Source organism: Solanum lycopersicum, chromosome 3 (assembly GCF_036512215.1).
Source record: "Solanum lycopersicum chromosome 3, SLM_r2.1".
Classification (NCBI taxonomy): Eukaryota; Viridiplantae; Streptophyta; class Magnoliopsida; order Solanales; family Solanaceae; genus Solanum; species Solanum lycopersicum.
Window position 1 is genome coordinate 59,318,675 of NC_090802.1, and position 115,905 is coordinate 59,434,579.

The 115,905-nt window shown below is 34.0% G+C and overlaps 13 protein-coding genes, 1 long non-coding RNA gene and 4 pseudogenes across 20 annotated transcripts; 5 read left to right on the forward strand and 13 right to left on the reverse strand.

Moving 5' to 3' along the window:
* Positions 1 to 7,490: 7,490 nt before the first annotated feature.
* On the reverse strand, positions 7,491 to 12,438 carry LOC138347709 (uncharacterized). The gene is made up of 5 exons (XM_069296020.1): positions 11,641 to 12,438; positions 10,739 to 11,572; positions 9,632 to 9,796; positions 9,041 to 9,388; positions 7,491 to 7,548 (listed from the first exon to the last, which is right to left on the reverse strand). Exons 1-5 carry the CDS (start codon positions 12,249 to 12,251, stop codon positions 7,491 to 7,493), a joined length of 2,016 nt encoding a protein of 671 aa, XP_069152121.1. The 5' UTR covers positions 12,252 to 12,438.
* Positions 12,439 to 23,146: 10,708 nt separating this feature from the next.
* On the reverse strand, positions 23,147 to 25,658 carry LOC104646651 (cytochrome P450 71A3-like; annotated as a pseudogene).
* A 138-nt stretch (positions 25,659 to 25,796) lies between these two features.
* LOC101248374 (cytochrome P450 71A4-like) lies at positions 25,797 to 28,661 on the reverse strand. Its single transcript, XM_004236234.5, has 2 exons — positions 26,852 to 28,661; positions 25,797 to 26,613 (listed from the first exon to the last, which is right to left on the reverse strand). Exons 1-2 carry the CDS (start codon positions 27,758 to 27,760, stop codon positions 26,002 to 26,004), a joined length of 1,521 nt encoding a protein of 506 aa, XP_004236282.1. The 5' UTR covers positions 27,761 to 28,661; the 3' UTR covers positions 25,797 to 26,001.
* Positions 28,662 to 30,064: 1,403 nt separating this feature from the next.
* On the reverse strand, positions 30,065 to 33,136 carry LOC101259527 (cytochrome P450 71A4-like; annotated as a pseudogene).
* On the reverse strand, positions 30,065 to 35,658 carry LOC101259231 (cytochrome P450 71A4-like). Its single transcript, XM_004236498.5, has 2 exons — positions 34,627 to 35,658; positions 30,065 to 34,399 (listed from the first exon to the last, which is right to left on the reverse strand). The coding sequence occupies exons 1-2, from the start codon at positions 35,530 to 35,532 to the stop codon at positions 33,788 to 33,790; spliced, it is 1,518 nt and encodes a 505-aa protein (XP_004236546.1). The 5' UTR covers positions 35,533 to 35,658; the 3' UTR covers positions 30,065 to 33,787.
* A 6,540-nt stretch (positions 35,659 to 42,198) lies between these two features.
* On the reverse strand, positions 42,199 to 46,545 carry LOC101258939 (cytochrome P450 71A3-like; annotated as a pseudogene).
* A 1,647-nt stretch (positions 46,546 to 48,192) lies between these two features.
* On the reverse strand, positions 48,193 to 50,831 carry LOC101247804 (cytochrome P450 71A3). Its single transcript, XM_019213025.3, has 2 exons — positions 49,776 to 50,831; positions 48,193 to 48,890 (listed from the first exon to the last, which is right to left on the reverse strand). Exons 1-2 carry the CDS (start codon positions 50,667 to 50,669, stop codon positions 48,288 to 48,290), a joined length of 1,497 nt encoding a protein of 498 aa, XP_019068570.1. The 5' UTR covers positions 50,670 to 50,831; the 3' UTR covers positions 48,193 to 48,287.
* A 1,680-nt stretch (positions 50,832 to 52,511) lies between these two features.
* On the reverse strand, positions 52,512 to 54,311 carry LOC109119849 (cytochrome P450 71A2-like; annotated as a pseudogene).
* A 1,088-nt stretch (positions 54,312 to 55,399) lies between these two features.
* LOC109119848 (cytochrome P450 71A6-like) lies at positions 55,400 to 57,202 on the reverse strand. Its single transcript, XM_019213026.3, has one exon. The coding sequence runs from the start codon at positions 57,097 to 57,099 to the stop codon at positions 55,597 to 55,599; it is 1,503 nt and encodes a 500-aa protein (XP_019068571.1). The 5' UTR covers positions 57,100 to 57,202; the 3' UTR covers positions 55,400 to 55,596.
* A 4,686-nt stretch (positions 57,203 to 61,888) lies between these two features.
* LOC101247511 ((+)-menthofuran synthase-like) lies at positions 61,889 to 65,446 on the forward strand. The gene has a single exon (XM_004236231.5). It carries the CDS (start codon positions 63,747 to 63,749, stop codon positions 65,247 to 65,249), a length of 1,503 nt encoding a protein of 500 aa, XP_004236279.1. The 5' UTR covers positions 61,889 to 63,746; the 3' UTR covers positions 65,250 to 65,446.
* A 2,786-nt stretch (positions 65,447 to 68,232) lies between these two features.
* Positions 68,233 to 72,204, forward strand: LOC101247203 (serine/threonine-protein kinase AFC2). Of its 6 annotated transcripts, XM_004236230.5 has the most exons (11): positions 68,233 to 68,511; positions 69,402 to 69,594; positions 69,976 to 70,153; positions 70,253 to 70,301; positions 70,396 to 70,510; positions 70,741 to 70,832; positions 70,951 to 71,107; positions 71,189 to 71,253; positions 71,335 to 71,432; positions 71,547 to 71,649; positions 71,734 to 72,204. In XM_004236230.5, the coding sequence occupies exons 1-11, from the start codon at positions 68,410 to 68,412 to the stop codon at positions 71,878 to 71,880; spliced, it is 1,299 nt and encodes a 432-aa protein (XP_004236278.1). In that variant the 5' UTR covers positions 68,233 to 68,409; the 3' UTR covers positions 71,881 to 72,204. The 6 variants fall into 6 exon arrangements, with proteins under 6 accessions (XP_004236278.1, XP_010319028.1, XP_019068574.1 ...); XM_010320726.4 differs by lacking the exon at positions 69,402 to 69,594; XM_019213028.3 differs by lacking the exon at positions 69,402 to 69,594 and having other exon boundaries at positions 68,300 to 68,511; positions 69,959 to 70,153.
* Positions 72,205 to 76,849: 4,645 nt separating this feature from the next.
* Positions 76,850 to 83,831, forward strand: LOC101246910 (quinolinate synthase, chloroplastic). Its single transcript, XM_004236229.5, has 7 exons — positions 76,850 to 77,887; positions 78,203 to 78,487; positions 79,299 to 79,517; positions 79,640 to 79,819; positions 80,070 to 80,585; positions 82,871 to 83,032; positions 83,226 to 83,831. Exons 1-7 carry the CDS (start codon positions 77,105 to 77,107, stop codon positions 83,304 to 83,306), a joined length of 2,226 nt encoding a protein of 741 aa, XP_004236277.1. The 5' UTR covers positions 76,850 to 77,104; the 3' UTR covers positions 83,307 to 83,831.
* Positions 83,832 to 84,355: 524 nt separating this feature from the next.
* On the reverse strand, positions 84,356 to 88,822 carry LOC101246616 (D-3-phosphoglycerate dehydrogenase 3, chloroplastic-like). The gene is made up of 5 exons (XM_004236228.4): positions 88,059 to 88,822; positions 86,038 to 86,414; positions 85,692 to 85,802; positions 85,514 to 85,609; positions 84,356 to 85,226 (listed from the first exon to the last, which is right to left on the reverse strand). Exons 1-5 carry the CDS (start codon positions 88,603 to 88,605, stop codon positions 84,555 to 84,557), a joined length of 1,803 nt encoding a protein of 600 aa, XP_004236276.1. The 5' UTR covers positions 88,606 to 88,822; the 3' UTR covers positions 84,356 to 84,554.
* A 1,857-nt stretch (positions 88,823 to 90,679) lies between these two features.
* LOC101246124 (manganese-dependent ADP-ribose/CDP-alcohol diphosphatase) lies at positions 90,680 to 94,501 on the forward strand. Of its 2 annotated transcripts, none has more exons than XM_004236226.5 (2): positions 90,680 to 90,993; positions 93,379 to 94,501. In XM_004236226.5, the coding sequence occupies exon 2, from the start codon at positions 93,459 to 93,461 to the stop codon at positions 94,416 to 94,418; it is 960 nt and encodes a 319-aa protein (XP_004236274.1). In that variant the 5' UTR covers positions 90,680 to 90,993; positions 93,379 to 93,458; the 3' UTR covers positions 94,419 to 94,501. The 2 variants fall into 2 exon arrangements, with proteins under 2 accessions (XP_004236274.1, XP_069151647.1); XM_069295546.1 differs by lacking the exon at positions 90,680 to 90,993 and adding an exon at positions 91,015 to 91,134.
* Positions 94,502 to 94,560: 59 nt separating this feature from the next.
* LOC138347367 (uncharacterized) lies at positions 94,561 to 96,546 on the reverse strand. Its single transcript, XR_011220220.1, has 2 exons — positions 96,206 to 96,546; positions 94,561 to 95,173 (listed from the first exon to the last, which is right to left on the reverse strand). It is a non-coding gene; the product is annotated as an uncharacterized lncRNA (long non-coding RNA).
* Positions 96,547 to 101,162: 4,616 nt separating this feature from the next.
* LOC101245833 (high-affinity nitrate transporter 3.2) lies at positions 101,163 to 102,704 on the reverse strand. The gene is made up of 2 exons (XM_010320725.4): positions 102,402 to 102,704; positions 101,163 to 101,886 (listed from the first exon to the last, which is right to left on the reverse strand). Exons 1-2 carry the CDS (start codon positions 102,532 to 102,534, stop codon positions 101,408 to 101,410), a joined length of 612 nt encoding a protein of 203 aa, XP_010319027.1. The 5' UTR covers positions 102,535 to 102,704; the 3' UTR covers positions 101,163 to 101,407.
* Positions 102,705 to 105,753: 3,049 nt separating this feature from the next.
* On the forward strand, positions 105,754 to 109,977 carry LOC104646650 (uncharacterized). Its single transcript, XM_019213030.3, has 9 exons — positions 105,754 to 106,336; positions 106,530 to 107,212; positions 107,312 to 107,520; positions 108,206 to 108,286; positions 108,405 to 108,491; positions 108,574 to 108,706; positions 108,794 to 108,865; positions 109,020 to 109,148; positions 109,665 to 109,977. Exons 1-9 carry the CDS (start codon positions 105,921 to 105,923, stop codon positions 109,781 to 109,783), a joined length of 1,929 nt encoding a protein of 642 aa, XP_019068575.2. The 5' UTR covers positions 105,754 to 105,920; the 3' UTR covers positions 109,784 to 109,977.
* A 1,221-nt stretch (positions 109,978 to 111,198) lies between these two features.
* LOC101245536 (uncharacterized) lies at positions 111,199 to 112,966 on the reverse strand. The gene has a single exon (XM_004236224.5). It carries the CDS (start codon positions 112,586 to 112,588, stop codon positions 111,629 to 111,631), a length of 960 nt encoding a protein of 319 aa, XP_004236272.1. The 5' UTR covers positions 112,589 to 112,966; the 3' UTR covers positions 111,199 to 111,628.
* Positions 112,967 to 115,905: the final 2,939 nt, after the last annotated feature.

Genomic DNA, 115,905 nt, shown 5'->3' on the forward strand with positions numbered 1-115,905 from the left:
ATATTTGAATTTACTTAAAAGTTAATCTACTTGCAACTTATTTTTAGCTTTTGGAAATGTTTAACAACATTAAAAACTTTTTTAAAAAAAGTTGAAAACCAAATAGAGGGGCCACATATCTCTGTTTCAAGTGCACTGTCAAAGCTTCTTTTGCAATTTTTAAAGAAAATGATCAAAATAGTTTCGTATATATATATATGAGGATTGCTTTATATTGATTTTTAATATATTTTCATATAATCTATATGGTTCAATGATCAAAATAGTTTCGTATATATATGAGAATTGCTTTATGTTGATCTTTAATATATTTCATATAATCTATATGGTCCAGTGGCGGATCTAGGATTTTAAAGTTGTGAACGTTTTGAAGTGAAATTGTAAAAAAAAGCTAAAAGAGGCTTAAATACCCATTTAAGAATCATTGGGCCAACTATATCATTTATTTATTGGGTGCTCTATGTTAATTTTATACAAATATTATCGATTTCTACATAGATATATATTTCGTAACGAAGTTAACGGGTGCTCGAACACCCAACACACACCATGTGGGTCCGCCCCTGATGTGATCCTGAATGTATATGACAAGATGATCATTTTAATCCATTTAACCCTAAAACTAATAAAAAAGGGGGTTAAATTTAACAAATTTGCTTTCTTTCACCATCACCGCCATAGATCCTTCCCCTGAACTTCATTCTTTTGCCATTTAGGTCATCCTCTATATCCTCATATATGAAAAAAGTAATAATAATATACACTACACCCATTTCCTCAGTTCATTTAAACAAAATTTTCAGAAGCTTATAAGTTGAATCAGATTTACTAAAGTTAGTTACTCAAATCATCTATGTTTTGTCAAGCCTTTTTACATCATTGTTTTTGTTATCCTCTTTGGTAGAGTTGCCTAGGAGAGTGAACTAGAGTTAGTTGATGTGGATGCAATAAAGTTGTTGCTTGTTTATGCTCCTATCTTTGAGATCTGAGTTAGTAGCTAGAGTTAGTCTTGTTGCATTCTTGAAGTCTAGATCAACTCGAGTTAGCTGGTTAAGTTGGAGTTATTGCTTAGTTTCCTTTATAGTAGAGTTGCTACAATAAGGGGGAACGGATTAAGGGGTCATTTGGTATTATATAAGTTGCTTTTATTCATGTATAAAAAGTTGTACTCCCTCCATTTTACAAAAAATGATTTAGTTTGACTTGACACAAAGTTTAAAAAAATAAAGAAGACTTTTGATTATGTGGTCCTAAATTAAAGTTATGTCAAATTAACAAAATTGCCCTTTAATCTTGTGGCTTAAACATGCCACATGAAATGTTATTACCAAAAAAAAAAAGATATCATTCTTTTTTTAAACAGACTAAAAAGGAAAGGAGATCATACTTTTTGAAACGGAAGGAGTATCAGTTTTACTATGTTTGCTAAAAGTTTCGTATTAGGTGGAAAAATCAACATAACTTATACCATGTTTGGTTGGTAGGATTCTAAATATTGTAGGGATAAAGCATAAGTGCCGCCTAGACTGTATAGAAATCTCAGAGACATACCTTAACTAAACTAAGGTCCTATTATCCCTTGTGCTTATTTTTTAAAAAAAAATTTGTACACCTTTTGTCTTACTTGGCACACTCGTGACTCCACACAATTGAGACGCATGAGAGATACTTGGATGTCACATAAGCCAAAAAGGTGCACAAAATTTTTATAAAAATGGGTTAGGGGGTAATAAGACCTTACTTTAGTTAAGGTGTCTATGAGATTTCGGTCATAGTGTAGAAGGATACTTGTACATTTTTCCAATATTATATAAAAGTTATTCATGTATTTATTTTATACGATATTGGTTGTGTTTTTTGTAGTCCTATATAATTAATACCAACATAACTTATAAGGGAATCTACGTATAAGTTTATCTCATAAGTTATGCAGGGTAAAAGATGGAATAAATTGGCAAGAATTAACTATACATATATTAAAATACTAAATTACCCATTTACTTGTATTAATCTATTTTTAATTATTATTTTTTAAAAACTTTACCCAACTATAATATTTTTCGAACTTTTTTAGTAGACAAACTCTTTTTTTTTTTTCAGTTTTCATTTGAATTCCAAATGTAATATATTATTAATATTACAAATTGAATTATACATATATTGCTAGCACATATGTTAATCATGTAAAGCGTTATATATCCTTAAATATATTCCACTTATTTAATTAATATATATTATTATTTTGTTCAGAATGTAAATTTATACCTAATTCATATATTTGGTATATTAAAAATGTATAATCAATATATACAACATATTGATATCATATCTACATTATATAATATAGAATATTATAATATACTTGAAATATATTAATATTATTTTATTTTTATAAATTATAAACATAAAAAAACAACAAAATGAAAAAATAGCAGTTTCAATTAAGTACAGAGGAAGAATTTATTTTCTTTACCTTTTATTCAAAAAGGGGGAGAATTTATACTATTTGGTTACTTATTTATTTGTAATAATAAATATCAATTTACAATAAATTTAATATTTAATAGTTAATAGTTTATGCATTGTGATCTCTACATAACTAAATAATACATAACTAAATATTGCATAACTAATACATGAGTAACTCTAACCAGTAACCAAACAGTCCCTAAAAGTTTAATTCCCAGGTTTCCAGAAGTTGTAATGTGAAGTTTTGCTTTGTTTGAGTGAAATGGAGTTTGAGTTGAAATTATGTGAGTACAGATTGTGATTTTCACGTCCCTTGAGCAAGAGATTTCAACGTAAAATCCTTGTGCTTGATTCACTTTGAGTTATTTATTTTCTGCACTATTATTCTATCGAGGGACCTGATCCAATGATCACTGGTGGACACATATATTCTTATCATAATTTTTATGCAAGCTTTACTAGCATTCCTTACGTATATTTCCACTAGTTAATTTGTGTGGTCACAAAATAATGCCAAATAATAAATAAAGATACAATCAAACCTCTCTATAGTGGGTTACTTCCTATTACGCTATACATGTATATTGTCATTCGACTTTTAAACCTTATTTAATTGTTATTAACATAAGAACAAAAAAAATTAGTAAAGTTAAGTTGGCCTCCAAAAAAAGAAAAAGAAAAAGTCCAAGAAATAATAGTCATGTGCCAAATTAATAAGTCTAGCACAAATTTGGTTTGCTAGCCAAGAAAAACCTTCATAAGCAAAGTATTTAGGCACATGACTATTATTTCTTGACTTTTTCATTTTTATTTTACTAGAATTTTACCCCCTATGGCTCTGTAATATTCACATGTTTTCAGGACCTTGATATCTATTGGGGATGAAGAGCATGTTTCTCTCTAGACAATGCAAATTAAAGTGTATTTAGCTCTTGTAATGTGGAATATTTTCTTTATACACGAAGCTTAAGATCAAGAGGACAATGCATACTAATGGCTAACGGACCGATAGTTTGCGACCCAAGTTGGTGGTGATAACTTTTTTCGGGTAGTAACGAACCAGATATGGAGAAAGAAAATGAAAATAAGTAGAGCCAGAACATAAAAGAGATACATAGAACACATAAATGAAAACCAGTACACTTCTTACATACATACAGTGAATTCTGAAATTTTTTTGGGATGCTCGGGTTTCGAATTATTAGTAGTTTGGTACTGTTATGCGGAATTTGATATAATACGAGAAAATATAAACGCGAAAAACAAGACAACAGATTTACGTGGTTCACCAATAAATTGGCTACGTCCACGGGAAGAGAGGGAGCAGTTTTATTATGGAGAGGCAAGAACAGAATTACAGAATAGGGTTTGCCATAGCGTCTATATATAGTGTTAAACTACGCCCTAACAGGCTTGGGCCCAAAATACAGAATTGACAGATAATTAAGGGCCCAATACAACAACATTGTAACGGGTCCGATTCAAGGCATTCAACAAATCTCCACCTTGACTTGAATTCTCCAAACAGATTCTTCAGACGCACTATGATAGTGCCAGGCCTCCCCCTCTTCCTCAGAATTGCCCCGCAGGGCAATTAACAGCTTCTTATGTTGAGCAAGTCCAAACAGTGTTGAAACTTGCTCTGTGGAACCGGCTTTGTGAACATATCAGCTGTCACGACCGGAATCTAGACCCCAGACGAGACCGGCGTCGTTGACCTCTCAGAGGTCGCAGACAAGCCTGCTTACGTCATTCTTACTTTACATAGATTAATTTTAGCGGAAAATTTGAAATTTTTGATTCTTTAATCATACTTGCTGAACATTCTTAACATTTCGTAATCGTTCATCATCAACCATCTAACATTTAAGAGATAAGCAACTGAAAGAAATAATTCATTAAGTATTAATTGTATATCGGCCAAAATAGCACCAATACAAAGTTTGAACCAAAACAGGAAAGAAACGCTAGTGGAACATGTTCCGCTAGCTCAACTCTAAAACTACGCTAGAATGTAAAACAGTAGCATCCTCGAAAGCATGAGGACCTACCAAACTCCGGATGAATACTGATGTCCGGATAGCTGCAACAACGAACCTGTAGCTCTAGCGTCCACCTGTGCCTGCACCTAAAAATAGATGTTCGTATGGAATTAGTACACACTTGTACTAAGTATGAGTATATGCAAGTACACACCAGGGACATGCATGAGGAAGAATAGCTCTTTCCTAACAACATGATTTTTGGAAGTCAAGTCAGTGGACTTGCCAAATTGAGATTGGGAAAGTTATGCCATGAGAGTGACATGCATCATTATAATTATCGTATAGCACACAAAACATAACATATTCATATAACACATAACATATAACACATACTTTCTTTCATATTATTCATTCGTATACCATGAGACCTTATTATCATAGACTTAACTTTAAGACTTTCCAAAATGAGGGCTCAACATATGGGACCTCAACTAGGGAGCCTTCTTTAGCAAACACAGAGTCTGCTTCACTCATTCATTCGTATTTCATTTCAATTCATTCATAGGCCAGTGCGAACACCAGCTATACCTAGGATGTAGTTTAAGACTTTCATCGGGTTTGCTGTGCAATGATCAGGAATGACCTAATGTCATTACCTGAATCTAGCTCACCTCTTGATTATCCTATCCTAACACCTTCGGTATCATTCATTTCTTTATATGATTCATTTGAGGCTGGCCTCATTCATTCATTGGGAACTTTAACTTTAACCGACATAGATCATGTGAGCATCATGAAATCCAGTGTCTTCCCCACACCGAAAAGAGGTGGAATCACCGGCCAAAGCGATTCAAATAACATGCTAGCGTATATGGGAATTTAACCCCGCCAGATCCCTATAGTGGCAATATAGGTTCAAAGACTAGGAGATGTGTGGAGACCCATACCCGGCAAGCCGGACAGTCTCATCTCATGAGAATTACGTGAACCTCCGCCCTTCCCGAAAGAAGGCATCACCACTCATAGCTAGCCTATCGGTGCTCGGTATAAAGTTCCATTACATGCAACTCATACATCATAGAAGTTTGCTTCTAGTATGAAGACATCATAGCTCAATAGATGATTTCTCATCTCATCATTAGTATTAAGTGTTTTAAACTCAATATTTTTATTAGAGTATTCATAGAGACTGGTCTCTTCATTATCTTACACTCTCATTGGTGAGTATGTATCGGTAACATTTACTCAAGCTCATTTAAGATTGCTCTCATCATACGCATTAACCTCACATCATGATTGTCACCACATTCTTCATTTCATTACGTATATCTTAGGTTCACTTATTCTTGAACGTATGTTAAACTTATATATCTATACATACAAGCCATGAGGCTTCATTTATAGTTCGTTAAGTGAATTCTTGTTTTTCTAAGATTATGTATTACAAGACTTATGTATCTTGTATATATGCCAAGATCTTTGATTTTTGATCTACGTAGATGACATTATTCTTGAATATTTCACTCACGTATGACTTATGTATCAATACGGAGGTTTGGACACGAGAACCCAAATTTTGAATTATTTGGATATCATTTATATTTTTCATTGATTTTTGTTCTAATATTCATAAATTTAGAACTCTAAGTTAAGTCTCAACATTTTCGTGAAATAATAAATTTTCTATTTTAATTAGAATTCTAAATTAAATTTCAATCATTTACATGAAAGAATAATTTTCTAATTTAATTAGAATTCCAATTTAAATCTCAATATTTACATAAAAGAATTAATATTCTATTTTTAATTAAAATTCTAAATTAAATCTCAATGTTTACATAAGAGAATTAATTTTCCAACTTTAATTAGAATTTTAATTTACTATTATTATTATTTTTAATTAAATTCGCTTGAATAGGGAGGTTGTGGGTTCGAACCCCCACAGCCCCCTTATTTTTCCTCTCATTTTCGCTGAAGAGGAGGCTGTGAGGTGGTGGGTTCGAACCCCCACAGCCCCTCTATTTTTTTTTAATTCTTTGACATCCAAAAATTTCCAGATTCTTTTTAAACCTATTTCTATGTTTTTGGAAATTTATTCCACTATTTTTTCTGCACTTTTTCATCAAGTTTCACATTAGTTCTTAGGGAGATTTCATGGTTCATTCACTTCACTATGCTTCATCAAAATGAACATCACATTGCACACCCATTTCACACATAAAATACATGATAAATAAACAACTTATATACCCCAAAACAATGCCTAAAACACTGCCCTATACACACCCATACATCAACTTTTTCCGGTCATATTCTGATGATCATTATCGCGATTTCCCGCACATAAACACACTCATATTTAATTTAAACACATCATTCATGCAAAAATCTAGCAGCACAACATACCCATCCTACAAATTCATTAGGGAGCTAAGGACAAGGACATACGAAGGGGAACAACCTTAGTTTCAAGAGTTTAAGAAACGTCCGAAAGAAAGTACTCTTGGAGAAAGAATTCCATGAGAGAAACTCATACCTTAATCGATGTTCAAACTTTAATGTTGCTGCCCGGAAAACTCCTCCAAACCACTCCCAATTCACTTCAAAGTATACCTCTCTTAGCCTTGACGTTTTGATTACTTTTTCTTTTGCTTAAAAAAATTTTTTGTGAGTTCTTCAAGCATGAAAATTATTGATATTTTGGCAGAAATAATGTGAGGAAGATGGAGAACGTGAGAGAGGGAGTTTAGAAGCGTGAGAGAGAGAGGGCTAATTGGATTAGGAGACTAATTCAAGAATTAGTCAAATAACATTAAAATAAATAAATACAAATCTGTTTTATTTATTTATTTATTTATTCATTTAAAACGTGAAAGGACAATTATGCCCTTAAATACCTATTTATTCTTATTTACATAATTCTCTTTTTTTTTTGAATCGTTACATTATCCCCCCCTTAGGAACATTCGTCCCCGAATGACACTACCATTTCACCTCATAATGCCAATGAGATCATAACTTAATTGCTATGTACAATCAGCCAATAGCAACAAATATGAAGAGATAAGGAACTATAGCCTTACGAGTAGGAAGCCTAACCTCAAGAGTTGAAAAGATGTGGATATCGGGATCTCATGTCGGCCTCAGCCTCCCACGTAGCACCCTCAACAAGATGGTTTCTCCACAATACCTTCACTGTGGCAATCTCCTTGTTCCTCAGCCGCTTGACCTGTCTGTCTAAGATCTCAACAGGTACTTCCTCATAGGACAAGTCTTCACCAACCCCCAAACCTTCTACAGGTAGGATTGATGCTGGATCACCTAGGCACTTCTTCAACATAGAGACATGAAAGACTGGATGAACAGAAGCTAGCTCCGCAGGCAATGCTAACTCATAGGCCACCTCACCCACGCGCTGTAGGATCTCATATGGCCCCACATACCTCGGACTAAGCTTCCCTTTTCTACCAAATCGCATCACACCTTTCATAGGCGATATCTTCAAGTAAACCTGGTCACCAACGTTAAATTCTAAGGGTCGCTTTCTGTTGTCTGCATATGACTTTTGTCGGCTGTAAGCGGTAGCCAACCTGTCTCTAATCATTCTAACTTTCTCCAAGGCCTCATGAATGATCTCTGGACCCAAAATAGATAACTCTCCAACCTCGAACCACCCAACTGGAGATCTACACCTCCTACCATACAATGCCTCAAATGGTGCCATCCCAATGCTGGAGTGGTAGCTATTATTATACGAGAACTCTATCAAAGGTAGATGGTCATCCCAATTACCTCTAAAGTCAATCACACACGCTCTCAACATGTCCTCCAATGTCTGAATAGTGCGCTCTGCCTGCCCATCTGTCTGAGGATGAAAGGCAGTGCTAAGTTTCACCTGCGTGCCTAAGCTTTTCTGGAAAGATCTCCAAAAATGCGAAGTAAACTGAGCTCCTCTATCTGAAATAATAGACAAAGGAATCCCATGCCATCTCACAATCTCATCAATGTAGAGTCTCGTGTAATCCTCGGCCCTGTAAGTGGACTTCACAGGGATAAAGTGGGCAGACTTAGTCAGTCTGTCCACAATAACCCATATAGAATCATGCTGCCTCCTAGTCCTCGGAAGACCAACAACGAAGTCCATATTAATGGCCTCCCATTTCCAAGTCGGAACCTCAACAATCTGAGTCAGACCACCAGGCTTAAGATGCTCTGCCTTAACCTGCTGACAATTAGGACACTTAGCCACATAGTCTGCAATATCCTTCTTCATGCCATTCCACCAATAAATCTGCTTAAGATCATGATACATTTTTGTGGAACCTGGATGTATGGAATATCTGGAACCATGGGCCTCTGTAACAATCTTGGTCCGTAAATCATCTACATCTGGTACGCACAACCGGTTCTGGTATCTAAGTATGTCATCATCTCCCAAAGCAAAAGACTCATTCATTTTTAACAACACTGAGTCCTTCATCTCCATCAACACAGGATCGAGATGCTGACCCTTCTTGACTTCCACTATCAGGGATGATTCAGAACTAGGGTGAACTGATACACCTCCACTAGTAGAGTCAACCAACCGTACACCCAGCCTGGCCAGTCTGTGTACCTCTTTCACTAGCTCCTTCTTCTCATCCTCAACGTGGGCTGTACTCCCCATGCTCATCCTGCTCAAAGCATCAGCCACAACATTAGCCTTACCTGGATGATAGTGCACATTCATGTCATAATCCTTCAACAGCTCCAACCATTTGCGTTGCCGTAGATTCAGCTCCCTCTGCGTGAACACGTACTGGAGACTCTTATGATCCGTGAACACATCCACGTGTACTCCATATAGATAATGCCTCCATAACTTCAACGCCAACACCACAGCTGCCAACTCCAAGTCATGAGTGGGATAATTCTTTTCATGAACCTTGAGCTGTCTGGAAGCATAAGCTATCACCTTACCAGCCTGCATAAGAACACATCCCAAACCGACCCTAGATGCATCGCAATAGACAGTGTAATTCTCGCCACTCTTAGGCAGAGTAAGCACCGGGGCTGAAGTGAGTCTGTCCTTGAGCTCCTGGAAACTCTTCTCACAAGTGTCCGTCCATTCAAACTTGGATTTCTTCTTTGTCAAGGTTGTAAGTGGGGCAGCAATGGAAGAAAATCCCTCCACGAACCTGCGGTAGTAACCAGCCAATCCCAGAAAGCTACGGATATCGGTGGGTGTAAGAGGCTTTGGCCATTTCTTAACTGCTTCAGTCTTTCTGGGGTCCACTTCTACACCTTGATCGGACACAACATGGCCCAGGAAGGTCACTGATCTCAGCCAGAATTCACACTTGCTGAATTTGGCATACAGCTGATGCTGTCTAAGTACCTGCAAGGTTAGTCTCAAATGCTGTTCATGCTCTTCCTTGGTCTTAGAGTAGATGAGAATGTCATCAATGAATACTATGACGAAAGAGTCAAGGTATTCACGGAAAACTCTGTTCATGAGGTCCATAAATGCAGCAGGTGCATTCGTGAGACCGAATGACATAACCAAGAACTCATAATGACCATAACGGGTACGAAAAGCTGTTTTTGGGACATCCCTATCCCTAACTCTAAGCTGATGATACCCTGAACGAAGATCAATCTTAGAGAAGAAACTAGACCCTTGGAGCTGATCGAACAAATCATCAATTCTGGGAAGTGGGTACTTATTCTTTATAGTGACTTTGTTGAGCTGCCGATAATCGATACACATTCTAAGGGTCCCATCCTTTTTCTTTACAAACAACACTGGAGCGCCCCAAGGGGATATGCTCGGCTGAATGAAACCCTTATCCGTGAGATCTTTTAACTGCAGCTTCAACTCCTTGAGTTCTGCTGGAGCCATTCTATAAGGAGGAATTGAGATTGGTTTAGTATCAGGTTCTAAGTCGATACCAAAGTCAATCTCTCGAAGGGGAGGGACTCCAGGCAAATCTTCAGGAAACACATCTAGGAATTCATTTACTACAGGCACCGAGTCTATGGAAGGAACATCATGATCTAAATCATTAACACTCACTAGATGACATAATAACCCTTTGGCCATCATTTTATTGGCCTTAAGATTTGAAATCAAGGGGTTAGGACGAATCGGATTGTACCCCTCCCAGACTAACTCTTCTTCATTAGGGAAACGAAACCTCACCACTCTACTACGACAGTCCAAGCAAGCATAATGGCTGTGAAGCCAGTCCATGCCAAGAATAATATCAAAATCATGCATGGGTAACTCAATCAAGTTTGCACACATAGCCTTGCCACTCACAACTATTGGGCAATTCTTGTATACCCTTTCGGTTCTCACATTTTCTCCTAAAGGCGTACTAACCACTATAGGATCATGCAGAACTTCAGGTAGTATTTCAAAGGTAAGGGCAAGCAGAGGAGTTACAAAGGAAAGCGTAGACCCTGGATCAAGTAAAGCATAAACAGAAGTTGAGAATACTTGCAGCATACCTGTGACCACATCAGCGGACTTCTCCTGCTCCTCCCTACCTTTCAAGGCATAAAATTTGTTCCTCTTCGGAGGTTCGGCTGCTGCTGCATTATGTGGGGTAGGCCTAGGCTGAGCATTACCCCCAGCCTGACCTCTGTTCTGGGGACAGTCTATGACCATGTGTCCACTCTTACCACAACCGAAACAGGCATTAGTGCCCTGTCTACATTCTCCAAGGTGCATTCGGCCACACTTAGTACAAGTCTTCCTTGGACGCTGCATCTCACCTCCATTGCCCCTCTTGGGTTCGGGTCTGCCTCCTCTAGGCGTTGTATTTCTCTGAGGGTCAGAATTTCCAGCACTCTGTTGCCCCTTCTTGAATTTGGGCTGCTCGCGGACGCTAAAATTGTTTCTATGGCCTCCATGACTGGGACCTGCCTGATCTTGAGGCCTAGGCCTCCTAACATCACGTACACCTCTCCTCTTTCGGCTGTCCTCTACCTGCTGGACATGCATCATTAATCTAGAAAGGTCCATATTATCATGGAGCATCGCAGCCCGACAATCTTCCTCCAGGTCTCCATTGATTCCTGTGAGGAATATGCTCATCTCCTCCCTGCTGGTAGAAACCAAGGGAGTAGCATACCTGGATGATTTCAACAAAGTTAAGTACTCTCATCATTCTTGTTATCAAATACTAAGGGAAGTACATACCTTGATAACTTCACAAACTTCAGGGAATACTCCCTGACAGTCATGGATCCTTGCTTGAGGTTGATGAACTCCTCAACCTTGGCCTCTTTCATCTCTCTAGGGAAGAACCTTTCCAAAAATGCTGTCTTGAACAGCTCCCAGGTGACTGGCACCCCTCCTAGGACACGGCTATCTCGCCACATTTTGCACCAAGTCTGTGCAACATCTTTGAGCTGGTAGGAAACCAACTCAGCCTTCTCAATATCAGTGGCCCCCATGGCCACCAGTATCTTATGCAACTCGTCTATAAATTCCTGGGGATCTTCTGAAGTCTTAGCCCCTGTGAAAATTGGAGGATTCATCCTCGTGAAGTCTCGCAGTCTGTCAGCTATGCTGCGAGTCGGTGGGTTTTCCCTTAGAACATCCTGCCGGTTGACTTGGGCAGTCATTGCTTGGGCCTGCATCGTGATGGCCTGTGCCATCTGGGCTAGAGATGCCCTCACCTCCGCATCAGTCAACCCAGCTGGGTTCACTGGCATGGCCACTCCTTCAGCTGGAGCCTGGGGTGGATTCTGATTACCCCTAGCTGCTGCTGCTCCCGTCCTCAGACACTTAGTTCCCCAGGTATTCATTCTCTGAAAACAGCAAGGTTGATGTTAGACACGTTCGTAACACCAAGAATTTAAACATTAGGAAGAGCACAATAAGATAAGAAGAAGGGAAGTCTTTCCTACGCATCATGCAGTCTCTAATCCAGGATAGTGGTGCACTTCACTACCATGACTTAGAAACTACTCAATGTGGTTGATGTGAACTCATTATTCGAGGAATTTAACCTAGCGCTCTGATACCAACTTTGTCACGACCGGAATCTAGACCCCAGACGAGACCGGCGTCGTTGACCTCTCAGAGGTCGCAGACAAGCCTGCTTACGTCATTCTTACTTTACATAGATTAATTTTAGCGGAAAATTTGAAATTTTTGATTCTTTAATCATACTTGCTGAACATTCTTAACATTTCGTAATCGTTCATCATCAACCATCTAACATTTAAGAGATAAGCAACTGAAAGAAATAATTCATTAAGTATTAATTGTATATCGGCCAAAATAGCACCAATACAAAGTTTGAACCAAAACAGGAAAGAAACGCTAGTGGAACATGTTCCGCTAGCTCAACTCTAAAACTACGCTAGAATGTAAAACAGTAGCATCCTCGAAAGCATGAGGACCTACCAAACTCCGGATGAATACTGATGTCCGGATAGCTGCAACAACGAACCTGTAGCTCTAGCGTCCACCTGTGCCTGCACCTAAAAATAGATGTTCGTATGGAATTAGTACACACTTGTACTAAGTATGAGTATATGCAAGTACACACCAGGGACATGCATGAGGAAGAATAGCTCTTTCCTAACAACATGATTTTTGGAAGTCAAGTCAGTGGACTTGCCAAATTGAGATTGGGAAAGTTATGCCATGAGAGTGACATGCATCATTATAATTATCGTATAGCACACAAAACATAACATATTCATATAACACATAACATATAACACATACTTTCTTTCATATTATTCATTCGTATACCATGAGACCTTATTATCATAGACTTAACTTTAAGACTTTCCAAAATGAGGGCTCAACATATGGGACCTCAACTAGGGAGCCTTCTTTAGCAAACACAGAGTCTGCTTCACTCATTCATTCGTATTTCATTTCAATTCATTCATAGGCCAGTGCGAACACCAGCTATACCTAGGATGTAGTTTAAGACTTTCATCGGGTTTGCTGTGCAATGATCAGGAATGACCTAATGTCATTACCTGAATCTAGCTCACCTCTTGATTATCCTATCCTAACACCTTCGGTATCATTCATTTCTTTATATGATTCATTTGAGGCTGGCCTCATTCATTCATTGGGAACTTTAACTTTAACCGACATAGATCATGTGAGCATCATGAAATCCAGTGTCTTCCCCACACCGAAAAGAGGTGGAATCACTGGCCAAAGCGATTCAAATAACATGCTAGCGTATATGGGAATTTAACCCCGCCAGATCCCTATAGTGGCAATATAGGTTCAAAGACTAGGAGATGTGTGGAGACCCATACCCGGCAAGCCGGACAGTCTCATCTCATGAGAATTACGTGAACCTCCGCCCTTCCCGAAAGAAGGCATCACCACTCATAGCTAGCCTATCGGTGCTCGGTATAAAGTTCCATTACATGCAACTCATACATCATAGAAGTTTGCTTCTAGTATGAAGACATCATAGCTCAATAGATGATTTCTCATCTCATCATTAGTATTAAGTGTTTTAAACTCAATATTTTTATTAGAGTATTCATAGAGACTAGTCTCTTCATTATCTTACACTCTCATTGGTGAGTATGTATCGGTAACATTTACTCAAGCTCATTTAAGATTGCTCTCATCATACGCATTAACCTCACATCATGATTGTCACCACATTCTTCATTTCATTACGTATATCTTAGGTTCACTTATTCTTGAACGTATGTTAAACTTATATATCTATACATACAAGCCATGAGGCTTCATTTATAGTTCGTTAAGTGAATTCTTGTTTTTCTAAGATTATGTATTACAAGACTTATGTATCTTGTATATATGCCAAGATCTTTGATTTTTGATCTACGTAGATGACATTATTCTTGAATATTTCACTCACGTATGACTTATGTATCAATACGGAGGTTTGGACACGAGAACCCAAATTTTGAATTATTTGGATATCATTTATATTTTTCATTGATTTTTGTTCTAATATTCATAAATTTAGAACTCTAAGTTAAGTCTCAACATTTTCGTGAAATAATAAATTTTCTATTTTAATTAGAATTCTAAATTAAATTTCAATCATTTACATGAAAGAATAATTTTCTAATTTAATTAGAATTCCAATTTAAATCTCAATATTTACATAAAAGAATTAATATTCTATTTTTAATTAAAATTCTAAATTAAATCTCAATGTTTACATAAGAGAATTAATTTTCCAACTTTAATTAGAATTTTAATTTACTATTATTATTATTTTTAATTAAATTCGCTTGAATAGGGAGGTTGTGGGTTCGAACCCCCACAGCCCCCTTATTTTTCCTCTCATTTTCGCTGAAGAGGAGGCTGTGAGGTGGTGGGTTCGAACCCCCACAGCCCCTCTATTTTTTTTTTAATTCTTTGACATCCAAAAATTTCCAGATTCTTTTTAAACCTATTTCTATGTTTTTGGAAATTTATTCCACTATTTTTTCTGCACTTTTTCATCAAGTTTCACATTAGTTCTTAGGGAGATTTCATGGTTCATTCACTTCACTATGCTTCATCAAAATGAACATCACATTGCACACCCATTTCACACATAAAATACATGATAAATAAACAACTTATATACCCCAAAACAATGCCTAAAACACTGCCCTATACACACCCATACATCAACTTTTTCCGGTCATATTCTGATGATCATTATCGCGATTTCCCGCACATAAACACACTCATATTTAATTTAAACACATCATTCATGCAAAAATCTAGCAGCACAACATACCCATCCTACAAATTCATTAGGGAGCTAAGGACAAGGACATACGAAGGGGAACAACCTTAGTTTCAAGAGTTTAAGAAACGTCCGAAAGAAAGTACTCTTGGAGAAAGAATTCCATGAGAGAAACTCATACCTTAATCGATGTTCAAACTTTAATGTTGCTGCCCGGAAAACTCCTCCAAACCACTCCCAATTCACTTCAAAGTATACCTCTCTTAGCCTTGACGTTTTGATTACTTTTTCTTTTGCTTAAAAATTTTTTTTTGTGAGTTCTTCAAGCATGAAAATTATTGATATTTTGGCAGAAATAATGTGAGGAAGATGGAGAACGTGAGAGAGGGAGTTTAGAAGCGTGAGAGAGAGAGGGCTAATTGGATTAGGAGACTAATTCAAGAATTAGTCAAATAACATTAAAATAAATAAATACAAATCTGTTTTATTTATTTACTTATTTATTCATTTAAAACGTGAAAGGACAATTATGCCCTTAAATACCTATTTATTCTTATTTACATAATTCTCTTTTTTTTTTTGAATCGTTACATTATCCCCCCCTTAGGAACATTCGTCCCCGAATGACACTACCATTTCACCTAATAATGCCAATGAGATCATAACTTAATTGCTATGTACAATCAGCCAATAGCAACAAATATGAAGAGATAAGGAACTATAGCCTTACGAGTAGGAAGCCTAACCTCAAGAGTTGAAAAGATGTGGATATCGGGATCTCATGTCGGCCTCAGCCTCCCACGTAGCACCCTCAACAAGATGGTTTCTCCACAATACCTTCACTGTGGCAATCTCCTTGTTCCTCAGCCGCTTGACCTGTCTGTCTAAGATCTCAACAGGTACTTCCTCATAGGACAAGTCTTCACCAACCCCCAAACCTTCTACAGGTAGGATTGATGCTGGATCACCTAGGCACTTCTTCAACATAGAGACATGAAAGACTGGATGAACAGAAGCTAGCTCCGCAGGCAATGCTAACTCATAGGCCACCTCACCCACGCGCTGTAGGATCTCATATGGCCCCACATACCTCGGACTAAGCTTCCCTTTTCTACCAAATCGCATCACACCTTTCATAGGCGATATTTTCAAGTAAACCTGGTCACCAACGTTAAATTCTAAAGGTCGCTTTCTGTTGTCTGCATATGACTTTTGTCGGCTGTAAGCGGTAGCCAACCTGTCTCTAATCATTCTAACTTTCTCCAAGGCCTCATGAATGATCTCTGGACCCAAAATAGATGACTCTCCAACCTCGAACCACCCAACTGGAGATCTACACCTCCTACCATACAATGCCTCAAATGGTGCCATCCCAATGCTGGAGTGGTAGCTATTATTATACGAGAACTCTATCAAAGGTAGATGGTCATCCCAATTACCTCTAAAGTCAATCACACACGCTCTCAACATGTCCTCCAATGTCTGAATAGTGCGCTCTGCCTGCCCATCTGTCTGAGGATGAAAGGCAGTGCTAAGTTTCACCTGCGTGCCTAAGCTTTTCTGGAAATATCTCCAAAAATGCGAAGTAAACTGAGCTCCTCTATCTGAAATAATAGACAAAGGAATCCCATGCCATCTCACAATCTCATCAATGTAGAGTCTCGCGTAATCCTCGGCCCTGTAAGTGGACTTCACAGGGATAAAGTGGGCAGACTTAGTCAGTCTGTCCACAATAACCCATATAGAATCATGCTGCCTCCTAGTCCTCGGAAGACCAACAACGAAGTCCATATTAATGGCCTCCCATTTCCAAGTCGGAACCTCAATAATCTGAGTCAGACCACCAGGCTTAAGATGCTCTGCCTTAACCTGCTGACAATTAGGACACTTAGCCACATAGTCTGCAATATCCTTCTTCATGCCATCCCACCAATAAATCTGCTTAAGATCATGATACATTTTTGTGGAACCTGGATGTATGGAATATCCGGAACCATGGGCCTCTGTAACAATCTTGGTCCGTAAATCATCTACATCTGGTACGCACAACCGGTTCTGGTATCTAAGTATGCCATCATCTCCCAAAGCAAAAGACTCATTCATTTTTAACAACACTGAGTCCTTCATCTCCATCAACACAGGATCGAGATGCTGACCCTTCTTGACTTCCACTATCAGGGATGATTCAGAACTAGGGTGAACTGATACACCTCCACTAGTAGAGTCAACCAACCGTACACCCAGCCTGGCCAGTCTGTGTACCTCTTTCACTAGCTCCTTCTTCTCATCCTCAACGTGGGCTGTACTCCCCATGCTCATCCTGCTCAAAGCATCAGCCACAACATTAGCCTTACCTGGATGATAGTGCACATTCATGTCATAATCCTTCAACAGCTCCAACCATTTGCGTTGCCGTAGATTCAGCTCCCTCTGCGTGAACACGTACTGGAGACTCTTATGATCCGTGAACACATCCACGTGTACTCCATATAGATAATGCCTCCATAACTTCAACGCCAACACCACAGCTGCCAACTCCAAGTCATGAGTGGGATAATTCTTTTCATGAACCTTGAGCTGTCTGGAAGCATAAGCTATCACCTTACCAGCCTGCATAAGAACACATCCCAAACCGACCCTAGATGCATCGCAATAGACAGTGTAATTCTCGCCACTCTTAGGCAGAGTAAGCACCGGGGCTGAAGTGAGTCTGTCCTTGAGCTCCTGGAAACTCTTCTCACAAGTGTCCGTCCATTCAAACTTGGATTTCTTCTTTGTCAAGGTTGTAAGTGGGGCAGCAATGGAAGAAAATCCCTCCACGAACCTGCGGTAGTAACCAGCCAATCCCAGAAAGCTACGGATATCGGTGGGTGTAAGAGGCTTTGGCCATTTCTTAACTGCTTCAGTCTTTCTGGGGTCCACTTCTACACCTTGATCGGACACAACATGGCCCAGGAAGGTCACTGATCTCAGCCAGAATTCACACTTGCTGAATTTGGCATACAGCTGATGCTGTCTAAGTACCTGCAAGGTTAGTCTCAAATGCTGTTCATGCTCTTCCTTGGTCTTAGAGTAGATGAGAATGTCATCAATGAATACTATGACGAAAGAGTCAAGGTATTCACGGAAAACTCTGTTCATGAGGTCCATAAATGCAGCAGGTGCATTCGTGAGACCGAATGACATAACCAAGAACTCATAATGACCATAACGGGTACGAAAAGCTGTTTTTGGGACATCCCTATCCCTAACTCTAAGCTGATGATACCCTGAACGAAGATCAATCTTAGAGAAGAAACTAGACCCTTGGAGCTGATCGAACAAATCATCAATTCTGGGAAGTGGGTACTTATTCTTTATAGTGACTTTGTTGAGCTGCCGATAATCGATACACATTCTAAGGGTCCCATCCTTTTTCTTTACAAACAACACTGGAGCGCCCCAAGGGGATATGCTCGGCTGAATGAAACCCTTATCCGTGAGATTTTTTAACTGCAGCTTCAACTCCTTGAGTTCTGCTGGAGCCATTCTATAAGGAGGAATTGAGATTGGTTTAGTATCAGGTTCTAAGTCGATACCAAAGTCAATCTCTCGAAGGGGAGGGACTCCAGGCAAATCTTCAGGAAACACATCTAGGAATTCATTTACTACAGGCACCGAGTCTATGGAAGGAACATCATGATCTAAATCATTAACACTCAATAGATGACATAATAACCCTTTGGCCATCATTTTATTGGCCTTAAGATTTGAAATCAAGGGGTTAGGACGAATCGGATTGTACCCCTCCCAGACTAACTCTTCTTCATTAGGGAAACGAAACCTCACCACTCTACTACGACAGTCCAAGCAAGCATAATGGCTGTGAAGCCAGTCCATGCCAAGAATAATATCAAAATCATGCATGGGTAACTCAATCAAGTTTGCACACATAGCCTTGCCACTCACAACTATTGGGCAATTCTTGTATACCCTTTCGGTTCTCACATTTTCTCCTAAAGGCGTACTAACCACTATAGGATCATGCAGAACTTCAGGTAGTATTTCAAAGGTAAGGGCAAGCAGAGGAGTTACAAAGGAAAGCGTAGACCCTGGATCAAGTAAAGCATAAACAGAAGTTGAGAATACTTGCAGCATACCTGTGACCACATCAGCGGACTTCTCCTGCTCCTCCCTACCTTTCAAGGCATAAAATTTGTTCCTCTTCGGAGGTTCGGCTGCTGCTGCATTATGTGGGGTAGGCCTAGGCTGAGCATTACCCCCAGCCTGACCTCTGTTCTGGGGACAGTCTATGACCATGTGTCCACTCTTACCACAACCGAAACAGGCATTAGTGCCCTGTCTACATTCTCCAAGGTGCATTCGGCCACACTTAGTACAAGTCTTCCTTGGACGCTGCATCTCACCTCCATTGCCCCTCTTGGGTTCGGGTCTGCCTCCTCTAGGCGTTGTATTTCTCTGAGGGTCAGAATTTCCAGCGGTCTGTTGCCCCTTCTTGAATTTGGGCTGCTCGCGGACGCCAAAATTGTTTCTATGGCCTCCATGGCTGGGACCTGCCTGATCTTGAGGCCTAGGCCTCCTAACATCACGTACACCTCTCCTCTTTCGGCTGTCCTCTACCTGCTGGACATGCATCATTAATCTAGAAAGGTCCATATTATCATGGAGCATCGCAGCCCGACAATCTTCCTCCAGGTCTCCATTGATTCCTGTGAGGAATCTGCTCATCTCCTCCCTGCTGGTAGAAACCAAGGGAGTAGCATACCTGGATGATTTCAACAAAGTTAAGTACTCTCATCATTCTTGTTATCAAATACTAAGGGAAGTACATACCTTGATAACTTCACAAACTTCAGGGAATACTCCCTGACAGTCATGGATCCTTGCTTGAGGTTGATGAACTCCTCAACCTTGGCCTCTTTCATCTCTCTAGGGAAGAACCTTTCCAAAAATGCTGTCTTGAACAGCTCCCAGGTGACTGGCACCCCTCCTAGGACACGGCTATCTCGCCACATTTTGCACCAAGTCTGTGCAACATCTTTGAGCTGGTAGGAAGCCAACTCAGCCTTCTCAATATCAGTGGCCCCCATGGCCACCAGTATCTTATGCAACTCGTCTATAAATTCCTGGGGATCTTCTGAAGTCTTAGCCCCTGTGAAAATTGGAGGATTCATCCTCGTGAAGTCTCGCAGTCTGTCAGCTATGCTGCGAGCCGGTGGGTTTTCCCTCAGAACATCCTGCCGGTTGACTTGGGCAGTCATAGCTTGGGCCTGCATCGTGATGGCCTGTGCCATCTGGGCTAGAGATGCCCTCACCTCCGCATCAGTCAACCCAGCTGGGTTCACTGGCATGGCCACTCCTTCAGCTGGAGCCTGAGGTGGATTCTGATTACCCCTAGCTGCTGCTGCTCCCGTCCTCAGACCCTTAGTTCCCCAGGTATTCATTCTCTGAAAACAGCAAGGTTGATGTTAGACACGTTCGTAACACCAAGAATTTAAACATTAGGAAGAGCACAATAAGATAAGAAGAAGGGAAGTCTTTCCTACGCATCATGCAGTCTCTAATCCAGGATAGTGGTGCACTTCACTACCATGACTTAGAAACTACTCAATGTGGTTGATGTGAACTCATTATTCGAGGAATTTAACCTAGCGCTCTGATACCAACTTTGTCACGATCGGAATCTAGACCCCAGACGAGACCGGCGTCGTTGACCTCTCAGAGGTCGCAGACAAGCCTGCTTACGTCATTCTTACTTTACATAGATTAATTTTAGCGGAAAATTTGAAATTTTTGATTCTTTAATCATACTTGCTGAACATTCTTAACATTTCGTAATCGTTCATCATCAACCATCTAACATTTAAGAGATAAGCAACTGAAAGAAATAATTCATTAAGTATTAATTGTATATCGGCCAAAATAGCACCAATACAAAGTTTGAACCAAAACAGGAAAGAAACGCTAGTGGAACATGCTCCGCTAGCTCAACTCTAAAACTACGCTAGAATGTAAAACAGTAGCATCCTCGAAAGCATGAGGACCTACCAAACTCCGGATGAATACTGATGTCCGGATAGCTGCAACAACGAACCTGTAGCTCTAGCGTCCACCTGTGCCTGCACCTAAAAGTAGATGTTCGTATGGAATTAGTACACACTTGTACTAAGTATGAGTATATGCAAGTACACACCAGGGACATGCATGAGGAAGAATAGCTCTTTCCTAACAACATGATTTTTGGAAGTCAAGTCAGTGGACTTGCCAAATTGAGATTAGGAAAGTTATGCCATGAGAGTGACATACATCATTATAATTATCGTATAGCACACAAAACATAACATATTCATATAACACATAACATATAACACATACTTTCTTTCATATTATTCATTCGTATACCATGAGACCTTATTATCATAGACTTAACTTTAAGACTTTCCAAAATGAGGGCTCAACATATGGGACCTCAACTAGGGAGCCTTCTTTAGCAAACACAGAGTCTGCTTCACTCATTCATTCGTATTTCATTTCAATTCATTCATAGGCCAGTGCGAACACCAGCTATACCTAGGATGTAGTTTAAGACTTTCATCGGGTTTGCTGTGCAATGATCAGGAATGACCTAATGTCATTACCTGAATCTAGCTCACCTCTTGATTATCCTATCCTAACACCTTCGGTATCATTCATTTCTTTATATGATTCATTTGAGGCTGGCCTCATTCATTCATTGGGAACTTTAACTTTAACCGACATAGATCATGTGAGCATCATGAAATCCAGTGTCTTCCCCACACCGAAAAGAGGTGGAATCACCGGCCAAAGCGATTCAATAACATGCTAGCGTATATGGGAATTTAACCCCGCCAGATCCCTATAGTGGCAATATAGGTTCAAAGACTAGGAGATGTATGGAGACCCATACCCGGCAAGCCGGACAGTCTCATCTCATGAGAATTACGTGAACCTCCGCCCTTCCCGAAAGAAGGCATCACCACTCATAGCTAGCCTATCGGTGCTCGGTATAAAGTTCCATTACATGCAACTCATACATCATAGAAGTTTGCTTCTAGTATGAAGACATCATAGCTCAATAGATGATTTCTCATCTCATCATTAGTATTAAGTGTTTTAAACTCAATATTTTTATTAGAGTATTCATAGAGACTGGTCTCTTCATTATCTTACACTCTCATTGGTGAGTATGTATCGGTAACATTTACTTAAGCTCATTTAAGATTGCTCTCATCATATGCATTAACCTCACATCATGATTGTCACCACATTCTTCATTTTATTACGTATATCTTAGGTTCACTTATTCTTGAACGTATGTTAGACTTATATATCTATACATACAAGCCTGAGGCTTCATTTATAGTTCGTTAAGTGAATTCTTGTTTTTCTAAGACTATGTATTACAAGACTTATGTATCTTGTATATATGCCAAGATCTTTGATTTTTGATCTAAGTAGATGACATTATTCTTGAATATTTCACTCACGTATGACTTATGTATCAATACGGAGGTTTGGACACGAGAACCCAAATTTTGAATTATTTGGATATCATTTATATTTTTCATTGATTTTAGTTCTAATATTCATAAATTTAGAACTCTAAGTTAAGTCTCAACATTTTCGTGAAATAATAAATTTTCTATTTTAATTAGAATTCTAAATTAAATTTCATTCATTTACATGAAAGAATAATTTTCTAATTTAATTAGAATTCCAATTTAAATCTCAATATTTACATAAAAGAATTAATATTCTATTTTTAATTAAAATTCTAAATTAAATCTCAATGTTTACATAAGAGAATTAATTTTCCAACTTTAATTAGAATTTTAATTTACTATTATTATTATTTTTAATTAAATTCGCTTGAATAGGGAGGTTGTGGGTTCGAACCCCCACAGCCCCCTTATTTTTCCTCTCATTTTCGCTGAAGAGGAGGCTGTGAGGTGGTGGGTTCGAACCCCCACAGCCCCTCTATTTTTTATTTTTATTTTTTTTAATTCTTTGACATCTAAAAATTTCCAGATTCTTTTTAAACCTATTTCTATGTTTTTGGAAATTTATTCCACTATTTTTCTGCACTTTTTCATCAAGTTTCACATTAGTTCTTAGGGAGATTTCATGGTTCATTCACTTCACTATGCTTCATCAAAATGAACATCACATTGCACATCCATTTCACACATAAAACACATGATAAATAAACAACTTATATACCCCAAAACAATGCCTAAAACACTGCCCTATACACACCCATACATCAACTTTTTCCGGTCATATTTTGATGATCATTATCGCGATTTCCCGCACATAAACACATTCATATTTAATTTAAACACATCATTCATGCAAAAATCTAACAGCACAACATACCCATCCTACAAATTCATTAGGGAGCTAAGGACAAGGATATACGAAGGGAAACAACCTTAGTTTCAAGAGTTTAAGAAACGTCCGAAAGAAAGTACTCTTGGAGAAAGAATTCCATGAGAGAAACTCATACCTTAATCGATGTTCAAACTTTAATGTTGCTGCCCGGAAAACTCCTCCAAACCACTCCCAATTCACTTCAAAGTATACCTCTCTTAGCCTTGACGTTTTGATTACTTTTTCTTTTGCTTAAAAAAATTTTTTTGTGAGTTCTTCAAGCATGAAAATTATTGATATTTTGGCAGAAATAATGTGAGGAAGATGGAGAACGTGAGAGAGGGAGTTTAGAAGCGTGAGAGAGAGAGGGCTAATTGGATTAGGAGACTAATTCAAGAATTAGTCAAATAACATTAAAATAAATAAATACAAATCTGTTTTATTTATTTACTTATTTATTCATTTAAAACGTGAAAGGACAATTATGCCCTTAAATACCTATTTATTCTTATTTACATAATTCTCTTTTTTTTTTTTTGAATCGTTACACTGTTTCAACAAAGCCCGCATCTTGATCTGCCATAAACTGAAATTGTTCCTCCCTGTGAATTTGTCGATTTTCACGTTCAAAGCAGACATCTTGAATTCTCCAAGAACACCGATTAACCGAGAGGCTCTGATACCAATTTGTTATGCGGAATTTGATATAATACGAGAAATATAAACGCGAAAAACAAGACAACAGATTTACGTGGTTCACCAATAAATTGGCTACGTCCACGGGAAGAGAGGGAGCAGTTTTATTATGAAGAGGTAAGAACAGAATTACAGAATAGGGTTTGTCATAGCGTCTATATATAGTGCTAAATTACGCCCTTACAGGCTTGGGCCCAAAATACAGAATTGACAGATAATTAAGGGCCCAATACAACAACATTGTAACGGGTCCGATTCAAGACATACAACAGGTACAATTTTAAGGCATAATAAGAAATGGAAGGGAAAAAAATAATAAAAACTAGCGAACAGAGTTGCCACTGCTAGTAAAGGTAATTTCCTGTGAATAGTGATGCCAGTGCATTCACTCATATCCAAATCCTCATTTTTCGTTCCTTTTCGTATGCTAAATTGAACTTGTGTACAATCTTTGCTAATGCTAGCTCTATTAAAATTAATTCCTGGGCAACCCCTCCTGCTAGCTCCGAACGGAATCAACTCAAAGTTTATTCCTCTGAAATCAATATTACTATTCAAAAATCTCTCAGGTCGGTACTCGTCTGGATCATCCCATGACAATGGGTATCTTCCGATTGCCCAAGCATTAATAAGGACTTAAGTTTTAGGAGGTATGTCATCGTCTAGTAATCTTACATTTTCCATTGATTCACGAGGAACTAGTAGTGGAACAGTGGATGAAGCCTGAGGAACTCTTTGATCACTGCTTTAAGATACTGCATATTCCCTAAGTCGTCCTTTGTTACCTCTGTTTTTCCTTGGACCAATTCCCACACTTCATAATGTAATATTTCCATGGCTCTTGGATGTCTCGAAAGCTCTGTCATTATCTACTCTAAAGTTGTATATATTGAATCCGTACGATATCTATCATTGAATCACACTCTTGCCTGATTTTTTCAATCATGTTTGACATTTCTTCTTCTCTAATATCATGATAAGATTGAATTCTTTTGTTGCTGAGAAGGTGAAGCACAGCAATGCTTCAATTTTTCTCCAGTATTCACCATACGGACTAAATGTCATGTCTGTAGAACCATAAAGGAGTCCATCAGCGATGCTTGATTTAAGTCTGTTTAACCATACGAGATCGTGGGTTTTCATGATATCACGAGCAACTTCAGCAGAAGAAACAACAATTACTGGCTTACTGCCCAAGTGAAGTAGCATGACTGGACTATATTTTTTGGACAATTAATTGAGAGAACGGTGAGGATATGAACCAAGCTGATGCAAATTTCCAATTATTGGGAGCTTTGTTGGAGATGGTGGTATATTTTTTTTATTATTATTGGAAGTAGTAAAGCAGTTATGAAGAAAGAAAATGAAAACAAACAGAGGAACAACAACAGAATACCAAGGAAGCTCCATTTTTATGTAGAAATATGGAGAAATTGGGAATTGAGGACAAATGTAATATATAGCCAGAAGCCTCGCCACATAAACAGAAGGAAACGATCACCCCGTAACAGATTATCTGTTATTTTTTTCTTGGCTCAGTATTGTTTCCCCGGATTAACATATCTTGCGATCGAGAATATAAAAGAGATATAATAAACACCATAGGGAAAAGGAGCCAACCAGTAAACTTATTACATAAGTGAATTCTGAAATTCTCTCGCACTGCCCTTTTCAATGGGTTTCAAAATACTAACTAAAAGTAGTTTACTACTTATTACATATATACTTATTTATATTTTATGTCATTATAAGAAATTGTAGGAAAAAAACTAAACACTGCACGGAGTTGCCACTGCTAGTAAAGGCAATTTCCTGCGAATGGAGATGCCAGTGCATTCACTCATATCCAAATCCTCTTTTTTTATTCCTTGTGGTAATGCAAAATTAAATTTGTTCACAAGCCTTGCTAATGTTAGCTCAATTATCACAATAGCAAAAGGAATTCCTGGGCAACCCCTCCTGCCAGCTCCGAACGGAATCAACTCAAAGTTTAGTCCTCTGAAATCAATATCACTATTCAAGAATCTTTCAGGCCGGTACTCCTCTGGTTCATCCCATGATAATGGGTCTCTTCCGATTGCCCAAATATTAACAAGGACTTGAGTTTTAGCAGGTATGTTATAGTCTAGTAATTTTACGTCTTCCATTGATTCTCGAGGAACTGGTATTGGAAACGGTGGATTAAGCCTGAGACTCTCTTTGATTACTGCTTTGAGATACAACATATTTCCTAAGTCGTCCTCTGTTATCTCTGCTTTCCCTTGGACTAATCCTCGCACTTCATTCTGTAATTTCTCCATGGCTCTTGGATTCCTCAAAAGCTCTATCATTATCCACTCTAAAGTTGTATATATTGAATCCACACCAGCAATAAACGAGTCCTTTGCATTAAATGAAAGACACACAATTAAGTACATACTTTAGCCGTGTTGGTAAACTAGATTGCCAAAGTGTACGGTTACTTAAGTTTCCCATTATGAAATTTTAAGTCCCGAGTTTTGAAATTTGAACTATGAATCAAAACATTAGCACGAATTATATCTAAGTGCTTAAAACAAAAAATTAAAACAAGATATGCCAAAAAGTGAATAAGTAATAGTAAGAGAGATGCTAAATTACCAAGAGAATAGCTTTCAATGAATCCCTTTGAAGCGGAAAGCCAGTTTCGTTTCCATTCTGAATTTCCAGCAAAACATCCACGAAATCTTTAGCCTCACCCGTACTGTTTTCTGCTTTTTTGTTTCTAACCACGCGTTCTTCAATCACGCTGTCTAAAAATGCATCCAAATCTTTAGCTACTTTCTTCACTCTGTTGTCAAGACCATTGATTTTATTGAGCCATTTAAGCCATGGAATATACTCCCCAATGTTAAAAGTACCTAAAAGTGCAAGAAGATCTTCTAATAGAGCCTTAACAGCTCTTCCACTTTCCCCTTCATTGTATGTCCTTCCTATTGTCACTCGGTTGATTATATTATTAGTCATACAACTTAAAACATCTCTCATATCTATCACTGAATTCGAAGAACTAGTACTCCTTTTCCTGATTTCATCAATCATGTTTGATACTTCTTCTTCTCTGATATCACGAAAAGATTGTACTCTTTTGTTGCTGAGAAGGTGAAGCACGATGACACTTCTAACTTGTCTCCAATATTCACTATAATTACTAAAGGCCACACCTTTGGATCCATAAAGGAGTCCATCAGCGATGCTAGATTTTGGTCTGGTTGACCATACGAGATCATGAGTTTTCAAGATATCGCGAGCAGCATCAACAGAGGAAGCAACCAGAACTGGTTTACTGCCCAAGTGAAGTAGCATGACTGGACCATATTTTTTCGATAGTTTATAGAGAGAACGGTGAGGATGCAACCCAAGTTGATACAAATTTCCTATGATTGGGAGCTTTCTTGGAGATGGTGGTAATTTTTTGTTACTCGTATTAAAAATGGTAAATAAGCAGTTATGAAGAAAGAAAAGGAAAACAATCAGAGGAACAACAACAGAATACCAAGGAAACTCCATTTTTTCTAAATTTAGTAATTAGGAGAAAATGGGAATTAAGTAAAGAGATATATTCAGATAAGCTTCACCACAGAAACTAAAGGAGACGATCACCACATAACAACTTTTTTTCCTTGCTTAATTATTGTATCCTTGGACCATTATTTGATAGTATCATGGAGTAAATTTTTATGAAGTTTACCAGTATTCCGTACGGATAATTCCACCAGTTAATTTGTGCCATGACTAAATAAAAAAAGGAAAATAATTCAAAAGTACTTTCAACTTTCATTTATTAGTTAAAATAAAATTATACTTAACCCCTACCGTTAACAAATTTATCAGCTGTACCCCTCATTAAATCAATGAAAATTGATCCGATTGACCCAACCTAGAATAATTTCTCATTTTACATAACAATTTTTTAAAAAAAATAAAATCATTTGAAGCTACTGCGCTGATAATTTCTGCAAATTGTGTTACCTCATGTATGATTCTTCATTTTATCAAGAATGCAGCAACCAAGAAATACTACAGGATAGGAGAAAAATAAAATGAAAAAAGCCCATCAATGAAATTTATCGGGAAAAAATGAAGTTTTGTGGGAGTAATAATTTTGTTGATTGGATTGACATTAACAAGGGAGATGTGGTGTGGTGTGGTGTGGCGTGGCTTCACAGTCATTGTTGAAGCAGCGGCTAAAACACAAAATGGACCAGATCTGGGCACTTTTAGACGAGCACGAAGGCTCTATAAATGGAGGAAAAAGAAAAATGGAGAGTGACATTGTGGTGGATGGCTGGCTAGCGCCGGAGCTAGAAGCAGACAATTGGAGAGAAGTTTTTTCTTTCTTCTTCAAATCAATAACAAACATAAATAAATAAATAACAAAAAACAAACAGTACTTCTTGTTGATGAAGTTTTATTATTTCATCAACGCAAAATGCATAACTATCCCTCAATATATGCCCGAAATTTTGGAGACACATTTATATTATATTAAGGTCTATTATTCCTTTGAACTTATTTTATAAATAATTTTCTATCCCTTTTCGGTCTACGTGACACTAGGTTGAAAAAAATGTCAACCAGTGTTGGGCCCGCAACATAGTGTCACGTAGGCCGAAAAATGGTAGAAAATTATTAATAAAATAAGTTCAGGGATAATAGGACGTTAGTATAGTATAAGTGTGTATCTAAGATTTCAGGCACAGATTACTTGTGCATTATCTCTTTCATTAATCATAGAATAAATTTCAATTAAAACAATAGGACAAGTGGGTTTCCTTTATTGTATTTTATTTTTTTTATTTTTAATATTAATAGAAGGAGTAAACTAAGAACATTTTTCGTAGTTGTCTGGACAACTATTGGAATTGAGTATACAACTATTGGAATAGTGTGGATAACTACTAAAATTATTTCGACAACTACTGAAGTTGTTGGCCAGCTAAAGAAGTTGTTGGACAACTATGACAGTTATTGAATTAAAAAGTATAAGTTAAAAGTTTGGAACTATTAAGAAAAATATCATTTAATCTAATTTATATCATTTGAAATCTCTACCTAATTTTTAAAACTTGAAGTACTTCCACCTAATTGAATAACTAGTTTGTCCCTTTTAATAGACATTTTGAATCTTATGTGTATTGAAAATTGTTCTTGGTGTAGTGATGGAAATGCTCATTGATGAAAGAAAGAACGTGTTAAATGATTAGGTGAGTCAAAAAAGAAATTAGGTAATTCAAGTTGAAATTAGGAATTTGAGGGAAATCATTAGTTTGAAGGAATGCATTGTGTTTTTTAACGTTAGAAATAAGAATAACTTTAGTTTAACTAAGATTAATGTCAACTAATAAATGAAAGTTTGAGAATGTTTTTTAACTCCTCCTCCAAACCTCACTACCACCTTACCAATTCTTGGTTGTTAAAGTGAGGTGGGTTACATATCTATATTGACATGTGATAGTTAAATATCAAACGGCAAGATGGGTTATTAAGGTTAGCGTATCAGAAAAGTAACATATATTTTTTTGGTTCTACATGTTCTATAGCTTGAAGTCTGTGGCATATTTATGTTACACGGTTTGATTTTTCAGCCACTAAATTAATAGAATTATTAGAAAATAAAGTCAATTTTCTTTAATTTGTTATAGAAAAATAATTTTATTTTTGCCATTTTACCTACAAAGTCGCTCACAATACTTGACTATTTTCACACCCACTTATCTAGAGTTATCTATTCTCTATCGATCTTGATGTCGAATTAAGTTATTTCAAGTTAGGGCAATGAATATTCTATTAGGACAAACTAAAGAGAAGTAATTTTCTTTCAATAATTTCAATTAACTGGATAGTTATCTCAGAAATCAACTATGTTATAAGCTAAACATATTAAAATAAGAAATTTATATTCTATAATATAAATCGAGATAAAAGAAAAGCATGTGGCAACTCCTGCCGAGAGGAAAGTATAAATGAAGAGAAAAAAAAGTCCTAATAATTAGTATCCAACTCCTCTGGTTTTGGTAATGAGAAATTGAACTTGTGCACGAGCCTTGCTAATGCTAGTTCGATTACCACAACAGCAAAAGCAATTCCTGGGCAGCCTCTTCTCCCTGCTTCAAAACGGAATCAACTCAAAGTTTAATTTTTTCAAATCAATATTACTATCTAAGAATCTCTCTGGATTTTCCCATGATAAAAGATCTCTTCCGATTGTCCAAGCATCAATAATAATTTGAGTTTTTGCAGGTATGTGATGCCAAGTAATTTGATGTCTTGTGTTGATTCTCGAGGAACTAGTAGTGGACCCGGTGGATGAAGCCTGAAAGTTTCTTTGATCACTGCTTTCAAATACTGCATGTATACTAAGTCATCCTCTGTTACCTCTGCTTCCCTTGGGCTAATCCTCTCATTTCATTATGTAATTTTTCCATGGCTTTTGGATGCCTCAAAAGCTTTATCATTATCCACTCTAAAGATGTATATGTTGTATCCGTACCACCGTAAAATATATCCTACGCATTAAAAAAGAAACAAACTAAAATTGTTGTGCTGGATTACGCGTAAATGACTAGGTGGAAGCATAATCAATAATATTCTATGTCACCAAATTTTTAACAATGAAACTATGTAGTACTCTCTCCGTCCGGTATTGTTTGTTATGTTGCGTTTTCGAAAGTTAATTTGACTAATTTTCAAAGTTAAATTAGATCAAAGTAATTCATATTTTAAACAAAAAAATTAAATATTTTAAAATTATATGAAAAGTACAATAAATTGCAACTTTTTTTGCATATTAATATGATGAATATCTTAAAATGTAGTCAAAATTTTTATAGTTTAACTCTAAAAGTAGAAATCATGACAAACAATACCGAACGAAGAGAGTAGTAAAAATACTTTGAAAGAAAAATTAAAACAAAACACGCCAAGGAGGGAATAAATAGGAGTATGAGAGATGATAACTTTCAATGAATCCCTTTGAAGAAGAAATCCAGTTCCCTTTCCATTCTAAATTTCCAACAAAACGTCTACAAAGTCTTTTGCTTCACCTGTACTGTTTTCTCCTCTGTTTTTCCTACTAACGTGTTCTTCAATCACACTCTCCAAAAATGTATCCAACTCTTAGCTACTTTCTCCACTTTGTTGTCCAAAACATTGATTTATTTGATCCATTCAAGCCATGGAATGTAATCCCCAATGCTAAAAGTGCCCAAAAGTTCACCAAATTCATTTAGAATGATCTTAGCATTCATCCCTCCTTGTCCTTCTTCATTTTATTTCCTTCCTAATTGATATTCTACACGACCTAATAATTTATTGATTTTAACTTTTCACCTAAGTGTGAAACAGGTTGTCTAACGTATTTAAATAAAGCTGTAAAGACAATAAGTCAAAACACAATATTTTTACGTGAAAAGACCCGACTCAAAAGGTGTAAAAACCACGACCTGTACCCTTACAGGATTTAACTCTAACTTCACTAAATCAACTACAAGCCTCCTCAGGAGATAAATTACAAACTTTGCAACCTACATTAACTTCAAGTTATGGATTTGGACTACAACTCTTGTAATCCTAGGAACTAACTCTAATTCCTAACCTTCAACACAAACCTCCCAAGGTAAGTGTTCCCAACTCTTCAAGTTATTACAACCTGAAAACAACACTCCAAATTCAATTTATAACTCACTAAAATAAAATTACATCAAAACTCATTCACAAAGAAAAAACTCCTAACACATAAACTCTGTAAAAGGATCAGGTTCTTCGATGTGTTCCTTCAGTTCGCTGGTAGCACTTGCAAAGTGAATATCTCAATTGCTCTTTTGCTTTGTAAGTGCACAAGTATTCTAACGATTTCACTTCTATTTAAGCACAATTTATCATAGAGTTATTATTCACTTCAAACTCATTATTGACTTGAACTCTCTGTTATTAGAATTTTCTACTTCAATTCAAACTCCTACCTTCTTTGGACTTTTTAATTAAATTACATATTGATTTTGTTGTATTGTAGTCGAACTCCAACACTTCAATTCAACAATAACTTTAAGAGTTCTACTTTAAGTGATACTCCTTTTTCAATTGAAATTACTTGCCTCTTTATACTCTTTTTTTCAAATCAAACTCATTGATTCTTTCTCTTTAACTTGGGGTTTCTCACGAAATTAACGTTATTTTATTCCTTTATTTCTGCACTCTTGTCTCTATTCATTTTAGAAGCTTTCTCGAATTCAACAGCTCGTGACAGTGTACCTTTGGACCATATTGACGGACATGTTTCTTCTTTCTTTGTCAATCATCAAAACTGCATAAATTCCAACACTAAGGCAACTCTGCTGACCATGTTATTGGTGAGAGAACATAAACAATCTCTTAAATCTATCACTGAGCTAGAAGAATTAGAATCACACACTTGTCTTATTTTTACAATCATATTCAATGTCTCTTCTTCTCTGATATCACGATAAGATTGGACTCTTTTGCTGCTGAGAAGGTGAAGCACCGTAACGCTTCTAATTTGTCTCCAGTATTCACCATACGGACTAAAGGCCACGTCTTTAGAGCCATAAAAGAGTTTATCAGTGATGCTAAATTTAGGTCTATTTGACCAAACGAGATCGTGAGTTTTCATGATATCACGAGCAGCATCGACAGAGGAAGCAATAAGAACTGGCTTACTGCCAAAGTGAAGTAGCATGACTGGACCATATTTTTTGGATACCTGATGGAGAGAACTGAGGAAGCGATCCAAGTTGATGGAGATTGCCTATGATTGGAAGCTTTGTTGGAGATGGTGGTAGCTTTTTTTTAATTATTTGAAGTAGAAAAGAAGCAGTGATGAAGGAAGAAAGTGAAGACAAAGAGAAGAAGTAGAAGAGCATACATAGTTACTTTGTTTTTATATCAACTAGGAAATGTAGAATTGAGTGTATAAATGGAAATAAGTAGCTATTATGAAAATATCTCCTGATTTTCAATTTGTGTATAAGATCTCACCACACAAACTAAAGGAGTCGATTGGTTTTCATGGTTGACTAGTACTCCAATTCTTAACAATAATTTTTTTAAGCTCACACAAAGATAACCATCGATCTTTAACCACAAATTCATTTGCATAAGATGCAGTTAACTTCAATACATATTTTTTGTCCTCTCCTTTTTCATACTTCTAAATGTTCAGTTACTTCCAAAAGGTCATTGAAAATATATAGCAATGTCACTAGGAACGTTAATGATAGGATTTTTTTGCCATTCAACTCTTTCTTTTTAGAGGGAAGCAATGGAAATTGTAGTGTAGAATAGCTCGAAAGTTTTTGGCTTATCAATTTTATCTGTGGAACATGTTAAAATAAGAAATCTTGCATTCGAGAACATAAAAAAGATATACAAAACACCTAAGAAAAAATGAGGCAACTAGTACATTTCATACATACATTGAATTCTCTTGCGATGCCCTTTCCAATGGGTTTCAAATTGTTAGTAGTTAATACTTAATATATTTTATGGCATCATAAGAAATGGAAGGAGGAAAAAAAACTAAATACTGCACGGAGTTGCCACTGCTAGTAAAGGTAATTTCCTGCGAATGGAGATGCCTGTGCATTCACTCATATCCAAATCCTCTTTTTTCATTCCTTGTGGTAATGTAAAGTTGAATTTGTGCACAAGCCGTGCTAATGCTAGCTCAATTATCACAATAGAAAAAGGAATTCCTGGGCAACCCCTCCTGCCAGCTCCGAACGGAATCAACTCAAAGTTTAGTCCTCTGAAATCAATATCACTATTCAAGAATCTCTCAGGCTGGTACTCCTCTGGTTCATCCCATAATAATGGGTCTCTTCCGATTGCCCAAACATTAATAAGAACTTGAGTTTTAGCAGGTATGTCATAGTTTAGTAATTTTACGTCTTCCATTGATTCTCGTGGAATTGGTATTGGAAACGGTGGATTAAGCCTGAGAGTCTCTTTGATCACTGCTTTCAGATACTGCATATTTCCTAAGTCATCCTCTGTTATCTCTGCTTTCCCTTGGACTAATCCTCGCACTTCATTCTGTAATTTCTCCATGGCTCTTGGATTTCTCAAAAGCTCTATCATTATCCACTCTAAAGTTGTATACATTGAATCCACGCCACCAATAAATGAGTCCTTTGCATTGACAGAAACACACATAATTAAGTACATACTTTAGCCATGTTGGTAAACTAGATTGCAAAAGTGTACGGTTACTTAAGTTTCCCACTATAAAATTTTAACTCCCAAGTTTTAATATTTGAATTATGAATCAATATATTAGTACGAATTATATCCAAGTGCTAAAAACAACAATCGAAACAAGACATGCCAAGGAGGGAATAAGAGAGATGCTAAATTACCAAGAGAATAGCTTTCAATGAATCCCTTTGAAGAGGAAAGCCAGTTTCCTTTCCATTCTGAATTTCCAGCAAAACATCCACGAAATCTTTAGCTTCACCCGTTCTATATTTTTCTTTGTTGTTTCTAACCAAACGTTCTTCAATCACGCTGTCTAGAAATGCATCCAAATCTTTAGCTACTTTCTTCTCTCTGTTGTCTAGACCATTGATTTTATTGAGCCATATAAGCCATGGAATATAATCACCAATGTTAAAAGTACCGAAAAGTGCAAGAAGTTCTTCTATGAGACCCTTAACAGCTATTCCAGTTTCCCCTTCATTGTATGTCCTTCCTATGGTCACTCTACTGATTATGTTACTAGTCATACAACTTAAAACATCTCTCATATCTATCACTGAATTCGAAGAACTAGTACACCTTTTCCTGATTTCATCAATCATGTTTGATACTTCTTCTTCTCTGATATCACGGAAAGATTGGACTCTTTTGTTGCTGAGAAGCTGAAGTACCATGACACTTCTAACTTGTCTCCAGTATTCACTATAATTACTAGAGGCCACACCTTTGGATCCATAAAAGAGTCCATCACCGATGCTAGATTTTGGTCTGGTTGACCATACGAGATCATGAGTTTTCAAGATATCGCGAGCAGCATCGACAGAGGAAGCAACAACAACTGGCTTACTGCCCAAGTGAAGTAGCATGACTGGACCATATTTTTCCGATAGTTTATGGAGAGAACGGTGAGGATGCAACCCAAGTTGATGCAAATTTCCTATGATTGGGAGCTTTCTTGGAGATGGTGGCAATCTTTTGTTATTATTAAAAATCGCAAATAAGCAGTTATGAAGAAAGAAAAGGAAAACAAACAGCGGAACAACAACAGAATACCAAGGGAACTCCATTTTTTTTATGTAGTACTAAGGAGAAAATGGCAATTGATATATATATATTCAGAAAAGCTTCATACACAACAACTTTTTTGTTCTTTGTTCTGATAAAATAAGAGAACAAACTTTTGGGAATTTTCCTTTTCTCTGTATAAAACTTGAATGAGAACCATATGTACAGTAATACATATTTATATAAGCAAAAAAGAATCTAGCTGTAACTGACTCCTAAAGCTGTCCTCTTTCTATTTGTTTACAGCCAACAAACTAAAGGATTATTACAAGAATAAAAGGAAAAGAAAATCTCCCATAATGAATAATTAGGAATTAAGTCATAATATTTAATATATTTAATTAAAATAACAACACTCTAAAATATTTATTTGAAATGTCACATGACAATATTTTAGAAAATAATATGTATTTAGATTTTAGTATTTAAAATTAATTTTATTTATGAAAACAATCTTATATTTGACCAAATTTTAAATTAATCAGTTACCAATAATCATTTACCTTCCTTCTTCACCTTTCACGTTTCTACCCCATCCTTCATGTTTCTACTCCCACCTTTCACGTTTCTACCTTTTTTCACGTTTCTAGATTCTCTTCCTTCGAGGTGCTCACAAATTGTTCATCAAAATTGTTATTTTAATTCAAAAAAAATTCTCTATTGTTAAATGAAATCTCTTTGTTAATTCTAACATTTTTCTCGATTGAAAAGGTAATTTTCATTATTTATTTAAATTTATTTTGAGTTGTTGTTTTAAATAATTGATTATTGTGTATATTTCGTATTCTATATATTACATATTTCAATATCACCATTTATGGTTGATATATTTTGCATTGTACATATTACAGATTTTTCTTCAATTTTTTTTATCAAGTTTGTTTACATATTCATTTAATATTTATGTATCTCAGACAGTGGCGGAGCAAGATTTTTATCGAGGGGGTTCAAAAATAAGTAAACACACTAATAATATACACAAATAAGCGGGCCGGGTCAAATAAAAGCAGGGCGGGCAAGTCAAATTTAAACGGGCCAAATTTGATTTAAGCAACTAAATAAAATTCAACTCTACCTCAACACAAACAATAAAAATCAAAGAAGTATGTGTTTGACATAATATTAAAATGAGTACGAGAGAATGTACTTTTAACAAAAATTTAATTATGGTTTTGTCTTCATCATTATTGAGCGCGCGCGCGTGTGCATATATATATATATATATATATATATATATATATATATATATATATATATATATATATATATATATATATATATATATATATATACATATACATATTTCCAAATTCAATCAAGACAATAAAATTCGCATTGAAAAAATAATAATCAAGACGGAATAATATCGCGAAAAATCTATAATTATTTACAATTTTTTTAATAATTACACCTATTTATTTTTTACCTTACTTATAATTATATAATTCTTTAATCAGATAAATGAAATGTTTGACTTAAAATGAGTATGAGAGAGTGTATTTTAAATTTAAATTATGAAAACTTAGATTTTTTTACAAGTTTTACTTGATGTTATACAAATACCCAGGTTCGAACTCGCAAAGTAAGCACTGGCCTTGTGAAATCCTGAACCCCCTAACCTCTGAGCCAAACTCTTTGCTTGTGTTCAGGGGGTTCATCACTTAATATATACCTGTAAATCAAAAAATTTATCCTATATATACAACATAATTTTTTCGACGAAGGGGGTCTCGGCCCCATGTACCTCCACCCCTGATCTCAGACTTTTACACGATTGCATAATTTTTTCGATTATTTCTGATTTTATTTTAATATTTCAGATTATTTTAATTTTTTAAATTTACAATTTCATTCATATGTTTATTTAGTTTGAAGTTTAATACATTTATATTTGCTTTTAGGGTTTTAGATTCGAGAAAAACATAAGTATGTCTACAATGTCTGAATCAACAGTTTATTTGTGTATTCGTTCTATCTATATATCAAGAAGTTTTACATTCTTTGTTTTTACATTGCATTTCTATTACAATTAGTATAGCAACATATTTGTATTTCCTTCTTAATTTGTATTCATCCTAACTGTATGCTAACAATTTTGTATTTTATTGGGTATTTATTTTGTATGTCAATATATGTGAATAAGTTTGTATTTTTTTTTTGTTTTGTATTCAACCTAATTGTATACCAAAAAGTTTTGTATTTTATTTGCCTACTTTACCTTTTTCAAAGTCACTTTGTATGTCAAATGAAGAGAGTATTTCTTTTATATTCGCAATGTTATATTTATTCTCACTTTGTATTTATAAATCTATATTTTCATCTCACTTTTGTATTCATATATTGTTGTATCCAACATATAGTTCACGATCAATTAGTTTGTGTTTTACCTTGAGAAAAGAGTCTGATATACCCCTCAACTTTGTCATTTAGAGCTGATATACCCTCGTCATAAAAGTGGCTCATATATGCCCTTACCGTTATACAAACGGCTCACATGTACCCCTGCCGTTACAAAATGGCTCACATATACCCTTCATTTAACGGAAGTTAAAAAAATAGTTTTAAATTTATATTTGTTACTTCTAATTTTTTTTAAAAAATTATTTTGGGGTATATATGATTCTTCTATCAAAGTTCAAGGTATATTTAATTTTTTTTCATACAAAAATTATTTTTTGACTTCTTTTATTATAATTATTTGAGTTTCTTATTCTTATTTTGTTTTTTTCTTTCATTCCTTAGTTTAAAGAAAAAATTTAAACAATTATTTTTTTTGTGTATTGTAATTTAATTTTGTATTCGAAGAAATAATTTGGTTATCTACAATTAATTTTACAAGAATATTAGTGAAATATAAATAAATTTGATTATCAAAATAATAATATAAATTAGTCATTGAAACAAAAAAAAAAGTCAAAAAATGTGTTTGACGAGAATTAAATTTACTTAGATGGGATTATATTTTTTAGAAAAAAATAATAAAAATTTAGATTAAAATTATTATTTTTTTCATTTCCGTTAGAGGAAAAGAGTATATGTGAGCCATTTGTTTACAAGTAGGGGTATATATGAGTCACTTTTATAACAAGGAGTATATCAGCTCTAAATGACAAAGTTGAGGGGTATGTCAGACCCTTTTCCCTTTTACCTTTCAAAGGCAATTTGTATTTCAAGTGAAGAAAGTACTTCTTTTGTATTCACAAATTTATATTCAATCTCACTTTTGTATTCATATATTGTTGTATTCAACATATAGTTCATGATCCGATTAGTTGCATTAACTTAATGGGATACAAATTATTGTATGCATTTATAAAGAAAAAAACAGCTACTAAAGTTTAAGAAAACAATTTTCATTCGTTATACATCATGATTTGGATACAAAATGTTCGAAAAAGCTACAGATCACAATACATACAAAGATTTCACTTATTCAATCAGAAAAAGCACAACAATCTTGTAACGACATATGCGAATTTCTAATCCAAATAAATAAAAAAATCAAAAGAAATACCTGTTTATTTTTATTATTATTCACTGGATGTGACAAATTTATAGTCTTCAATTTTGAAAATTTTCATTTCAAAAATATGTCATATTCAACTTCAAGAAGTTTTGAAAGCTATCAGGTGAATGATTCGGAAGACAAGCTAAATTATTTTAATTTTTTTTTATGTTCTCAAGAAGAAAGCAAAAAAAACGTTTGACAGGAAGATGACTATTTATGCTCTTTTCAAAATGTAACTAATTGTATTTAAAATCTTTTTAACCTTTTTTGAATTTTTTTGTTCCATGATTTTCTCTGTTCTATAATTAATTATTTATATTCTTTCAAATTAATCAAAATAAGATAAATACATAACTAATCCTTTAACAAACTAAAATAATGACATTTTTAATAAATAATGAAATTGTTGGTAAGGATTCCCAATAAAAGCTAAAATATTATTGTTTTGAAATTTTTCCCAAAAAAAGAAAAGAAAAAAGGGCTGAAATATAACTACGACAATTATCTGATGGAGGCCTAAGTTTCTGAAGCCCAAGTTCAAAATTATTTAGCCGCCTTGTATTGTCTTCACTGTTAGGCCCGGATGTTTTTCATAATATTCACCATTGTCGATGTTGGTTCCAATATTTTCGTTGTTTAACTATTGTTTCCTTAAACCATTATTTGATAGTACCTATTGAAGTTAGTTAGTTAGCTAGTGATAGTTGATCGATCCATGATAATTGCGCTGCAAACTAAATAAAAATTAGGGTTAGTTGCACGTTCTGGTTGAAAGGATCAATTCAGTAGTGAATTGCATGAAGATGGGAAACCTGCAATGCAATCGTATTATCATGGATCATGAACACTGTCTCGTCCTCCCTCCTCGGTGTAATTGTGCATTCCTCGATACTCATCTAGTTTGGGAAGATCTCACAGAGCGATTTGATTAAGTAAACAGAGTTTGAAATTTTTAATTGCATAAGGAAATTGCTACGCTATGGCAGGGGGCATAGATTCTATTGTTGTGTATTTCACCATGTTTAGGTAGCTATGGGCTGAGTACGATGCTTTAGTTCCTCTCTTGAATGCGACTGTGTAAAGTTGAAGGAATACATTAAGCATTCGCAGAAGCAAAGGTTGCTTCAATTTCTTAGTGGTCCGAATGAATGATATGAACATGTATGTCATCAATTGTTGTTGAAAACTATAGAGCCTTCTTTGAACGAAGCCTATGCAATGCTTAGTGAGGATGAGAGCCAGAGATTCAATCCTTTTTCAACTTTGCCAGGTAAAGGGAGAACCTTTGGCTATGCAATTCAATGGAAATCAGACCTACAAAGGAAAAAAGCCTTTCAATTAAGTGTAATTGGTGTGGTAAAGGTGATCATATTCAGGATAATTGTTATTGGCTAGTAGGTCAACCAGGTCAGCCTGATAACTCAATGAAGAATTCATCTGATGAAGTTGGGAAGAAACAATATCACTCCAAAATCAACAGTACTATGGAGTAATTTTTATGCAAAGTTTTACTAGTATTCCACCAGTTAATTTGTGCGATCACAAAAAAATAAGAAGGAAAATAATTAAAAAAATACTTTCAACTTTCATTAATTAGTTAAAATATAATTGTTCTCCCCCTACCAGAATAATTTAACTAATTATCCATAACAATTTTAAAAAGAAAATCGTTTGAAGCTACTGCCATGATAATTCTGCAGATTGTGTTTCCTCAGGTATGAAACTTCATTTTCTCTTTATCAAGAATGCAGCAATCAAGAAATACTACAGGATAGGAGAAAAATAAAATTGAAAACAGCCCGTAAAAAATTTTATCGGAAAAAAGTGAAGTTCTGTCAGAGCATTGATTTTGTCGATCGGATTCAGATTAACAAGGGAGAGAGGGAGATGTGCTGTGGCGTGGCTTCACAGACATTGTTGAAGCAGCGGCTAAAACACAAAAAATCGATCAAATCTGGGCATTTTTAGATGAGTATGAACAGGGGCGGACCTAGAGTCTAAACCCCCTCGGCAAAAAAAAATTGTTGTATATTTAAGGTATTCTTAAGAATTTTTTATGTCTATATATTGATTTTGGACCTCCTGAATATAAGATTAGTGATTGTCTTAGTTGTTGAAAGGTTCAAACCTCAAATCTTAAGCACAAATAGATATGTCTTTTAACTTGGTTTCGAATCACATTTATGACCTTCAACTTTGATATGCACAAGCATACACTTAAATTTGTATAAAGTTGAACATATAGACACACATGTCCTACATGTCATTTTTGTTTTTATTTATTTAAAAGTTGGATAGTTAAATTGCTTGTTTATGTATTATGAAAGTTGGAGGTGAAAATTAAAATTTGAAGTCAAATTTAGAGTCTAATATATGTATTATGCCTTCTTTTTTTTAACCCCTTAATGGAAATCATGATCCGCTACTGAGTATGAAGGCTCTATTAGTGGAGGAAAGAGAAAAATGGAGCTTGACATTGTGGTGGATGGTTGGCTAGGGCCGGAGCTAGAAGCAGACAATTGAAGAGAAGAAGATTTTTCCTACTTCTTCAAATCAATAACAAATATAAATTTAAAAAAGCAACAAAAACAATACTTGTTCTTGATGAAGTTTTATAATTTCATCAATCTTATGTCTATTGCAAAATGTTCTTGCTTTGGTGGTGGAAATACATGGTAAAAAGGGGGAATTTTTTTTTTAGAAAATGTTCATCGATGATAGAAAACATTGGTTAAATGATTAGGTGAGTCAAATCAAATTAAAGGAAGAAATTGGGTAATTTGAGGTTAATTTGAGGGATATAGCTAGTTTTAAGAGTATATGTATTATGTTTCTTAACGAAAGGGTAAAAACAACTTTAATTTAACTCAACTAATAAATGAAAATTGAAGATATCTTTAACCCCTTTTCCAAAACAAAATTACAGAGGATAGTGCAAGCTAATGAACAGCTAGCTAAACATGTTAGATAGTTAAATATCAAACGGCAAGATGGGTTATCAGGTAGCGTATCAGAAAAGTAACACATATTTTTTTGGTTCTACATGTTCTATAGCTTGAAGTCTTTGGCATATCAATGTTACACGATTTCATTTTTCAGCCACTTATCTACAGTTTTCTATCCTCTGTCGATCTTGATGTTGAATTAAGTTATTTCAAGTTAGGCGCAATAAATCTTCCATTACGACAAACTAAAGAGATAGTTATCTTAGAAATTAACTATGTTGTAAGCTAATAACAAATCTATATACTATAATATAGTGAGATAAAAGAAAAAAGGTGTGGCAACTCCTAGCGAGGGGAAATAAAAAGGTCCTAATTATAAGTAGAGCATGGAGTTGCTAATGCTAGCAGAGGTGATTTCCTACGAATCGTGACACCATTGGATTCCGTCATATCCAATTCCTCTGGTGTTGGTAATGAGAAATTGAAGTTGTGCACCAGTCTTGCTAATGCTACCTCAATTACGACAATAGCAAAAGAAATTCCTGGGCAGCGCCTTCTGCCTGCTCCAAACGGAATCAACTCAGTTTAATCCTTTCAAATTAATAGTACTATCTAAGAACCTCTCTGGTAGGAAATCATGTGGATTTTCCCATGATAAAGGATCTCTTCTGATTGTCCAAGCATCGATAATAATTTGAGTTTTTGAAGGTATGTGATAGCCAAATAATTTAATGTCTTGTGTTGATTCTCGAGGAACTAGTAGTGGATCCGGTGGATGAAGTCTGAAAGTTTCTTTGATCACTGCTTTCAAATACTGCATATATCCTAAGTCGTCCTCTGTTACCTCTGCTTTCCCTTGGGCTAATCCTCGTACTTCATTCTGTAATGTTTCCATGGCTCTTGGATGCCTCAAAAGCTCTGTCATTTTTTACTCTAAAGCTGTATACGTTGTATCCGTACCAGCTGCAAATATATCCTACGCATTAAAAAAAATAACAAACTAAAATTATTGTTATGGATTACCCGTAAGTGAGTAAGTGGAAGCATAATAAATAATATTCTATGCCACCTAATTTTTAACAATGAAACTATATAGTAGTACAAATGCTTTGAAAGAAAAATTAAAAGAAAACACGCAAAGGAGGGAATAAATAGTATGAGAGATGCTTAATTACCAAGATGATAGCTTTCAATGAATCCCTTTGAAGAAGAAATCCAGTTTCCTTTCCATTCTGAATTTCCAACAAAACGTCTACAAAGTCTTTAGCTTCACCCGTGCTGTATTCTCCTCTGTTTCTCCTACTAACGTGTTCTTCAATCACACTCTCCAAAAATGTATCCAACTCTTTAGCTACTTTCTCCACTTTGTTGTCCAAACCGTTGATTTTATTGATCCATTCAAGCCATGGAATGTAATCCCCAATGCTAAAAGTACCCAAAAGTTCACCTAATTCATGTAGAGTGATCTTAGCATTTATTCCTCCTTGTCCTTCTTCATTATATTTCCTCCCTAAGGCAACTCTGCTAACTATGTTTATTGGTGAGAGAACATAAACAATCTATCACTGAACTCGAAGAATTAGAGTCACACTCTTGTCTGATTTTTACAATCATATTCGATGTCTCCTCTTCTCTGATATCACGATAAGATTGGACTCTTTTGTTGCTGAGAAGGTGAAGCACGGTGACACTTTTGATTTGTCTCCAATATTCACCATAGGGACTAAAGGCCACGTCTTTAGAGCCATAAAAGAGTCTTTCAGCAATACTAGATTTAGGTCTATTTGAGCATACGAGTTCGTGAGTTTTCATGATATCGCGAGCAGCATCAACAGAGGAAGCAACAATCACTGGCTTACTGCCAAAGTAAAGTAGCATGACTGAACCATATTTTTTGGATAGTTTATGGAGAGAACGATGAGGAAGCGAGCCAAGTTGATGGAGATTGCCTATGATTGGAAGCTTTGTTGGAGATGGTGGTAACTTTTTTTTATTATTTGAAGTAGAAAAGAAGCACCGGTGAAGGAACAAAGTGAAGAGAAAGAGAAGAAGTAGAAGAGCATACATTGTTACTTTGTTTTTTGTCAGCTTAAAAATGTAAAATTGCGTGTATAAATGGAAACCATATCTCCTGATTTTTAATTTGTGGATAATCTTTCACCACAAAAACTAAAGGAGGCTATTGGTTTTCATGCTTGACAAAGTACTCCAACTACACCCTCGACGTGGCCAGCACCCAATGACTATTGTTTGTGTTGAGCAAACCCTTGGTCTGCCTTACTTAACTCAGCGAAAGACTCAAACATAAGATATAACTGAAGAGAAGCTTTTAAAATAATACTTAGCCAACATGACAACTTCAAATCTTTACAAATGAATGAAAAGAAAACCAAAACTAACACAATCTATCTATGAAACCTCTAAAAATACTAAGATGAATGTTAGGACAAACTCCACAACATTTGATAACTGAAAGTGTCTGAAAATAATAAAGGGAGTCCTCCGAATAAAAGAAAGCTCACCACTGACTCTAAGTTGCTCACTGAATCAATGACACGCCAATTGTTGATCCTAGTTACCTGCATCTGCATCATAATACGATGCAGGCCAACTGACATCAGTACATTTAATGTACGAATATGCGAGTTGAATGCTAAAACAACACTTAAGCTGGAAAAGGAATAAAAAGGAATACTTACCTTGGCTCTGTTCAACACATGAATAACTATTTCCATATAATGCAATTTAAAAGTAAACGCAATATGATAGAAAAGCTGACTAAACATGTTATACTTTGTATGTATATATGGATACAATAAATCTCTGAGATGTATGTAAAAATACAAATAACTTATGTATATCAAAATACAATAACTTCTGTGGGATGTTTCCTAACCGACAATTATCACTTAAAATTTATAGTGATGATAAAGTTTTACTCGGCCCACGCTGCCCAGCCATCTTAACCTTGCAAAGTATAGAACCTGAACTGCCTAATGCATCCACTCGTAAACTGCGAAAAAGGTTCATCTAAAAATATGATCCTTTTCTACCCATGATGGCTACATGATTTTCATGGTGACTTGACTTAATCTGAAACTCGCATTCCCACATTTGTGATCAATCCTACTCCCAAAAATATATAGGCTTTTCCGTTTTTTTTAAAACATATTAATTCTGTGGTTTGAGATTAGTGCTCAAAATTTAGCATTAATAGCTCTTTTGGAAATCATAGTTTCCCTGCTTGCTTCATTTCATAAAGTTATTACTTTTGTCTGAAAACTAGTTCGAAGGCTCTTTTCTTGTTTTAAATGTGAAAACATTTCTAACTCTTAGGGATTACTTAGTTCCCTCATAACTTTTGAGAATGAACTGAACTCTTTACTCTTGCTTAATTTGTAACTTGAGTCTTAAAACAAAGTTAAAAAGGTTTGTTAAAGACACTTGGAAACTTTAAAAACTCACTTTGACTTGTTTCTTTAACTTTTAGACTTGACTCTTAACTTCTTTGATTTTGATCTTAACCTTTCTTGAATTGGATTATGGATTCAAGGATCATAATCTCATATTTATGGATGATTTCATGATGTTTAGATGTACTTTAGAGTGTTGAAATCAACCAAGAAATGTGGGTACATCACTTAAGAACTAGTACGAAAAGATAGGGAAATAATTAAGTCTCCAAATGACCTTGGCACTGTGAGAGGCGCGGAGCGCCAGGGCCTGACGGACATACTCTGGTCTGTGGCGCTCTGGCTGGTGCGGCGCACCAGAGGCTGTCCTAAGAGGCTCTAGTAGGCGCGGCGCCCCAAGGCTTATCCGATGACATTTTCAATTTTTCTTCTCCAATTTTTATCTCTAAACTTTCTAAACTTCCATGAATCTTCCCTCAAACACTTAGGATCACTAAAATTGTCAATAAACAATAGTTTATACTCGTAAAATGACCCAGGAACACGAATCGAACAATCAAAGGTATACTACAACTCAACCAACGAGAATTTAAGGGTTTTTCATCAAGAACTTTAATGTTCATCATTCAATCTACTCTAATTTTGTTGAGTTAAACATATTGTTGTGTGGGTGGAAGAACCCAACACAAAAAAATCTCACATACCTCGATAGGGATCACCCCCAACGAATTCCACTTGCGAAACCTTAGCGTTTTTGAAGGATTCTTGACCTTCCTCTTCTCTTCTCTTTTCTCCAAACCCTTAGCAAATCCGACTTTTCTAAAACTGAACTAAGGCTTATTTTTACCTGTAATAAACCCTTAAAATGAATTAGGAAATAGTAGGGTGAAAAGACCACTTTACCGTTACTAAAATTCGAATTGGACTTTTCTCAATGCAACAACTCAACTTCGGATAGGCATATCTCCCTCATATGATATCAAAAATGTGCAAACTCAGTGGCGTTGGAAATATCTATTCAAGAGCTTTCCAACCATATAAAGAAATGGCCCTAACTCATCCTGAGCTAGAAGTTATGACCGTTTGAAAATGACCAAAAACTTACTTTTACACTTAGAAAATTTTCCAGAATTTTCCTTTTCTTTCCAAAATAATTATTCTTAGTTTCTTTGTTTAATCCTAGATATTTCTATTTACGAGATGTTACACGCACACACCCCCAGTTTTATATTTAAAACTTATATAATTTCTTCTCACACATATTCCTAGTTTTAGATATTTCTCCTATCAGTCATAATTTTTAGATAATATATCTCTCTTTTAAAGGTAAGAAAGTAAATGGCTAAGATGAAGGACGAAAAGAGTAATGAATTAGAGAAGTTTTCCTGCTTTACCATAAGGTTTTTTTAGTAGTTATGTCTCTCACTAACTTTTTATAATTATGTGAGTTTTTATCTATTTAGACATATGAAGTAAAAAACAATTTTCGAACGATTTAGAGAATAAGAAGAATTAAGTAAAGAGAAACAAAAAATTTTCATAAGTCCAAGAAGATAAAGAGTGATACAAGAATTTGAGATCAACTATGTGTGTGACCAAAATCGAAGAGCATAAAGAGTAGATCCGTAAAAATTGGGTTGGTAACTTTCCTATTACGTGTTTAATATAATTTTATATGATGCAATGGTGATGCTTTTAGTTATTCTTATGATGCTTGTGGCAAATTTTTCTTTATAATTTTTATGATTCTTATTTGGCAAAATTTACCACGTATGACACCATAAAAACTAAAATTTCTAATTGAGTCAATTATTTTTTAAATTTGAAAAACGAAGTCTTCTGTCCATATCTGATAGGAGAGGCCGAGTTATCGAATGTCAGCACCATAAGCATTCTATTAAAAATTGTTACAATCTAAACATTGATATTCTCTTATAATGTTTTAACTTATATGATATTAATTTATGATAAATTAAATTTTAAAATTGTCAATAAATTAGTATTAAAAATTATGTTTATCTACAAAGTCTGCAACTCGCGGAGGGGTATATTAATTTATTTAATAGTATGATTTGTTATTTTGTTATATTTGATGAACTTACATGGATTTATATATATATTATCTCTCTTGTTCATTCATTAATAAAAGAAAGGAAATGGACTCACTATGTTATGTGTCACCAGTACTATCTTGATTTTGTTTCCCTCCTTTTATCATATTATTATTTTATATTTTATTCTGCATAAATCAACTTATAAATTTTCTTATCTTATACGTACATTAATTATTAGTCTCTGGAAACGTGCATTGCACGTTTATTCCAAAATACTTAAAATAATTTTTCTATGACAAATGATAAAATTTAAATGACATATATATATTATTAGACTTTCTATGTGCTACAAATAAAAATTAAAGCAATACAATAGAAACCAAAAATAACAAGCTCATAAGTTGAGATCAGAAATTCTTGCATATTCGATAGTACTTTTCTGACATATATATAGTACTCTAATTAAATATAAATACATATTGTAATGAAAAATTATTTATCTTGTGAAACTAACGATTATGCAGGAACAATAAAAACTAGATTGATGCATATATTGAATCGCATCATGACCAATCCAAATGTGGTTAGAACCTTGTATTGATTCAAATATATAAAAATTAAGAAAGTAAGCAAAAAAAAAAAGAAGGTATGGTGATTGTAGGGGATGGGGTTGATAAGTACTTGAAGTTGACGATGGCGGAGAAAAAATTCAAGAAACTGTGAATATTTTAACCAAATGAAATAGCAAAAAGACTTATTTATAACGTGATATTAAGATCAATAGAAAAGACTTAATTTATTATGAGATGTTAGGAGAAATAGAAGTGATTCACATTATTATAAGATGTTTGGAGTTGCCAACGCTAGCAGAGGTGATTTCCTACGAATAGCGACACCACTGGCTTCAGTCATATCCAACTCCTCTGGTTTTGGTAATGAGAAATTGAACTTGTGCACAAGCCTTGCTAATGCTAGCTCAATCACCACAAGAGCAAAAGAAATTCCTGGGCAGCCCCTTCTCCCTGCTCCAAACGGAATCAACTCAAAGTTCAATCCTTTCAAATCAATATTACTATTTAAGAACCTCTCTGGTCGGTACTCCTCTGGATCATCCCATGACAACGGGTCTCTTCCAATTGCCCATGCGTTGATAATAACTTGAGTTTTTGCAGGTATGTGATAGCCAAGTAATTCAATGTCTTCTGTTGATTCTCGAGGAATTAGTAGTGGAATTGGTGGATGAAGCCTGAGAGTCTCTTTGATCACTGCTTTAAGATACTGCATATTTCTCAAGTCATCCTCTGTTATCTCTGTTTTCCCTCCAGCTAATTCTCGCACTTCTTCCTCTAATTTTTTCATAACTCTTGGATGCCTCAAGAGCTCTATCATTATCCACTCTAAAGCTGTATAGGTTGTATCCGTACCAGCAGCAAAATTATCCTACACATCAAAAAAAAATCATATATCGCAAACTGAATTTATGAAATAACATTAAATGGATACAGTTTACATAATTACATTCTATGCGTATAGTTTAGTTTGTTATCTAACTTTTAATTTGTATAAAATGTTTTTTTTAATAAAATTTTTACTATATTATACTCTTCCTTCATTGAGAGCAAATAAATTAAACTATACTCTCATTGATTAATTAGTTAGTATAGTTTGTCATCTGAGATAATTTTCCCAAAAAGAAGGGAATACACACAACAAAAACTAAAATTGTTATGCTGGATTGCGCGCATATGACTAAGTGGAAACGAATCAGTACTGAATATTCTACATCACCAAGTTTTTAATGATGTAACCATACAGTAGTACAAATTATAATCAATGATTCGAAATGTTGAATGCCTTGAATCGGATCCGTTACAACAGAAAGGACGAGGGTCTCGCTGCCCGGTCAGCGAGTCGGGGGGTCCAGGTGGGCGACGCGCCCCCTGGCCTGGGGTCCGGGGGGGCGGAGACGCCCCCGGCCGGATGGTATACAATGTTGTTGTATTGGGCCCTTAATTATCTGTCAATTCTGTATGTTGGGCCCAAGCCTGTTAGGGCGTAGCTTAGCACTATATATAGACGCTATGGCAAACCCTATTCTGTATTCTGTTTTTTGCCTCTCCATAATAAAACTGCTCCCCCCTTCCCGTGGACGTAGCCAACTTATTGGTGAACCACGTAAATCTGTTGTCTTATTTTTCGCATTTATATTTCCTCATATTATCTCGAATTCCGCACAACACGAAAGAAATTTTTTAAAAAAATAAAAAATAAAAAATAAAAACATCAACTAGGGAATAAATAGGAGTATGAGAGATGCTTGAATACCAAGATGATAGCTTTCAATGAATCCCTTTGAAGAAGAAATCCAGTTTCCTTTCCATTTTGAATTTCCAACAAAACGTCTACAAAGTCTTTAGCTTCACCTGTGCTGTTTTCTCCTCTGTTTTTTCTACTGACGTGTTCTTCAATCACACTCTCCAAAAATGTATCCAACTCTTTAGCTACTTTCTCCACTTTGTTGTCTAAACCGTTGATTTTATTGATCCATTCAAGCCACGGAATGTAATCCCCAATGCTAAAAGTACCCAAAAGTTCACCAAGTTCATGTAGAATGACCTTAGCATTTATTCCTCCTTGTCCTTCTTCATTATATTTCCTCCCCAAGGCCACTCTGCTAACTATGTTATTGGTGAGAGAACATAAACAATCTCTTAGATTTATCACTGAACTCGAAGAATTAGAATCACATGCTTGTCTGATTTTTTCAATCATATTCGACGTTTCTTCTTCTCTAGTAACACGATAAGATTGCACTCTTTTGTTGCTGAGAAGGTGAAGCACAGTGATACTTTTAATTTGTCTCCAGTATTCACCATAGGGACTAAAGGCCAAATCCTTAGAGCCATAAAAGATTCTATCGGCGATGCTAGATTTAGGTCTATTTGACCAAACGAGATCACGAGTTTTCATGATATCGCGAGCAGCATCTACGGAGGAAGCAACAATCACTGGCTTGCTGCCAAAGTGAAGTAGCATGAGTGAACCATATTTTTTGGATAGTTTATGGAGAGAACGATGAGGAAGCGATCCAAGTTGATGGAGATTGCCTATGATTGGTAGCTTTGTTGGAGAGGGTGGTAACTTATTTGATGTAGAAAAGAAGCATTTATGAAGGAAGAAAAACAAAGGAACTAGAAGAGCATACCAGGTAAGATCCATTGTTACTTGGTTTTTTGTCAACTAGGAAATCTAGAGTTGAGTATATAAATGGAAACAAGTACTAGTATAGAAGTATCTCTAATTTGTGTATAAAACTTTAAAGGATAAGCTTCACCACACAAACTAATGAGAATCCGGAGCCTAAAAGGTATAAAATATCAACAAAAATTTTAAAATGATATATAAAATTTTATATTAACCAAAACGGTAAAATCGTTGTATCAATAGCGACTTATTCCACCAGAAAAAGCAACGCTGCCTCTGCAGCGATTTTGCAAAATATTATATATTGTATATATTATACAATATATAACAAAAACAGAAACACAATATATACACTTATGTTGTATAAAGCTAGAGAAAATTGTATTTCACTGCAATTGTATAATTCGCAATTGTATAATTTGTTGGCCTTTCTCTCTGCAATATTTGAAGTAATATGTTTGTAAATTGTATAATTAAGTGTATAACACGAAGATATATATTTTTGCATGTGTATATACAATTTTCTCTCCTTTATACAAAACAGATGGTTCTCAGTCCTCTTTCGCCGAGATGCCTCTTAAAAAGATTTTTTCCCGCATCGGAACAAGACCCACTATACTAGATTTAGCCAATTCGGGTGCGGATGGGGATTCCCCAATAGATTCTACAGATTCGGATTTGGATGCCCCTGCGCATAAACATATGGATAGGGATGCCGATTCAGATGCGGCTAGAAAGGCTCGTTTGAGTGATTCATAAACCCTCGTCGGGATAAACAAGCAAGGGTTTCATCCTAGCGAGATTTTTGGGAGAGAAACGCTGGCAAATTTTAGCTAATGTTTGCTATGGAACACAATTAAATCAAACCCTAGATATTCCATTTATTTTAAGTTATTAGTTTGCTATTATATACAATTTTCCCTTGATTTTGTGCTTGACTAATATTCCAACTTTAAGCACAAATTTTGGTTTAGTTCACACAAAGATAAGCAATAGATCTTTAACCACAAATTTCGTGTGGGTAGGATGCAACTAAGTTCACTACAATCTTCTTTTTTGTCCTCTCTTTTTTATACCACAAAAAGTTTAATGACTTTCAAAACATCGCTGAAAATATATAACAAAGTCTCAAGGAACTTTAAGGATAGGATTCTTTTGCCATTCAACTTTTTTTAAAAGGCTGAATTCATAAACAAATCTCTAAACTTAATGAGTTTTTTCCTTAGTGAAGTAAATATTCCATTAGATTTGTATTATTAATACCTTCAAAATATAGTTATCTTTTTTGTTAACTTGTTACATTTAGTTTGCCTTTATTATGTCAATTTTTATATGGTTGTCAGACGTTCTCTTTTCAAATAATTGAAATGTCTCATACTATTTGTCAATGAAAAATATCATGATTAGGACCAAAGAAGATAATAGTACTCCACTAGATGAAAATGAAAACATACGGTCTAAAAATAAGTAAAGCGTAGCTTGAACTTTTGGACCGTTGTATAAAACAGACAGAAAGGGAGACATGGGGAGTCAGTACCGGTCCACTTATCACATGTTGTAATATTATTGTTAGTTACGTACTGGAAGAATTATTTCATGGCATATATTGGTGACTAAGATGTGTAATAAATGATTTATAAGTATATGGATTCGAGTCATCTTAGGGAGGAATGAAGAAACTTTTAAGGAAAAAGGGTCTGATATACCCCTCATCTTTGTCATTTAGAGCTCATATACCCCTTGTTATGAAAATGACACATATATACCCCTACTTGTAAACAAATGGCTCACATATACCCTTTTCCTTTAAGGAAATGAAAAAATAATAATTTTAATCTAAATTTTTATTATTTTTTTCTAAAAAATATAATCCCATATGAGTAAATTTAATCCTCGTCAAACATATATTTTTTTGACTTTTTTTTGTTTCAATGAATAATTTATAATTATTATTTTGATAATCAAATTTATTTATGTTTCACTAATATTCTTGTAAAACTTATTGTAGGTGACCAAATTTTTTCTTCGAATACGAAATTAAATTACAATACACACAAAAAAAATAGTTTAATTTTTTATTCTTTAAACTAAGGAATGAAAGAAAAAAACAAAATAAGAATAAGAAATTCAAATAATTATAATAAAAGAAGTCAAAAAATAATTTATATATGAAAAATAATTAAAATATACCTTGAACTTTGATAGAAGAATCATATATACCCCTAAATAATTTTTTTTCAAAAATTAGAAGTAATAAATATAAATTTAAAACTAATTTTTTAACTTCCGTTAAATGAAGGGATATGTAGCCATTTTGTAACGGCAGGGGTATATGTGAGCCGTTTGTATAACGATAAGGGCATATATGAGTCACTTTTATAATGAGGATATATCAGCTCCAAATGACAAAGTTGAGGGACCTTTTTCCCAACTTTTAATAATAACAAGTTAAGAAGTAGAACATGGAGTGGCCACTGCTAGCGGAGGTGATATCCTACGAATAGTGATGCCACTGCCTCCCGTCATGTTCAATTCCTCCGGTTTTAAACCTTCGGATAATGCTAAATTGAACTTGTGCACAATCCTTGCTAATGCTAGCTCTATTACCACAATAGCAAAAACAATTCCCGGGCAGCCCCTTCTCCCTGCTCCAAATGGGATCAACTCAAAGTTTAATCCTTTCAAATCAATATTATTATCTAAGAACCTCTCTGGTCGGTACTCCTCTGGATTTTTTTCCCATGACAAAAGATCTCTTCCGACTGAGCAAGAATTGATAATGACTCCTGTTTTAGCAGGAATTTTATAGCCAAGTAATATTATGTCTTCGATTGATTCTCGAGGAACTAGTAATGGAATTGGTGGATGAAGCCTGCGACTCTCTTTGATTACTGCTTTAAGATAGTGCATATTACCCAAGTCATCCTCTGTTATCTCTGCTTTCCCTTGTGCTAATCCTCATGCTTCATTCTGTAATGTTTCCATGGCTCTTGGATGTCTCAAAAGCTCTGTCATTATCCACTCTAGAGTTGAATATGTTGTATCCGTACCAGCAGCAAATATATCCTATGCATTAACAAGAAACAAACTATGATTGTTATGCTGGTGTATGAGGAAGAATAACAATATTCTAAGTTGCTAGACTTTTAACTATGAAACAACATGCTTAGTATGAAATAATGGTATTGTTGGGATCTCTTAATCATTCGCTCATTAACTTTTTGTTACCAAAGTTAGTAAAGGGGAAAAATGAATTAATGGGTCTTAAAATGACATGGCCAATCTGTAAACATTTAACTTGTTTGCTTTGAAGGAAATACTTTAAGCTATTTTTACAATTTATATGAGCATTTGAGGAAAAAATGGATTTACATACAAAAATGATACTGAGAAGGAAATCAGTAAAAAGTCAACAAAAGAAGAAAAACACAGGAAGCAGAATTGAGGAGAGAAATCTAGAATTGGGTATATTTGAAAAGGCAAAATATGTCTGTAATCTAATTTTTAAGTGTAAATAATAAACAATTAAGTTTATACTATATAATTAAAAAATTAATATGTACATCCTGCTTAGCTTATTATGTCACATAAAACACTTTTTTATAATTTACATACCAAGTTAAAATCTAAGGGAGCACTGCAATTAATTATTTGCATTATTGCACGACACAAAATATAACCCAAACGAACTTTAACCACAAATTTTGTTTGGTAGGGTCCCGGGCGGCTCATTACATTTTCAGATTGAAATTTTAATGGTCAAATTTATCGATTGTCCTCTAAAGTTGGCATCAAATTTCATGTAGATATCTTAACTGAACGATGTTCATTCTAAACACTTCATATAGGGTCCCATTGTGTCATTTTGACTCTTTTTGCTAACATATCAAAGTGGGTATAATACACTCAACAATAGCGCGTGAAAAGCTCAATTTAGCCAATTTTGGATTTTATTTTCTCTTCTTCTTCTCCAATTTTCAAGTCACCACCTCCCACTATTTTTTTAAGCTTAAAATCCTTCAATGGAGGTTAAATTTTTAATTCAGATCTGTTTTTAAGTCATTTTTTCTTCTTGATTGTATTACTTTCATAAATTTATCATTACCTCCCTTTACCTTTTTTGCCGGATAAATAAATATCAACATTCATATTTGGTCATTCCTTCTTCTCTTCCCCCAAAACAACACTAAAAAAAAAGCACAAAAGAGATATAGGTGTAAAAAAGACATTTCTCATTCCATGTTTTTCGCTAAAAAAATGGATATGATTACTTATATTTTATAATTTTTCTTTCTTTCACTCCTTGTCTCCCTCCTCCTTCTCTCTTTTTCTCTTAAAAATAACACTAAGATAGAAAGCTAAAAAGAATCTAAAACAATTTTAAAGAGCAAATTAAGAAAATTGTTGGATATAGTAGAGAAGACAACTGCTATTGGGGAGCGAGGGGTTAAATTGATTTTTTAGAATAATATTTTTATTTTAGTTATAAAATAGATTTTTAAATAATTTTAAACTTAAAATAACACGTGTAATCATTTAATTCATCGTTTGCCACGTCATCAATGAATGTATTACATTCTTTTTCAATTTGTTTTTTTTTTTATTGTAAAAGAAAGTGTCAAAAGAATGTAATGAGACTCCACAAAGGAGTGTCAAAAATGAAGTTGGCAAAGTTACGATATACATACAAGGAGGTAGGACCAAGATCCCTTTAAATTAAAAACAACTCTGGAAGTGTGACCAACTAGAGAAATAGATAACCTCAAAATAAGGTATCACGTCGTTCATTAATACTGATACTTAGGAAATATATTTTAACAATTTTGAAGATACATTATTTGCCTGGTGTATGTTGGACGCAGCCCACCTTGCGCTAGTATCATGCTAAAATATCAAGATGAAAGACAACTTCCAAAGGCACTGCTACATACAACATAAGAAATCAAATGCGTGGAGTTGCAACGACTAAGAGAGGGAACTTTCGTCTGACTGTGATTCCAAGAGCTTCATCCACATCCAAATCTTCAGCTTTTGCTCCATTTGGTAGCGAAAATTCAAAATGAAACAACATTCTAGCCAATGCCAATTCATTCACGACCTTAGCGAATGTGATTCCAGGACAACCTCTTCTGCCTGCACCAAATGGAATTAACTCGAAATGTAACCCTTTGTAATCAACACAACTATCCAAAAACCTTTCTGGTTGAAACTCCTCTGGATTTTCCCATATGGTTGGATCCCTAGAGATAGCCCATGGACAAACAAAGACTTGAGTTCCAGCAGCCACGTCGTAGCCCAATACTTTGGTATCCTTAATTGCTTCTCGAGGAAGCAATGGCACCGGAGAATGAAGACGTAGACTCTCTTTCATTACTGCATTTAAATAAGGCATGTGTTCCAAATCGTCCTCTGTTACGTCTGATTTCCCTTGAGTTACTTTCCGCACTTCATCTCTTAATTTTCGCAATGCGTTTGGATTTCTGATGAGTTCATTCATTGTCCATTCTAAAAGAGTGGAGGTTGTGTCTGTTCCTGCAGAAAACATATCCATGATAATAGCTTTAATCGAATCCATCTCAACGTTAAAACCGGACTTGTTTTCTTTCTGAACTTGGAGCAATATATCCACAAAGTCTGCTGATCCTTCCTCTTTTTCATCCGTTTTGATCTTCTCCTTGTGTTCCTCAATTACACCTTCCAAAAATGCACTGAACTCCTCAGCTACTTTGTCCACTTTCGCATTTAAACCGTTGAAACGATTCACCCATGCAAGCCATGGCATGTAATCACCGATATTAAAAACACCCAATAATTCAACAAACTCTAACAGCAATGACTTGAATTTTTTCCCTTCTTCCCCATCACAATACTTCCTTCCTAATGCCACCCTGCAAAGCACGTCGTTCGTCATGCTCACAAACAGATCCGTCAAATCAACAACTTGTGAATTGCCAATTGAGTGGTTAATCTTTCGGAGAAGAAGAGAAGTTTCTTCTTCCCTAATTTTACTAAAGGATTGGACTCTTTTGTTGTTCAAAAGCTGAAGCATACAAACACTTCTGGCGTTCCTCCAGTACTCACCATATGGAGTGAAGGCTACGTCTTTTGGGCCGAAAAAAAGCTTGCTGGGAATAATGGACTTGGGCTTGTTAGCAAAACCCAGATCCTGAGTTTTCATGATGTGGGAAGCTGCTTCGGCTGAGGAAGCTATTAATACTGGGACGCTGCCGAACTGAAGCATCATCATTGGGCCATATTCATTCGTTAATTTTTGGAGAGAGCGGTGTGGTTGTTGCCCCAATTGGTGAAAGTTTCCGATCAAAGGAAGTTTTGGAGGAGATGGAGGAAGATTTTTCTTGGATTTTTTGGATGAAAGCTGAAAAAATGATAGCAGAATAAATCCCAAGAAAATTAAGAATGGAAATACCGCAAATAAGGAAATCATTTTCCTTTCGATTTCAATTAGTTTTATAAAACAGAAGAAATATTGTTGAAATCTGCATACTTGAAAACTGGGGAGTTGTTCTCATTTTATAGATTTTCAGTAAACACAACTACTATTATTTTATTTTAGAACTTAGAAGCGACAATTTTGAAACTCAGTGGAAAAAGGTAACACAACGGTCAAACGAAAAATAAGAAAAAAGTCTCATATACCCTCAACTTCATTATTTAGAGTTGATACCGAAAGTGTTCATATATATCCTATTTGTAAATAAATGGCTCACACATATCCTTTTTCTCTAACGGAAATGAAAAAAATAATAATTTTAATCTAAATTTTTATTATTTTTTTCTAAAAAAATTTAATTCCATATGAGTAAATTTATCCTCGTCAAACATATTTTTTTGACTTTTTTTAATTTCAATGACAAATTTATAATTAGTATTTTGATAATCAAATTTATTTATGTTTCACTAATATTCTTGTAAAACTTATTGTAGATGACCAAATTTTTCCTTCGAATACGAAATTAAATTACAAAACACAAAAAAAAAATAGTTTAAGTTTTTATTCTTTAAACTAAGGAATGAAAGAAAAAACAAAATAAGAATTAGAAATTCAAATAATTATAATAAAAGAAGTTAAGAAATAATTTATGTATGAAAAAATTAAAATATACATTGAACTTTGATAGAATCATATATACCCCTAAATAATTTTTTTTTAAAAAAATAGAAGTAATAAATATAACTTTAAAACTAATTTTTTAACTTCCGTTAAATGAAAGGTATATGTGAGTCATTTCGTAACGGCAGCGATATATGTGAGCCGTTTGTATAACGGTAAGGGCATATATGAGCCACTTTTATAACGAGGAGTATATCAGCTCCAAATGACAAAGTTGAGGGGTATATCAGATCTTTTTCCCAAAAAAAAATGTAATTTTATATTAATAAAAATAGCAAGAGAAATAAATAATTCTAAAAATAGAAGTGAATAATGATCAAGGATAAACATATAATTCCATACTAACAAAAGTTAAAAATATCTTTGATTAATATTTTCTTTATCAACTTATTTTATTATCACTTCACCTTTCTTTTTATAAATTACTGTGATATCTATTCATTACTCTATTAACTATTACTTTAATTAATTCCTAATACTTTATATTCATTATGCTTTCTAAAAAATGCTTACTTTAAACCCTTCCAATTAACATATGATTATTTGAGCGTAACATAATTTGAACACCATTAAAAGAAGATACTTATACTCAAACTTCTTTATAGCGGTGTCATTGAGATATTCTTTCATTATTATATAACAACACATTGTTAAAAAAAAAAAAAAAACATGTATCCCTTGTTTATTTTATATTTACTTTTATTCCTAATTACTTATCTATTTTGACAAATTAAGAAAAAATAAATTATTTTTACTTATTATATCCTTAATTAATTATTTTAACAAAGTTAAAACTTCTTAAAAATTTTAAATTTTTAATTCATTCACTTCATAATTAATAGAAATAAAATAATAAATTATTATATCAATAATATTAGTACTTATTTCATAGATATATCAATTCAAAAATGAGCAACTAATTAAGTAACGAGGGAATAATAGAAAAATAAAAGACCTAACGGATTGTTGTCACATCACTTAATTCAAGTTTCAAAATTGGCGATTTGATTTTCTGAAAGTCGACTTATTTGAAGTTCCACGACTAATAAATACTAGCTAGATTATTTTTTTATTTTTTTATTGATGTGAGATTTTTTAATATTTTTATGAAATGAATTTGATTTTAATAACATTAAAAGATATGATATTTGAATCTAGTTCAACTTTAAAAGTTAGCTAATGAAGGAAAATTTGTCCCAATCCATATAAAGAGACCAAATTCTTATTACTCGACCACCGATATAGAGCTTCTTAGCCATATTTATATGATTTTCAATTCCAGTATATGGACTTTGCTCTTTCGTGTGAATTGTGATCGTCCCTTGGTCTTATTAACAGTTTCTGATTGGAATTTTGACTCTTTTTGGATGTTTTTTTCTTTAATATCCTTGGTCACATGTATCACGGGGTATAATTTTTTATCCTTCGTACAAGAAATGGGTTCACATTTTACTCAATTTTGTCAAATTTACTGTACATTTTGGACTAATTTCTTGATTAGGATTCATTCTAGTTATTCAATCTCAGAGACACCCAGTACCGTCGGGCATCCGCTCTAGTCCTGCTTCCTTTATTATTTTCTACAATTATATGTTTGTTTGAATTGATAATAGGTTATCAACATGGTTGTGGTATATTAGTGGACTGTTTTATTTTTAATTAGAATCTCAGGCTCGAGCTCTAATATGGAGAAAATGTTGTTGAGAGTGTCATTCCGAATCGATTTTGCAATATATAATTCAAATTTAATCAAAACTCCAATATAGACTTTGAACATCAAGTGAGAAAAAAAATCGATAAAAGTTAATTTTTCATGACTTTCTTTATGGATTTTATTCGTATCAACTCAAATTTGAGTGACATTTTCTAGTCTTTGTACATGAAAATAGTTGTGCACTCCTGAATTACTATTTGCTCTGTTGAATTTGTCGACTTAGCATACATGGGCGTATGCAGAGGATATTAGGTTCACGTGAACTCGTGCTTCCCTTTGAAGATCATATATATAATAGTTTTATATTTTTTTAAATAATATAAATATAGATGCGTATACCTACACGAAATATCATATATGTAAAAGTATGTATGTATATATAGAGAGAGTGTGTATCATTAAGGTTTCTTATTCAGAAATTACTCATTAGTATAGTATCATTGACTATATAGTAATTTCTGAACAAAAAAACTTAATGATACCAATACGTTATATATATATATATAACGTATTAATTAAGCGAAATTATTAGTCTTAATAATATAAATATAATATATAATATTGATTTAGTATCAATTAAGTAAAATAAACTTGAAAGTATATAGTGTAATTATTTAGTTGAATAAAAATATAAAGAAATATATGTTTATAATTATTTTTCTTTTACGGAGATTCAGAATCCGACTCCTTTTATTTTTCTAAATTTTCCAAATCGCTAGTTAGATGTACTTCGAGTATATATTAACGAAAATTGAGACTGAGGAAGTCTACTTTGCATCAAATAGAGAGTATATTAACTAATAAAAAAGTGGCGCCACCAAGGCAGACTTCCTAATTATAGAAAAACAAAAAATATTTTAATTTAATGATGGGTCATGACTTGACTCACTTATGCATCAATTGTTTAAGGTGGCGTACATATATAATTAGTTCTGTCAAATTGTATTTGTTTATTAAGATGGCCACATCTATATGCATGCCTTTTTCTGGTAAATGCAGACTTCATTTAATTTGTTTATCGTCAGTTTATTGGCATATAGACTAACCAAATTCTTTTTTTTAAAAAAAAACAGAGTAGCTCTTGCTTTAATTAACTTGTAAGTTGGAGCAGAGCTAGGTAAAACCGATAGATTTTATTAAAATCTCTTTTGATGAAAAACTATACTATCTATACCTAGCAAAAATTATTTCTTATTCTTATTTCTTAAGGTGATTTGAACAAAAAAAAAACTCAACACACACACATATATATATATAAGGCAATGCCAAATCCCCACCGTTGTTGGTTGTAAGAAAACATATCCTAGATATGTTAAATCTTCTTGAATTTTCATGTGTTTATTTTTTCATATTTCAAATTTTTTATTAGTAAAAATTTTGACTATATTATTATCCACAAGACAAGTATTAAAGCACGATAACCTCTTTTTTTCTGATTTAAAGAATGATAATCTACCTTATGAAAGCTTGCATAAGACAACCTTAATTAGGAGTTTTTGATCAAAATGAGCTATTTTTAAAACCAATTCACCAAAATAATACGTTTTTAATTTTTTTCACAAAACTAGTATAAACATACTTCATGGTAACGTTTTAGGATATTTTCATTATAAAAATTCAACGGACAAAAAGTTAACGGGTTGGCGACGTTAAATGCATAAGCGTAACTGTGAGTAACGTTTTAGGTGTAAAACGTTACTCAAGAGTACGTTTTTGGAGAATCCAATCACGGGCCATTGACTCCAATCCTGCAAAGGCGGAGTCAAATCATTCAACTGTAAAACGTTACTATGAGTAACGTTTTACACCTAAAATGTTACTTTGACTCTCGTTTCTTAGATTTGATTGATTGATAGTTGAAGGAATGGGGACGGATAAAATTATTATTATTATTATTATTATTATTATTATTGTTATTATTATTATTATTATTAATTCTTATTTTCATAATTGTATCAGACTCGGTAACATTCATATTGATACAAATATTATAAGAAATAGAGTATTTATATTAATTGTATTTACACTAAATCAGACAAATTTAATCTAAAGAGTTACTAATTTTTTGTGTACGCAACTACGGTTGCGGCTCATACATTGCTAACTTACAATGGCAGTTCCTATATTAGAAATTTTTAATTTTTTTCCTAAATATGATAGAGATATTAAAACCTCCAATGGAGTTGATGTTGGTCTACGGAAAGTGGAATATACACAGCTTTACGCAATTTTTGAAGATAGAAAAGTTATTTCAGAACACGCTCGTTCAAATAAAGCATCCCAAAGACTACCAATAACTATTTGGAAAAAAAAATTTATCTTTTCTATTCCTTTAGACAACCGCAAAATATGATATAAGAAACTTACCACTTAAGCCAGAACTACAAACAAACAGTGAGATGTTTTCTTGACGTCCATCAACTTGGAAACATTTTCAAGCACAAATATATTATACTCTAAAAGCAATGATCAGAGAAATATTAAGAGTGCATTTAGGAATGTTAAATGTACATTCAGAAACTCTTCGTTTTCTTTCAACAAAAGTTTCATAATTTCTTTACACACTCAACTGTTAACTGGGTCAATTTGACCTTTGCTATAACACTTTCTGCATATCTGCGCAAATATCAGATGAAGTATACACAATGTCCTATAGAGAAAGATAGATAAAGCTTGAAATGAAATCTTCCGATCATTTATATCAACAATGACTCCTCTGTAAGTATGGTTAAGAGGGAGTACTTCACTTTCATTCTTATCCTACTATCTTCTACACACAGCTTTACACCAGTCCTTCAACTATCAATCAATCAAATCTAAGAAACGAGAGTCAAAGTTACATTTTAGAGGTAAAACGTTACTCATAGTAACGTTTTACAGTTGAATGATTTAAAGAATGATAATCTACCTTATAAAAGCTTGCATAAGACAACCTTAATTAGTTTCATTTTATACATGTTCTCCAATCATGATGGTCAAGAGAAAGAAGGTTTATTTATATTAATACATATTAAACATCTATTAGTTTGATATTAATACCGATGGAGATAAAAAAATTTTATTTTGTTGTTACTAATTACTATGAACTGCTAATTAGATAAGTATGTATCGATTAATTTGCATGATGAATAGGAGATTTTAACCGGAATGATAAATAAATAAATAGAGGTCGAATTACACGTATAAATATTGTGAAGTGGTTCAATAATTGGTTTGTTCCTTTCAGTAGTGACTTGTGTAGAAAACTAGAAATTAAGCATGGAAGTTGGAAAGTCTTATTATAAGTATGATTTTCTGAGCAAGTATTTCTATTCAAATCTTATTAAAGTTTCCGAAATTGACTACAGATATATTATATTAATTATAGGTGGAGGCTGAAAATTAATTTAATTTTACTGATGCAAATGCAACATCTACCAAACTTTCTAGAATTTTTTTCTTCAAATGGGTTTGATATTTAATTTTGCCTTTTAATAGACTGATCTTTGCCCTTAGCAATATTAGAGCTTATGTGTAGCAGCCTAGCAGGGCATAAGTTCTTTTAAGGGCATGATTTACGTGAAGCATGCGCATTATTTGTGAGATATTATATGTGAAAATATAATTTTATGTCCATAGCTTGAGTAGGGTGAGGGTGCATGTTCACCTGTTAATTTTTTTAAAAAAAATTATGTATATAAGTGTATATTTATCTTGAGAAATCGATATAAATTAGAATATAATTAATCGTGTACGCATAAAGAGTATAAATTTATCATTGTGTTGTTGGTACAAGCTAAAAGAATCACTCACAAGACCTGAATTTGAATCGAGCTATAACGCCTACTTAGTAATGGCTCGCTTATGTGACCCTAGCAATAGAGTTTATATCGAATGGGGCGTAAGTTCTTTAAAGAATTAAGGCCTAACTTGTAGATAGAAGAGAAAATATAAACTTATATCTCAGGTCATACATTAGTGAAGTGTTAAAAACAAAATAGCAGCTAAAGTGTCCATGGTCGGCCCGAAAGGATTTACTCACGCAAATTTTAGTAACAATGTTTAAGCAGCATCTCTTCTACTAGTCTGTTAAAAACATATGTTTATTATTTAATACAAACAACTTGAATTTTATTAGTATTTTTTAAAAAATCTTTTTGCCCTTTCATCTCAACCCTATATAAAGAGGAACAACTCCATTCATCCGGTATATGCATACTTAACCAATATCACTTCCATAAAACTTAAAGTAACGATCGGAAAGAAAATGATTTCTTCATTTGCAGATTTTTTTTTCTTATTTTTCTTGTCATTTGTTCTGCTATCATTTTTCCGTCTTTCATCCAAAAAATCAAAGAAAAATCTTCCTCCATCTCCTCCAAAGTTTCCATTCATCGGAAACTTTCATCAATTGGGGCAACAACCACACCGCTCTCTCCAAAAATTAACGAATGAATATGGCCCAATGATGATGCTTCAGTTCGGCAGCGTCCCAGTATTAATCGCTTCCTCAGCCGAAGCAGCTACCCAGATCATGAAGACTCAGGATCTGGGTTTTGCTAACAAGCCCAAGTCCATTATTCCCAGCAAGCTTTTTTTCGGTCCAAAAGACGTGGCCTTCACTCCATATGGTGAGTACTGGAGGAACGCCAGAAGTGTTTGTATGCTTCAGCTTTTGAACAACAAAAGAGTCCAATCCTTTAGTAAAATTAGGGAAGAAGAAACTTCTCTTCTTCTCCGAAAGATTAACCACTCAATTGACAATTCACAAGTTGTCGATTTGACGGATCTGTTTGTGAGCATGACGAACGACGTGCTTTGCAGGGTGGCATTAGGAAGGAAGTATTGTGACGGTGGAGAAGGGAAAAAATTCAAGTCATTAGTAATAGAGCTTGTTGAATTATTGGGTGTTTTTAACATCGGCGATTACATGCCATGGCTTGTGTGGGTGAATCATTTCAACGGTTTAAATGCGAAAGTGGACAAGGTAGCTGAGGAGTTTAGTGCATTTTTGGAAGGCGTAATTGAGGAACACAACGAGAAGATCAAAACGGATGAGAAAGAGGAAGGATCAGCAGACTTTGTGGATATATTGCTCCAAGTTCAGAAAGAAAACAAATCCGGTTTTAATTTTGAAATGGATTCGATTAAAGCTATTATCATGGATATGTTTTCTGCAGGAACAGATACAACCTCCACTCTTTTAGAATGGACAATGAATGAACTCATCAGAAATCCAAATACGTTACGAAAATTAAGAGATGAGGTGAGGCAAGTAACTCAAGGGAAATCAGACGTAACAGAGGACGATTTGGAACACATGCCTTATTTAAATGCAGTAATGAAAGAGAGCCTACGTCTTCATTCTCCGGTGCCATTGCTTCCTCGGGAAGCAATTAAGGACACCAAAGTATTGGGCTACGACGTGGCTGCTGGAACTCAAGTCTTTGTTTGTCCATGGGCTATCTCTAGGGATCCAACCATATGGGAAAATCCAGAGGAGTTTCAACCAGAAAGGTTTTTGGATAGTTGTGTTGATTACAAAGGGTTACATTTCGAGTTAATTCCATTTGGTGCAGGCAGAAGAGGTTGTCCTGGAATCACATTCGCTAAGGTCGTGAATGAATTGGCATTGGCAAGAATGTTGTTTCATTTTGAATTTTCGCTACCAAATGGAATAAAAGCGGAAGATTTGGATGTGGATGAAGCACTTGGAATTACAGTCAGACGAAAGTTCCCTCTCTTAGTCGTTGCAACTCCACGCATTTGATTCGTTTCTAGTATCGTTATAGTTATATAACAGTCTTTTAAGGAAATCTCGATCCTGAATACCTTGGAGGGTCCTCTCTTTATCCGTCTCTGGGTTGTACTCAACTCCTCCCAAAGTTACCAATACAAATATATTAACTATGTTGAATTGGAACTATCCTTTCATTCTTAATGGTTCAAATCCCCCTTGTTACATAATCATTTTTGTTAGCGTTTTGCCTCAAATATGAAACTTTTAGATGTTAATTCGAATTTAATTGAGAAATACTAAACACCAAATTTAAAAAAAATATATAAATCTTGCCAAGTTGAAAGAAAATCTAGCAATACAAATGTAATAAACTCATGGCGCAGATGTGAGCAATTGGTAGGATAAATCTAGCAGTACTACTTTAAAAATTGAAAGTAATAAACTCATGGCGGACTTGTTACAAGTGATAGGATCATAATTCTATTTTTATCTTTTTTGCCCCACGAGACCTCACGCTTTTTTTCTTTTGATGACTCGAACTATTACTTATGACCTTACTTTTTAAGATTTTAATAGTTCAATAGTTTGAAGATTTTATAAATAAAACTCATTCGGTGTTTAGAAATTCTATAGAATTTATCATAGTTAAGTCTTATATTAAATTAAAATGATACTTAATTTAATTACAATATGATTTAGTGATAAAACGAATATGTGAAGATTTGTATCATATAAATTTTGTTAATTCAATGTCAAAGTTGTGGAAGATAATAAATAAGTACATAAAGTATGTTATCAGTAACCATTTAAATATTTTGTTAGATACAACCACATATTTCAACATGATATTAAAATAGATAAAAATTAATAAATTAGATCAAATATAATTTTTGTAGGGCATGAGAAAGGTGGTTACCACAAAGAAAAGAAAATCGCAGGTCATAATTATAGAATCAAATAAATATTATATTTAATTCTTACGGATATAAGATGTTTATTATTTCATAGGCTGTTATACGACAGCTTCTTCTTTTTAAAACTGATATAAATAATAGAGCCACCAAAACAGACTCCCAAGCTCTAAAAAATGTTGAAAAATAAATATCAAAAACAAATGAAGAAGAAGGGTACTTTGAAGCGTTAGGAGTTACTTTTCATAAAAAGATATTGTACGTATATATATTGAGAAAAATACAACCAATTTTCTTTTTGGGATACGTTAAAGTCTTGATACATACTTTCGAGATATAACAAAGCCCTAATATATGTAGAATTCAAGATATGATTTTTTATAATAATTTTATTCTTTTATGTATAATGATTTTTTATATTAGTCATGTTCTTTCCTGAACAAATGTGTAGGTTTGATTTAAGACCTCTGTATATCACAAGATAACTTTTTATAATAATCACGCTCTTGCGTAACAGATATGTTTATTTAATTTAAGACTTATATATATTATATCCAACAAAACGCACTTACATAAGTATAATTGAGGAAGACTATACAATATCTGAAAGCAATGATCAAAGAGGCTCTCACCGATTCCATTACTAGTTCCTCCGGAAACAACAGAAGACATAAATTTACTTGGCTACCATTGCAACTGAATATAGGAAAATCCAAAGGAGTATCGACAAGAGAGATTTTTAAATAGTATTATTGAGGGAAAAAAACCCTTAGTGATCTTGAAATGTTTTTAAATCATACTTTTATTCTCTATTACGTATTTGATACTGTACCTTTTTCGTTTTAATTAATTTTTAAATATTGAGCATATGCCATGGGCAACATATGTTCTATGTCCGGGATAAAGAATCACAATCCTACAAGGGTGAGCTAACCCTAGAGTCTTTATGTCGTGTTATAAAGGACCTTGTTTCAAAATATACGATTTATCATAGCGTTTTTTTTATTATTTTTATCAAGATAAATTGTTTTACATACCTAACTTATTTATAGAAATTTATGCCGACAGAGACTAGGTCCTCTAAATTTTTCAAAACTTTTTTAAACTTTTGCAAAAAATTTTTGTATAACAAGTCAAAGGATACTTTAGGTCCTTTTATGTGAGAAAATTCGCTGGACATAAGTAATGTTTTACTAGGAAGTAGGAACAATTTGTGCAAAAACTTGTCATTTTTTATGGGCCAAGTTTGGGCCTTTATATTGTAGAAACAAAGAGAAGCCCAAGAATAGGTCATCACAAATCTTTAAGAGAATATTACACAAATTTCATAGTATACTATTAAAAGTTAATTACACAATATACATTTTTTTTTAAATTACAAAAATCCTTCTAAGGGCCCGTTTGGATAGGCTTAATAAAAACAGCTTTAAAAAAGAACTTTTGAAAGTGCTGAAACTTATTTTTAAAATAAGCAGTTATGCGTTTGGATAAAAGTGCTAAAGTTGTTATGCCAAACGTGAAAAGGGAAAAATAGAAGAAAGAGATGTTAGGGTTATATGGGTAATTTGGAGATTGTATAAAAATATTAAAAAAAATACATAAAAATATGGTCAACTTAAAACAGCTTATAAGCTAAAAAAAACAAACACCCCTATCCCAGCTTTTAACTTTTGGCTTAAAATAAGTTTTTTTAACTTAAAATAAGCTATTTTGAGTATTGCCAAACAGTTAAATAAGTCAAAAACCAGCTTTTAAGTCAGTTTGACCAGCTTTTAAGCTGAGCCAAACAGGCTCTAATTTCATGTACATCCCTTAATTTTCCATTACATCATATATGGGCTTCCTAATATATCACATAAATTGATGCATTCGAGAATTCCATACAACACATAAAGTGACAGATCAAAATTACAAGAGAGTAAATATTTGAATAATTTTTTCAAATGATAACTTTTTTTAAAAAAATATAATAAAATAAATTATGTATTTAAATAATGTGCATACGTCTATCTAATCCAGCTTTAAAATGTCCGAATACAACCCGATATTAGCTTGAATGTGATACGGTCACCTATATTATAAATATAGAAATAAAATCGAACGGACACAATCTCGACACGTTTTTGGTTCCGATTTGAGATTAACCGACTCTTCAAAATTTGTTAGGTCAATATTAAGTGGATACCCTTAGGGTTTTGTTATTTCGCATCAATCTCTTCCGTCTTTTCCTAACTTTCTTTGCAATTGTTTTCTCTCTCTAAATTTGTAAGCTTTCTGCCATGGAAACTGAGCGCGTGACCGGCTTTCCGTTGACGAATCTTGATCGGCGGCCAAGAAAGAGGGCGCGTCTGGGCTGGGATGTTCTTCCTGAACCGCCTAAGGTATTAGATCTATCCTCTGATTCATCGTTCTTTTTATTCTATCGTTGTTGTTTTTTTCGCTTTGGTTTTGCTAGATCTGATCAAGATTAGGTTTATTTCGCGTCAGGTATGGGAAAGTCTCAGTCTTTATGTGTTCTATGTTGTTTCTAGAATAGATCTGTTGTTGTTCATACACGATATGGTGTTCTTTTTAGCTGGGTTTTTGTATTTCAGGGTTTGATTTTTATTTCTTCAGCCGTGAGGGTAAAAATTACTTATATGTTAACGATTCTCTCTTTTTCTTTACTGATGACCGTTTTATAACCAGATCTGACATGAATTATCTGTTCTAGAGATTTTGTGATGTTCCAATTTAATTTGAATAATTCTTTTCTACCAAAATTTTATGTGCAAGGATATCACAATTTTGGTTCAAGTTTTTGAAAAAAACGTCTCATCCGTATCTGATTATTATGTCAAGAGTGTGGAATGTATTGATCTGCCTGATAAACTGTTGCTCAATTGGCTATAACTCAATCACAACTTTTTTAAGAATTGAACAAGTGCAAGTTATTCAAAAATTAATGTTTTTTACAGTAGATTTGTTGCATAATTTTTTTATGCAGATGATTTGTGGTAGAATTTATTTTTCATTAATCTTGGAATTTTGTGTATAATATATGAACTTGATCTAACTAAGTCTTTATTGCGGCACTTTGTTTTCTGTATTTTGCTCTAACTATTGATTTATGGGTATTTGGTTACTGGTTGATTGTTTTTCTCAGTCCTATGTTATTAACACTGCTACTTTATGTTATATTCTGTAAATTCTATTTCCTACTTTGAAGGCACCCAAAGGTAATAATATAATTAGTTTATTAAGATACGATGAATGAAATGCCTGTGTGTAGGCTCAGCTAGGATTGTTTTGTGGACAAGATGTGGGGAATGTGACAAGCTATGCATCTTCAAGGCAACTCACTGACCTTACTAGTGCTCCCTTTACTATTAAGGGAGTGGCTCAAAATGGTTCTCCCCCTCGGAGAGAAGATGACAAGGATGGACATTTTGTGTTTGAGCTGGGAGAAAATTTAACACCACGCTGTAATCATCTTTACCATCACCAAAAAATTCTACTTGTGTTTTGGTGCCTTGGTTACCATGCTGACCATCTGTTTATTTCTGTTGCACAAATAGTTTATGCACCCTCATATTATATAAAATGATTTGACATATTTACCTTTTCCTAAAAGCATGCTGTACTAGCAAAATAGTTGATATTATCATGTCCGTCAGCTTTTAGATGTTTCTTACTTGTTCCTTTGAAAAGATGGTCATTCATTCCGGTTTTATTTTGATACATAAACAAAAATGATTCTTTAAAATGAACAAAAAATGGAAGAGAATATTGTGGAATGTGTACTGTATATTTCCCTTATCTGCTCTATATTCCCCTAATAGTTTCTAGATTTTCCTGAAATGTAGATAAGATCCACAGTAAGATGGGTGAAGGTACTTTCGGTCAGGTCCTAGAATGCTGGGATCGCGAAAGGAAAGAAATGGTGGCTATCAAAATTGTTCGGGGTATGAAGAAGTATCGTGATGCCGCAATGATAGAGGTTGAAATGCTTCAACAGCTTGGTAAACATGATAATGGCAATCGGTGAGTAATTGCCTGTTTATTTTACTGTTATTGTAATCCGTGTACTCATTCACGGGAATCTGTTATTTGTCAATTGTTGAACTGGTTTGTTCCTTGCAGTTGCGTACAAATATGGAACTGGTTTGACTATCGTAATCATATCTGTATTGTAAGTATATATGATTGATTTGGATGGGTTAATTTCCCCACCTAGCAATCTTATGGGGATTAAAATTTTGGATGAACTTAAATGGTTTTAACAGGTCTTTGAGAAGCTTGGACCAAGCTTATATGATTTCCTTCGGAAAAACAATTACCGTTCATTTCCCATTGATCTTGTCCGTGAGATTGGAAGACAACTGTTGGATTGTGTAGCATGTGTGTAAAAAAAAGCTTTGAGCACTTCTCTTTCTTCAATCATGCATATATATATATATATTAGATTTAGATAGGCTTCTTGCTAAAAAAAAATAATACCTCATGATCAGGACTATATGCATTGTATTTATCATTACTTCGTATCGAATAATGTTGTCATGCATACTTTCAAGTTACTTCGCCAACTATATACCGTCTTGGTACTGATTATGATCTGGTTTATCTTGTAGTTATGCATGATTTGCGCCTTATCCATACTGACCTGAAGCCTGAGAACATACTTCTCATCTCCCCAGAATATGTAAAGGTTCCTGACTACAAGGTAAGCTTATTTGATTGGTTAGTGCCCTTTTTCTGTTTTACTTCAATGTGTTGAGCGCTGCATACATTGTAATTTGTTCTTGATCCTTAGGCTTATGTTTGCCTATTACTTGATACAGGTGTCTTCTAGGTCACCAAAAGATGGTTCTTACTATAAAAGAATCCCAAAATCAAGTGCTATAAAGGTAATTGATTTTGGTAGCACTACATATGACCGCCAGAATCAGACATATGTTGTGTCAACTCGTCATTACCGTGCACCTGAAGTTATCCTAGGTAAGGAGTCCAAATATATCTAGGTGCTGTTCTCCATTGTTCTTGCATCCACGGAGCATTCAACTCAACATATTATTTTAGGTCTTGGGTGGACGTACCCTTGTGATATATGGAGTGTTGGCTGTATCCTTGTGGAACTTTGTTCGGTAAGCTCTGTTCAATCTGGATAAACCTTGGTTACCCTTGTAGTTGAGTTGTTGCTATAATTGTCTTGCAACTTCATGTAGGGAGAAGCATTGTTTCAGACGCACGAGAATTTAGAGCACCTTGCTATGATGGAGAAAGTACTGGGCCCCCTGCCTCAGCACATGCTGAAAAGAGTGGAGTAAGTCATAGATTTGTTTCCTACTTCAACTGTGACTTGTTTGATTCAGCAACAGACATACCTTTTCCCTTATTTATTTGTAAATTGATGAATTATGCCCTACCCTAATCACAGCCGTCAAGCAGAGAAGTATGTTAGAAGAGGACGGTTGGACTGGCCTGAGGGGGCAACTTCCCGGGATAGTATTAGAGCTGTGTTAAAGTTGGCCCGTCTTCAGGTGCTTTCTACAGTTATCTGTCTGTGCATTTTGGTTGAATAAATTTGCATGGTGGTTTTCTAACAATTGTGCTATATATTGCAGAACATTATCATGCAGCATGTGGATCATTCTGCAGGTGATCTTATTAATCTTTTGCAAGGACTTCTTAGATATGATCCTTCAGAAAGATTAACTGCTCGGGAAGCCTTGCGGCATCCGTTTTTCACCCGTGATCATCTTAGGAGATAGAACAACGCTTTGGTTTAACTTTTTGTACTCGTGTGCACACAATGCTATTGCATGATGATGGTGGCCCTCCAACCTTGAATGCCATTTGATGCGGTGGTTACCGGAAGCCAACTCTGTTGGCTCATTGTGGTGATAGTTGAATCTGACTTTGTCCCTGTGTAAATAAATCCAAAATACTGGTTTTTTGCGGGGCATTCTTGTATAATATATTACTAGGGTAAGGTTGTGGTGGAAGTACCCACCAGTGTGTATAAGATGATTTCTCACTCACTCAATTACTAACACAAATTGATTGCAAGGATGAGTTATGAGATTGTTTCAAAATTATTTATCGTCATTTTCACCTACTTGAGAAACAAAAATTTAGTTTTTTGTTCGAAATTTTTAACATAGACCAAACACTAAGGGATCCTTTATATGGTGAAGAAATTTGTTTACCGGAACCGCCATAGAGAAAAAAAGAATGATGGAATAAGGTAGTAATATGTTCTGTGAGGAAACTCGCATGTGCTTAGATTCTTCTTGCATAAAAACAGGAACAATTCGGAAAATTTAAATACTTTCAACTAGATAACCTTTTTACATATGACTTAATCTCAGCAAATTTAAACACTCTCTACCAGACGATAAGAAGTCTAATTAGTTATTAATTTTAAATTTCTAGAAATGTAAAATATCTTGTTCTGTTAGACTATATTAAGACAACTGCATGAACTACTAATCAAACGACAAAACTTCTAAGCTTGACTTGTTTATTTATGTTGCTAATCGCAAAATTATAAGCTTGTAGATCGCAAAACATTTTCATTATTTTAATACAAAAAAACAGTAGTTACCGTTTTATGTCGATGAAGAACGATAAGTTCTTTTCGAATTAATGCTACTTCATCCGTTTCATTTTATATGTCATTTGAAAAATGATGTGACTTTTCGTTCTACTCTGGTTTAATATTTTCTTAAGTTAATATTACTAATAAAAGATAACATCAATTAACTATTTCTGTCTTTATATATTACTCCTTCTGTTCACTTTTATTTGTCATGTTGAAACTGATTAAATTTCAAAGTTAAATTAGATTATATTAATTTTTGAATTTCCATCGCAACTCACCACTTTTTGATAACATTTTTCCTTCGTATTTTAATCGGTATTATATATACATATCTTTTAGCAATTTCATTCTGTAATTTTTTGATTTTTTTACGAATGGAACGGTATGAAGTCTATCGCTTGTCTCACCACAACATGTCAACGTTCGATTTGACATTATATCTCCCCACACAGTCTTCAACAATCAAAAACAAAATCCATGACCATCTCGTTCCACTTTGACTATGATATTAATGCAATATGACTTTGTTTTTTCTTTTCTTATCACAAGATATATTAGCTAAAATCTATGGAATGACAAATGTACTTCCACTCGAGTGGCTGAAAACATTTGATCCATAATTGAAGCAGGGTCCAAGTAGTACAGCCATAGAGGTCCACTTCAAAATTAGATGAAGACACAAGTGCAACAAGCCAGAAAAAAGCTACTTTAGAGAGTTGTAATAACATGCAGCGTGCGTGCTTAATTAATTTGTTGCACATGTGGCCCCTTCCCTTTTATTGTATCCCCTCAGTTCCATATTGGGACACTTATTTCACAACCAATGACAAGTTGACAACACAATGTTTGATGTACACAAGTGTATATCGACGTATCAACATGTCTTTTTCTTTTGGCTCTGTGAATAAAGTCTATCATGTGAAGAATTTATCGTACCCTGAAGAACCTGTGCTCGGTCCCTGTTGGAATCAATGCACAGTTGATCCTTTGATTGATTGGATACGCGCCAAATAGTGATAGCGCTATAGTTTTTCAGTAAACAATTTAAAATAGTGAAAAAATATAAAATGACTACTTAAAGTTTGTGGGCTTTTTATTATCCGTGAAACTATTTCAAATTACAATAAATAAACACTTTGATGGGGGCACAGAGGAGTGAAAATACATCGCCAAACCAGGGTAAAAATGTCATGTAGCTCTGAATTTTCTTCTTTATTAGAAGACTCACTTTTCACAGCTTATCTAAAACTCCATTGATAGATGTTGAAGAAATTTCTATCTACAACCAAATAAATAAATAAATTCTCCATCCTCAATGAAATTATCATCTGGCTTTACTAGCTTCAATTTCTTCCTTTTATTTTATTTAAAAGTTATGAAATCGACTAATTTGTAGATCTTGAAAGTGGAACTGATAACAAATTTTAAAACTTAATCAATGAAGAAATATTTAGTCCTAAACCAACACTATAGAGATGATTTTACCAAAAAAATCACTACTATATGAAAAGAACATATTTTTAACCAAAATTTACATTCAAAGCAATAAAAAATTAACATGAGATCCTTCATTTCTTCGTTTTGACTCCATAATTCAAGAAATTATCTTCTTAAAAAAAATTTACTGTGACTTATTGAAATGCTTTAAGGTTTTGATCATCAAAGAGAGAGAGAGTGGATTGAAAATCTAAAAGGGGTTTAGGGTTAAATGGAGTGGGTCTTGATTTAAATAATTTTATCTATTTTTTATTAAATAGATTGTAAAAAATATGTAATCATATTATTAATAGGCGATATTCACGCTCAAGAATTGAGAATGTAGAATGTGCAAAAAGTGTGTTCGTGAGTTAATAAATGTCCATAAAATTAAAATATCTTTTTAAAAATTTGAGATAACTCACTTTATATCTTTAATAAAACATATAAATATGCTTAGCTCATCATTTATCTATTAAAATATTTTTAATTATAAATGTATAATATGCTTTTTTATTGAAAAAATTTATTTGAACTCTTCAATTTTATCTGGCTTCGTCCTGCGATTCGAGCACCATCCTCCTCCAATAGCCCAACCCCTCGGGTTTATTGGGGTCACTCACTATGCCAAAGATAATTAACCTTTCTGTCTCAATTCTCATGAAGTCCATGTTGCTTCTTGTGATTCTTTTTTTTTTTTTTTCACGAATAATATAAATGTAGATAAGTCGTCTGTCGTGCAACAATCAATAAAAGTGGAAAAAGTGTATTTTTATATTCTATGGATCTCCTTTTTTAAAGAAATTTTTTTGTTTTTTTACATTTTATTCTTTTTTAAATATATATCAAAAATAAAATATCTTATTTGTATACATAAAATAACTTAACCATTAGATTCACTCTTTTATTTTTAATGTGAATATTCAAATATTAAATTTTAATTATTAAATTTCATGTTCAATTAAACCAACATAAAATATGATAAGGAACTTTATTATGCAAAAAGAGAATTTAATCTTTCAGTCAAATCCTAATAATAGCCGCCTAATAATATATTTTTTCTTCTTTGACAATTTAGTCCCATCAAGCGCACTCATCCTTTTCCCCGCATCTTCTTATTATTCTTCTATTATTACTTCAAAATTCCAAAAGTAAGGTCCAAATTTGTTAGCTTGTTTACTATCATTTTTTTTCCTTTTTTACTTTGGCATACTCCTCCCAAAAATGACTGAAAGAGATGCCCTCAATTTGTGGTAGACATTAAAATTCGATGAGACTCTACAAGATGGTTTGATTCGAATTGAAATTTTATGAATTGTGAATTTTTGGAAATTATTTAATTCTAAACCCTAGTTCATACATATATAAAATGTATTAAATTCTCTTAAAAGACATTTCGAAAATTTTATAAAGAGATCAAGATTTTGAATATTCTGCAAATTGATGGATTATTCATATAGAGATGTCCATCTAATTTATTCTAATTCGAGAGATACGTCACTAATGGAGAATCAAGGAAGTAGTTCGAAAGATACGCCACATATGGAGAATCAAGGGATTAGTTCAAGAGATACGCTATTAATGGAGAACCAAGGAAGTAGTTTGAAAAATACGTCACTAACGGTGGTTGAATGATGAATAAATTTTTTGAGAGGAAAATTAAGAGAGGAACAAATTTGTACTCATAATATTTATCAATAAAATTATGTTCCTTCGAATTTTATTTGTGATTGCAATACCTTTTTCTGTCACTTCAAATAATAAAAATACAATCCGAAAAAGTAAGTCACATTTCGTGATGAGTGTCAAAAGAATTTCAACTAAAATGTTTTCCACTAAATGAAGAAAAATAAATGAACTGCTAGTCTAGAAAATTTTGTATCTATAATATTCTAATCATAAATTCATCTTTGTAATTATATATATAATAAAATGTGTCAACTTATATTACTGTTCTAACTAACACTCGGACAATATTATCAATTATTGAAAAAATTAACCGAAGGAATATCTAAATTTTCGCTCAATGTTTTAAGGAACTTATTTTCTAAATTTGAAGTACCACTTATAGCAAAAAGTAAACTTAAAATTATGTGGTGTGTGTTTATTTTCAAAATTTAAGTTCTCATAATATTTTGTAAATTCTAGTCATGCACAAGCTATTACAAGTAAACTTGATCGGAGTTATTATTTGTAATAACAAATGACATTATTTTTTTCAACTTAGATAATTACTTAGTAAAACTGAGAATGAATAACGAAAAATATTAATATCGAAAAGTAATAATCATTAGTTAATTATTATCACATTTGACAAAAAAAAAAAACACAAAATAGATATCAATACACCCAACTTTCTTAGCAACATCAATCACAATGAAGAATTGCAATTAAGGCAAATGTAAATAAAGATGGCATCAACTGCCATCAAGTGACCAAAGAAGTAATCTACCATAATGAGTAATTGGAAAAAGCACTTTAATAATACAATTAAAATGCTCATAAAATCAACAAAATTTATTTAAATTGATTAGATGAATTTTTAATATGACTAAAATTGAATCACTTTCTAACTAACCTATCAAAATCTAAGTTAAAGAAATCTGAGATTTAAATAATTAGGTGAAGTTTGCTAAAAAGATATTTGCGCGCGGGTGATAAAGGTGGCTTATATTATTTCTATTTATTCCAAAGGCCCTTCCTTCATCTCCTCCTCCCCTTTCCTCTCTGTTTCTCTCTCTCTCTCTCTTCTGCGCATACAAAATTCATTTGTCTACTACCGCCATTTTTACGCACTTCGAGAACAATCTTCTTCTTCACCAGCAAAACCCCTCTTCTTTTTTTTCCATAATTTTCTCTCTTTTTTTTTTCTAATCTCTGTTCACTCGAGAATTCTAGTAAAACACAGTTCTGTAATGGATGCCGTAAATTTAGCCATGAAATCTTCTTCTTCTTCATTCTTTTTGAAAACCCCATGTTTATTTTCTAGTACTAAACCCATTTCAAGAGCACCCTCCTCTGTTTTTACACTGCCCTCGACTTTTAGACCCCTTGTGAAATGCATACAAGCTCCGTTCTTACCATCCCCATTAAACCCTGATTCCAAAAAGCCCTTAAATTCAGTCTTTACCTGTTCAGCTGTTACTTCTTTTCCTTCACAATCTCATCCCAATGTGCATTCTGGTTTTTCTTCCGCTAAGCTGAAACTTCTGATTTCGGAATTCCAGTCCCTTATAGAACCAATCGATCGCGTGAAGCGTCTAATGCACTACGCCTCACTGCTTCCTTCTATGGATGGGTCCGTTAAGACCACGGAGAATCGCGTGCCGGGTTGTACTGCGCAGGTATGGTTGCATGTGAGTTTAGATGAGGAGGGCAAGATGAGATTTTTGGTGGACAGTGATTCGGAGATAACTAAAGGGTTTTGCGCCTGTTTGGTTTGGCTGCTTGATGGGGCTGCTCCTGATGAGGTGCTGGCGTTGAAAACAGAGGATTTGAATGCTCTGAATGCTGTGGGGTTGAACGGGAAAGGATCTGCATCTAGGGTGAATACATGGCATAATGTGTTGGTCAGCATGCAGAAAAGAACAAGGGCTGCTGTGGCAGAGCGCGATGGAAAGCCGCGCAGCGAGCTGTTTCCATCTATGGTAGTGACTGCTGATGGTATCCAACCCAAAGGGAGCTATGCTGAAGCCCAGGTGCTCTTTCTGTTCACTCAATTTTTAATGATCATTAACAGTTGTGTTTTAGAAATTGCCCATGTTAAGGAACCAAAAAAATAAAAAAGACAGGAACTTGACCATCAAAATTTAGTATCTCATACCTTTATTGTGAACTAGGAAATACTTGTTCATCATTTGTTTTGTGTCCTAAATTATTGTGTTTCGTTTGTTAAAAAAGTAAAATTTTGAGGCATCATACATATTCTAGACCTTGATGCTATTCTTTAGTATTAGGGACCTTTGAACGTCCTGACCTTTAAATTTCTAAGTTGATTTCTATTGTAATTGCAGGCGAGGTTCTTGTTTCCTGATGAATCAAGGGTCCAAGAACTTGTCAATGCACTAAAAGAGAAGAAAATTGGAGTTGTTGCTCATTTTTACATGGATCCTGAAGTGCAAGGTGTTCTAACTGCCGCACAGAAGTTTTGGCCCCATATACATATATCTGATTCTTTGGTCATGGCAGATTCAGCTGTCAAAATGGCAAAATCTGGATGTCAATATATAACTGTATTAGGTGTAGATTTCATGTCAGAGAATGTGCGAGCTATTCTTGATCAGGCTGGATTTCCAGAGGTACACACATCCCCTGTTTTCTGTTCTATAATATCACGAGTCTCTATTTACTTGGTCAACCAGTGTTGACTACCATTATAATTGATTTCTTCGTACTAGATCAGAACGGCTGTGACATGATGTGAATTTTGAAAAGAAAAGCCCATGTTTTTCAGTAAAAATAGACCTCATGAAAAAAGCAGCAGAGAGCAGTTTCTCCTACTAATAAGTACACGATGATTTTCATGTTAAGTGCTCTTTTTACTGCTTAATGGGATCACTTGTTTGAAATTTGCCCATCTGTATCTCTTTCTGCTTAAAAAACCCCCTATTTTGTTGATCTTCTTTGATCCAAAATCCCTTCAAAGTTCATAGGCTAGCTTGTTCAACTTGGCCTGAGGTATACTTGTTAATAGGTATTAAAATCTTTTTGTGGTATACAGGTCCAGTTTTCTGCGATAAAAATGGAATCTTTTCTCTGTACACCACCAATTTCATTGCTCATATGATGTATCTTCAAGAATAGATGGGTAGACTATAAAAAAGAATTCAGGCACTAGCGAACCCACTTTTGCTTAAAAAAATAACATTTCACTTCCTCGGTGTGTATGGGATGCAGGGGGTAAGATTTGGACCAATGAATGTTATTCAACTTAATCAGTAATTTGAATCTTCCAAGCCTTTGAGATTTACCATGTTATTTTGGGAATATCTTCTTTTTCTAATACTGATAGTTTCTGCCATAACATGGAATATATCTATTACAGAATTTGATGATATCTTGTATGTGCTTTCAAGTATCTTCTGCATACATTAATGCTTCTTTGTGTAGGTTGGAGTTTATCGGATGTCGGATGAACACATTGGTTGCTCTTTGGCTGAAGCTGCATCCAGTCCATCATACATGGATTATCTTACAACAGCTTCAGTTTCTTCTCCATCTCTGCATGTTGTCTACATAAATACCTCCCTGGAGACAAAAGCATATTCCCATGAGCTTGTTCCAACCATAACATGTACTTCCTCTAATGTTGTGCAAACTATTCTACAGGTCGGTTGAATTGCTTCCATTATTTGTCTTGTTTCAAGTTCTTCATAATATCTTTTTCTTTTCAATGATAAATGTCAGCATATTTTCTTTTACTAATGAAGCTGCATCTAACATCTATCCAGGCATTTGCTGAAGTACCTGACTTGAAGGTGTGGTATGGTCCCGATACCTACATGGGCTCAAACATTATGGAATTGTTCAGTCAGATGTCAGTGATGACTGATGAAGAAATTTCTGAGATTCATCCTTTACACAACAGAATGTCCATTAAATCCTTGCTTCCTCGACTGCATTATTTTCAGGTAATTCAAGTTCTTTTGCAATTAGGCAAATGAATTAGGTGTTAAATGGCCATTCTTCACTGAAGTTTAAGTTGAAGCATTTGTTGAGTGTAAACTTTGAGAAAAAGATTTACCTCCTGGAAGCTTTTGTTTGAGAACATCAATAATGCTTTGATTTACTGTCTGATATTGTGCAAATATGCTATTCAGCATTGTCGTTTTAGTTAATGAATAACCTGTTGTTTCTTCTGTTGCTTTTTCCCTCCTCCAGGATGGGACATGCATTGTTCATCACCTCTTTGGTCATGAAGTTGTGGGGAAGATAAATGAAATGTATTCTGATGCATTCCTTACTGCACACTTTGAAGTTCCTGGTGAAATGTTTTCTCTAGCAATGGAAGCTAAGAAAAGGGGCATGGGAGTAGTAGGTTCTACCCAAAACATACTAGATTTTATCAAACAAAGGGTGCAAGAGGCTTTGGATAGAAATGTAGATGAACATCTTCAGTTTGTTTTAGGAACAGAATCAGGAATGATTACTTCAATAGTTGCTACAGTCCGTAAATTACTCGGTTCTGCTGACCCCTCTTCCGGAGGAGCGAAAGTTACTGTTGAGATTGTCTTTCCTGTCTCATCAGAATCAGTGACAAGAACATCTACAAGTTCGTCTTTGGACCGAACTTTTGGTGAAATGAGGGATTCCTTGAAGGTTAGTGTTATACCTGGAGTTGCTAGTGGAGAGGGGTGTTCTCTTCACGGTGGATGTGCCTCTTGTCCATATATGAAGGTTAGCATTGATTTTCGTCATCCATTGCCTGCTTCTTCTTAAAAGTACTTACAATTGTCACATTTCATAGCTGTTATTATTTGCTATTGCCAAAAAGATAAACAAAAATCTGTCTTTCTTTGTTTTCTTCAGTATCACTCTTATTCCTAATGCATATTAGAGAAGATCATTTCATTCGTACTACTATTAGAGAATGCTGTCAACAGTATTTATATGCCACGGTGCCTTTATATGTATGGGGTGCATTATAGGGATATATATTAGATTTGACTATGAAAAGATGTTCAGAGGAGATTGCAAAGGCAGAGAATATTGGTCAAGAAATGTTCTCTAAATGGTTGAGCGCATACCTTCACATTTTTCTGTTATTCATTGTTGTAGTAATATTCCTAGCAGGTTAGAATCCTAGTGCCACTCCTGATTTTCAAAAGCTATCTTTTATTGCTTTCAGATAAATTCTTGAATCTCCTAATAGTTTGGAACTTTGAGCTTCAGATCCGATGGCTCGGAAATTTGAAAAATGGAGTCCCAAATTGAGCAACTTTAGGTTGGACATAGAACCTTTCCTGCAATGAAGGTGTCCAGATTCCATTTAGTAATATACACAATTTAAGACCATGTGGGAGGGACTCACTTAGAGAAGCACATAGTGTACAAGCACAAACATTTATATACACGTATCTTTATACATATCATATTGAAAATACGCAAAACCATGCATAACGGAACAACTTCTAACTCAGCTATATCTACATAAAAAAAATCATGTTAAAACTATTAAGCTTAAGTGGGTGTAAAAAGCAATTAAGGGCGACTTTTCATAGCAATCATAGATTGATAACATGCAACAGATGATAAATGACATGTTACTGCAAGTAAAAGTGTAAAAGTACCCTATACTACACGGACAATATAAATTTTCGTGATTGCTAGGGGACTGATGGTAAAATTTCAGATGGGGACATACTGTGTTAGACTTGAAATATCTTATTATCTCCGAGGACATACTTTTGCTTTTGTTTGTGAACATTTTTGCTCTACTTTATTGGTGTTTTTTTATCAATACAATTACTGATTCTTAAAAAAGTTATCTTTTTCTGTGTCTTGGTAATTTCATTTTTTACTTGTTTCAAATAATCTTGGAGTCTGACAAATGAGTTTCATCTGGGATTAGGACCGTTAACAGTCTTGTTCAATGCGTAGTAGGTGCTAAAGTTTTGTATCAATTAGTATTTTAGCATAATGATAACTAGTGTTTCCTTAAACTTCCCTGTTTAAAGCTATTTGTAAAAAACTGTTTACTCATTATTGCTTCACCTTGTTACCATCATTGCCATGAAAACAGGCACGTCATATACCTGCTAGTGTAAAGCATACACAAACAGTAAAGGGAGGAATATTCTCCCTGATCCAGGTAGTATCAAGCATGTCAGTGAAAGAAACTTAAAGGGAAATACACATGATGGGTAACAGACTAATAGTTGGGGAAACAAGATACAATTGGCGTAACTGTTGAGAAAGAGTATGATTTCACATTTATTTATTTATTCTCCTTATGTTGGGGGTGGGGTGGGGAGCGCACAAGTGAATTGTTGGGGCCCGAAGTGACGTTAAGGGATTCATGTGATATTGTGCAGATGATTTAGATGTCTTGATTCAATGAGTATAGAATGAGGACTCGCTTGATATTTGGAATTAAGGTTGACAGATGAACAGTTTGAACCCTTTTGATGAAGCAAGATGCACAATCAAGAAACTATCACACATAACTTTCTTCAAAATGCTTGTTATTTAAGATGGTGGCGATATTTTATTAATTTCTGTTTTTCCTTCTCACTTAAATGAAAAAAGTAGCTCTTCCACTGTGAAATAAGCTCCCTAATATGCATTGTCTTGGGAGGAACACACTCAGATATTAAATCCCATATGATCACCTTTGTTAACAAAAGATCTCAAATCCCATATTTGAGCATTCATTCAGAGTATTCTCATTGGACTTTCAGTGAGATTGAGTACAGTCTAGCCCCTTCCTGATCTTTCAATTTTTTATATGTGGTTGCTCCAAAATAGGTGCCTTCAAATTTCGCCTTGTCATCATATGATGACCTATTGCTACATGTTATGTTTTTTCAAATCTTGCATTGTTGATATAGAATTACTTGTTGCAACATGTTAAACTTCAGCTTAGCTATGTGCAGTTATGTAGTGGATGTCTTCCTGAACCTAATATAAGCCTTTTCTTTTCTAAAGATGAAATCTGATTTGATTACATCCTTTTCTGTCAGATGAACTCTCTTAGCTCGTTGCTAAGAGTTTGCCACAGCTTGCCCCATAACAAAGCTGGACTTTCAGCTTATGAGGCAGGACGTTTTAGGTTGCTAACCCCGAAAGGAAAACAAATTGCAGATATTGGTTGTGAGCCGATTCTGCACATGAGACATTTTCAGGTTTGTTTCGTCATCTTTAATATCAAAATGAATTTATCCAGGTAACATGACAATGCTTCTGTATACTTTGCTTTGAGCAAATGAAGAGATGTTATAATTGACCCTGCAGTAGTCCATTTTGAGTTGCACACGAGAAGAGCAAAGTGGGTTGGAAATAGCCTTAAATGTTTTCTCTTGAACTCCCATTTTGCAGGCAACAAAAAGATTACCAGAGCAGCTCATCAATCAAATACTTCAACCTTGTGATAATGGACAATCCAGCTCGCATAATTAAAAGAAAAGCTGGACAAACAGTGGTATTTAGACAGATGGAAGTTACTTCCCTTAATTATATATACTAGGCAAGGACTGAAGGAACATTATGCCTGCCACATTTTTTCTGCTTGATACATGGATCATACAGCGATTTTGTGCTGCGTGCATGCCTTGATTGTTCTGTTTCTTACTTTTTATTATTACATTCACCTGATTTAGCGTGATAATAGATATATAGATAGAGGAAAATAATGATTGGCTTTTGTTTGAGCTGTATCCCTTACAAAATTTTGTTGGCATTGGAAGTGTAGTTTCTGTTGTCATGATGCTACAAAAATGGTTTTGGTGGTACTGAAGCTGAAGTCAGATGGCTCATGTCTTCGCCTTCAGAGTGAAGTTTGAAAGATATTTTGTATTGAAAAACAATGAGCAAAAATAGTGATAACATTTTCTTCATAAGCTATTTGTTATCTATGATTGTAATTCACAGTACTATAGGAACTGTCTGATTCAATTAAACAATAGAAGATCGTTATTAGTGGTATTTCAACATGAAGGTGATTGATTATCAATTTATCATTAGCAGACATTGTAATGGTACAAGTATGTTGATTTGAAGATGGAGGTTGAAGTACCAATTGACTAGTTACACTAGCAATATCATTTACTACATTTAAGATGTCTGTCTCGAGTGAATTTCTGACCAAGTGACCCAGAAGTTAAGTCAAAAAGATGATCCAACGACCAACTTTTCCTCCCACAACACAAATAGATTATTTATGCAGACGACACGAAGTAGGGATTATTTATGCTGACGTTATTTCATATCAATTGTTGGTTGTTCAGTGGGGGTGCTCTTAAAGAGAGGTAGGTAATAAAAGTATGAGAATAGTATTAAATAAAGTGTACAAGTAAAACCATTATTTTGCCTAATCCCCCCTACCAAACCCATGTTCTAAGATACCAAATTTAGTTCCAATCACACACCTAACACTTGCAACATCTCAAACATACACATAATTCCTAGCAAAGACAAAAGTAATGAGGCGTTTGTTTGAACAGGGGACGGAACACAAGGAAATGCTCAAATCTCTAAAAAAACAAAAGAGAAATACAAAAAGTCAAATTGAAAAACTCAATATAGGAAAAATACCACTAATCACAGAGCCGATAGTTTATTATCCCCTACACTAATCTACTTGTAAACAACAACATCACCAAATTTTGCTTCATAAAGAATTCAGATACCAAAAATTAGAGTAGTACCCTATAATCCAAGGTAAACGAACTCCTGGATGGCAGGAATTTCCCCAATCCTTTTCAGTGACTCCTTGCTGGGTTGTTCATCCACCCCAATAGCCATAACAGCTTGCTTTCTAGGAGCAACTCTTCCAACGCTCATGAAGCTGACATTCACATTCTCCTCACCCAAGACGCTACCCACTTTTCCAATCATTCCTGGCTGATCAACCTGACTGCAAAGAATGATACTGCCTTCCAAGCTCACATCCACTTCAAAAGAACCCACCTTTGTCAAATGAGGTACTCCATCCTTAACTCTACCCTCCACTCTAATCTCTCCCAAGTCTGAAATAGCACTGGCAAACTTGGATTCTACATTGGCTATCTGAACCTGAATGAACTCAACTGGACTTTCTGGTGAACCATCTAGGATAAGTCGTTCTTCAGATATCTGTAGTCCCCTTTGTTTAGCAGTGAAATCTGCATTAACTAAGTTAATGAAAACACTGGAAATTGGCTCAATCATGCCTTTAGTTATCATGGCACGAAGCAATCTTGTATCAAGATCATCAGGTGCTCTAGCTGAACCATATGTTACTTTCACTGATTTAACACCACTTCCACCGGCAACCAACTGGACAGCAAGTCTACCAAGTTTTTCAGCAAGTACAACAAAAGGCTTAAGCTCTAATAGCACCTGCATGAGAGAGGTAGCAAAAGTTAAATTCAGACATTTGTGTTATCAATTTAATAAGCAACTCCCATGTTAAAGAAAATACAGGGGAAAAGCATAAACCACTTCTCTACCTATCTGTAACTCCAAGGACTCAGATACAATAACACAGATTACAGGCTAAATTAGATAAATGAAATACATCCTACGTGGTTCAGTTGAAGTACTGCACCAAGCCTTCTAACACCCCCACCCCACCCCAAAATATAAATAATAGAGGGTGATAACTGGTAAATACTGAAAGCATGTACCTCAGCAGGAACCATAGGTGCATTGACAGCAGTAGCTGAGAGTTCCCCTTTCAAAGCGCCAACAACTGCTTCAGCGACCTCAATTGCCACACCTTCCTGGACAATCATTCAGAGAGTATTAGTAAATGGGTGAACTGGAAGAAAAAGTGTGGCTTACATGATTGTAATGTGCACAAACCTGAGCCTCTGTAGTACTAGCACCAAGATGTGGAGTTGCAGTCACATTCTCATGTTGAATCAACTTGCTATCCTTTGGTGGCGGCTCCACAGTGAAAACATCAAGTGCTGCCTGTTACAGGATTTATACGTTAGTGCAATTAGATAGACTGGCAGTGAAGAAGTCTGTTCTATAGTCCAATCCTCCAATGGAGAGGAAAGGTGAAAGATAACAAAGGATGGCTTTTGGACACTTGATATTCCAACAGGCATGAAGGTTTGAGGGAAATATAGAGAAAACAATAATAGCTCAACAAATAATTACTAATTCATAGGTTTTGAGTGTCTCAAAGATGAAGAGTCAGGACCTGTGCCACAATGCCTGCATCAAGTGCCCTCACCAAAGCTTCTTCATCAATCACACCCCCACGAGCAACATTCACAATCCGTACACCCTTTTTCATCTTCGCAAAAGTTTCATCATTCAGGATCTGCTTTGTAGCAGGGGTCAGAGGCATGTGAAGTGAGATGAAATCTGCAGAAGCAAGGGCTTCATCAAAGCTCACAAGCTGCACACCAATAGCACGTGCACGGTCAGCAGGGGCGTATGGGTCATGAGCAATGACATGCATGCCAAGCCCCTTAGCTCGCCTTGCGACTTCTGATCCAACCTTCCCAAAACCCATCACAGCAAGTGTTTTGCCTACTAGGGAGACACCAACATATTTGTTCCTCAACCATTTCCCTGGAAACCATATCATGATACAATTTTTTAGAGGTGTGTCAAAGCAACAAGTATATCAGGGGAATTCGTTAGCAGCCATGGAAACAATATTTTCAGACATCTACACCAAGCAAATAAACATCGGCAAAAAGAAAGTGGAAAGTTGAAGACAGATTGGGTTGAGGGTTCCATATTTTGAGTAATGATCCTAAGAATGCTTAAAAGGGAAGAACAGATGGAGGTGGCCTTAACAGTTTCTCCAAAAAAGAAAAAGAAGTGGCCTTAGAACTGACAGCAGAACAAATAATAAACCAATTAGCTGTGGATCATCCTTTATGCGTTTCGTTATGACAGTGTTAGCTTGCGTGTACCTTGACTAATGCATTAACACAAGAACAGGACAGGTACTGGGTAAGCCTGATAACTAAGACAAGCCAAGTGTTGTAGCTAGGGGTTGAGCCTCGATCTCCAGGTTTTTCATACTTACACCAACATTGATGAAGTAATTTCTTCTAGATATATCAACCCATTCATCAATTTGCGTGCTTGTCAAGCATTTCAATCTTTGAATCAACAAAGTAACAGACCAATCCGACTTATTAAGCTACTCCAACTCGAGTTACACACTCTAAAATGATTAGTTCACCTTTTTAGAAGGCATTGTAATGAATGAAATTAAAAAGGATTGTCTTTAATGCATTGTTGTCAAAGGCACGTTTAAGCCATGAAGTGAGGCTCAAAACGTGTTGAGCGCCTAGCCTCGCTTTATGTGCACTTTAGTGTCTTCATTAAGGTTCTAAGGCAAAATTTTCCTTGCCAATAAGCCTCTTCTAAAGAAGTGACACTAAACAATTGAAATTTAACTTTATCATAATGTTTTATTAATTTCTTTGGTCATATATTTGTCATACATGTTTATAATTATTAGTCTTGAACTAACCACATATATTTGAATTTTTTGTCCCTTTGCGCTTTTTAAATTTAAGGACATGCTTTATTTGCACTTTGCGCTTAAAGCCCAACAGACCTTAGAGTTGTTTTGCATTTTTCGCCTTTGATAACACTGGTTTACTGCAAAAAAGAAAAATTGCTACCGATACTTCCAAAGAATATGTCCATGTATTTCAATTGAATAAGATCTATGTCAAATTACAGTTTTTCTTTTTCTAGGTAATAGAACATTTAAACCAACTTAACATAGATCTTATCAGCCTTGCGAGACCATAATGCATGGATCTCATAAGATATTTATCTCAATCACAAAACAAACTCATTGAGGATTATATTAGCGGGCATGTCATTGTATTCAAAACACAATGATGCTGGGGCAGATTGAGGCTTTCACGCAGCCTCTAGTTGAAAGTTTTTTGAAAATATAATTAACTAAGTTAGCACCCACGGTCACAAAGTCCAAATTCATGTGATACTTTTCGTTTTTTCAGGTACAAACAATTTAAGCTTAGACCAGAAACTTGCAAAAGGATTTATCAATTTTTTTTAAATGAAATTCATATTTATGAACTACATAAAAAGCAAAGTCACAAAAATTGGAATCTCAAAATTTGGAAAGTGTCATATAAATTGTGCCGGAGTGATTAATGGTTATGTTAGTAGTTTGCCGGATTTAAAATTCTAGATCTGCCTCTAAGAAGTTAAAACGCTTACCAGCTTTGACAGAAGCATCAGCTTGAGCAACATTCCGAGCCATAGCTGTGAGAAGGGCGATTCCATGCTCGGCAGCTGCAACTGTATTAGCAGTGGGCGCATTAACAACAAGGCATCCATGCTCTGTTGCCGCCGCAAGATCAACGTTATCAATCCCCACACCAGCACGTCCAACAACCTTCAGCCGTCCACCAGAAGATTCAAAGATCTCACGGGTCACCTTTGTTCCGCTCCTCACAACCAACGCATCACAAAGAGAGATCTTAGTGCACAGCTCCTCAGGAGTCAAGTTATATGAGCAATCAACATTCGCGAATTCCTTTAAAAGTTTCAGCCCAGCCTCGCCTAGTTTTTCAGCAACGAGAACCGTAGGTTTGGCGTCCATTGAGAAAACGACAAACCTCGGACACTGACGGGGGCTTCTGCGCGGGAGAGTAACCGCGGAGACACGAAAGGCAGAGGTAGAAGCGAGCTGGTTTTTCCATGAGAGAGAGGCGCGTGAAGATTTTGAAGATAAAATCATAGTTGAAGAAGGTGAAGCCGCCATTGTGGTAAGCTATTCGGAGCGTAGCTCAGTATGGTGAAACGGCGACGACGACGGCGGAAAAGGTTGAAAATGAGTTGTTATAGTGGAAGGAATTGGAGAGGGTTTTATGGGTGACTGGTTGCTGACAAGTGATGTGATTAGGAAATTGGGAACCAAATAAAGTAGGTGAACGTGTACTTGCGCTTACCAAAAAGTTTTAGAGTACTCCAATTGGATTGACTTTAAAGAATACTTTAAGTTAAATTAAAAGATTTTTAAGTAAAATAAAAAAGATAGAGAAGATCTATTTTTGAGTTTTAACTTTATCTTAACATAGTTTAAATTTATTTCAGGTTATTTTTAATCTTTTCAAGAACTTTTTAAATATATTTAAGTTGTTTTTTTTTTCTTTACTTATTTTAAGTTATTTATGTATTTGCTAAAAACTTTGCCTTAGAAATAAAAAGGCAAAATACTAAATATATCCCTAAACTTGTTGGGTTTTTTCCGTCAGGTACCTCAACTACGTCATTTTTCTATTGATCATTGAACCACACATAATTTATTCCTTTAAAACACTGTTGGTTGGTTTTGATCGGCTTTTCTATTGTAAATGCCTTCAATTGTGTTCGAATTGTAATAATTTTGATTAAATGAATGGAGACGAACCTTGTTAGCCTCATTTGTTTTCTAATGTGTTCAAATGACTTAAGTAAAACACAATTATTCTCAAATATTTTCACTATCAATTGGACTAATGAGTTGTGGAACAACATATATATCCTCTATCAATACCCCTCATAAATCTGGTTCTACATCAGACAACAGCGTTTGTTTAAACGGAACAAATTATGGGTGTTCAATGATTCAATAGGAAAATGACATAGTTGAGGTACCTCGGGGAAAAAATCCAACAAATTTAGGGATCTGCTTATGTATTTGGCCAAATAAAAAATTGAAAAACTTTTGAATCAATCAAAACACCATCTTATTCCTATTCATGTTTTTTGTTTGGTCAAAATTGTGAACTTGTGTAATTTGACACAAATTTAAATTAGTTTAAATATTATATGTTTATAAAACATCAAGCAAAAAAAAAATATTTTAATTATGATTCTCAAATGATCATACTATTTTTTATAAAAGTACTTCCCCTTTTTCCATTTACGTAATATCTATTTTTAAGTCAATTTTTTTAAAAAAATAATGTATTTTTATATTTAAACATTATTTCACTAGCTGCTTTTCAACAATTTCTTTTATGTTCGTTCGCATTTTTCCTTCATTTTAATTGACTTAATTGTCTTTTCGAATGTTCCATGCTCTTATTGATTTGGAGGCATAAGTATTACTATTTCACCTACAAAGTAATTATTGCGAAGATTTGTTGATGTGAGGTTGACATTTGTCTTTCTTAGGAATGAGAAATTTTGTTTAGAAAGGAAATATGATGATTTACAGCTATACAACTTCTTGACTTGTTTTAAACTATTCTTTAAAAAAGTCTTATCAAGTTAAACAACATCAAATAGATTAGAATTGTAAAAATAATTATTTATGATATATTAGTTAAGTTTTTAATTATAAATATCACTTCACTAGCTGGTTGAATTTTGATAATGAAAATATTTCTCGAGACCATGAGCATTCAATCATTTTCACTGATCAAATGATCAAGCTAAGGGTAAATTAGTCCATATGAAATTATAGATTATGTATATTTTTATTGATTCAAATAAAAGATTATGTTTTATACAATAATCGCCCCTTCAGCATCTTTGAGTCACATAGTGCCTGCAGAGAAACAAGAAGCGTTAACTACTAAGCTAGCATCTTTCAATTTATAATAAGCTCTATGGTCTTTAGTGTAAAGACGTTTTAATATTATATATAAATATCTCGTTTAACCAAAGAAATAGTAACACATTAGCAGAATATTTTATAATTGATAGGTAAATATAATTGAACTAAAATTTTAAATTATTTTCATGATAAAATACCCCAATCGTAATTTTAGTGTGTTTATATTTAATTAGTACTCAAAATCTTATTTTCTTTCTGGAGAAGAAAATCAATTTATCTTTGAGTAGATTTTGGACAATAATAAGAAGTGCCCTCTAACCTAAAAAGTGATTGAAAGAGTCCCCACAAAGCAAATAGAATAGTGGAAATTATAAGGTGAAGAGGTAAAGATAGATTAATCCATGATTTAACCATAAAGTTTTCACACACGTGGCAGCGGCTAATCATGTCTTTGATTTGATTTGGGGTTGCAATTGTAATCAAATTTGACCAGGTGAATAGCTGCTATATATCAGCTTCGTGGCCTCTTTTCTCTTCAACGTCCTCAAATTCTCCATTCCTCTTTTCCTTTCAAAGCCCTTTTTTGGCGTGCAAGATACAATTCGGGTATGTTAGTAATTGTCTTTCGAAATTGCATATTTCTCTTTGTTTTTTTCTTTGATGCTTCTTGCTATAATACAAAAAATTGTAATGACCCTTTTCAGTTTTTCGTGTGGAAAGATTCAAGCTTTATCAAACCCCAAATGTGTAAATTTTTCGTTTCTCTTGACTCCACGTTGAGCTATTTATGTCGATGTGTATAGATTTGAGCTTTTGGAGTTCATGTTGAAGATCTATTCTATCATGATTTGTGTTTTGTGTGCTGTATTTCCCGTATTTGAATTTGATTGTTATTAATTCCGTATTTAAAATTGTGGATGAATCGAAAAACTAGTTTATCATATACGCATGTGATTATAGATGTCTTGGTTTTAGTTTGCTGTAACTGCACTCTTTTACGTTTGTTGCTGTAAAATTTAGTATGTTCTTTTTTTTTCCATTGGAGAAGGATCCTAACGTTTTATGGAACTAAACTGTAGCTCATTGATATTAGACTAATTGATCGAGAACAGAAATAGTACTGATAATCGTAGCAGAAGTAATTGATAGGTCATAGGGCTTCCTTTTTTGATGAAGAATGTGGAAGGGCATAAGTTCTATTGGCTATTGTCAAGATCCAAATGAGGGAGCTCCAAAAATCTTGATGTTTTAAAGTACCCACAAACAACCTCAATGGCTGATTCTTTTCCCCTATCCTTCGTGCTGTTACTTGACAGATGATATCATGTGTAACGGTTGGAGCGTCTACCTACTAGACAGAGCTTTTCTTAAAACACAAATAACACTTTTTGCCCTTCTTTGTTTTGATGAAATAAGGTGCTTCAATGCAGGCTCAAGAAAATGCAAAGTTAAATAAGTGATCCATGTTAGCTCCATTACAAAAACAACATAGTAGAACCTAAGGGAAGGTTACCAGAAAGTCAAAAAGTAGTAAGGGCTAAGGTAGAGTAAGTGAGCTCATTAAGTCTAGGAGGGGAATAACATCACTTACAGGAGCTAGATACTCCAACTAAAGAGATATCCTAAGCATTTAGCTTTTAGAGAATCGTTAGGAGTTGAAATGCCATCAAAACATCTGCAATCACTTTCTTGCCAAAGACACCAGAAAGTGCTTGTTAGGATCATCTTCCCAACTTTCTAATTGCCTCTGTCAACTTCCATCTGCTCCAGCCTTTCACTGCCTGCCTCCCTACATTGGGGTTGTGCCCAACTTAGTCCCGAAACTGAAAGAAACATATACTACATATCTGCTCCTGGACAATGCCAACTGGATACTTCTCAGAGATTATCTTGGCTAGACAAGCACCTATGAGGGATGTCCAAATATTGCCTTTGTTTCTTTTTTTCTTTCAATCTATTAAAGCCGGTGTTCTTTTCCTTGAGAACCTTCCCTGTCCTGCGTCAAATATGTGTAAAGCCATAGTTGAAATATTCGTATCGACTCTGCCTGTCCAAGATGCATGTGCACATATTCGTATTGACTGTTCCTGTCTGAGTCGGTGAATCCTAGGCCCTTTCTGAACCATAACAAGTTTTGGCACATGTCTCTCACATGCTTAAATTAGGTACACGTGAAACTGGCTTGAGGAAATTCATGCCCCTTATAACTGGGCTCATTAACATTCTGGACCGAGTCGGTTCTTGAATTTTGTTTCTGTCCTAAAGCTATGAATGAATATTACTTTTATAAAAATTAATAAGGAATCAAGTATTTCATCTTCTCTTTGTGATTAGATGGGGGATTTTAGCAACCGTGATGAAATCATGGACTTTCTGTTGGCTAACGTTATTTGGCTGCATGAATCAACTCCTCTTAAAGATTTACAAATTTTGTGCTTAAAAAATAAAAGAAATAAATATATTAATTAATTCGAAAAGGAAAGGCACACATATTAAAAACACTAGCATATGATAAAATTCATAATTTTCTCTGACTGTAATGTTCACTCCATAATTTTTTATTTGCTTGGAGGATTGAGATGGTCTTTAAATGGCTGATTTGGTTAAAAGTAGATGACCATCAGGATTTGGAAGGCTGAGTGCAAAATGATAAGACCGGTAAAGATTTCTAGAACCCTGTCCACTGACCGCTGTGGAAGCGTATCAGATACATGACAGGCTTCTTCACAGTAGCACATGAAAACAGTCTCATATCAAGAGATGCTATTTCTATCTTTCTGAATCTAATGTGTATTGAGTAATGGAAGTTTCTACCAAGAGAAGTAGCACTCCCCTTAGTATTTGTTTGTATTTATTAATTTCATATGCATGTTTGTTTTGTCTTTTCGTTCTGAATCAACTTAGGCCTTACGATAGAAATGTGTTATTATACTACTTTAGTTTTATTGTTTTAATCTGTAATTGATATCTTTATTTTCTTTAACTTTTCAGATGTATCTTCACTCCTCTGATTAGTAATTTAGATCAACCACAGCTTTGATTACATCTTTATTAGAGCGTGGTGGTAGGCAATGGGGTATGCAAATGGTCTTCTGTGTCCACTAGGGAAGCAGCCACTTCTCTCTTTTGGTGTCATCTCAGATGTCCAGTATGCTGATATTGATGACGGCACCTCATTCCTTGGTGTTCCTAGGTATTACCGGCACAGTGTTAGCGTGTTGCAAAGGGCAGTTAAGAAATGGAATCAAGAAAAGCCTAAGTTTGTTCTTAATTTTGGGGACATTGTCGACGGGTATTGTCCCAAAGACCAGTCAATGATTGCTGTCAAGAAAATTGTTGATGAATTTGACAAATTCAATGGTACTGTCTATCACATGATTGGAAATCACTGCCTTTACAATCTTCCTCGAAAAGACTTGCTTCCATTGCTGAGAATCCCTGGCCATGATGATCATGCCTATTTTGATTTTTCTCCAATTCCGGAGTACAGATTTGTAATCCTAGATGCTTATGATATCAGTGCCATTGGTTGGCCGGAAGATCACCCAAATACTTTGAAGGCCTTGAAAGTTCTTCAGGAGAAAAACCCAAATTCAGACAAAAACAGTCCAAGTGGACTTGTGGGACCGGCAAGAAGGTTTCTCATGTTCAATGGAGGTGTTGGGAAAGAACAATTGGAATGGCTGGATCATGTCCTTCAGGAAGCTACCAAGTTGAATCAAAATGTAATAGTGTGTTGCCATTTGCCTTTGGATCCTGGAGCTTCATCTCTTGCAGCATTGTTGTGGAACTATGATGAAGTGATGGATGTGATTCATCGCTATAGCTGTGTGAAGGTCTGTATGGGTGGACACGACCATAAAGGTGGACAATCAGTCGACTCCCATGGTGTACATCATCGCGTCCTTGAAGCAGCTCTTGAGTGCCCTCCTGGTACTGATTCTTTCGGACATATTGATGCTTTTGATGATAGATTATTACTTTTTGGTACTGATAGAATGAAGAGCACTGAGATGGTTTTTCGTCACTAGACCATCTTGCTTGTTGCAACAAAAAGTAATGTAAAGTTTAACCACATTTCACGGTTACAAAAAAAGGATGTCAACTGATACAATTCTCATTCTACCTCCATTTTTTGGCATATTCTAGAATTAGAGAGAGAGATCCGTCGGATTTAGGATTATCATTTGACAGCTTCAATATATTGTCTTTGCATAAGCCTTTGTTTTCATAGGTAAACCCTACAACACCAATGCTTGTACTTATTTTATACAGATAACAAATATAACATGCTAGAACATCATATTACTTCTACCTAAGTCTAATATTTCGCCTGGGAAATTTTGACTGCCTTTCTCTTCTCAACGAAGTAGAATCCGACTAGGGAGATGATGGAGAAACAGGCTGCGCATACGTCTATGGTGATGTGGTTGCTGTGATTTTGAACAAGTTGGTTTTCTTGTGAGCGTCAGTTGTTTGGCCGTAGGCAAAAACTTCACCAGTGGAATCATAAACATAAGCCCTAATGAAATAGGTAGCAGCAGGAACATCCTTGTCTATAGTCCCAAGTGAAATTGTTGCTTGAAGGTTGATATGGAATGGTGACTAGGTTAATTTGACAAGTTTTGTCCTTTTTGAGATTGTTGTTGGATTTTCTCCATCCTCTGTCCAATTGGCTAACTGGGGCATAACATAATTTAACATCCACTGTCTTGTAATTTGAGTCTGTACAGCTATTGTTCAATGACCATGTTATTCTCACTTGGCCTTCTCCAGAATGTTGTTGCTAAAATCATTTTTAAAAGTACTTTTTTTAAAATGACTTTTCAGAAAAATATTTTTGAAAAAAAAAATATAATTTGTATTTGACTAATTCATTTGAAAAGTATTTTTCATAAGTAAATCGTGTTTGACTTATCTTTTAAAAAAGTGCTTCAGAGAGTCAAATTATGAAAAAAGACAATTATCAATGTACTTTTAATATTAAAATTATTTTATAGAGATAAATTATTTTAAATATCTATTTTTTTTTAAAAAAATGATTGAACTTTTATTTTTATTAAATTAAAATACACATTTTTTCAATTTTCAATTGATATTATACTTTTTTTGGGGGAGGGTTGAAATCTTCTATTGATATTTTTTTTGATCTTACAAAATATTGTTATTTTTTTTCAATTTCTGTAAAATTAGACGTAAAATAATATGTAAAATATAAAAATAATAATAATATATAAATGTAAACTAAAATATTAATTTATCATACACAAATAGAAAATAAAATTTAACCAAACTTATGAGATTAGTTAATCGATATATATTGGTGAAGATGTATATATAAAAGGTCTTCTATCTAAATCATTTTTACTGATTTGTCAAACAACTAATTTTCAACAAGGCGTTTTCTCCCTCAAAATTAATATTTCTGCCCTCTCAACAATAATGTCAAATAAGCTCTTGCTTTCCCTTATATTAAGAGAAATATTCAACAATTTATACATAACCAAACAAAAATCTATTTTATCTATTTAAAATTTTTTATTTTATCTATTTATACCATATAACTTTCCGACTAACTGAAATATAACTCCTACCAAAACTTTATCCCTTCAAACTAAAGGAATATTATATATATATATACTCAAATAAGAATGAAAAAGGTTGCTACAAGTGGACTATAAAAATATTAAATTCATTAATCATGGGTCGATATTTTTTTATCAAGAGTCAACTATAAAGGAATTAATCTAATTATTAGAACACCTTTTTTTTTTAAAAAAATAATAAATTAAAATGCTTGTCCAGAAAAAAGGCATACCTTGTCTTTGTGAAGGTGAAGAATTGATTAGGATAGTTTGCTGAAGGGAAGAGAAAAGAGCAGCATAAGTAATCATAATTCCAAAGAAAAGAAAAAACAATTGCTGAGGCAACAAAAATGCCAGAAAAAGTTGCCATGATTTTTGAACTTCCAAAGTATGAGGAAGAGAGAGATTGTATGGAGATGGAAATATAAAAATAAATATACAATATAGGTTCTAATTCTTTTTTTTAATCGTTGTCTGATATTCACGTTAGAAATTGATTATGCTGAATTCGGATAGAACTTTAATTGAAAGCACCCAAACTTTTAAATTCATTTGAAATCTTTGATTAAAAAAAGTAACTCATCTACTGCACCAGAGATGTCAAATGGGCGGATTGGATTGAAATTGAAAATGTTAAAATGGGTTCAATAGAAATCGGGTTGGATCTTGATCCGTCCAAATTTACTTTGGACTTAAACGAGCTAAAAAATAGGTTGGGCTTGACCCGCTCAATTTGACCCGATTAATCTCAATAATTTAACATATTGATATTTAATTTTTATAATCACAATTTGATTTCCCGCTCAAGAAATTTTTGTTAAAAAAAGTAAAAAATGGATAGATAAATCCTAAAAAGATGTTAAATAGATAAGGGATAACCTATGCCCGAAATCTCAGAGACACACTTATACTATACTAAGGTCCTATTACTTCCTGAACTTATTTTATTAATAATATTTTACCCTTTTTTAGCCTACGTGGCACTATCTTGTGGGGCCCAACGATAATAGATTTTTTTTTCAAACTAGTGCCACGTAGGCTAAAAGGGGTAGAAAATTATTTATAAAATAAGTTCAGGGGTAATAGGACCTTAGTATAGTACAAGTGTGTCTCTGAAAATTCTGTCATAGGTTGAAGGGGTACTTGTGCATTTTCCCAGTAGATAATAATTCATACCTTCAATATAGGAATATATCTTAATAAAAATTTTTAAAACGTGTTGAAATTGAAGAATTGGACTCATTGAAAATTCTCTTCAAATTAGTTAAACTTGAATGAATTCAAAATAAAGTTAATTCAAATCATCTTGAGCTCAGTCCTTAAAATTCTAAACAATTAAACAAATTACCTATACTTAAATTTACTTTTTAACACCCTAAATCTACGCCCCATCAAATCCAGAATGTGAACCCACTAATTTATACACTAATTTATATAAGCGACGATATAAGTTAGACTTTGCTTAATATGTTGAGTAGACAAAACAAAATTGAATTTGACATTTATCTAACCGTTTGATATACACCATCCAAAAATAAATAAATAAATTATACACCACCCAATGCCTGGCCCATTAAAATATCTAACGTACTTAGTCAAGAAAAACTTAATCCTTGTTCTTAATTCCTCCATCAAATTGTTGCTCTAGCGTTGAAAAAATATTTTAAAAATTAATTAGCTAAATATAAGTTGCTAATTTTCATTAGCACTATGGGTGATCAACAAGGGATGAAATTTAGTGGTTTAATTATGAAGAATTAGTGATGTCTAATAATTAAGAAACATTGTTTGATATAATTGATTAAATTAAAGGCTACAAGTGGGGAACCTCAACTCTTCATTAAAAAGAGAAATTTTGGAAAAGTTGGAATCTCTATGAGTATCTTGATACTGGTGGAAGATTCAAAGAACTTTCGAATACATAAAATTTAATTATATTATTATTGTTATGCTGGCCCCTACATGACTTGCAAAGACAAAATTTCACAAAATATCATTTTGAAATTTAAGGAAATGGTCTATTCCCTTCGATCCTGTTTATTTATCATTTAGCCTTTTACATGTTCATTTTAAAAAATAATTATTAGTTATTTGACAAACTATTTTTATCATTTGAACTTTTTAGTCTTTTTATTTCTTTTAGAAGATTTATTTGAATAATAAGAGTAAATGAAAAGAAAAAAAAATATTTTTGAATATGCAAAAGTTTTAAAAGGGGAGAGTGTCTTTTTAATTTTTCAAATAGAGAAAACTATATTTTTAGTTATTGTGTTAATGTAAACTTTTTATTTCAGTCCTTGCGTTATTTAACTTAGCACTATTATTCTTCAATTATATCAAGCGAGTGATTTTAATACTTTAACAAAACCCGAAAAAGTTAATAGAAAGTTTAGAGTATTCTAAAATTTTAAAATTATTGCTTGAGAAAATAAAAAAATATTAAAAAATAATTCGCCTCAATCTATCGTTCGTCAGTGTAAGAGGGAGGATTAATATCTATCAAGTTGGTTTTGTTGAAATTGTAGCTCAGATCGATGAGCTTGTTCTTGAAATAGAGATAGCAAAGACTTTAGCTTATTAAAAAAAGAGAGAGAATTAAAATGAAATACCCGAACTATTCTTTTTAAAGTGAACTCTCTGTTAAATTTTTTTTTTTTTTTTGAATATGTTAGTTAATGGATTAAAATCACTCATTTGATATAATTGAAGGTTCATACTACTAAGTTAGATAACACAATGAATAAAAAAAAAATAGCCTTAACACATGGATTAAAAAAAATTTAGCCTTAACACATGGACTAAAAATATCGTTTTTCCTTCCGCATAGGATCCTAAACAAAACGAATTTAGAATAATTGGCCTTAAATGTGAATATAAAAAAAATGATTAAACTTAATTACGAGTATATATTACGTCTTTAGCCGAATTCGTTGACCTTACTAGTGGCTATTTTGTTAATTAAATCCCAAAATTAATCTGGGCGCTTCATGACTTAATTATTATATACAAATAGAGAGAGATTCCTTCAAAGAAGGGGTTGGCATCTTTCACTATCATGAAGATTAAGAGAATATTCAATTTTGACTGTAAAATTAAATTTTTCTGTATAACTAATATTTGTCGAGAAGTTTTATGATGGTTATAACTAGGTAATATTAATATATGTATAATATTATTTAATATAATGCTCTTATTAATTAAAATTAAAAGATTAATATATCAGGAACATATGCCTTCAATATTAATTTAAAATTTAAAGTCATTTCATAAATTTTAATCTCTCAAAAAAAAAAATATATTTTTTTCTCATGTCATGATCACACTTGATTGACTGTTATTAATAGAATAATGTAACAGAGAAGAGAAGTAAGATATAACATGAAAAATTGATTTGAAAAAAAAAATCAGACCATTAATTATTAGAAATTTGACTGTGTATCATCAACTTCTTTTATGCCCGATTTATCACTTAATATTAGTTATTCCTTGATAATTATAATTTGAGATTAAGCAAAGGGCATCCGAATTATTTAACAAAATTGGATTTGGAAAGATTATCATGAACAAGTTGCATTCACGTCTCCAACTGAAAGATTATATGATCATCCATGGTTGACAACATAAAGTGTATTTTGAGTTTTTCCAAGGATCCCAAGAGTACCCAAGGATGTATCAGTTTTGTGTCTGATGTACTCACAACAATCAATTCAAGGTTTGAAAAAAAAATCATTAATTAAGAAAATAATATTTGTACCTTTGCAAAGTATTTGCTTGGGATGATAATGTATTAATTATTATATATGAAATACTATAAAGTAAATACAACAGAAACAAGTAGGGAGAGAGAGAAATACATTATTCAATTTCAAATTGATAAATAATGAACTGAATTGACTTTATGTTTATAATAGAATAAAGTAGATTATAGAGGTATGGTAAGATGTTGATACAAACCTTTTAACAAACTTGATTCTTGAGAAATTGTAGAGGTACTTAGGGCCCGTTTGGCCATGGATATTTCAAATAATATTTGGAAAAAATTTGACAAATAATGTTTGTTCATACAATTTGATATTATTTGACAAATATTTTTGGCGAATATCCCAAGTTCCCAAATATTAGTTGTTTCTAGTATTTGGGACAAATCTCAATTATTTGGGATCTTTTGAAAATTAAAATTTTACCCCAAACTTTTATCTTTTACAAAAACACCCCTATAGTAGTTGTTTGCATTGTATTACATAATTTTTTACGTGAACACCAAAATAGTGATGAAATATCTAGTGAATATTAAATAATGATATGATTGTTGATGAAAATGATGAAAAATTAGCTCAAGGTAACAAAGTCATGTGGTTCGTCTACTTCACGATATATGAAATGATTATTGTTGCACTCACTCCAAATTACCACATTGTTCTAGTGTCATGGACACTATTTATTATGTTGTAACGAACATCCAATTGACTTGTAATACAAACTTATAGTTAGTTTGGATAGTTTTTAAAACTTATGGGCATAAATTATATTTTTCTAAAAAGGTGAAATATATTTCTCAAATCCTATGGTCAAGCACATGATGAAATTCCGCCCAAATTTTCACTCAAATAAAATTAATATTTAAAAATTTATGATCAAACGCTAGCTTAATAAACCCTCCTTCCGTCATTAGTTTTTCATCTTATTAAATAAAATAATAATTAATAAATATTTACGTTTAAATAATAAGATATTTTCTCTAATGTGTATTTTTTAAAAATAAATATTCACATGCTTTTCCGACTACTTTCATCATGTGTCATTTCGATTGGTAAAGTTGAAAAGATTATAAAAAGTTTGAAAAATAAAATAAATAGTCGAACCATCAGAAAATCAATGGCCTACAATATAATGCAACTTGGCCAAAAAGTCAAAAAGTGATGAAATAACTTGGTGATCATTACTTTCTCCTTTCCATATTAACAGACATATTAACACACTATTAACAAAAATATTTAATTGCACAAGTAAAATTATATTTTTAACTATTTTCATTGTGTAGTGTGATTTTTCTCTTAAAAATATTAAAGGATAAATATAAAAAAAATCTCAAATATTTGTTTGAATTTTGAACAAAAAAAGAACTCTAAAAGTTCAGTTGATATGAAAAGTATAAATCAAACATGAAGGTAATTAAACAATGTAAAAAACTGATAAAACAAACTTCCATCATCAAATAAAAGTACATTTAAAACAAGAAGGCAATTAATACAATGTCACGCATGACACATGATGAGTCATCAAACTCAGTATTAAACTTAATTAATACATTATCTTATACATATATATAAATATATATAAAAGTCTACGATACATCGAAAATAAAAAGGAGATTATTTAATTTCCTTACGCATAATCACACAAATGTAGATCCATCATCGTCATCGTCATTGTCATCACTTACCTGCCCTGGCCTTTCTCTTTTCCATGTAGAAAAATGCAAAGAGAGAGACAACAGAGAAAGCAGAGAAGACAACAGAACAAATATCCAAAGTAGCATGTCGTCCGCTAATTGCTTGAATGCTGAAAAGGTTGTCTACTTTTTTGTCATCAGTGTTTTGTCCATACCCAATTTCTTCACCATTACCATTCAAAACATAAGCTCTAACAAAGTAAGTAGCTGTTGGGATATCCCTCTTGATTGTCCAATTGTAATTGTTGTTTGACGATTTGTATGGCACCGTTGCAATTTTGAATTGACAAGTTTTGTCCTTTTTAAGGTGGTCTTCTGTTTTCCTCCACGCACGGTCTTTTTGGCTTATAGGAGCGTAACACAGCTCCAATTTTACTGACTTGTAGCCTGAATCTGACCCTGCTGGGAGTGTAGTGTTCAAGGACCACTTGAGCGTGAGCGCGTCCACCCCGGCCATCAATACTGAAAATATTTATTTAATTTTATATAGTGATACTAATCAATCAATTGATCGATAATATAAAAAGATATAACCTAGTACGTACTATCGAATTTCTTGATCAAAATTAGCTCTATCAAGTCATTTTATACTAGGAAAGAAAATGAAGAGAAAACGATATCTAGTGTACAAGGCAACTAATGAGAAATAATCTCAAACCCGATCACTAGCAATTTCACTTGATATTTTCCTTCTTCTAAAAATAAATTTTAGTAAACACATATACAAAGACTTTAATGGTAATTAAATCTTAGTCAGTATTTACACCATCTATCACTTGATCATAGTTAATTAACGCATATTTTCATTTCAAAAGTCAATCATCCATTCAAAATATCTCTTTTTAACCTTCTTCGATAATTCGAATCTATAATTTTTAAGTTGGAGAGAGAAGCGACAAATGGAGTGTGATAGAGAGAGATGAGTAAAAAAAACAAACAAAATATTTCTCAAAAAGGATAGTTAGCACAGCACATACCTCCTGCTTTGTGGTCAGCCTTCACTTCAATAGATTTCTTGAGGGTAGAGAACAATATATCACCTTCACAAACAGCCAAAAATGAACATATGACAATTGTAGCCACGAAAATAGCACGAGTACTAATTGCCATTTTGCTTCTTTGATTAACTTCTTGGTAGTATATATATACTAATTAGAGAATGAAAATTGGAATGTAATATCCCCTTTGATGAAGGGCTTTATATAGACTTGTTGATATTTGCCACAAAAGGAGGCCATTTCTTAAAGAAAGGTTAAAAAATGAATAAGTCAAACATAAGCCCAACTGGCAGCTACCTCTCTAACCTACATAAGGGGTGCAAACAATTACAATAAGACAGTGACGTCATTTTCTAATACTAATTAACTTTTATATAATTAATAATTAAAATAGCTAATTGATGTTTGAATTGGCCTTAAGCAATATTCAAAGGGTAAGCTTATGACGTTTTACAGACTAATAAATTTGTAATTATATTATGGGAATTGGGAACTACTTGTTTGTACAAGAGCTTAATTAGAGGGTTGACCTTAGTTTAGATGTATATATTTTTATATTTTTTGGAATTTATAATTTGTTGCAAGTAATATCCACTGCGATCTTTCGACACATTCGATATGAATATTTAACGTTATTATTAATAATTATTTTGGTTAAGAGCTTTGTCCCCTAATGATTTGGAAAGACTCTAAAACAAGAAAATGATCAAGTGATTAAGGTTGATCTATGAGCTGATGCAGAAGGTGGGGTAGGTATGTATTTTGTTATGAGAAATCGCTAATCGTATGTACATTATAATTAATCAAGTTTACATTATTTAAGGCAGCATTTACTAGTTGGCCTCATGACCTCATCATATATATATATTTATAAAGTAATATTTAAACGTAGATTATACAATTATACGCCTAATATTTTTATCGTAGTCTTATTCGATCAGCTTAAGATATTTACTTATATTTAAAATAACGTGTTTATTACCCCTGGATAGATTTAATTATCTTGATATATATATTGATATCTAAGCTAGAATGCTAAGTACATTTGCTAAAACTTAAAAGTAGTTTACGTTGATAAGACTTTTTGTACATTATATTAAGCGATTAAAATTAGAAATTTTCATTCAAACAATCAGACAAATTTACTGTTTACATTTTTTTGTCACCTGATGTACTGTTTTTAACTTGATCAGTTGGGTAAACAATTATTTAAGTTAATTGTTAAGGGATCCCCTCCTTTTCTAAATAAATAAATCAATTTGCTATAATTAATAAAATATTACTATGTTATGTAATAATTAGGTACAAACATTTCTAATAATTGTTGGATCTCAAAATCGATTGTCACAAGTAAAATTTTCTTTCCACATATGAAGTTATGAGCTGCACATTCAATATTGTCTCCGGATGAAGAAATACATGGAATCTAGTAGTCATGCCATAACTATATGGGAAAAAAGTGTATATAAGTTTCGATCAAGACGATTGAAAAAAATTCATCAATTTAAATCATTCATATCATATATTTGTTAATAAAATGAGTTCTCAAGTATTACATCGTCAATCTAAATTCCTAGCAATTTCTATCAATTATATTTATTTTAATAAATAAAAAATAAAAAAGATCTCAAAAAGTTGAAACACCATCTAACTCTCCCAAATACATTTCAAATTTTCTCAAGATGGGAGAAATTAAAAGCTCCATTCTTTAATTGTTATCATTAAATTTTAGGGAAAATGTATAAATTTCATTCCGAACTTTGTCCCCAAAAATTGAATACACGTTCATATTATTATAACGTTCTATTACACAATTAATCTTGTTCAAAATCAATACCTTCATTTGGAAGGGATAGAAGACTGTATTTCAAAGGCATAATTTAGTGCTCTATTCCTTATGATAAGCTATCTATCTAGGGAAGAAGTTTCACCAAGTTACTCAACTTTATTGATCGGTCAAAACTAATTAAGATACTGATAATTATTTTCTTGTGTTAGGAACTTATGTTCAACGATCTGAAAATTAAATAAACAGTTTACTATATTATTTGAAGGAATATGATATGCAGATCAGAGAAGATGACAAAAATAAGAGGGAGCAGGTTCATGTATGTACGGATCACAACTTTTTCAATTACACGTACGGTAGCTTATCTCTTTCTCGTTGACTTTCATTTAATTATATTTTTACTACACGAATTAAATACACAATTTTTCAAAGTGGTATTATCTACGGTTAACTTTGCAAGCTTCGTAAGAAACTAGAAATAGAAAATTAATTTATCAATTTATTTCATATGGTTAAGTATTGTTGGACAATCCAAAAATATATAGTGAATAACTATTGTTGGACAAAGGAAAGTATATTTCTTTCAAATTTGATTTTGTTCTCTTTTTTTTCTGCTTAAAGAAATAATTAAGAAATCCAGATTAACCGCGGAATCTGTGCTTACATTTCAAAAAAAAATGGAGTAGGATAACTCTTTGACTAGAAATATAATTTATATACAGGATTTATCTAACATTAGTGCGAAGGGCAAAAACAAAAAGGGAAAGAAAGATGAGATAATATGCAAAAGCTACAGTCTCTTGTTCACGCCTTAAATTATAAGTCTACTCACCTTGGAACAATCAAACATGTTGTGTCTGAAGTTTTATACAATTGAAATTCAAAAATATATGGTTTTTTTGACCTAAAGTTCAACTATTTTATCTAAACTTCAGTGATTTTTTTTTAATCTAAACTTCAACACAGCAGATGTGAAGTTGTTCCGAAGTAAACACAAATTGTTTTTTAAAAAGTATGTATAAATTAAATACCCATAAAAATTTTACAACAAAATGCGAGTAAATTGGGCTTTTTTGTGAATCTTGTGTCCCAGGCTTAGCCCATGACCAGCTCAATCAAAATGCTGGTCGAGAGGCCCATGCTTGATTTACTCGTACAGCTTTTGTCTTCTTGCCTAATTAAGTCCAAAGCTTGTTATCATATCGCTTCAACCAAATTCTGCCCTTATATCTATACTTCTACTAATTATGCCAAAGTATGTCCATCAATAATCTATTGAGTGCATATATGTTAAGCTTATCATGAGCTTTCGAGCAACTACAAAGTTAATTTTCGTGTGATCTTTAAAGCTCGTGAAAACAATTACTAATGTTTGCATTAGGATAGACTGTCTACATCACACTATTCGAGTGTGATCCTTCCTTGACCCTAATTAATGCAGAATGCTTTGTGCATCATGTTTTCCTGTTAAGCTCTGATCATTAGCACATATATTTCACTTATTGCATGATTTACCAATTTACGTAGCCTGTTCTTTTTTTTAATTTTCACAAGACTACACAAAGAAAAGACAATCTTTGTGCCGGCCAAATGTTACAATATTTCCTATTCATTTATTTTAGCAATGTCGTTTCTATCTTCATCTAAGAATTTCCTGCATTTCCATTCGTATTCTTCGAGATTGTGCTTCCACACATTTGAATCGCACAATGGAGAGGAGATTCAACAGGAACCTGTCGAACGAGAGCAGAGGATCCTCAAAGAACTTACAGAGGATAATTGCAGAGAACAGAAAGCCTGCTAGTCCTGTCCCTGACTTAACTGATTTTATGAATGACATGTTTTTCGGGACACCAAGTCCTGATAAAAAAACATATAATCTGAAGGGAATTAACACGAATTCGATAGAGGATGGTGATGATTTCGACTCAAGCACAAGGAGTGTTAGCAGCAGGCTAACTCAGGAGTGGCTACAGGAAGCTAAGCAAATGGTAGCTTCCTCTCCTGGTCGAGGAAGTGAGTCGCCCCCAGGGCGGCTAGTCACTTCCCCTAGGTTCGCAACATCTCATGCTAGAATTGATTCTCCTACTGAAGGCAGAGATCCCCTCTCTAGGTCTGCTAGAAGGTAACTAAAGCTCTTTTTTTTTAAATAACAAAAACATTGTATTTTGCTCTGATCACTGCAATGGAATTGTACAATTATGATCAATATATAATACGAAATTTAAGAAAATATAGAACTTTTCAATGGTAGTTACATGTATTTGTTTTCATGAACTCAATATTTTACAATAGATTTTCTTTGGTGGAAAAAACAGGCATAGATCAGTGGTGGGGTTCAGTGAAGAAATCCTCTCAAAAACAGCAAAACACAACCGCAATAAATCAGAGCCGTTAATGATTGATCCTCCTTCAGCCGGCACATCCCCTTCATCAAACGTTCAAGATTGGTTCTCTCACATCTTCAAGACTCCAAATGATGGGCCCACTTCTCCCAAGCCCAACAATGAGCAACCCGCACTCAACCTCCCGCCCCGCCAATCAATCAGTCGCCGAACGCGGTTCCATACGAACTCCAATGCACCTCAGCAACACTCTATCAACTCTCCAAAACGAACTTCCAAAATTCCCGCCACCGGCTCAACGGACAATGTATCACACTTTTTAGATGACAAGCCACTTTCTCCACCAAAAAGTCTCATCGAATCTTCTCACAGGAGGTCGATTTCATCGACGACATGTTCGATCCCGGAGTATCCGGCACTTTCTCCTCCAAGGAATTTGGTAGAGTTGGCTCATCGGAGGAGTATCTCTGCGTCTACGAGTGCGTTCGAGAAGGTTTTGCGAAATAACAATGTGGACGGAGATGAAGTCAAGGAGGAAGATTTGAAGAGTCAGGAACTGAATCGGTTCTTGAAGGAGCAGAGAGACAAAATCGACAACGTTTTTAGTGGACAGATAAAAGGGAAAGCCAAAATTGTGCTGTCTGGACCTTCCAACAGTTGAGTTCCAGCTGATATTTTTCCAATTGTAGATCGATGAATTGTGTGTTTTTGCTTTAGGTTTCGGTTATATGACTGAGTGAGTTGAAATATTGTAGGTACAAGCTCAATGGTGGCTGCAATTTGCTATGCTTGGTTGTTGGAAAATAGGACGAAGGCTAATGAGCAAGGAGGAGATGCAAATACAATTCAGGTGGTGGTTCCTGTGATGAATATTACAAGAAGGAAAATGTTGAAGCAGCGGCAAGTGGCTCGGCTTTTTCATCTTGTTGGTCTTGATGCCAAATCTTTGCTTTTCTCCGATGAGGTATGCTACTAATAGCAAGATCTTGAGGCTCTTTGAAGTTAAGCAAGCGCTTGGCCATCGATTTGGATCAGATTTTGAAGATTTATCTTCAAAAATCTGTTTGGCTGAAATTTGATCAGATTTTGAAAATAAATTTGATCTTCAAATATTTTCAAGTTCTCAAAACCTAGTTCAGACCGGTTTTTGAATTTTGGGAACTTCCACACACAGAACTTCATCTTTTTTGAAGTTAAATGCATGTCCAAACACAACTTCAAATTCCAAAAATGAACTTCAAAAACTCAATTTTTCCAAGTTTTAACTTCAAAATCTATGGTCAAACGGGAGCTAAGTTTCCTTTGTGGCCAAATGTTATGTGCTTTAACATTGAGGTATATATTGTACCCGTGAATTGTGAACAGGATCAGAGAATACTTAGTTAAACACTTCAACTGAAACATTAATCTCAGATTTTCTATTACTTTTAGGAGACTCAACTCGTACATTGATTTATAGATTAGTATGTTCCTCCTTTATAAACTGCAATCAAAGATCTAATTGTGCATCATGTAGTAATGCATAGGATATTTAATCTTCCCTAGAATGTTAGAACAGATCTTGCAAGTTATACCACTAGTGAGCCATTTGGGATTGTTTCCTTTGATGAGCTAATGCTGATTTTTCTTCTTCTTTTTGTTTTGAACAGGTTGATTTGGAAACACTACTGTTGGCTAAGCAGCTAAGCATCCTTGTAGTTGGCGAAGACATACTCAAAACTAATGGAGAGGTATTTATAGCGTGCTCCCCAAAACAAAAGATATAAGTTAAATCAGGGAAAGAAATAGCCTAGCAATAATATGGTGAAGCTTTCTAACATTTTCTCCTAACATTTGTCATACATGTAGGCAATATCAGGGTGTACTGTTCTTACTGACAATTACTGTGAGGATGCTTATGAACTACTTCAGACACCTATTTTGAAAAAGCTTCTGGTACTAAATAAGCTCCATTCATCAAATTAACAATATAAGCAGATGAGAAGCCCTTTCTGATCTCCAACACTCTACTTCTCAGCTTGCAGGCATACTTTTAGACACACAAAACTTGAGTGCATCTTCTAAGGTGTCGATGACAAGAGATGTAGAAGCAGTTCAGCTGCTTTCATTTGGCTCCACCCCTAACTACAGAAATGCTTTTTTTGACCAATGTAATGTTTTCCGTAGCAGCTATTATAGTATTATCATCACATAATCACAACATTTTCTGCGATAGAAGTTTATGATTTTCCTTGTAGTGATGCAAGATCCAAAGGATGATAGTTTTGTAGATGTTATGAGGCAGAATTATGGAAATTCACCCATTGAGAGTAAGTTCACTGAGAAATCATGGTGATTCTTTTGCCTACTTGGAATTAAAATACTGTTGAACATTTTAGCTTTATTTTCACTAAACATGATTTTTTCTAATACTCAACTTTTGTGTTGCATATCCTGCAATTGAATTACCATTGATGATTGCAGGTACCCATAAATATAGAGCACATCAAGTCTTGGAGAGGAATTCCACCCCTCAAGAAAATACACCAAGTTCAGATAAGATATCTAAAGATGTGAAGAATGGGAAGATAAATAGAGTGTCACCAAACGCAGGTACTTCATTTCATTTATCATTCTATGCACTTTATGTTAATTTTAGTTGAATTAATTGTCATGCACAAAGATCATCATCATCTAGCGTTGGTCCATAAGCTTCTCATCATGTTCCTGTAGAATCAGTTTGTCTTAACATAACCTGGAAAGTTTCTATGATGTGTGTACATTCTCTGCAAAAAAATATAAAAGACATGTGCCTAGTTGCTTATCAATATTAATCAACAATACCGATAAGTTAACACATTATTACTCCCACAAAATCAAATAAGTTATTTCCGATGCATTGGTATGGAGACTTATCCATGTGATTATAAGTTGTACTGATAGGGATATGAGACCATTTTAGCTACTGATCTCCCTGCAATAGAAAGAAAAACAAAACATAAAAGACTAGTTTTATTTTTTGCGTTGTTACTTTCCTCTTTTGGAACACCTGATAGAAGCTAGTGCAAAGAATAAAACTTGTCAACAATTCAAGGATCAATTGGTCTAATTATATTTGTTTTCTTCTAGGTAAACCTTCAATAACACCTATACATGCTTCTCCAGCATCACCAGCAAAATCAGCCGATGCTTCACGTGGCAAAAACAAGACCTTCTTCTTAGCAAAGTGGTTTGGTTTTGGGAAGTGATTAGTGAGTTATTAAATCTGCTAAAAATATGAGTAATTTCGATCATGCAATGCTCAAATTTAGTCGGAGAACTGTCAAGTGATAGAAAGTGATTCTTTTTTTACAATATTAATAGGGATTTTTCAAAATGTTTGGAGAGCTTTTTTGGTTGTTGGTCTTATTTAATTGATTTTTTTTGTGTCTGGCCCAGGCTATTTCCACATGCTACAATGTTTTTTTTTTTTACTTCTGGATGTATTTGGTTGATTTTTTTTCCTATGAATCTCTGTCGACCTTGTAATCCTTATGGTAGAGCTAATCTACATGTGATTTTATACGAGATAAAATATGAAATAAGAATAAGAACACTTAAAAACTTGTATATGTAGACTATCTTCTGTTTTCCGAATTACAAGTATACTAGCTAGTGAAGTTAAATCTAGATTTTTCTTGTATCAATCTTTATATTATCTTTCAGCACATAGTTATGCATCCCATAATAATTCCTGCATAACTAGTGTGCTTACTTCATGAAACTATCCGCCTTACTTATGCTCAGTTCACTGCTGCATAAATGATACTTACACCAGTAAAGTAGGCAAATATCCCACAACAACCAGAGGAATGAATAAACATCCTAGGCATTTGTCTAGCTTTATATTTCAGATAATGTTATCTCTGTGGAAAATTGCTAATTGCTGGTTAAAAGAGCATATTTTTACTCTAACTTATGAATTAGTCAAGTCATTATCCATTTTGAAACATGGAGTTTCATTAGTAATTGTAATTTGTCTCCCATCAAAAAATAGATATTTAAGTAAACTGATTTCTTCCCATGAAAATGCTTGATGATTAAGTATATTTTCTTCCTTGAATAACAGCTTGTTTCCTTACTTCTAACTTCCAACTCAACATCTATGTTCAGATTTGTATACCTTCATTTATTTCATTCTTTTTGACACTTATGTCAAAAGGTCTATCTAGCCATAAATGATACTGTTATCAATCAAACTCATCAATAAACCTTAAGTAGTAGCACTATGGCCAGACTGTGGAAAAGCTATGACTTAAAGTCTCCAGCACATCTTTTCACTTGTTTTATTGGCCTGAGCCAATAAATTTCTGGTAGAACTCCAGTGTATTAAATCTCCCATCCCTTATCATTTGTTTTGTCTTATCTTCAAAAGTTCCTCATTTAGAACTCCACCTCTTCCCACCCCTTTTCAGAAAATATGATAAATTAATGATCATCAAATCATTGCACAATAAATTTTGTAAAGGAAGACAAAACTCTTTGTAATATTATATAGTTGGTTTAGTTCTAACTTGGCAATTAAGTAGTTGAAAGTTTGCAAAAGCTTTGTCATTCTTCCTTAGATAAGTTCATTTTACTTCAGTTAGTAACACCAAATGCAGAAATACAGTGAAGTAAAATGTATTCAATATTTTTCTGTATATATAGAGAGAATTTAGAAGACAAAAGTATCACAAAAATAATTGCTCACTTATCAAAAACCAGAGTTGAGAAAGAGAAGAAAACTGTGGGGGAAAACAAACATGGAGATGCCTCTAGATTGGGAAAATAATTGAGCATGTTATGTTATCCAATCTGTTTTTGTCCAATTATGCCCATTTCTTTTTCAAAAACAGCTGTAACTACCTTGCAGCCACAATATGCTAATTTTTGGCCCCAATTGTTCCCATGTGCCCTGGCTCTTTTCTTTCTCTCACCTGTCAACCCAATCTCCTTCCTAATAAGGCCATAACATGAGTCTCAGTTTTTTCTCTTTCAACCATTATGTTTTCTTTAGATGCTTTTAATGATGATAGATACAATAAACCAATATTCACTCTATGTAACTTTTCTCATTCTACTTTCCAAGCATAAAGAAACAGGCAAAAATCTGAGGAGCTGTTTGAATTTAACCCCTCTATTGAACCAGAACTTCCTGTTTGGGATGATAAAGGAGTTGATGTCGATGAAGAGAATGGCGGTGATGATAATTCGGATACTGATGAAGGAGATGTGGATAACAAAACTGGCTTGAAAATGAATAAAGCATGCCTTAAACCAGGATTGAAAATCCAGTCATGAACATCCCAATATACTTCTATCCTTACTTTGTTGAGATGAATCGATTCGTTCCCTCTGAATTTCCACTGCAAATGCTTCACATGAATGAACAATTTCCCATCTATCCTTATCTCCATTTCTGGATCAACCCCATCGATAGAAATTCCGCTACTGTTAATCCTGTTCTTGCACTCAATTGAGATCTCATGCATTCTACCCTTATCATGGAACTTAACTCTTGTTAAAAACTTCTTCTTGCCAAAAACATGTTCTTTTCTTGATACAAGAATTGGCTCAATCAGTGCTGGCCTGCAGCCTGTCTTTCTATAAGCATCTTTCTTCAAATCACCAAGAAGTAGAATAACTTCCTCATCACAAACCACAGCTACATAATACTCTGAGCTTGGCTCTGTCTCACCATTAAATTTAGCAGCCTTAAGATCCCAGAATATATCAACTGGCTTACTGTCCACAAGAAAATGCTTTGAACCTTGTTTCCTCCAGAAGTACCAAGGCTTTAGCTCCACCTTGCAAGTATACTGTCCATCTCCACTTGACCCATCTACTGACACTGATAAACCATGTAGCAACAAATTCTTGCACCAAGTAACTGTGATTAACCTGCACTGGTCAGCGATTTTCGTCCGATAAACGGACATAAAAATGCTTTGCCCTGACCTAGTTACTGCAGCATGATCATCTGATAGCTTTTCCCCTGCTGAAAAACAAGCAGGGATTGAATCTTGCATCATTTAGTTGATGAATCTTGATTGACTAACTCAAAGAGCCTATCAGAAAAGGATAAGAAAGAAGTATAGTTTTTAAGAGGATAAATTATTTTTGAAATGAGTATTGGCATAGGGAAAGAATCCTAGATATTAAATGTTTGTAAGTAACAGATGCCTCCAGAGGTGATCTTGGCAGCATTGATGAAATACAATAATAAAAAAATATGTATCTGAACTGGCAAATAGATGGCAAGATGAATGAGAGTGAGTGAAAGAGCAACCCCTTTTTATATTCAATTATCTAATGTTTATCTTTCCTTTCATTTTTCTATTATTTATTAATACTGTAGTAGCTTTCTTGGTTAGACCCCATTTCCTTTTTAAATGCTTTTCAAAAAGACAACTTTTTTTGAACCCACGGTAGACTTGATTATGTCACAGTTAAAATACTTACTTCCATGCAATGGTGAAAAAGCAGAGAAGTCTTCTTCACCAGATCTTAAGTTAGTAGATCTTTATGCATACAAATGACCAGTCAAAACCAAAATATGGAGTTCCCAATGAATGATTCTTCACATTCTTTTACACTTCCTTCGAGATGTCTAAATGACATTATTGGAGTTTATTCATTAAGAAAATAATGATGGACAAGATTATTTTACCATATTATTCTTATTTGAAAACTAAAAATCGACAAATACTTAGTTGGAATAGTAAATCAGAAAAAGCAAATCGATGAAATATTTCTCATTTTATAAGTTCAAAGACAAAATTAATTATTTTCTTTGTTATTTTAGCCTCAGTACTTCCTCTGTTCATTATTATTTGTCATGATTTCTATTTTTAGAATCAAACTGTAAGAAGTTTGACTAACATTTTAAGATGCATTTTCCCATCAGCAAAAAATTACAATATATAGTATTTTCATATAATTTTTGAATATCTAAAATCTTCTGTTTAAAATATCGAATTAATGTAATCTTATTTATTTTGAAAATTAATCAAATTAACTTTTGAAAAGTGCAAAATGATAGATAAAAGTGAACGGAGGGAGTTATAGTTATTTTCAAAGACTACGAATACCTTAATTACGAGCAAACGACACGTAAATATTCAATGTACACATTTTAAGGCATAAATATTGAGTAAACCCTTCTATTCCTTTTGAACTCTTGTATATCCACTTGTCCTAAATAATTATTTTTTTGGTGCAATAATTTGAATGATTCAGAGTTGAAGAAGTTACTTTTGAAGATAAAAGAGGAATCTAGGTAGGGGAGTGAAACAAAGCAGAATGAGTCAGTGTAATTAGGTGAAAGTGTTTTCAGATCTGGTCCAACTCAATCTTCTTTTGTTCCTTAGCTTCAAGACAAAAGGAAAATGGGAGCAAAATAACAAATAGACTCATCATCATCATGTGTTGGATCTCTAGTGAAAACGAATCATCATTCATGAATTTAAGATTTTTATTTAGTACAAGTTCCAAGATTCTAATATTATACTAGTAGTCATTAACACTTGTATACTTAGATTAATTAAAATTAATGAAAAGTTTAATACAAAGGGAAACATCATCTAATCATTACATATTTTCCCATAAAACGTGATTATTGTTCTAATAAATTTGAACTGTCATGTTGCCTTTTTACATCAAACTTTAGGGGATATCTCCTGCATTTAATAGTGAATATTTGGTTAGGTAGCATAACATATTGCTCCCTCAAAAAAGTCGTTTTTAGAAAGAAAATAGTGTCCAAAATATTTATTACTTTAGGAAATTAAGTAGGCATTAATTTTGTTTTCAATTCGACCTAGTCCTTAATAAATATATAGAGATTAATGGTGAAAAAAGTGCTGTTAAATTGATATTAACAATAAATTACAATAGTTTATTGAAATTATCTCTTTAATTAATCTAAGATGAATTTAAGCTGCTAGGGTGATTGAATTAATTAAGCAGGTGATCTCGTCTCAAGTTAAAAAAAATTCACATATTTTAACGATAGAGTCCACGAGAGTAGAGCGAACACTCATGTGTGAATAGTGGATGTGGTTCCATCATCCATTTGTCAACAACAACAACAAAAAAAAAAGAAGTGATAGAGGACATTAGCCAAACAAATAGGTCCTTACAACTTACATCCAACAAAGCCTTTGAAGACAACACCTTAAAGCAATTTCCAAATAACTTTACTTGCTTCTAATGGCTCCACCTTATTCGTACAATCAGAAATTTCAAACGCAAAAACCATAACTTTAACAAAATATAATGTCGAAATCTGCAAGTTTTGAGCAATATGTGAAATTTTGGCCTAATAAGTAATACGATCAAGTCCAACCAACAAATAACAAATACAATACCCAACACCAAAATTTGAATAACGTTGGGCCAAATATTTCAGTGAGAAGGGATGATGTCTGACAGTCTGGCCCATTTATGTTAGTGTAGTGTCCATATATACAGCCCAATAGCATCGTCTTTCTTTTTGAGTTTTTCATCTGATCCGATGTCAGGACTACATATTAGAACTAACTCTAGATTGCCCACGGTACGACTCATACGAAGGTGACGTTCTAATCAGAATTTTCTCTATATCTAGACATCAACAATCAACTCGAGACCTTTGATTAAAGGTTATATACCTATAACTCAACTCGAGACCTTTGATTAAAGGTGAAATAGTCTCACCACTTCACTAATACCTATTTGGTCCAATAACATCATATATTTGATCAGCTTGCACAAGCAAACTAGAGCCTTCTGCCGTACAGGAAACTACAACCTTTTTCTGCTTTTATATGCTTCAATCCTCTTTTGTTTGTTCAAATACATACGGCATTTAGGAATGCTTCAATCCTCTTTTGTTTGTTCAAATACATACGGCATTTAGGAGTTTCCTAACAGAGAAATACAATGCAGTAGTAGTTGTTGAAAAATGAAACAATCATACTCTGTTAATGAAACAGGTGATCTTTTTATATGAACTTGATCAACTTTTCGCTCTGGAGGTAAATTTATAAGCAAACATTGGGGGCCGTGTTCTTCTCATATAACTAAGTATTTTTCGTGTATATTTTCTAAAAAAACTGGCATGATATTATTATGCTGACACCTATGCTATAAAAAGATTAAATGATGTACTTATTTTAGAAATCCTAGATTTGACATTGCTCTGTTAGATTTAGGGATTAAGTTAGGTTACAGTTTTTGAGTATGACACAGGCTCCAAATATTCAACCCTAGACGTAAAATAGTGTCACATCATAGTTGCAGTCATTATCAGGAGATTCAAACCAAACAGGCACATGTAGTGTTGCGTAATACATGTTGGAACTTTGGA

Excerpts from the sequence above, each read along its gene's own strand:
- LOC138347709 (XM_069296020.1), bottom strand. The coding sequence starts at position 12,251 with ATGAATACCTGGGGAACTAAGTGTCTGAGGACGGGAGCAGCAGCAGCT. Across the intron at positions 11,573-11,640 it reads AAGTTTGTGAAGTTATCAAG|GTATGCTACTCCCTTGGTTT; the intron begins GTATGTACTTCC and ends GAAATCATCCAG. Across the intron at positions 9,797-10,738 it reads GTTGTGAGTGGCAAGGCTAT|CAAGTGTGAATTCTGGCTGA; the intron begins GTGTGCAAACTT and ends TGCCAAATTCAG.
- LOC101248374 (XM_004236234.5), bottom strand. The coding sequence starts at position 27,760 with ATGGAGTTTCCTTGGTATTCTGTTGTTGTTCCTCTGATTGTTTTCCTT. Across the intron at positions 26,614-26,851 it reads CATTGAAAGCTATTCTCTTG|GACTCGTTTATTGCTGGTGT; the intron begins GTAATTTAGCAT and ends TTTAATGCAAAG.
- LOC101246124 (XM_004236226.5), top strand. The coding sequence starts at position 93,459 with ATGGGGTATGCAAATGGTCTTCTGTGTCCACTAGGGAAGCAGCCACTT.
- LOC109119848 (XM_019213026.3), bottom strand. The coding sequence starts at position 57,099 with ATGATTTCCTTATTTGCGGTATTTCCATTCTTAATTTTCTTGGGATTT.
- LOC104646650 (XM_019213030.3), top strand. The coding sequence starts at position 105,921 with ATGGAGAGGAGATTCAACAGGAACCTGTCGAACGAGAGCAGAGGATCC. Across the intron at positions 107,213-107,311 it reads GCTGTCTGGACCTTCCAACA|GTACAAGCTCAATGGTGGCT; the intron begins GTTGAGTTCCAG and ends GAAATATTGTAG. Across the intron at positions 108,492-108,573 it reads CTATTTTGAAAAAGCTTCTG|CTTGCAGGCATACTTTTAGA; the intron begins GTACTAAATAAG and ends TCTACTTCTCAG.
- LOC101246910 (XM_004236229.5), top strand. The coding sequence starts at position 77,105 with ATGGATGCCGTAAATTTAGCCATGAAATCTTCTTCTTCTTCATTCTTT. Across the intron at positions 79,820-80,069 it reads CTCGACTGCATTATTTTCAG|GATGGGACATGCATTGTTCA; the intron begins GTAATTCAAGTT and ends TCCCTCCTCCAG. Across the intron at positions 80,586-82,870 it reads CCTCTTGTCCATATATGAAG|ATGAACTCTCTTAGCTCGTT; the intron begins GTTAGCATTGAT and ends CTTTTCTGTCAG.
- LOC101259231 (XM_004236498.5), bottom strand. The coding sequence starts at position 35,532 with ATGGAGTTCCCTTGGTATTCTGTTGTTGTTCCGCTGTTTGTTTTCCTT. Across the intron at positions 34,400-34,626 it reads CATTGAAAGCTATTCTCTTG|GACTCATTTATTGGTGGCGT; the intron begins GTAATTTAGCAT and ends GTCAATGCAAAG.
- LOC101245536 (XM_004236224.5), bottom strand. The coding sequence starts at position 112,588 with ATGATGCAAGATTCAATCCCTGCTTGTTTTTCAGCAGGGGAAAAGCTA.
- LOC101247804 (XM_019213025.3), bottom strand. The coding sequence starts at position 50,669 with ATGGATCTTACCTGGTATGCTCTTCTAGTTCCTTTGTTTTTCTTCCTT. Across the intron at positions 48,891-49,775 it reads CATTGAAAGCTATCATCTTG|GATAATTTTGCTGCTGGTAC; the intron begins GTATTCAAGCAT and ends TTTGATGTGTAG.
- LOC101246616 (XM_004236228.4), bottom strand. The coding sequence starts at position 88,605 with ATGGCGGCTTCACCTTCTTCAACTATGATTTTATCTTCAAAATCTTCA. Across the intron at positions 86,415-88,058 it reads TGATGCTTCTGTCAAAGCTG|GGAAATGGTTGAGGAACAAA; the intron begins GTAAGCGTTTTA and ends TATGGTTTCCAG. Across the intron at positions 85,227-85,513 it reads CACCTATGGTTCCTGCTGAG|GTGCTATTAGAGCTTAAGCC; the intron begins GTACATGCTTTC and ends TCTCTCATGCAG.
- LOC101247511 (XM_004236231.5), top strand. The coding sequence starts at position 63,747 with ATGATTTCTTCATTTGCAGATTTTTTTTTCTTATTTTTCTTGTCATTT.
- LOC101245833 (XM_010320725.4), bottom strand. The coding sequence starts at position 102,534 with ATGGCAATTAGTACTCGTGCTATTTTCGTGGCTACAATTGTCATATGT. Across the intron at positions 101,887-102,401 it reads GGCTGACCACAAAGCAGGAG|TATTGATGGCCGGGGTGGAC; the intron begins GTATGTGCTGTG and ends AAATATTTTCAG.
- LOC101247203 (XM_004236230.5), top strand. The coding sequence starts at position 68,410 with ATGGAAACTGAGCGCGTGACCGGCTTTCCGTTGACGAATCTTGATCGG. Across the intron at positions 71,433-71,546 it reads CACATGCTGAAAAGAGTGGA|CCGTCAAGCAGAGAAGTATG; the intron begins GTAAGTCATAGA and ends CCCTAATCACAG. Across the intron at positions 71,650-71,733 it reads TAAAGTTGGCCCGTCTTCAG|AACATTATCATGCAGCATGT; the intron begins GTGCTTTCTACA and ends TATATATTGCAG.